Source organism: Macrotis lagotis, chromosome 1, assembly GCF_037893015.1.
Source record: "Macrotis lagotis isolate mMagLag1 chromosome 1, bilby.v1.9.chrom.fasta, whole genome shotgun sequence".
NCBI lineage: Eukaryota > Metazoa > Chordata > Mammalia > Peramelemorphia > Peramelidae > Macrotis > Macrotis lagotis.
Window position 1 is genome coordinate 858675453 of NC_133658.1, and position 125502 is coordinate 858800954.

Genomic DNA, 125502 nt, shown 5'->3' on the forward strand with positions numbered 1-125502 from the left:
ATGGAATGTGCTTGACAAACTTTAAAGTGTTAAATATTAGCTACTGTTATTATTATGTAAGAAATCTCAATCTAGTTTAATCCTTGAATTTTATAGATGAGGACCCAGAAAGTGAAAGTAACTTGTATAAACTCACACAGAACTGGAACCAAGCCAAGTCTCTTGACTCTTTATTGAGGAGAATTTCCACTACACCATTCAATCCCCACTTTCTCTTACCAGAGCACCAGGAGAAGCATCTTCCCCTCTTGAAAAAGCATACTCATTGACAGTATCATGACTTCTCAGTGATGCTGGGGAATACCCATGTGAAATAGATTTATTGAAGCCTCAAGGTTATCCGTGACATTCTAAGCGAAGTGAGTTCATCTGATTAGGATGTGTAAAGCTCCCCTTATTCTTACAAGCCCTTCCTAGGATTCTACAATCCTGGAAGCAACCCTTAACCACTTACAGCCCCAGAACTTGCTAGATTCTCTTAGCAAGAGTCCTTGGAATCAAAGAACTTTGAAGATGGTATGCTCTTATGCTGAGAACCAAAAAAAAAAAAGTATGCTGCAGTTGGTGTCATGGAACCTGAGTTCAAATCCACCCTGACCACTTCCAGGTAGATATTGGGCAAATCACTTAATCTCTCTGGGCCTCTGTTGTTCAGTTGCAAAATAAGGCAAATGGGCAAGATAACTTTTAGATTTCCTTCCAGGTCTAGCTCTATGATACTATGAAGTCTCAATCTCCTGGTTTCTCCTGGACAGGTGGATCATGATTCAAGAATTCATCTGGGGGAACCACAGCTCCGTGTCTGAATTCATCCTTTCGGGTTTCTCTAATGAACCTCAGAGTAAGCTGATTCTCTTCACCTTCTTCCTCCTTCTCTATCTCAGCACCCTTTTGGGAAATGGACTCATCATCACCCTGATCTACCTAGACTCCCGCCTTCACACACCCATGTACTTCTTCCTCAGTATTCTCTCCCTGCTGGATGTAAGCTATGTTACCACCACAGTGCCTCAGATGCTAGCACATCTGGCCCAATCAAAGAAGACTATCTCCTACACTGGGTGTGTGGCTCAGATGTTTATCTTCCTGGTGCTTGGAATTGCTGAATGCATCCTCTATGCCATCATGGCTTATGACAGATATGTTGCCATATGTCACCCCCTCCACTACACCCTCATCATGAACCGTCTCACCTGTGTTGTTATGGCTGCCACCTGCTGGACTATTGGTTTTCTTGGTGCCCTGGTCTACACTGTCTTTACCATGCACCTGCCATACTGTGGTCCCAAGGTAATCAACCATTTCTTCTGTGAGGTACCTGCAGTTCTGAAACTAGCTTGTGCAGACACATCTCTCAATGACCAGGTGGATTTTTTCCTAGGTTTCATCTTATTGCTCATCCCATTGTCTCTGATTCTGGCCTCATATGTCCACATCTTTGCTGCCATCCTAAGGATCCGTTCCACTCAGGGAAGGCTCAAATCTTTTTCTACTTGTGCTTCCCATATCACTGTTGTCACCATGTTCTATGGGCCTGCAATGGTCATGTACATGAGACCTGGCTCCAAATCATCTCCTGAGCATGACAAAAAGCTGGCCCTATTCTATAATGTTGTCTCTGCCTTTCTAAACCCCATCATCTACAGCTTAAGAAACAAGGATGTGAAAGGAGCCTTTCTAAAAGTCATAATTAAGAAGGATGTCCTCCAATGACTTAAGAAAGATCTGTGGGTTGCCAGAATTAACAAGGAAGTGGTGGGTTCAGCTATGGTTCCCCTCAAATATTCTACCTTCTTCTATTAACTGTTGCATTTCTCCTCATTCTCTAGAGCACATTCAAATGTCACTATCTCATCCATGAAACCATGGTATCCAGTTTGGTCTTCCTCCGTAGATCTCTCAAAGTGCTTTTATAATTCTATAATGCCCTTATAATGTATGATGGATGTTAGTATCTTATCCTCCTAATATGTTAAGTTCTTTGAGTTTTGAACCATATTTTATCTAAACTGTAGAGAAAACACGAACATTATCTTGAAATAGTTGAAGCTCCCCCATGGAGTATTTGACTCATTTTTTTGACTACAGAAACCAGAACTGTGAGTAATAGTAGTGGGGTAGAGGAGAAAGGAGTTTTGAGAGAGATATATTTAACCTGGTTTTTTTTTAAGCTTCACAGTAATTGTAACTATTCTAAGAAAGTGACTAGAATAGAGAGACTGTTAAGCAGTGCCATGGATAAAGTGCTCTCAAAAGTGCTCTCAAGGGGGAGCGAGGTGGCTCAGTGGATAAAGCACCAGCCATGGAGTCAGGAGTACCTGAGTTCAAAGCCGGCCTCAGACATTTAATAATTACCTAGCTGTGTGGCCTTGGGCAGTCACTTAACCCCATTGCCTTGCAAAAACTTTAAAAAAAATGCTCTCAAAAATTTACCACTTGTGTGATCCTGAGTAAATGACTTATTATCAATTGACTCCCCATCCCCACCAAAATAAATAACAACAAAAAAGGAAGTTACTAAAATAGTAAACACATTGACTCAGAGATCCTTTTGCTAAGCATGCACACACACACACACACACACACACACACACACACACACACAAACATATGAGCAGAATATCATAGAAGGAAATAAAATTTCCATATATGCCAAAATATAGTATTGATAGCAACATTTTTTCTAATTGCAAAGAAATGGAACCAAAGTCCACTGATTTAGGAATAACTAAACACATTATAAGAAATGATGACTGTTATGAATACAGAGAACATGGAAAGACTCTGATTCAAGTTGAGGGACAAAGAACTAGAAAACAATATATCCAATGGTTATAATAATGAAACAAGAAAACAAAAATTAACTCAAAATTAAATATTCTACAATTATGACCAACCTGACCCCAAAGAAGAGATGAGAAAATTTGTCTCCCTCTTCCTTGCAGAAGCTGGGGAAATATGAGGATGGAACAGTGCATATATTATCAGACTTGTTGAATGTGTTCCTTAATTTTGCTGAACTGCATTTTTCTTTCTCTTTTTTTTCATTCTTACAATGGATGGCTCTATGAGTAGGGGCAAAGGGGGTGATATGTTTGAAAATAAAACTGATATAATATTTTTAAAGTTTCAATAATTTAAAGATGCAAAAATATACTTCAAGCTATCCCAAAGTCTAATGGATGCTTTGTGTGATTGCGCCATATCCCATCACTTGAGGTCTTCAAGCAGAGACTGGGCAACTTCTTCCTATGGATCCTGTGGCAGGGATACTTGGTCAATTATGGATTGTACTAGATGCACTATGAGATACCTTCCAATTCTGAGATTTTGTCAATCTACATGGAACTTGTACATAATAGACAATCAATAAATATTTGCTCAATATTGAATCCAATACAGACCAAGTCAAAAAGTGTTTATTTTTATTTTTATTTTTTTTCTCAATACATGTAAATAAAACATTTTTAACATTCTTTTTCCTTAATTTTTGACCTCCAAATTCTCTCCTTCCCTCTCTAGAGAGGGCAAAAAATTCGATATCATTTATATATGTGACATTCAGGAAGACTCATGTTTATGAAATCAAATCTTTCTTTAAGAAATTCCTAGCTATGTGACCCTGGTTACCTCAGTTTCTTCATCTGACCAAATGAGCTGCAAAGGGAAATGGCAATTCACTCGAGTATCTCTGCCAAGAAAATTCCAAATGAAGCCTAGAAGAGTCAGATATTATTGAAAAAAGACTCAAGAATAACTCTGCAATCATATAAAACATCTGCTCATTAGCCATGCTACAAAAGAAAACCGAGACTATTAAAAAAACAAGACTAATAAAGATAATTAATTAATTAAATCTGCATTCAGATTCTGTCAGTTCTTTATCTGGATGTGGACAGGATTGTTCAACATGAATATTTCTGAATTGTCTTGGATCATTGCATTGCTGAAAATAGCTGATCATGTTTGTCCTCCATTCTCAAAGAACGACATCAGGGAGGAGATGCCAAGACAAAGATGTGAATTGGATTTGAATGAGGGGTGCTGTGATGTCACCAGTATCACTTTCTCCTCCAGAGTCATCTGGGTCCAGTGACCAGATATGAATCAGGATGATTGGAGATGACCCTGGATGCGAGACAATCAAGGTTAAGAGACTTGCCCAAGGTCACACAGATAGTAAATGCTAAGTGTCTGAGGCTGGATTTGCACTCCCATCCTCCTGATTCTAAGTCTAGTACTCTATCCACAGTGCCACCTAGCTAAAATTAGCTAAATCATTCACAGCTAATCATCATACAATATTGCTTTTACTGTGTACAGTGTTCTACTTGTATAGGTTTTTCTTTATATCATTTCATGTAAGTCTTTTCAGATTTTTCTGACATTATTTCTTATAGTACAATAGTATTCCATCACAATCATATATCACAATTTGTTTCATCATTGCCCAATTGATGGGCAATCCCTCAATTTTCAATCACTGCTAAAAAAGCTAAGTATGTTTGTGTGTGTGTGTGTGTGTGTGTGTGTGTGTGTGTCCTAGAGATTAGTTTCCTTTTTTTTAATCACTTTGGAGTATGGTAATGCTGAATCAAAGAAACCAAATTGCTCTCCAGATGTGATGACCAAGCAAGATTATAGAGGATTCTAAGTAAATTATGTTATCTACCTCTTCACCAAGGAGGGATGAAGAAGAAATGCATTTTTGGTCTTGGGCAATGTATCAATTTGTTTCACATGGCTATACCTAGTTGTTACAAGGGTGGGAGTCTCTTTTTAATTTTGAGGTTGAGGGAGATTCAAGAAAAAAGAGGAGCTAGCAATAGTGTTGATTTGAAAAAAGATGAGAGTTATTGGAGTATTTGAAAACTTACAAAAGAAATCAAAAAGATTTTCAAGGAAACAGACAATTAGCTTTGAACCTAAAGTGTTGAATTTACTCTACACTTACTTTGTTTTTAAAAGGAAGGGAAGAGATGAAAGATCCTTGCTTAGACCACCCATTACATAGTACTCCTGACCTCCACATATATTTTCTTCCTTCCACCCACCCCGTCTGATATTTGGTGACAGTTATTCTCTAAGGTTAAATTTCTACACCCTGAGATAGTCCAGACCCATTTACCTTCCACTACTAACTTGCCCCACCTCCACTCCTGACCTCCAGAGGATGATGATAAACTAACTGGACTCATTCCTCAATAATTAACATACTCCCACACTCCTGACCTTTTGATCACTGACAAATGCTCCATTTCTGAGTTCCTAAGTTCTGAAATTCTACTGTTTAATCACAATCTCCTACCATTCCACTACTCCCTTGTTTTGCAACCCAAACCTGTTTTTCATTCTCACCAATCTGTCTACCCATCCATGACCTTAATTCCTCCACCTCCCAGTTCTTTCCCAGGCCATTACTACTATCCTAATCCTCACTGACTCTTTCAGAACGTTGTTTCATATTTCACTGGAAAAAAATTGAGGACAATCCCTAAAAGCTCCATATACTTCCCTTTCTCATCTTTCAACATTAAAATGGCATATGCCACTCTGTCCTCATTCTCCCATTTCACACACACACACACACACACACAAAAGATGATGCCATGGAAAGTCAATATATGAACACATTAGTCCTTTAATATGACATTTTCTTCAGATTTCCTCTTTTATCACCCCCACTCTCTCAGTTATCTTCAACCTCTTCCTAACTACTAGTTGTTTCCCTGGTGCCTTCAAACATGTTAATTCCCCCCATTCTCAAAAAATCCTAACCTGGTTCATCCATCACTTCTAGCTAGCATCCTGTATGCTCCCTCCCCTTGCAAGCTAAACTTCTTGAAACTGTTTACAATTAATATAGACTGTCTCCACTTTCTTTCTTCTCACTCTCTTAACTCTTTGTAGTCTGGCTTCTGACCATGTCATCATTCAACAAAAACTGAGTTAAAGTTACTAATAATTTCTTAATTCCCAAATCTAGTGGCCTTTTCTCATTTCTCATCCTTCTTGTCCTTTCTTTCGCATTTGATGCTGTTTATTATCCTCATGAGACACGCTTCTCTCCAGGTGTTCAAATCACTGCTCTTTTAGCAGAGAAAATATCAGGCAGAGAAAATGTGACGTCAAAAATGCTATTCTCTTCCTTCTGTGCTGGCCTCACAATAACACTAACCTCTATCCCATTGTTCAAAGCCACCAAACTACTTGAAGCCTAAACATACTCCCATCCTACAGTCTATCTTCTAGAAACTTGAAGATACTACATTGACTCCTCAAGACTTGTGCAATTTATGTGTTATGTACTACTTAATCCTTTCCTACCATTCCTTGCTCCCCTGTCTTTTCGCTCACTAGTTGCTTATCCCCTAGGATCAACCCAGTTGCTATAGCCGAGCAACTGTCTCAACTTGTTCTTTTTTTACTGCTTATCCTCCAGCAGGCTGCTGATAATCAACTCAATTGCAATCAACTTGGAATTGCCCTAACTTTCTTTATGCAGCTTATCCTCTATGTATCAGCCCAGCTGCAAGAGCCTTGCAATTGCCTTTACTTTCTCTCTCTCTTAGATTCTACTAAATTTCCCTAAGAAAGCTAGCCTACATTACTACTGAATTTCTTTATTTGTTTAAACACAGTCATTTTTGACCCTAAATATCTCTGAGTAGAATTGTTCTTTTAAATGAATTAATTCAAATGCTTAAACTCTAGACTAGACCACCCTAAAAATTTCCTGGCATCATTCTGTTTTGATTCTCCTCCTGTTTATCTAAGCAAATACAATTAGTATAGACTGTCTCCACTTTCTTTCTTCTCACTCTCTTAACACTTTTTAGTCTGGCTGTCCTCCTCTTTATATTCTTGGTCCCCTTCCAAGCTACGTCCACTAACCAGGGAAAGTTCCCCCTCCTCCCATTCCATTCCCAGAGTCTGTCTTTGAATGTCTTCTTTTCTTCCTCTATACAATTTCACTTGGTGATCTCATCAATGTGGGATCAGGTCTGAGTTACAATCCTGCCCAGTGGAGGTCCATTGATTATTCTTTCCTAAGGACCTAAATCCTAACCTCCATAGAAACTCCAAACAATGCCCAGTCACACCATGGTGACCCCCACAAACAAAACACATTCTCCATGGAGTCCCCAAATGGCTCCCAGTCCCTATAGAAACTATACCACTCTGCCTCCTATATCTTCCCACTACCAATGACTGAAGTCTGCTTGGACCCAGCCTATTCCTTTAATAAACAGCTTTGCATTCATTTCTATTTTATGGTGCCATCCTCCTTTTTACAGGTTTGACCTTTCAATTAATTCTCATGGATTCAATACCATCTTGATGCAAATGGTTCTCAGATCTATCAATCCATCCTTATTCTCTCTCTTTACTGCCAAAGTCACATCTCCAGTTGCCTATCAAACATTTCACTGTGGATATCCCACAGCCACCTTGAACTCAACACGTCTGTAACTATCTTTGCCTCCAATCCCTCCCCTCTTTCAAATTTTTCTATTCTGTCAAGGGAATTACACCCCTCCCAGTCATCCATGCCAGCAAATTAGATGTCATATTCAAGTTCTCACCCTCTCTCACTCTTCATATGCATTGTGTTGCCAAGTTCTACCAATTTTATCTCTCATATACTTCCTTCCTCTGACAATGCAACATTTCTGGTGCAGGCTCTTCCTGTTGCCAGAAAATATATCCAGCTAAATATTTCAGGGGTTCTAGCAAACATAAAAGAATTCACTTAAAAGATTGACTCTGATCCAGAAGGATTTAGGTACAAAAAAAAAAAGTTTTTTAAGGTACTGTTGTAGCTAGTAGAATTTAAGGAAGAAAGAAATTAGCAGCAGCAGCAATAACAGTCACCATGAGAGGATAAGCAGTAAGGAAAGGTATAGGAGTAAGAAAGGTTGTTTGGGGGGATGACACTCCCCAAGAACTGGTTAGCTTTCCAAAGGAAAACAAACAATTAGGGTATAAACAGTGAAGAAGAATATAGAAGCAGGTGAATTTATTCATGCTCCCCCCAAGAACAGGCTAGCTTCCTAAAAGAAGACTAGCAACTCAACTGAGGAGAGGTGAGTTTTTATAGGAGAAGAAAATGAGATTATTTAGATATATGTTAATGGAGGAAGTAACTCAGAGAATAGAAATGAGGTAATTAAGGGAAAGTGGATGAGGTAGTTCAAACACTTAATCCTTTCAGTCCCGGCAGGATTCCACTGTTTTGTTGATTGGGGCTTTTCTTGTACCTGGGGCCAAGGATTTACTGAGTCCTTGCTTGGGAGGAGCAAGGTGCTTTTAGTAAAAAGGTCATTGACCTCATTTCAATAGTTTGGGCAATGGGATGATGGGGGGGGCGGGGTGTCAGCAGGAAGGGTGTCGATCTTTGCAATGGGAACAGATTATAAAATATATTTCTCTTAACATTTTATCTACTTCATCATCATTTCTCAATTTGAGCAATTTAAATAATCTGTTTAAATCTGTTTAAATCTCTCCCATTTATTCATTTGTTCTCTTCATTTATCAAAACACAGGTAGTCTATGTCATTATTCCTGTAGTTTCCAAACATTTCCAGGATCAAATATAAAATCCTCTGTTTGGTATTCAGAGCTCTTCATGCCCTGCCCACCTGTCCCACCTTTCCAGTTTTCTTATTTCTTTACTCTCTTTTGAGATACTTTGTGATCTAGTGACACTGGTTTCCTTGTGGTTCCTCACTCAAGATATTCCATCTCTGGGGGGCAGCTAGGTGATGCAGTGGATAGTGCACCAGCCCTGGAGTCAGGAGGACCTGAGTCCAAATCCTTTATTTAATTGGGAAACTATACATAATTACCTAGCTGTGTGACTTTGGGCAAGTCACTTAACCCCACTGCCTCATGAAAAAAAAAACATTCCATCTCTGGATTCCAGGCATTTTCTTTGATTGCCCCCCCCCCAATGGCTAGAATGCTCTCCCTTCTCATTTCTGCCTTCTGACTTTCCTGTTTTACTGCAAATTCCAACTAAAATCCTAACTTTTACAAAAAGTCTTTCCTAATCTCCCTTAATGACAGTGCCTTCCCTATATTGATTATTTCCAATTTATCCTATATATAGTTTGTCTTTACATAGTTGTTTATATGTTGTCTCTTTCCCTTCAAATCCCTGTTATACTGTGAGTTCATTGAAAGAAAGGATTGTGTTTTTATTTTTTTAATATTTCTAGCTCTTAACACATAGCTCGGCTCACACTTAATGAAATGTTTATTTACTGACTGACTGAAGATAATCATCAGAACTTTGGCAAATTCTTATGGCCTCATTATCTGGAGAGAGAGAGAGAGAGAGAGAGAGAGAGAGAGAGAGAGAGAGAGAGAGAGAGAGAGAGAGAATATAAAATCCCCATCTTTCTTCCTCTCAGTAAAATAGATTCCCCCTTTCTCTCCTTCCCTTCATTAGTCTTATTAATTAGGATGTTTTTATGCAACCCTTTCCAATTCTCTCCCTCTCTTCATTATTTCTTTCTGTCTACTCTAGACCTTAATTCTCTCACTCATGACCCCTATATTTATCTGATATCTCTATTTTTCATGTATTCTTCATGCTATCTAAGCTTCCAAGTATCCATTCTAGGTTCTCCCCCTAGGTACTTTCTACTAGTGCCTTGTAGAGTTTGCCTCACGGATTCCCCTTTCCCATTGGACCTCCCAGAACAATGTCAATTATTACAGGGTCAAAAAAAAAAAAGCAAGACACTGTCCTATGGTAGATATGTTCCCTCACTACAACCCTGATTTTGCAGTCTATCACAATTCTATATCCTCTCCTAGTTACCTTGTCCCCCATTTGTTTTAAAATCTCCTCCTCCCTGTGTTCATGCTCTCCCACTTCCTCAGGTTCCAGTTGCCCACAGGAATTTCAACTCTCCTTCACTTTCAGTAAGACAATTAGACTTTTCAAGTCCCAAATTCCTCAGGCCACATCCAGTGCAAGCCTATTGGATTAATATGTAAGTACACATAAATTTTTGTTGGGCATTACAGATATAAAATAATCTGGATTCAGATTTAACTATAAGGAAGAGAGTGTATCAGATTGGAAAATTATACATAACTTTGAAAAATCCCAACAAGTCCCTTAAACAAAAACCTATCTTTTTAATGCCCTTATTCTTCTGGTAATGATAGAGAGCTATCAATCAATTCAATTCAATAAACATTTATTAAATGCCAATGATGTACCTGGTTCTCTGCTAAACACTAGGGATACAATAAAGAAAAAAGACAGTGTCTGACTCCATGGAGCTTATAATCCAATGTAGGAATGCCATACACAAAAGGATGCAGGAAAGGGGAGAAGGGCACCAAGGGAAAGCATTTTGTTTCATAGAGTTGAAACCAAGCAGAGTTACTGATAGAGGGGAGATCACAGAAATCTAGGGTCTCCAAAGCATCAAAAATGCAGATAACCCAGAGGGCAAAGGAGTGTAATGGTCTCTTGGGGATATGTCCTTCACCAGCCTATTCATGTCTCACTTCAGAACAGGATCAGATATCATCTGACTGTCCCCTGTCTGCTACTATTTTTAAAAAAAAAATAAATAAATATTTAATTATTTTATTTTTTCAACTATATTCAATGGTAGTTTTCATCACTCCTTTTTTTGCAACATTTTGAGTTTTACATTTTTCTCCTTCCTTTCCTTCCCTCCCCACTCCCCCTGACAGAAAGCAATCTGATATAGGCTCTAAATGTATAGCCATGTTGAACATAGATCCATATTAATCATGTTGTGAAAGAAGAATCAAATCCAAATGAAAGGAAAAAAACATTAAAGATAAAAAAAATTAAAAAATTAAAGATAGTAGACTTTGGTTCTGCATTTAAACTCCACAGTTTCTTCTCCGTCTATGGATGGTTTTTTCCATCCCAAGTCTTTTAGAATTGTCTTTGACTAGTGTACTAGTGGGCTGCTAGTGGACTGCTGAAATGAAAAGTCCATCATAGTTGATCATCACCCAATGTTGCCCTTAGTGTGTACAGTGTTCTGGTTCTGCTCATTTCACTCAGCATCCTATCAACACTTTTAAATGACTGCTGAGCTGGAACTTCAAGGATATACCAAAGGGACATTTCCTAGAACCTTAGGTCTCCTCTTTCTGCCTCTGAAGATGACTCTCACTCAGTTCCTGAGCCAAAGGCTTCCACCCCATACTGACTGTGCATGGTAGTACAGGAGTACATGGTCTTCTTGGCGAGCGTGTCTACGTTGGCTCAGACCTCTTTGTGTCACCTTTCCTTTATTTAATTCCAGGCTTTGAGAGATTTTGAAATAGGGTATCTTCCCCTTTCCCTTTGCTCCTAGCATCAGGTATGGCTACAGAAGCAATGGCAACAGCCTCAGTTGGATGCGGGGAGGGAGATTGGGAGGAGCGACAGGGGGGGAATGGGGTCTCTGTTGGCATCTAGTGGCCAAATTGAGAATAGCAAAATCTCTGTGTGTTTCTTTTTAATATATGAGATCTGTCAGTGGCAGTAAAAGATTTCCTTAACTTCTCCAGATAGACGATATCATATATATGAGATCTGTCAGAGGCAGTAAAATATTCCCTTAACTTCTCCAGATAGAGGAAATCATTTAAACCTCAAACTGATGTCATTAGAGATTGCAATGGCCATCTCACAGTTGTATCTGTGTTTCTATAACATGAAACTTGAAGACAGCTAGCAAATTAAACTGAGAATAGAAAACCACTTGTTGTCAGTCCTAAATTTGCTAATATGTATTTCTCTGTGGCATACAAATGCATGCTGCCAGAGAGCCTAGAAGGATGCAGCTTGATCAGCTAGCAGCAGCTTTTAGCCCTTTTGAATCTCTACAGAAGACAAGAAGGAAGACTTTTTTCAAGTAAGTACCTCGTATCTCTTTCCTCATTATCTCTGCTTAAAAGTCAAACTAGCGTTTCCCCTAAAGAGCAAGAATAAAGAGAAAATTTTTTATTGAAAAAAGTTCTTTCTGACTTTTAATTCTGGTCAAGTTGGAAGGCAGACAAGAAACACAGATAAAAGAGTCTTTGTTTTAACGTGTTTTGGTTTTTTGTTTGTTTGGGTGTTTTTTTAGGTTTTTTGTAAGGCAAATGGGGTTAAGTGGCTTGCCCAAGGCCACACAGCTAAGGCATTATTAAGTGTCTGAGACTGGACTTGAACCCAGGTACTCCTGACTCCAGGGCCAGTACTTTATCCACTGGGCCACCCAGCCGCCCCAGGGTTGTAATATTTCTAATGAATTTGGGGGTTAACATTCTTTGGAATTTGTTTTAAGGAAATTGAGACTATAATTATAAAAGTTAAAGGGAAAATAACACTCAGGTCACATTACATTTTACTGAGAAGAAGATTTATTGTTTTACAGCTAAGAGAGGAAGGTTTTTTTGACTGATTAGAAAGAAGCTAGTTTGGAAGTAGTATCATTGAAGTTTCAAAATGAAAAAATATGCTGCACTTACATTTCCTTTTTTTTAGTGTTTTTTAAAATTTATTTATTTTGAATTTTACAATTTTTCCCTTAATCTCATTTCCCTCCCCCCTACCCCACCCCCAGAAGGCAGTCTGTTAGTATTTACATTGTTTCCATGGTATACATTGATCTAAATTGAATGTGTTGAGAGAGAAATCATATCTTTAAGGAAAAAAAATAAAGTATAAGCGATAGCAAAATTACATAATAATATAATGGGTTTGGTTTTTTCTTAAAGGTAATAGTCTTTGGTCTTTGTTCAAACTCCACAATTCTTTCTCTGGATACAGATAGCATTCTCCATCGCAGATATCCCAAAATTGTGCCTGACTGTTGCATTGATGGAATGAGCAAGTCCATTAAGGTTGATCATCACCCCCGTGTTGCTGTGAGGGTGTACAATGTTCTTCTGGTTCTGCTCATCTCACTCAGCATCAGTTCATGCAAATCCTTCCAGGCTTCCCTCTGTGCTTACATTTCAAATAGATCTTATACTTTAAAACTATTTATTAACTCTTTCCTGGTTCCCCCAAAAGAGAAAAACTTGTGTAAATTAGTGAACAATCAAAAAGTAAATATATTTTATTAGGCTTTCTGATTAGATACTTCAAAATTCTATAAATTAAAGTTAAACACTGACCAATTTGAAAGAAATTTTCAAATGGATATGCTAGATCCAAAATTAGAAATTTTGCTGTAAATAATATTAGACTCCTCATTTGGGTATAGATTAATTTAGATTTCAAACAATGTGTCAGGAAGAAAATAACACTTTACCCATTTTTATATTAGATCATTTAGAAGTACTAGATAGAATTTTAGGCTAGAACCACCTTAAATCATGTGATGATGAAATTATTAACTCTGCTATTGTTAATCAATCCCTACCAAAAATTAAGTGACATATCCATGTTTTCTTCCCTAAATGGAATAAGACAGCTTAAAAGAATCATTAGAGATATATGAGGGAGACAGAGAGAGAGAGAAAGAGAGAAAGAGAGAGAGAGAGAGACCACAAAGGAAAGGAAAATCTCTACCACACTCCCTAGAAAGAGTATTACCTCTCTGAGGTCCTCCTACATTGATCACCTGTTTCCAGTACTAACTATATCACCACAAGCCCCAATTACTCTACATTACATAACCATTCCTCTCCCAGCTACTCTACATACAAAACCATAGATGAAATGTTTTTACTGTCACAAGAGGGGCTCATTTTATAAGTCAGATCCCCATTCTGCCTTCTATAGCATTTAAAATACTTAGTTTTTGGTATCTCAATTGATATCTAAATTTCTTAAATATATCCACAAAACTGTTTGCTAGCTTAAATTATAGGAAGTTAAATAATACTAAAACCAATGCCAATTTAGAAAAGCAGTCAACTCTAGCTTAAATGTCCACTTTTTAAAAATATTAAATCTTTCATTGGAAGGGCTCATTTTACAAGTTCCCTCATTGATTCTTTTTTTTTAAGATTCTTCCTTCAGTTCATTATTGGCAGTACCTATAACATGTACAAGGTTTAGATAAAGACAGAACTTGCAAGGGTTATTTAAGAACTGAAACTCTGAAGTTTTAAGTGAATTATGTGTTCCTAATTTTTATATTCTTCTTATGACTAACTCTATTGTTAATAAGATCAGAACCAAAAGATTTGAGTTGATTTTTATCACATGAACTAGTTATTGGAGAAGTAAAATTTTAAAGTGTATACTAAATTGTATTGAAATCTGTTTTGTGGAAACTTTTAATAGGAACAGTTAAGAATCTACAAGGGATGAAAGATGCCTACTTACTCTTGTATAAATATATTCAGTTTTGGGCGTCTAGGTGGCACAGTGAATAGAGCACCAACCTTGGAGTCAGGAGTACCTGGGTTCAAATCCGACCTCAGACATTTAATAATTACCTAGCCGTGTGGCCTTGGGCAAGCCACTTAACCCCATTACCTTGAAAAATCTAAAAAAAAAAAAAAAAAAAGGATATTCAGTTTTGCAGAATATGGTTTTCCTTGGATATAGGTCTATAAATTTTGCCTTTTTGGAATTCTGTGTTCCAAGATATCATTTCATTTATTAAAAGCTGTGAGGTTCTGTGTGTTCCCCACTCTATGATCCTGAAAAAAAAAAAAGAATCTACAAGGGAAATGGGACCAGAAAAGCAAATCTATTGAAGAGGAGCTCCCTTCAGCTATTCTGAGATCAAGATCTATTCCAGAATGTCCAAGAAAAGAAGCTTCTGGAAAATCAGACTAGTCACATGGAATATCTAGGATTCAAGATGAAATGGACATTGAGAGTGAGTTGCTAGGATATAAAGACATTTAATATTAATTAATGTTGATGATCTTTATTGTACTACCTGGGCTTTTGTTATACTATATGTTGAGTTTTCAGTCACCTTGAGACATGTAAATCACCCATCTAAATTTAGGTTTTAGACATTCTTATTTGACTTGTGTTATGTTTAATCTATCTTGTTGTCCTTACATTAACCAGTCAGAAAAATTGCACGCAACTTCCTCGCTCAGGTGATTCCTCTTCTTGGTTTACATGGCTGCAGGGAAACAGACTGTTAGCTACCCTTGGTGAATGGACCCTTGCTGCCCTTATTTTTTAGGCTTTGTATTACTTGCCATGTTAAAGTCTACTCTGACTTTACACCAAGAAACTTGTGTTAGTGCACCCTACTTGTAATGACTATGTTAAAGATCTTATAGAATTAGCTTATGGTTTTAGTCCTCCTTTATCAAAGAAGACCAAAATGTCGTCACTGTGTTAGAGATAATTAACAGTGTGACTGATTAGACCTACATAAGCTCAGAATGCTCTACCATAGGACTGGCACAAATAGTCCATGTGAACACCTTGGAGTGGTTATTCTAAACTTACATAGCTCACATTTCCTTTGAATTGTTTCCATTCTGCCTTGTTCATAGAGCACAGTGCCCTCTTTGATGGGCCTACCATGCTGGGCAGTCCTGTGCCAGTCTCCCATGCTGTGCAATCAATTCAAAAGTTCTTAAGAAAGACCTTCAGAGGAGGCAGTTAGGTGGTTCAGTGGATAGAGCACTGGCCCTGGAGTCAGGAGTACCTGGGTTCAAATCTGACCTTGGACACTTAATAATTGCCCACCTGTGTGACCTTGGACAAGTCACTTAACCTCATTGCCTTAAATAAATAAAAAATTTAAATTTTAAAAAAAGAAAGAACTTCAGAATGTCCTAGCATCACTTCTGACATCTATGAGCACTTTCCCTGTGTGAATTCTCCATGAAATGGGGGGGGGGGGTTGACAAACTAACAGTAGGCATTCAAAAAATGTGGCCAGCCCATCAGAGTTGTGCTCTCCATAGTAATGTTTGAATGTTTGATAGTTTAGCTCAAGAAAGGACCTCAGTATCTGGTATCTTATCCCTTCAGGTGATCTTCAGAATCTTCCTAAGACAATTTAAATGAAAGCAATTCAGTTATCTGGCATGATGCTGGTAGATTGTTCAAGTTTCACAGGTATGATGATGATGTTTGTCCTTCATTCTCAAAGAAGACCATGACATCAGGGAGGTGATATCATAAAAAGCATCTGAATTGTATTTGAATGAGGGGAATTCTATGCAAAATCACCGGACTCACTTTCTCCTCCAGAGCCATCTGGAGGCAGTGATCAGATATGAATCAAGACAACTGGAGATGGCCCTGGATATGAGGCAATCAGGGTTAAGTGACTTGTCCAAGGTCACATAGCTAGTAAATATCAAGTTCCTGAAGCTGGATTCAAACTCCTATCCTCCTGACTCCAAGTCCAGTGGTCTATCCATTGTACCACCTAGCTGCCCCATGGCTCTATAGAACTTCCAGCTTGGTAATCAGTCTAATACTTCTCTCCCTCACTTTCTTTCAGAGACTCCCAAATTTGGAGCTAGCTCTGGTTATGTATAAGTCCATCTCATTATCAATATTTATCTCCCTGGAAGGTACACTGCCAAGATAAATGAACTTAAGATAAGCTTATAGAAAAGTTAATTGTGAGAATGATCTCAAGATAAATGGAATTGAGGTTAAATTGATTCCATATCATTTTTAATTGATCCTATTTACAATTTTCTTGTCCTATAGCTGCCTAAATCATAGTTCTTTGTCTCTGAATTAAAATTCTTTACTCTTGTTTAATTCTTGTTCTATTCTTGACTCAAGGAAATCTGGTATCCTTGGGGGAATAAGGTAGACACCAGAGTGTCTGGTTTAGTATCTTTACATCATCCAGCTATCCTTTAAGGATGTCTGGTTTGCTATCCAAAGAAGTCTGACCCACTTCCTATACATGGTCTCAAAACATAAGCACTTAGGAGGGAAGGATGGCTGTTGCTTCCCCCTTAATTCCCAACTTTCAATCAATCATATTGTTCCTCAGTTATGTAACAGTCACATTGGCCCTCAATCCTCTATCCTGATCTATTCTGTTTTAATCTTATAAAAATGAGTTATCTTTATCTCAGGGTCTTTGGCCTAAAGCGAGGCAAGTCATTGAACCTTCTATTAATAGGTTCAGTGCCCTATTAATAAATTATTTTGCTTGGAGAAAATTTTCCTTAATCTACCATTTTGGACTTGGTATTCATGACACAGATGAGGAAACTGAGATCCAGAAAGTTTAAATAACTTGCTACAAGTCACACAGGTAAAAAGTGGCAGGGTCAAGATTTGGACTGAGGTCATCTGGATTACAAATCCAGCCTTTTATTTATTTTTATCACATTATTTCATGCTGGTTTGGAGTACAAATTCATTTCATCGGCTACTAGAACAATGTTTTGGGGAAACCATCAAATTATTTCCTATTTTGAACAGGACTATTTGTGTAAGAAATTTTCTGTTTTTAACACATTTGAAAATGTAGCACCTTATACATAGTAGGCATTTAATAAATACACCTTCATTGAATAGAACTGATGTCCTTAAGAAAGAACTTTGTAACTAGAGTTTCATTAATTGAGGTACTATACATCATGAACCTGGGTAGAATATTGAGGGTGATGAATCCAGGAACATGATCAAGACACATTTGGTATTTGTAGTGGAGCAGGCAGAGGAGGTTAATTGAGTTTCTGGTTTTGGTTAGAGTTTGGGCTTTCAGTGGCCTGAAGTCATTCCGTCATAAGTTTTTTTTAAAAGAACACTTGTGTCCTATGACTGGTGCACAAGAGATGTCCCCCTCTCTTCCTAAGTCACATTTTCTCCCAGACCAGTTCCATCCCTGCCCTGGCATGGATAGATTCAGGCATTTTCCCTTTCCCCAATACCCAATATCCTCCCTCATCATGGATCACTTTTCATTTCTGCATTGTTGTTAAACTCTCCACATACTGAATATCCACTCTCTGGACACATACACACAAGCTATTTTAGAAAGAATGAAAAGTAGGTATCAGAGAGCTCCTTCCAGACCTCCACTCTATAAAGGAAGGCACCCAAGATATTCACCTTATCATTTTCCATCCCAGCTACAGAATTTCATGCCCTTGCACCAGGGATCCTCCCCCCCCCCCATACCGTTTAACTTCTTTGAGTATGTTGTCTTCCCCCATTAGATTGTGACCTCCTTAAAAGCAGGAAATTTCTTTGACCTTTTCTTAGTTTCTTCTGGCACATACTAAGCACTTAAAAAAACTTCAATGATTGATTGACTCCTTCTACATTTGTGCTCTCTCCTCTGCCACCATTTCTATATTGGTTCCTCACTATCCAACAAACCACCAGCCAAGACATTATCCCAAGGTCCCCAAATAGGTACAGAGATGAACAGATTCTTGTGTCTCCCCCACTTCTTCAGTCTCCCAGACTCCCCAGATCTACTCTTGTTCTTTTCCCCTTCTGTACCATAGAGATTCCAATTCATAATAAATAGAATCTAATCCCAAAAGAGAAGAATTAATGAGAAACATCAAAAATGGGACAAAAGAACATTCAGCTTGGAAACCTTCCTACACTTAGAACTGTTCAAAAAAGAATGGACTAACTCAAGTGGTGATAGGCTCCCATTCATGGGAAGACTGAGCAAAGATTTGATGAGAACCTGGACATATCAGTGAAGAGACAATGCTTGGTCAGGTAACCAGTTGAAACGGATGGTCTCTGAGGACCCTTCTGAGATTCTGTATTTCTGAGGATGATGTCACCATTTACAGTACACCCAAATCAACAAAACACTTATATAAGCCAGGCATTGTGCTTAGATTCAAAAAAAGCAAAAGCAATCCCTTCCCTTAAGGAGATTACAATCTAATGAATTTTGACTATGAATTCCCTGATATTTAGAATACATCTGTGATCTTATTTTTATTACTATCTCCAAATGATTAGAATAGATATGTCAAACTCATAAGAAATGATCAAGAAATCTCCCAAACTTTTAAGATTATAAATGAAACCAATTATATTAAAATACAGTTATGAAAATCTTTTTTTAAAAAATAAGTTCATAGACCTGGTCTAAGCTAAAGTAATAAAATAAGTTAAAATCATTTTTAAAAATAACTTGATCCAACTATGATCTCTTTTAATAGATCAAACTATCAATCTGTTGGTCTATCAATCAGCTTTCCTTCTCAACTAAACTCCTTAAGACAGTCATGTACACTTGGTGCCTCCACTTCTGCTCTTCTCAGATTCTGGTTTATGACTTCATCATTCAATTGAAACTCCTCTCCACAAGTCAACAGAGATCTTTTAATTGCCAGTTGTAATGACTTTTTTTTTCAATCTTCATTCTTCATGACCTCTCCATAGCCTTTGGACACTGCTACTATTTAATAAATGTTTACGGAGTGACAGAGCACAGAGGAATGGCTCCTTTCCAACAAGAGTTGATCCTCCTAAATTTCGTCCTAGCAATCATTAGGAGGCAGTTCTAGTCATTGGAGACCAATAGAAGAATTCACTGTGTCTTCACAAAGGACTAGGACACATGTCTGGTTCAGTGGGAACTGTCCCTTTTCTGACAAAGGTCCATAGTTTATAATCTAATTCTTAATTATCAGTACTACAAATATTTGCCATGATCATGGAGAATGTTCCTCAGATGGAAGAGGATTCCCCATAGAAGCCTTTTGTTCACATTATGTTATGATCACATATGTCCACATAGCATTTGGACAATCCACAGAATTGCTCTGGTAGTATATATGTTGGAGAAATTCCATCTTTGGGAAATCAAGAAAGTAATAAGTCAACAAGTATTTATTAAACACTATGTTTCATACTCTGTGTTAAGTATTAGGGATATAAAGAAAGGGGAAAATTTGGAACCCACATTCTAATGGGAAAGATGACATATATACATATGTATAAAAGATATAGAAAGAGAAGTTAAGAAAAGGGAAGATGACAAATATTGAATGGGGAGCAGGGAATCAGGGACATTAAAGCACTGTTGGTAAAATATGTAAATTGATTTAGCTATTCTGGAAAGCAATTTGTAACTGTACCTCTGATCCAATGATACCATTATAAGTTTAAGAATTAAGAAAAGGATCACATCCATAAACATGTTTTTAGTAGCTCTTTTTGTGGTGGAGTTGAACTGGAAACTAAGGGGGGGTGCCCATCAATTTGGGAATGGATAAACAAGTTATGGTATATAAATGAGAGAATACCATTGTTCTGTAAGAAATGATGGAGATAGTTTGAGAGAAACCTAGGAAGACTTTTATGAATTGACATAAAGTGAAGTGAGTACATATAGGAGAAGAACTCATACAATAATAACACTGAAAAGATAGTCTTGAAAAACATAAGACCTCTAGTGCATGCAATGACTAATGATCAATTATAATTCAAGGGGATCAAAGATAACACATACTACCCTCTTCTTAACAGAGAGATGATGGACCCTAGCTGCAGAATGAGACATAATTTTGGACTTGACCAATATGGGGATGCTTTTTCTTGACTATGTATATTTGTATCAAGGGTTTGGTTTGGTTTTCTTTTATTCCATTGAGGGAGGACATAGGAGGGAGAGAAAATTAAATGCTTATTGATTGAAAATTAAATTAAAAATACACACCAAAAAATAATTGAATCAATAACCTCGGAGGAAAGGCACTGGCAGGGAGGGTTTGGTTGGATTACTGGGTTAAGGATTTCTCTAGAAGATAGTATTGGAACTGAGTCATGGAGGAAAACTTGGCCATGGAAGCAAATAGTCAGAGACAAAGAGGGAGAGCATTCTAGAATGCTCTAGCCATGGAGTAAAGCCAATTATAAGGAATAATATCAGGAGATGGAATGTCATATAGGAGGATTAGCAAGAAGGTTGGTGTTGTTGGATCACAGTGAAGGGGAATTAGATATAATATTAGAAAGATACAAGGGCGGCTAGGTGGCATAGTGGATAAAGCACTGGCCCTGGAGTCAGGAGTACCTGGGTTCAAATCTGGTCTCAGATACTTAATAATTACCTAACTGTGTGGCCTTGGGCAAGCCACTTAACCCTGTTTGCCTTGAAAAAAACTAATAAAGAAATAAAGAAATAGAAAAAATTGAGAAGTTCAGAAGAAATGTGTGTTTTAGGGGGGGGGAAAGGTTAATGAGTTCTCCTTTGGACAAGCTGAATTTGAGATACCTTCTGGAGATGTCCAGAAGGCAGTTGGTGATGTGAGACTAAAACTTGGGGAGAGATTAGGGCTAGGTATATGGATCCAGGAATCATATAAATAGAAATGATCATAGAATTCATGGGAAACAATGAGATCATCAACCAAAGTTTATTTAGAGAAAGATGAAGGTCCAGGTCAGGGCTTTGGGGGACACCTGCAATTAGTGGGCATGGCATGATGGAAAACCCAGGAGAGAGTAGTATCACAAAAACTTAAAGAAGAAATGGTATCTAAGAGAAATGAAGAATTTTATATATTTTACTTAAAGCATTTAAAACTTAATTCTGAGAGTTAGTTTACCAAACTGCCAAAGGGACTCATCACTCACAAAAAGCTCAAGAATCCCTGCTCTAGATGAAAGAAAGGACTTGATTCAGTGAGTAGAAACCAAGGTAGAAGAAAAGAAGGTTACAAGATAGTTTAATGCCTAAAGATTTTTCTGACTGACTGACCTAAGGATTTCTCTAGAAGGTGCAAGTCTGAATCACAGAAGAACTGAGAAAACTTCTGAAGCTGTGACTTTAGATGAGATCTTTACAGGAAAAAGTCTATAACATAACTGTAATTCAGTAATGGCCCACAGATGTTGTCAGGAGACCTAGAATAAAGCGACTTAGAACATGAAACTGTGGTAGTAGTGAACAACTTATAGCTCAATGATGAGAAGAGGAGAGGAGGGGAGGGGAGGGGAGGGGAGGGGAGGGGAAGGGAGGGGAGGGGAAGGGAGGGGAGGGGAGGAGAGGGGAGGAGAGGGGAGGGGAGGGGAAGGGAGGGGAGGGGAAGGGAGGGGAGGGGAGGAGAGGGGAGGAGAGGGGAGGAGAGGGGAGGAGAGGGGAGGAGAGGAGAGGAGAGGAGGGATTGTTGGAAATGTAACTCTAGTGAAAACAAAGTAAATGCCTGTTGACTGAAGAATAACTAAAATTAATTGTGATATCAGGATAATGAACCATTACTGTGTAAAAAATGATCATATTAAATATATAAAAGTTGGGGAAAATATAAACTAAGGCAAAGTGAAGTAAGCAGAACCAGGAAAACAATATATACAATGATTAAAAGAATATAAATGGAAAAAATAACATCACAAAATAATTATGAGTGAATGCCAGAAAATAATAATGGCCAAGATTAACCACAAAGAATAGATATTAGAAAATGCTCCCCCCCCATTTTTTTGTAGACATGGGAAATGATGAGTGTAAAATGTGAAATTATGTTTGGTAAATTCATGGAATTTATTGTTCCTCTTTTATTTCTTCTTTATGATAGGAAATGGCTCTCTGAGAACTAAGAAGGATACATTGGGAAACATAAAGGATATTATCTTCTTTTTTATTTACCCAATCTATTTCTGTTCTGAAAAACTCAAGGAGTTGTCAGAGAAAAAATCTGATCTCCTCATTTCACTGCCCAACTCTCATATCCACTAAAGATTTGATGATCAGTTAACCCTATTTATAACAAGGCAATATTTAGGAAAATACAAATTCAATAAAATAATAACAGTTAATGCTAGCTAGCATCTAAATAGCACTTACTATGATAGACCAGGCAATGTGCAAAGTACTTTACAATGATTATTTTATTTGATCCTCACATCCATGCTGGGAGGTAGGTGTTATTATTATTATCTCCATTTACAGACAAGGAAATTGAGGCAAACAGAGGTTAAGTGACTTACTCAAGGATACACAGTAAGTTCTGAAGCTGGAATTGAACTCATGTCTTCCTGAATTCAAGTCAGTTCAATTCACTTTTACCACCTAGCTACACAAAAAAACATATGAATTGGGATAAAGTCTGATATTTCTTCAGGATAATGTTATAGATCAGAATAAGTTGAGCTATAGGTTATGTCTCTTCTGCCCCTCCTCCCCCAACAAACAATTTCTGGGATGTCGGTGAATGTTATCATGACTGGAATGTGGAATGTAAAGAACAAACTGACTCTGTTCCTTATCTACTGAGTCCTGATACATTCCTCAAGCTGGAGGAAAAACATGTCTCTGTTTGGATTATATGTTTTTCTTTAAATTAACTTTAGATTGTGAAGACCACATTCTTAACTAATGAGGATAAGTCAGTGGAGGGGGGAAGATAGAGTTAGGATATATTGCTCTGTCAATTCATGTCTCGTGCCCTCACTCTCCATATGCATGGTTGAGTTGAGGTCACTTCTCAAGAATCAAATGAAGACTTTTTCTCTTCATACCTTGATAAACCTCTGAAATTCATTTAAAAGGGGGTTACAAACCACACACATATTAATATGTGATTTTAGTGACCCTTACCTATTGTTTTGTTGTTATTCATTCCTGTACAACTCTGTGTGATCCCACGGAACAACTATCCCATTAGGTTTTCTTGACAAAGATACTGGAGTGGTTTGCTGTTTTCTTCTCCAATTTTTATGCAGGCAAGGGTTATGTGACTTATCCAGGGTCATACAGTCAATAAGTGTCTTGAGGTTACATTTGAACTCTGTCTTTCTGATTCCAGGCTCAATGCTTTTCCCCCTGCACCACATGGCTGCTATATATAGTTTAGCAGCCCCCATTTCTATTTGACACCACCAGGGGTCATACGAGATCAAAGGATCATAAATTTATTTATTTTTTTCATTTAGAAAGATTTTATTTATTTTGAGTTTTACAGTTTTTCCTCCCAATCTTGCTTCCCTCCCCCCACTCCCCACAGAAGGCATTCTGTTAGTCTTTACATTGTTTCCATGATATACATTGATCTCAGTTGAATAAGATCATAAGGGATCATAAATTTAGAACTGAAAAGGACCCGAGAGTTCTTGTAACTCAGCCTTTTCATTTTACTGGTGAGGAGACAGACTCTCTTGAAAAAGTAAATTACTAGTGGGAGATGACACAGACAATAGGAGAAATGAGATTTGAATCCAGCCCCTTTGCCATAATCAACAGTGTCTATTCCACCAAAGAAAGAGTTTCTATCCTGTGCCTTCTAACTATGCCTTCTCCACCATGCCTCAGTTGCCTTCTTACCCAATATGTCATTCATTCCATTTTGCCCTTTTCTCCCATTGGTGAATTTTTCCCTGAATTGATATGCTGAGGAAGGGTCTGGGTCAGCCATCCTTCATTCATTTCTGTGCTCTGCTTCTTCTTCTTGTTCTTGGAAGAAGACCATGGTGATGCCATGACAAGCATGGGAATAAGATTTGAGGGGGGGAATGTACTAAGTCACCAGCCTCACTTCTTCCTCCAGAGCCATCTGGGTCCAGTGGCCAGATATGAATCAGGACAACTAGAGATGGCTCTGGATGCAAGGCAATCAGGGTTAAGTGACTTACCCAAGGTCACAGAGCTAGTAAGTGTTAACTGTCTAAGGACACATTTGAACCTTCTGATTCCAAGGCTGGTGCTCTATCCATTGCATCATCTAGTCGTCCATATTTTCACCAAGTTCCCATCCTCTTTTATGTGTTGTCTCCCTCCACGGGGATGTAGGTTTCTTGAGGGGAGGGACTATATATTTTTGCTTTGTTTTATTTATATATTTTATTTGATTTTTGCTTTTATTTTATTTATTTCTATCGCTGATATCAATTGAAGCAGGGGAAGGATCACCACTGCCCCACAAACAAGCCCTGCCCAGAAACTTCTCCCTGCGCAAGGCAGGGAAGAGAAAGGTCGGCTTATAGCCCCAGTCCCACTTTACCAGACTCCTGGAGGACGGCCTTGGGATTTGTAGTTCATTCTCGGACTTCTTCCCTCTCAGAGGTGGCAACCACAGACTACTATTCCTATAATGCCTCGCAACGACAGCTTCCACAGCCAATGAGCGCGGAGGCTCCGCGAAGGGACCAATTATAAGGGAGAGGAACAACGGGCCTCCCGAGGGATGCGGTGATGCTAGTCTGAGAGGCGTCCAGGGCCCGCAGAGTCGGGCTCCAGGGCCACGGTGAGTGACAGGCCCAGGCCCAGGCCGAGCACGAACAGGAGGGTGGAAGCAGCTCCAAAAGAAAGGCCGAGCTAAGGAGCCAAGCCAAGGTCTCCTTACCCATTCTGGGATGGGTTGTCTGCAGCGGTTCCAACCTGGAACGGAACCAGAATTCCATCTTAAGCATCCCACAAAGGCTCAACATCCAGGCTGCTGCTTGAATACCTCTAGTGTTGGAGAACTCACTACCTTTCAATGAACCCGGTTCCATTTTGAGACAACTTCGATGGATGTTTTACCTTACACAAAATACTGTTATTTTATTGATTTAGTCGTTCTGAACAGCTATGCAGATCGCCACCTGTCCAAACCTGCCGAGTCTTCTCAACTCTTATCCTTGCTCTTCCAGACACAGGGGACTCCACCCAATATGTTGGAGGTATTCTCCCTTGCTATGTCCCCAGTTGGGGAGTTTTACCTTGGGTTCTAGTTCTAAACTCTTGAGGCCAAGAGTATTTGTACAGATATGATTTTTTTTAAAACTCGGCTTTATTGCTTTCCCTTGGTATTTGACATTAGTATAGATCCCTCTAGTATTTCTCTCCCTCTCCCCTTTTAGAGTTCCATCACATATAACAAATAATATTTTAAGATAAAAAAGAAAAAGAGGAAAAAATTAATCATAACTAATCAATACATTGAAAAAGTTTGAAAATATATGCAATGGGGGATGGCTAGGTGGCACAGTGGATAAAGCACCAGAGCCCTGGAGTCAGGACGACCTGAATTCAAATCCAGCCTCAGACACTTAATAATTACCTACCTGTGTGGCCTTGGGCAAACCACTTAACTCCACTGCCTTGCAAAAACCTAAAAAAGAAATATATATATATATATATATATATATATATATATATATATATATATATATATATATATATATATATTTGCAATGTATAACACTTATGGACCCACCTCCTACCTCTGCAGAGGTGTGGCTTTGGAACCATGTTTGTTACTTGTTATTTTACAAAATTGCCTTTTGATTTTTTGGTGATTCTTTTGTACTGTTGTAGTAACTGTGTATGGCTCTATTTATGTTCATCTAGATCTTTCCATGCTGTACACATCTGTTCGCACATTGTTCACCTATTAGAATATGAGCTCCTTGGGCAGGGTAATACCCCTTTTCTATCAGACATGTCTGAGATGAAAGAAAGGTAAGGATTCTGCAAGATAGAGGACAAAAGACTGCATTCATTCCAAGCATAGGAGATAGCTTGCCTAAATGCAAATTGATCAATATGCATTCAATCAATGCTTGATATGAGTAAGCATTGTGCTGGGGGCTTTTATTTTGTTGTTGTTTATCCATCCTTCTAAGAGAACCACAACATCAGGGAGGTGATGCCATGACAAGCAGGTAAAATGGATTTGAGTGAGGGGTGTTCTGTGTTAAGTTACCAGTCTCACTTTCTCCTCCAGAACCATCTAGATCCAGTGGCCAATGGATCAGTGAATGACTGAAGATGAGTATGGATGCAGTGAGAGACTTTAGCCTTTTGATGCTAAGGTCTTTAACAAGTCACCGTTTGATTGAGGCATTTGAGAGTCAAAGGCAAAAAGTGAAACAACCCTGCCCTCTAGCCCCATTGTGTTATAGGAGTAAATATATGAGTCAATCAGTCAGAGAGAGCTGCTAATCTCAAAGAGATCACAATCTCCTAGAATAGACAGCAAGTAAACACCTATGTTCAGGATAAATGAAATAATTAACAGAGAGAAGCCACTAGAATTAAGAGGGATTAGAAGGATAGAGAAATATTTATTGAGTGTTTATTGTGTTAAAATTTGTCCTCACACAACTTTGTGAGAGATGCTATTATTATTCCCATTGATGAAACTCAGGCAAACAGAGGTTAAGAGACTTGCTCAGAGTCATAGTATCTGAGGCTGTACTTGAATTCCAGTCTTCCTAACTCTAGTCCCATTACTCTATATACTGCACTACCTACTTGTCTCTGGAACACTTTCTGTAGAAGGTGAGAACTGAAAAATTCTAGGGAAGCTGAGAGGCAGAGATGAGGAGGGAAGAATTCTAAGCATGAAGGGCAACCAGAGAAAATACCCAGAGTCAAGAGATGGAGTATCTTGTTCACAGAATGGCAAGAAATCTAGTTAGTGTATACAAAATAAATAGTATAAAATATATGCAAAATAATGCAATTGTTTTCTGGATGGAGCAAAAAATGAGCCAGAAAGGAATCTTATAAATGAGAAAACCCAGGATAATTGACCCTTTGTATGTGTGATCCAGAGCCATGATAATTTTCAACCTAGGTGCTTCCTCTATGAAACCTTGTCTGATTCCCCAATTAAAACATGCCATATGGGGATTGGTAGAACAAGCTGGGAATCTGAACTGTAGATCAGAAGACAATAACTTCAACAAGTGATCCACCAAATAGATTTACACTTCTAAGGAACACCTTTGAGACCCAGAGAGATTGAGTTATTTGTCCAAGATCACACATATAGAAATGAGACAGAGTCAGGATTTGAACTCAGGTCTCATTAACTCCAAATCTCATGCTTTTTATCTACACATCACTGCCTACTTGGATTTTGATGGAGATTATGGTTAATGAGCTTGGAGTGGTTCAGACATGAAATCCTGAGGTCCCTCTATCTCCAGAGTTATGGTAGTGTCTGTCAAGATTCAGTTTATGTGAGCAGGGAAATGTGGAAGCTGTATGAAGTCACTGAATTAAAAGTTCCCCAAGGGTGGGCACTGACTTTTACCTCTCTTTATATCACCAGCACTTGGCATTGTACCTGGTGGTAGTAAGGGCTCCATAAAGGCTTATTGATGGAGTGACTAACAAAAAGGCAGTTTCTATAAGACTGAGATCAAGGGGAACTCAGTTATTCCTGGTTTTTTTAGTGACCCTAGGATGTCTGTTAAGGTCAGTTATCTTTTTACATTCTACTGGGGGGGGATATGTTTCCCAACAATACAAAACTATGTATATAGACATAGATATATATGTATATATCTATATATAGAAAGAGAGAGATGTATATGTATAGATAGATAGAAGATAGAACTAGAGGAAGGAAGAAAGGAAGGATAGGAGGGAAGAAGTGAGGGAGGGAGGGAAGGAGGGAGGGAGGGAGGAAGGAAGGAAGGAAGGAAATGATCAGCAGGAATTTCCTATATACTACCCCAAGAGATGAGCTTTGCCATAAACTAGGGATTCCACAAAAAAATGTAGCTCAGCCAAGAGAAAGAACAGAAGATACTATGCTCAGGGTTAAACAGCCATTGTGTGTCAGAGGTAGGACTTAAACCCAGGTCTTCCATGATCCTGAGGTTTACTTTCTATTCATTAGATCAACAATTCTCATACTTGTAGGTTTTAGGATCCTTCCACACTCTTATATCTCTGGTTTATGTAAATTATATCTATGGATAGATAGATAGATAGATAGATAGATAGATAGATAGATAGATAGATAGATAGATAATAGATTTACTGTATTAGGAATTAAAGCATCATTATGTTATTATGAAAATAATCTTGACCTCTCAGACTCCCACCCCAAAAACGTGTCTTGGGCTGCCACTGTCTGCACTAGAAAATGCTATCTCTTGGTTGCCTTGGGGACTTAATATCTAGTATCTATGAGATCACAGCAGGAGACCAGAGGCAGCAATTCACTGTGACCCAGAGAAGGCCAAAGCCAGTGTAGAGTTGGAAGCTCAAAAGAATAAGGATTATTCTTGTCTCAGGGATCAAGGCAAGTAAAAGTCTAGAATCCAGGAAGTCCAAGGGGACCACATAGACAGCTGCAGTGAGAAGAACTCATAACTAGCCCTTATCCTAGACAGAGATTGTTTGCCTTCTGATCCTTCCCATACTTCCCATGAGGGAGTTTGTATCTTCATATGTGAGTAGGAGTAATTCATTATAACTAGCTATATGTACATATGCTCTGATCTTGGTTTTGACAGAATGAGAAACAGACGCTACTGTTTTGATGATTTTGTCAAAAGCATGGGAGAAACAATAGCAAGAGAAAAAGATCAAACCTATCTCCTATAACAAACATACTAATTGGAGGTAAAAGATGCTTTTTTCTTTTTACTTTTGTGAATAGGCATCCTATTATCCAACTAACCTTGATCATCTAGAATGAGCAAGGAACAGAGCCATGGGTCTTAAACCATCTTGGCTCCAAGGTGAGACACAAGGCACAGATCAAACAATTCTTAGGGTTTTCCCACTCAGTATAATTTTGGTTAAGGATGTGCTTCTATCCCATTGTGTTAGGTTTCAGTCCTTGGGAAGTGAGCAATTCCAATATACTCGGGAGGGAAGTTGGGACAGGGTTACCTTGAAGAAGACTGGAGAAGGCAACTCATGATCTCCAGCCTCCAGTCTATGATTTTTGGGATTGTGTAAAACTCAGGATCCAGGATCCAAATATTTTCTCTACTTCTTTAGCATTAAAAACAGAGAGAGCTCTAACTTCTGCTATTATCCTACAGGGAAAATGAAAAACAAGATTCTTCACATTTAAGAACCTGAGGAAATGAATCTGTATGGGACATTGGAAACATTAGAGATGAGTGTTTCACAAAACCTAAAGAACACACAAATCCCTACAGGTGATCCCTGAGATTCAGTGGGAAAATATCCATTCTTTCTGTTCCTTATTCAAAGCTTGTAAATAAACCTTTTTATGGATGGGCCTATGGGAAATGTTCTGGGTCCCAAATGTTTTTTCTTACATGTTCAGATGCACAAGATTCTGTATCCCATGAAAGTCAAGCTTTTATTGAAATGCCTTTGTTGTACCAAGGTCTGTTCTAAGGCCTAAGAATATAAAAACAACTATGAAACCATTCCTGACCTCATGAAGCTTGGGTTCTACTAAGTCATGATGGTGGGGAATAATCTTATTTCAGGTTTTCTCTTACTGAACATGAGAGAATCTTTGTGATCAAGAAGTATCTTAAAGACTCCATCATTATTGACTGCCAAGCAGTGCAGAAGCCCCGTCTATGGGACTGGTACTCTGATCAACCCAGTGAGCCCCTGCCTATTGACCAGTAAAGGTCTGCAAACCTTCCGAAGATGTAGCTCTTCTTGGTAGGTCACAACAACCAGGCTGCTGGAGAAGAGTCAGCTTCCATAAAAGTCCAGGTTCAGTTACCTCTAAGGGTACCTTCCAGCTCTGATTCCATGCCACGATGTTCTTATTGAGTCAAGGCAATGTTATAGGACAGGCGACTGGTGGTGCAGTGTAAAGAACACTGGGCTTGAAATCAAGAAAACTCATCTACATGAGTTCAAATCCAGCCTCAAACATTATCTGTATGACTCTCAGCAAGTCACTTTACCCTATTTACCACAGTTCCATCATCTGCAAAAATGTTTTCTTGATAATGTGCCAAAATCTACTTCTCTATAATTCTATCCTTTGGTCCTAATTGTGTGACTCTGGACAAGTCATTTAACTCTGCCTCATCTCTAAAATGAGCTGGCAAAGGAAATGACAAACAACTCCAGTGTCTTTGCCAAGAAAAAACCAAGTGAGATCATGAAGAGTCAGACAGGACTGAAACAACTGAACAACAAAAGTAGATTATAATACAAATCAATTTACTCATATTTTTTCAGAGACAATGTGTAGTCTAATAGGAGGAACTCAGGAATTTGTAATGAAATTTGTAGTGGCCTTGGACTGGAGTCCTAGTTCTGCCACTATTTTCTTGGGTGATCTTGGGCAAATCACTTTTAACATCATTGGGCCCCAGGTTGTCCTTTTATCCATTACACCACTCTGTCTCTCTCAATATCTTTATTTATATGTATATGTGAACCCTCATATATCATGCCCATTCAACGTATTCTCTTTGCTTGTGAGACCAATACGTCTTTGAGTTTGACTTATTCAAAAGTTTTCTTTTCCTTACTCATATCAGTTTAGTTTTCTGTTAATCTATGTGGATAACTGACATTCCTACTCTGAGTGAATCTTGCCCTTCCCTAATCTCTCTTGATATTTCCTTCTGGATCACCTTCCTAGTCAGGTCATTTTTAACATATTATTCTGTTTTCATCCATGGGGAGGGGATTCTGTATCATAATAAATTCCTATTATCTGATGTAAAAGAGCAATAGACTTTGTTTGATAACTGGTTCTTCTGTCCTTCTCTATTGCCATGGCTTTTAAGAGCCAAAGTTCTGGCATGATTGGCTCAAGATTAGTCAAGGTCCCTTGTTTCTAATATTAAATGATCATTGACATAGCATAAGGGAACAGAAAGAGAAGTGACATGTCACATTAGTCAGAGAAGAGATGAAGAGGGAAGAAGAAGAAAAATATTCTGCTGAGCAAGGAACCAATTTATCTCCATATTAAAACAGTTGCAATCAGGGGAAATGGAGGAAAGAAGCCCCAGAGAGTTGTGTTCATTTTGGGAGAATAGTAGTTTTAATGACATTGACTCTTCCTTGTTATTTATGATATCAAGGCCTCTAAAAGGAAATTGCTGAGATGCTTTTCTGTTCCTGAATCCAATCTGCATGGGTTGAAATTATCATAGATGGATGGATTAGCCATGGCATCTGGAGGTTGGCAGAGAAGATCAAAAACAGTCAGCTGAATATGAAACCACAGAAGCAGGAACACTTCTGACTTATAGAATTGAGTTTTGTGCTGATAAAACCAGTCTGTCATCACAAGGTTTGCCCATGTTCAGCTCTTGCTGGGACAAGGGATTCTTCTTTTCCTGATCTGTGGGATTAAAACAGACTAAACTTTCCTGTGTGTGTGTGCTAAGGCTGAGACTTAGTGACGAGTGTTGAGCTTTCAAACGTATTGCATATTTACCTGTTTTAAATTCCTAAGGTAATTTAGGGGTGTTTAGTTTGAAGAAGAGAAGGCTTAAGGGGAAACACAATAATAGCACTAATCATAAACATAACAATAGTTGGTATTTATATAAGGCTTACTCTGTTCTAGGAACTTTACATATATTATCTATTTGATCCTCATTTTGCAGCTGAGAAAAATGAGACAGGCAGAAAATAAATGATTTACCCAGGATTATATAACTAGTGTCTGAGGAGGATGTGAGGTCCAGTATCTATCCACTGTACTACCTAACACCTCTAATTAACTCTCTAATTTATTTATTAACTCACTTCAAGAATGTGAAGGGCTGTCTTAATCTACTTGCCTCCAAAGATGGAAACTGGAAACAAAGAATAGAAATTACAAGGAAGTAGACTTAGATATAATTTTTGTCCTCTTGTCAAATTGCATTTCTCAAGCATTATTTTATCCCCTTTTGTGTTTATTATTGTAGCAATATTATAATTGAAATCATACTGCCTTTTGCATTGCTAGTGTATGATTGAACTAAAATGCTACTGAGTCCCTTCTAGTGTTCAAATTCTGTGATTCTGTCATCTTCCTTGGCTGTCCTTTCTCCATCCCACCCTAATTACACAGGTGCCACAATAATCTCCTTAAAGCAAAAATCAAATCATGCCACTCCCCAGCTCAAAAACCATTAGTGGCTCCCTATTGCTCCTGGGAAATCTGAAATATTAAGCTTGACACTTAATGCTCCTTACCATTTGGCTCTGCAGATAGCTTTGCAGGCTAATTGCATGTTAGTTCCCTTCATGCACACTGTATTCCAGCCAAACTGGTTTATTTACTATTCCCCAAACTTGGCATTTCATCTCCCTATGTTTCTGTAGTCTGGCCTCTGTGCTCAGAATACATCCACTCCTGTCCTTTACTTCATAGAATCCCCAGTTTCCTTCAAAGCCAAGAACTATTTAGAGAAAAGCACACACACACACACACACACACACACACACACACTAGAGCATAAGCTATTTTTCACTGAATCTGTCTTCCCATTACCTTGCCCATAGTAGACACTTAATAAATGTTTTTTGGATTAGATTGGAAAATAAAAAAGAGTTTCATAACAGAGCTATCTACAATTTTAATAGGCAGCCTTGACAGGTAGTGATTCATCACTATGCTTGGTATTCCAGCCAAGGCTAAATGACAGTATGATAAGGGTGATGTAAGGAAGACTTATGCTGCTTTCAGAGATTAGAGAATAGTGTCTCTACAGTATTACAAATTTGAATGCTAGGATTCTGATTTTTCTTGATTCATTTTCATCCTCCTTTAGTTCCCACCAGGAAAGTACATTTTAGAACCATAGACTTGCCTAAAGACAGCAAAGGTTTTCTGTTGTTGTTTCATATAATAAAGGTTTTTGTTGCTATAGTTATTAGAAAATTCTCATGTCAAGCTCAGGTTTGGGCTGGTAAAATTTATGCCTTCCTCCTGTGTGACACTGATAAATTTTTTAGACCAATCTCTTACTGAAGAAATTTCAAGACTTTTTTTAAAAAGTTATTTTTATATATAGTTACAATTTCAACCCAGAATTTTGTCATAAGTAAAAAAGCAAGGAGAACTTGAAGAAAAATGTGACCCATTTTTCTGTTCTCCAGGTGGCTATTTCATAGCATAAAGAATGAGGACATTTTCAATCATGAGAACCTTGAGAGCAGAAGTGAAATTTGCTGCCTTTGAGTATCCCTTTAAGTATATGGCATTCATGCTTGATACAAGTAGGTTCTTTACCTCCACCATCTTGACTCCACTCAGGGATAGTGGATTGTGAAGATGAGTCCTTTGTGGAAGGCCAAAACAGATTTAACTATTTAAACTGATTCTAAGAGAGGCCCAAATACCTTTTTTAAAAAGGTAACTTTGGGAGCAGCTGGGTGGTGCAATGGGTAAAGCACAGGTCCTGGAATCAGGAGGACCTAAGTTCAAATTTGACCTCAGACACTTAATAATTACCAAGCTGTTTGACCTTGGGCAAGCCACTTAACCCTATTGCCTTGCCAAAAAAAAAAGCCACAACCAAAAAAAGGTAACTTTGGCTTTCAAGTAGTAATCCAATCAGCAAAAAGACAGCTATATCTTACAATATGGAGGTCATGAAGTTTCATTTAAAAATCCATTGAAGACTACTCAACCTACCCACTTTCTTTGTAGAATTGGGGGGACTATGCGCATGGAACACTGTATATAATATAAGACAAGTTTTTCAACACATTGATTAGTTTTGCTGAAATATTTTTTCCTTCTTTTATTCTTTGTCATAAGCTGTCTCATTGTAAGACATCTCTCTGGGAGTTAGAAGTGGGAGAGGTGCACTGAAAAAATGTAGGTGATATTAAAAACAAAAAGAAATTGATGCTTATAAAATTTCTTTTTAATTTTAAAAGTCTGAATTTAAGAAGTATGCTATAGGGGCGGCTAGGTGGCACAGTGGATAAAGCACTGGCCTTGGAGTCAGGAGTACCTGGGTTCAAATCCAGTTTCAGACATTCAATAATTACCTAGCTGTGTGGCCTTGGGCAAGCCACTTAACCCCATTGCCTTGAAAAATCTCAAAAAAAAAAAAGAGGTATGCTATACAGGGGCGACTAGGTGGCACAGTGGATAAAGCACTGGTCCTGGAGTCAGGAGTACCTAAGTTCAAATCCAGCCTCAGACACTTAATAATTACCTAGCTGTGTGGCCTTGGGCAAGCCACTTAACCCCACTGCCTTGCAAAAAAAAAAAGTATGCTATATGAACTTCAGAAAAGCCTGGAAAGACTTGCATGAACTATGCTGAATGAAGTAAGCAGAATGAGGAGAACATTTTACAATGCAATTTGTGAGATGATCAACTATGATGGACTTAGTTCTTCTTAACAGTTCAATGATCAAGGAAAATTCTAAAAGACTTGTGATGGAAAATGCTATCCACATCCAGAGAAAGAACCGTAGAATCTGAATGCAGAACAAAGCATACTATGGTCACTTTAAAATTTTTTTTGATTGCTTTTTCTGCTTTTTCTCATTTTCTTCATTTAGTTCTGATTGTTCCTTCACAACATGACATGTTGTAAAACATGCAGGACTAAAAAGCTTTGGAAACAAAGCATATGGAACATAAGGATATGTGTTAAAATTGATTGTACATGTCCAACCTATATCAGATTACTCTCTATCATGGGGAGGCAGGAGGCAGGGGAGAATGGTAGAAAAATGCAGAACCCAAAAGCTTACAAAAAGATGAATGTTGAAAACTATACTTGCATGTAATTGAACACACACATACATATACACACACACAAACACACACACACACCCGTACCTCTCCTACATTTTTCACATCCCATTAAGGAAAAACTCACTATAAATTGATATACTGGAAATTTTTATTTTTTTGAGTTAACTTCCAGATTATATTTTAGGTTGTTTCACACAGGCCATTCTGTAATGACAAGATAAGAGTAATCCATATTCCTTTTGGTAACTATGAGTACTCTAGAATCCTTGGTTATCTTCCAAATTCTTAAAGATTAAATAATATTTTATTTATTTCATTATATTCAACTTCTTTGAAAAGACTGAGCCTCAGTTTTTGCTCCTTTGTAAAATATAGGTTAATACTTGGCTCTGCCTACTTCATGGATCTTTTCCCTAGTTATTTCTGACCACTGTGTTGTAATCATTGAAACCTGTTTCATTCCCCCACTACCCAATCCCTTCTTCCCATTCTCCTCACCAAATTCTCCTAATCCTATATTCTAAATACCTCTTTGGTTGTGTTCTGCTCTCTGGAAAAACCTCTCTGGTGACTTTACCTATTCACTCACTCCCCAAACACATTTAAATTCAATTCACTTGCATGTCATGACACTCTGATGTCATGGTACTATTCAAGAACAAAAGACACACAACAATTATCCTCAGGAATGAAATTATAGACTTGCTTTCATTTTAAATATCTTTCTTTCCCATTCCTTCCCTCTTCTGCTTCATATTAAGACCTGGCTTCCTCCAGATGATATCCACCTGGCCTCCCTTTCCAGCACTAGCTGATTTTTTTTAAACTAGAGACCATTCTTGCCCCTATTCTAACCTAGCCTTAATACTAAATGGCTTTATCTCAATCAAACTGAGACTTGGGAAAGACCTTAGCTTAAAAAGGTCTCTTACTTCATCCAGAGTTATCTCCAGTCATTCTAATCTATATCTTGTCACTGGACCCAGATGATTCTAAAGGAGAAAGTGAGACTGATGAATTTGCACACTCCTCCCTCATTTAAATCCAATTCACTTTCATGTCATGGCACCACCTTCCTGATGTCATGGTCCTCTTCGAGAACAAAGGACAAACAACAAGTCACTCACAAAGAAGACTATACCCTTGATCTTGTCATCACTTTTTCATGTGTGTGTGTGTGTGTGTGTGAGAGAGAGAGAGAGAGAGATTCCAAGGTCACAAAGTAACAAGTATCTAGGCTGAATTTGAACTCAGGTTCTCCTTATTAAAGCACCAGGGCTCTATCCACTCCACCATCTAGCTGCTCATGTATCTCTCTTTATGCCTTATAACCCCAAACCCTCTTCTTTCTACTCACCTTGATCTCCAGTCCCTTGACCCTCTGAGTTATTTCATAGGTCAATACTTCTGCACTAGCTATGCTCTCCTTTCTCATCTTGACTGACCCCTTGTTGAATCGGTACAACTCTAGAGCATCCTCTTCTCTTGAATCTTTGTCTCTTTATATTGTCAGTCTTGCCCTCCCAAACCTCAGCCTTGTATCACTCCCAGCATGCCTTCCTTGCCTTAACTCTCACCCACATGCTACTGAACAAATCTGGGGACCATGCTGCCTGGGCCCACTACAAATTTATGTTACTTTACCTCAATTTGGCCTTCATTGACTTCTTTTTATACATCCCTAATAAATTCACTAATCCACTCACCACAATGATTGTGCCAAACCTTTCCATCCCTCCTCATACATCCCATGGTTTCTCTTCCCCTGCCCACTTTCAGTTTGAAAACTTTGCCTCATAGTTTACTAAAAATAGTGTGACTTTGTGAGAGCTCCTTTTCTCCTCATCTCAAATCACTTAGATGTCCTTTGCTACTCTCTCCCTTCATTACTCACATAATGAAATGATTCTCCTCTTTGTCAGGAAAACCACTCTACATTGCAACACATCTTATCCAGTAGATTGCCATCACCCCCCCCATCTTTCCCAGTCTCTCATTAATCTTCAGTCTCATTCTCACTACTGACTAATTCCCTGTTTTCTATAGATTTGTCTATGTTTCCTCCATCTTCAGAAAACTCTTTGCTTTATCCTATTTCCCATTAGCTGTCATCCCTTCTCTTTTCTAACAAAACTCCTTGAGAAGTCTGCACTAGGTATCTCCACTTTCTTTCCTTTCATTGAAAATACTGAAACCTGGCCTTCATCCTCATTATTGAACTGAAACTATTCTCTTCAAATTAAAGTCTTGTACTTGTGCTAGCAATGGATCCCCTATAAATTCCTTCTGACCAGTTGCTTCAACCTCTTAGCATCTGTGGATTGAGGATTGCTGAAGCCTCTTCTGCCTGTTCATTTGTCCCCCAAACCTGCTGCTGGCTTGCACCTGGCATGGCCCACTATAGACTCCCTGGTGCAGGGATCCAGATCCTAGGTGCTTATTTGCACTAGGGTTCTTGTTACTGACTTGCTCTGGACTGTGCTCCATTCTTACTCCAGTAAAACAGACCTTTCCTGCTGATTTTCTAAATTGTCTTGAGCTGGAAAATGTTTTTACCCCATCCCTTTGTTGCTTCTGTCACTCCAGAATTCATTTCAAGGCATGATGCTAAAGTTTTTTTGGAAAGGAATTTGGAGAGTTCAGTTGAGACCTTGCTTTCATTCTGTCATTGTGGTTCTACCCCCAATTTGGAGTGTTTTTATATGGCTATAGCTAATCTGGTTTCTTCTCTTGAGAAGAGCCTGTTTCTATCCTTAGATCACTTGAGAAAGAGAAGAGAAATTATCTTTAAAATAACTACTGAATATATTAAATACTTGGGGAAGTTTCTCTTCTCCAAGCTAAATATGTCCAGTTCTTTCAAATGATCCTCCTCCAATAGAGACTCAAGACCCTTAATCATTCTGGTTGTTGAAGACTCTCTGTCTTACCAACATTCTTTTTATGGTGTGGTACTCAGAAACATAGGCAATACTCTAAATATGCTCTTCCTAATATCTGGGGTGATGTCAGAAAAGAAATCATGTTGGGTAGATGATAAAATGGAACCTTTGGAAAATAGTACAGCTCAGGAACTAGAAGGGGTGTAGGATAGTTTGATCCCCCAAATCTGCTTGCTCTCTAGTTCCTTGTTATAGATTAAAGAATTTAGGAGGGACGGCTAGGTAGCGCAGTGGATAGAGCACCGGCCCTGGAATCAGGAGTACCTGAGTTCAAATCTGGCTTCAGACACTTAATAATTACCTAGCCGTGTGGCCTTGGGCAAGCCACTTAACCCCATTGCCTTGAAAACATTTAAAAAAAAAGAATTTAGGGAAGGGGTCAAAAGGAGGAAGATTGCTTTCCATTCTAATAGTGCGGAATGCCATGATAATTGATCTTTTCTCCTACAGATTCTGAGAAAAAAACAGACTTCCTCCAGTCTCAGGAAAACAAGGAACAAACAGAGGGAATCACAACTCAAAGCCATGAAGAACAGCCAGGGACCCTCAATAAGATCTCCCAGTGGACTGACATGAATTCCCTTGCCGCTGATATGATAGAGAACCATCAACTTGCCACTGAAATTGCCCAGGGCTCCTTCTCCCTGCTGCCATGCTATATGAATCAAAGTTACTCCCATGGGAAAAACCTCCTAAAGGTGGCACAAGGAAGTTTTGTTCAGCAGCAAAAGATCATGTCAAACTTGCATGGCTTAGCTAATGAACTTAGTAAAGAAGTAGCATTTATGAAACTGAAATGGAGGATATAATTAGGGGAAGGGAGAGGGGGGGTAAGTGGGGAAAACATGTTGGGGTTGATCAATTAAAGTTGTTTTGGTAAGATATTGCCACAGTTTGCTCTTTGTATCATTCTTGTGGTTTCTTCAGAGGGTCCGACCTCTCTGCCTCAGTTTACTTGCCTGTGAAATGGGGCTTCTGATAGTATCTACTTCACAGGGTTATTGTGAGAATGAAATGAAATAACACATGAAAAGCACTTTGTAAATGGCAGATATTTTTGTTATTGTTGTTATATGATCAAGAATTTTTTTTGCACTTATTTAAGGAATTTCTCTAACCAAGAGGGTCTTAAATGTTGAATAAGTTTGAATCTTGAATGAAACTTCTCATCTATATCACAATTATAAAAGTTTTTTCTTAGGGGAATGTTCTCATGTTGAACTAGAGGTCATGCTCTACAGAAAACCTATCTTAATTTATGGTCTTATGATTCAGGATTGACAGAAACCTTAGAGGTCTTTCTAGTCTAATCCTTCAATTTCCAGATAAGGAAAAGTATCCATAAAAGTAAAGTGAACTGGCCAGAGTTAATCAAGTTAGTAGGTAATGTGAACATTCCATTAGAGTCTGAAATTAGAAGTTAGAACTTGAAAGCACCTCATAGATGTAAACTATATAACTTCCATAACTTCCCATTAGGAACCTGAGACCCAGAGAGGGGAATGGTCTAAGGTCACATATGTAGTTAGTGGCAAAGGTAAATCTGAACTCGGGCCTTCTAAGCCAATGCTAACCGTGCCTGAGACTGGGCATAGAAAGACAAAAACGCAAAAGTCCCTTCCCACAAGAAACTTACATTCAACTAAAAGTTTTAATACATATACAAGTCTAATACATGGGAAACTGAGGGAGAGAGAATTAATGTGTAGGGCTGGGAAGGAGTCACAGAAGAGGTGGTATCTGAATAATAAACCTTGAAGTAAGATAAGGATCCTGATTGTGAGGATGGGATGTGTTTCTGGCAGTAAAACCAGTTTATATGAAGGAATGTATTCAGATGGAAGATATAGTCACTTAGAATTTCTGTAAGGGTATAATATAAAATAAGGCTGATAATTTGAGGGGAGCCAGATTGTGGAGATCTTGAATGCCAGACTGATGTCCTTTTTCCTAGAGGTAGTAGGGATCTAAGGAAGGTTTTTGAGCTAGGGAGTGACATGGCCAAGCTTGTCCAGACCATTGAGTAACCACCTCCAAGGCCCCCTCCCACCTTTATTGCTGTAATCTGGGATTCCAAGGTCATAAACCTGGATAAGCAAGATGACCTTAAGAAAAACAAGGAAGTTTGATGGATGAACAGCTAATGAGTTCTACTGGAGATTTTACTGAGTTTGGGATGGCTATGAGACAACCAGAATCCAGATGAAAATTTTTAAGAAAAGACTTGGTAGAATGGACTGTTTGTCTGTCATCCTGTCAGGTGCCTGCCAGCTAAATTATATTTTATTCCTTACCTATCATCTTATTCAGGTGAACACTGAAGAGCCCAGAGACAATGATGGCAAGTTCTCTCTTTATTTCACAGAAAACAAGTGCTTAACGGGTACTCCTAGTCCCTGGTTTTCCCCCAACTCTTTAAGTAGCCAATCAAGCAGGTGTTTACTCCCTCAGGCTAGTACTGCCCTACAATATTGCAATAATCTCTTACAAATCCCCTTTTTTTCATTTTTTGAGGTGAATTTTCCCCCTTCAAATTATTCAGAACCAGATTCTTCTGGGCCTTTCAGATTCAATTTAAAAATGAATGTATTGCAGTGAGGGTGTCATTGAGGCAGGGTCCAGGGAATGACTGACTGGCATAGCTGGTTGGCATCCTGCAGAAGTTGGTCTTGGAGTTATATAGCTAAGAGAAGCAAAACTCCAGGGAAAAAACCAGAGACATTGTAACAGAGGCTATTTAACAAAGGTCCAATAATTAGAAAAAAACTAGAAGGTCTATAAGGGGCAAGAATTACACTTTATGATCCTTGATCCTGACTGAAAAAGGCCAAAAACTGCCAAAAAGTAATTTGTAACAAAATTAACAAAAATTCTAGTAGAAGAATGGATCTCTCCTTTAAGGTCATCAAATATGCCGATAGGCATTATCTTGATCCATTGCATCACTAATTATGATGCACCTGGAATGATCATAGCAATATGCTATTGCAGAGCTTCAATGGGCCAGGTGAGGGAACCTTTAAAAGAATCCTACCCTAGTTGAGACTAGGGACGTTCTTTCAAAGGTCTGAACATCAAACCCCATAGGGCTAAATGACTTCATTGGCATATTGTCTTTCTATCATACCTAATGTCAGGCAGATCAACATATTATAATATAGCATGCTATAACCAAAGCTTCAGGTGGCTTGAGCACTAAGGAGAACCAAGAGTATGCCAGACTGTAACTTGGTATTAAGAGATCCAGGGGGAAAAAAAAAACATAATTCAATTTGTTGCTCACATAGCTAAGGACAGAACCCATTTAGTTTAAAATAACTAAACATCTCCTTCTGGCTATAGGAGGTTGCCCATTATCTCCATACTTCTCACATAACAACTGGCTATAAATATCTATACGTAAACTTTTAACTACTAACCATCTTTAAAAATACAAACAAATTATTACTTTCTGAGTTTTTTTAAAACATTAGAACATCTTAAATAACCTTAAATTTTTAATATGTGTTCTTGATTCCAATGCAATAAAACAATAGTGAAAAACAAACCAGGCATTCAAGTCAATGAACATGAGTTGTTAAATTTTACAATAATATTTCCATTATATTATGCATGAATCCACAGATTCATCCCAGAAGGGAGTCACAGTTTGTGACATTTCCCTTACCATCCCTTCAAAGCAATTACATGGTAATTTCCATGTTTTAACATTTACAGTATTCAAATAGCTTACATGTTCACAAGAGAACTAAACACTGCTAGTATTTCTATGAAGTTACAACAAAATACATAACTGATAAATACATACATATTCACTTCCATAAACATATGATGATAGGTGATGAGATAAATATTATAAACTTTCTTCCTTTACCAACAAAAGATCTTGTGATATTGTTGACAATTATCAATATTGATTTAACATCAAAACAAATCAGCTTACAAAATTTAATACAATATTTACTAAACCTTTACTAAACTAAAGTCTCAATTAACCTCAGTTGAACACAGCCCTTAATCAACACTAGGTCAACAAAAACCAAGCTCACAGCTGAAATCATTTCAAACTTTGCCACTTATAAACCTTCAAATGAAGCACTGGCCTTGGAGTCAGGAGTACCTGGGTTCAAATCCAGTCTCAGACACTTAATAATTACCTAGCTGTGTGGCCTTGGGCAAGCCACTTAACCCCATTTGCCTTGCAAAAACCTAAAAAAAGAAACAAAAAACAAAACATAAAAAATAAACCTTCATATAAACTGATAATTCATATCCCAACTTCATGATGTATTTAATTTTAAACTGGACTTTTTTAAGCAATTAAATTCAAAACTCAAACCAAAAGGAGAAATATTAACTCAGGTAACTGTAACTACATCAGATCTGAATTACACACACACACACACACACACACACACAAATGAGTTTAGACACAGACATAACTCTTTTGTATCCAATTTCAAATTTACCAAGGTGAGATTACTGGATACCCTGGCTGGTACAAGAGCTCAGAATAGAGAAACATTTTACCACCTCTCCAGGCCAGTAGAGAGATGTAATATGTCCTAAAGATGATGAAATACACATGCACACACATATATACACACACATATTTATATTTTGACCAGTAAAGAAAAATAACTTTTTGAATCAATCAGAATTTCCTGAGGAACCTCTTAAGATTTTTGAAATAGCCAATCAAAAAAAATTGAATGCATTGTTAAGCAACTTCACAAAATTAAAAGTTAACTACTCTATTACAGAGATATTCTTCTTCCTCCTGATGTTGATTCTCTCCTTTAGTGATAATGCAGACATTCCTTTCAGGAACCCAGATTTTTCCATTTCCTGTGGAAATACAAACATATCCTGGCCCTTGGATTATTACCTTGTAAGGTCCTTTCCACTTTCCTTCCCTATTTTTCCACATTACTTTTTCCTGCATAGGGTATTCATACTGACCCTCTTGAAGTACCCGCTTATTTTGTTTGCATCATTCAGTTCCCCAAAATTTCATAGCCGGAGTAAACCAACTGGAATCAAATTTCAAAAAGTTTACAGTATAAATTCATAATTCAATCTATTGGCAGGCTTATCATATATTCCCCTTTTTTGTTTTTGAAGCACCATTTTAATTGTCTGGTTCATTCTTTCAACCATCCCTTGCTCCTGTAAATTGTAAGGAATTCCTATAATATGTGTGATAGCAAATTCTGCACAAAAGTTTTTAAACGATTGAGCCAGATAGGTCAGACCATTATCAGTCTTCACAGTCTTGGGAAGTCCACCAAGAGAAAAGCAACTCAATAAATGAGTTCTCACATGTTTAAATGCCTCCCTGGTTTGTGGAGTCATCCAGACGAAACCTGAATAGGTATCAATGCAGACATGAACATACTTCAATCTGCCAAACTCAGATACATGAGTGACATACATCTGCCAAAGAGAATTTGGATCCTTTGGATTCACAGAATCCCTTGATGTTTTTGGAAGAAAAGGCATGCAATGAGTATATTGTAGCACAATTTTCCTAGCTTGTTCTTTGGTAATCCCATACAAATCTCGTAATGGTCACACCAACAGATGTAATTTATCATGAGCCTTCATGGCTTCAAAAATAGGAAAGGTTAATGTAGCATCAGCAATAGCATTTCTTTTAGCTATAGGCCCTGGAGCATCAATATGAGATCTAATATGTAAGCAGAATAGAGGACAAGTGCGTCTTCTAAGCAAAAGTTGCAATTCCCAAAACAGTTGAATAATACTCTGGTTATGGTGTCCTTGATTTGGGAAGTTTCCAAATGCTGTAGATCACCCAAAACATATTTACTATCTGTGATAATACCGATGGGTTCATTAATTGTCACAGTTTGTATTACTGCATAAAGTTCATTTTGTTGGGTGGATTGAAATGGAGTAATAAATAGATCCTTTCTATTTTTATCTGGAATATAAAGGGAAGCTCTGTTATTTCTTGTTGCATCTGTAAAGACATTTATACCATCTACAGGCTCCTTTTTCACTATTCACTCCACAATCCAAGGCCATGAAGAGAAAAACTTACTAAGCATTAATGGTGATTTAGATGTTATTGGCATATTCACCAAAATCTGCCATTCTTCCAAGTGCTTAATACTGTCATCTATAATTTCCATCCATAATGGAATGTAAATCTTTGAATGTTCTTTTCCAAATAACCCTAGCACTCTATTTCTAGCCTTTTTAATCAAAAGTGCATGCATTTGCAAGTATGTAATGAACACATTATTTCCCTGAACACTTAAATATACATATTCCACAATGCCTTGTCCCTGATGTATAATCCCAGTAGGACACTCTACAGTGTCCAAAATAGCTATCTCAAGGCCCTGAAAATGATGTACTCTTATACTGTGTTGGTCATGAATCAATTGCATAATGGTCTGAATGCTAGACTTTGCCTCTGCAGTCCATTCCCCCTTTGATAACAAATTCTTGTCTCCTCTCAACATTTCATACAATGGTTTCATAAGATCATTAAGAAATCCCGACCCAAGGTCTTATCTACTGTATATCACCTATCAACTTCTGAACATCATTTAATGTCTCTACTTTGTCTATATTCAATGCAGGAGGCTTGATTTTTATGGTGGTGGAATATACCTGGAAATTTAAAAAATGAAAAGGAGTGTGTTTTTGTATTTTGTCTGGAGGTATCACTAATCCATATTCCTTAAGATCGGCTATGGTATCTTGTAACATGTCTTCCAATCAATACTTCACTATTTTTGTGAGATGTCAAGATGTCATCCATATAATGTAAAAAAATATGCATCTTTATATTTATTCCTAACTTCCCTTAATGCTTCATGTACAAAATATTGACATATAGTTGGACTATTTTTCATTCCTTGTGGCAACACCTTCCAATGATACCTATCATGAGGAGTTCCAAGATTTGTGTTGGGAATGGAAAAGGCAAATTTCTCATAGTCTTGTGGATGAATGGGAATAGAATAAAAAACCTTTAATGTCAGTCACCCACAACAGTTGCTCTTTGGGAATCATGTTAGGAGAAGGTAATCCCGGTTGTAAAGCACCCATGTCTTTCATAGCCTCATTGATTTTTTGTAAATCTGTTAACATCCTCCATTTCCCTGATTTCTTTTTTATAGCAAACACAGGGGAGTTCCAAGGACTGTGACTCTTTTCCACATGCCCTTGTTCTAATTGTTCCTTAATTATATCTTTTAAGGCTAAAATCTTTTCTTCTGTAAGGGACCACTGTTCCACCCATATAGGTTGGGGATTCTTCCATTCTAATTTAACAATCAGTACACTAATCCTTTCCAACTCAACAGCAGCCCCAATCAAAGAATCTGTGCTAATCTTTGCCCCAATTGACATGATATATCCCTTCTCCATAATATTGTAGGGAATCCTTCAACTATGAAAGGAGTGACAGTCCCTGAATTATCTTCTTTTCTCCATTTCAAGGGTTGACAAGAAATTTCTGTTTCCTGCCGACCTCCAATGCCTACTTGGTTAGTATAGGCAGTTTGTTTAGGCCAAGCTTGTGGCCAGTTCTATATGGGGAACACAGTCTGATCTGTCCCAGTGTCAATCAAACCTAGAAAAGCAATTCCCTCTATTTGGATAACACAAAGAGGTTTTTCCTGAAGAAATTGTAGTAGCGAACATGATTTCACTATTGTTTCTCAGTTTTGCCCCTTTATCAGCTCCTTTTCCTTACAATTTATACAAAATCTGGAAAAAAACAAGTAACTGAGCTATACATTGGTTCTCATTTATGTAACTATCATCATCATTAGCATTCATTATTGCAATAGAGAAAATTTCCCCACTCACGTGCATGGAGTTTTAGGACGATGTGCCCTGACCTTTCTGGGATTAGCTCTTAGAGCATTCCAACAATCTTTCTTTAAATATCCAGGTTTTCCACAAACAAAGCAAGTCCGTTTCTCTTTATTTCCCATGTGCATATTAGTAAATGCTTCTGTCATCAATTCTGCATGATACACCTGAGACCCTACTCTGTCACATCTCTGAATCATTTCCTTAATGGTGGCATCCCTTCTTAAGCCAATCATTGCTTTCTGACAATCAACCCATGCAATTGTTTTATTAATATGCCTATTCCTGCTACATCTCCTAAAATTCTTCCTACTCTCTCCTGCAATTGGGCAAAGAAATCTACAAAAGTTTCATTATTTCTTTGTTGGATAAGTGCAAATGGTTCTTTCTTTTCATTTTGTATTGGAATACATCCCCAAGCATTCTTTACACAGGTAGCAATTCTTTCATATGTTTCTAACCCATAATTGATTTAGTCTACATTGTTGAAAAGTTGATCTGTGCCACTTATTTGTTCATAATATGTGGCAGCATTGGGACCTTGTGCATGCCCCAAAGCCATCTGTCTACACTGTTCTGCAAACTCCATCATCCAAAAGACAGATAGTCCGGGTGATACACATGCCCTATCTGCTTCCAATCATTAGGTGTTAATATGGAGTATGCAAGAGTATCCAATTATAACTGAACAAAGGGTGATCTTGCCCCATATTCCACCACTGCCTTCTTTAAATCTCTGATTGCCTTTATATCTACTGGCTCATGTCTTCACCTAAGGTTTCTTGCATTAAAATGATCTTGCTCCTCAATAACAGGATATGACTGAAATTCAGCTAAGTCTCCCAAACTCTCACCCTCATTTCTGGCCCTTTCAATGGCTTTTTGTAATGCTGAAGTTTCTCTACTAGATGGTGATGTAGAACTAAGCCTAGTCCTTTCTTGATAATATTTATTTATTTATTTTTCCTCTGTACTTTCTGTTTCCTCCATACTTTCTTACTCCCACTGCCTTTTAAATATCCCTAATATCTGCCCCATGATAACAATTACCCTGTTACTTTCTCCGAAGTCTTCGGCTCTGGGATGTTGCCTGGAAGCTTTTTCCTTGCTTGTATGACAGCTCAAAGTCTCAATCCTTTGAAGCTTTTTCCTTGACAGCCCAAAGTCTCAGTCCTTTGATGCATAGTTCTGCTTGGTCCTTCTCCTGGACTCTGATCAGATGGCCCTAAACATGCTTATTTCATACCTTTATGCCCCATGCTTGAGCACCATATGTTAGGTGCCTGCTGGCTAAATTATACTTTATCCCTTATCTATCGTTTTATTCAGGTGAACATTGAAGAGCACAGAGTCAAAGATAGCAAGTTCTCTCTCTATTTCACAGAAAACAAGTGCTTAAATTCCACTCCTTGTCCAACTCTTTAAGTAGCCAATCAAGCAGATGTTTACTCCCTCAGGCTAATACTGCCATACAGTATTGCAACAGACTCTTTCATTATCCAAAGTAAAGGTACTTAAATTGAGAGACTCATCACTAGAGGATAAGCCACAGGATAATGAATTTTTTCAGCCATGGCACTCATAAAGAATTGGATGCGAAATGATTAAGCAAAAGTACTAAGAATTGTATCTCCCAGTGCCTAGCACAGTTAGTACTTAACAAATGCTTATTGATGTACTGATAAAGTAGGATCATCTAATATATTTTACAAATGAAGAAATGGAGCTTCCAAAGAAAGAAATTTACTTACCTGGAACCACCCAAATAGTTGGTGACAGAACCAGGACTAGAACAGAGATTTCTTGGCCCCCAGGGGGCAGTGTGCTTTCAATTTCATATTACTGTCTCTAAATATGTCTGGTGCGAAGTATGAGCCAGTGCAGAGGAGGTCAAACCCATTCCAATGAAATAGAAGGGAAGAGAATAAATATTTATTTGGTACCTACAATATGGATGTAAGGTATGTTCAAGAAAGACTGGTAACTCTGGTGTGAGGGCTGCTTTCCACCTTTGATGTCCACCTGAGTCACCTAAGAGGCTCTAAGAGTCTGCAGCATGCACAGTGGCCAGACCCAGTAATCTATTTTTGCAGATGGGCTAAACCAGGTTGAGGGTAACCCAGGGAGTTCCAAACTCATCAGTGAATTGGAGGTGGGAGGGTGTCTACTCCAAGCATGTGAAGTCTTTCACTGATGGAATGGGTGGATGAGAACACTTCATTCCAATGGTCTTGAAGGCAGCTGAGACAGGTGCTATGGAACACTTAGAGCTTGTTTAGACAACAAAGACCCAAGGTCATCCATTGCATCTAGAGCCATCACCGGTTGTTTTGACAGTCTTACCACTGGACAATGATGGCTTTGGAAGAAAGAGTAAGGCTGATGACTTCATGAAATTCTGCCTCACTTAAATTCAATTTATGAATGAATCAAAAGACATCACCCATACCATTTTATCATCCCAAGTGACAAAATAACATATTTGGATACACTGGGAACTGTAGTCACAGCCCCACAGACAGGCAACCCAGGACATAGGGTCAATCCCCTCACTGGAAGCAGCAGTGGGATTTGGCAGCCTCCTGAGTATCTGAGCAAACTTTTTTTTTTGGCAAGGCAAATGGGGTTAAGTGACTTGCCCAAGGCCACACAGCTAGGTAATTATTAAGTGCCTAAGACCGGATTTGAACTCAGGTACTCCTGACTTCAGCGCTGGTGCTCTAGCCACTGTGCCACCTAGCCGCCCCCCCCCACACCCAGCAGCCTTTTAACTATCACACTGCTCACCTCCTGGTGTGAGGAAGGGGCTACAAAAGGTTCCCTAAATATTGTATGTGAGATACAGAAGTCTAGAGTAAATACCCCCAGCATTCACATAGACATGACCTGGATAGATTGTTCTGAATTCAAATTGGTCTGATCAGCCACAGTCAGACACACTGTAATTTGTCTCTAACATAGTGATGCCATTTTGGTTTTCTTCAATAACAAAGGACAAGAACCAACCAACCAACCAACAATATGCCAAACACTGGATTAAGCATTTTAAAAACATTATCTCATTTAATAATCAATTCTTGTCCTGAAATATTAAAGGCAATAATATTTATAATAAGAATTATTCAAAATAATCCTGTTATTATGAATCACAATGATATATAATAATGGCATTTCTATTTATAATGCCAGGAACTACTGATTATGGGGTCACTACAGATGTGTATTATCGAAACTCAGCTGGGCCCTCTGCTCCTTAGCCATTCATTTGCTGAGTTTCAATATACCTCTTATCAACTCAACTCACTGTTATATTTTTTACAGTGACTATACTAAATCTTTTCCATTCTCAAGACCATCAACCCTCCCTTTTTAGTCCTCTTTTCCTAATCCTCAACAGTTGACTCCCGCCTATTACTTTGCAAAGATCATGGGAAAACTTCCTGTCTTTCCACCTCAACTTTAGCTTCACTCATCCCCTCTTCCTTCCTTCATATCTCAAGAGAAAAGAAAACTACAAAGCTGGTCCTTCTTTTATTCTATCCATCACACCACCTCCAAAGAAGGAATTACAGAAATTAATACTTGAGGGGCAGCTAGGTGGTGCAGTGGCTAGAGCACCGGCCCTGGAGTCAGGAGTACCTGGGTTCAAATCCAGTCTCAGACACTTAATAATTACCTAGCTGTGTGGCCTTGGGCAAGCCACTTAACCCCTTCTGCCTTGCAAAAACCTAAAAAGAAACAAACAAACAAACAAATAAATAAATTTGTAAATAAATAGATAGGTAGGTAAATAGATAAATAAATAGATAAACAGATAAATAAACAAAAACAAATAAATAAATAATAAAAAATAAAGTTAGATTAAACAAGTGAAAAATCAAGAGAAGATAGGTAGTAGGATATGTACCAGTCAAAAATGACTGTGTTGAAAGGCATTATATCTATTTGGAGGTAACAGTTGTATTTAACTCTAATCTGCTGAGACCACATCTGAGACATGTGCCAAGTTCTGGAATCCATATTTTAGAGAAGATATTGGCATGCTGGGAGAGCATTCAGAGGAAGGTGATTAGCAGAGTAAGGGAACTGAAGATCTTCCCACATAAAGATGACTTGAAGGAATATTCATCCTAGTTCCTTCTTTCTGATGTAATCTCCACTATAATCTATGTATCATGTTTATACGTGGTGGTAAACATATTGTTTACTCCTTTAGATAGTTGCTAGAAAGAATCTATCTTTTGTTTTTCTTTGTATCCCCCAGCACGTAGTTGGTTGGTTGGTTGTTGTCCTTTTATTCTTGAAGAGGACCAAAATGATATCACTATGTTTGAATCAAGGTTCAGTGTGTCCATTTGTGGCTAATCAGGACAATACAAGTTTGAATGGTTCTTCCACAAGTTGGTACATTCCACATGAACATTTGGGATGCACATGTCTCTAAATTTCCAAATTTCACATTTCTTTTGAGTTACTGCAATTCTACTTTGTTCATAGAGCACAGTGCCTTCTTTGATGCAAACACACCTGTGCCACTGTCTAATCTTGTCATGCAATTGATTCCAAATTTCTTCAATGAGACCTTAAGAATGTCCTTTTATCATTTCTTCTGACCACCATGGGAGCATTTGCCTTGTGTAAGTTCATAAAATAGTCTTTTAAGGGTGGCTAGGTGGCACAGTGCATGGGCCCTGGAATCAGGAGTACCTGAGTTCAAATCTGACCTCAGACGCTTAATAATTACCTAGCTATGTGGCCTTGGGCAAGCCACTTAACCCCACTGCCTTGCAAAAACCTAAAAATAAAATAGTTTTTTAGACAAATATATCTTTGGAATTCAAGCAACATGACCAGTCCATTGTAGTTCCCTTCTCTGCAGGAGAGTTTGAATGCTTGGCAGTTTAGCTAAAGAAAAAACTTCAGTGTCCCAAACTTTATCTTGCCTTGGGATCTTCAGATTCTACCTAAGACAATTCAAATGGTAATGATTCAATTTCCTGGCATGCCACTGAGATCAACACATTGGATCTATAGACCTTCAATTTGGTAGTAAGTCTAAAAATACCTCTTCTCTCTTATACTCTCCTTTGAGACCTCCCAAACAATGAGCTACTTCTGGCAATGTGTGCATCAACCTCATCATCTCTGTGCACATCCCTGGAAAATAAACAGCCAAGGTAAGTGAACTTATCCACAGCATTCAAATTTTTTCCATTTGCTGTAATTGATGGTTCCAAGTATGGATAGTATGGTGCTGGTTAGTGGAGACACTGTTTTCTTAGTGTTACTTATTAGGCCAAAATTAGCAGAAAATTGATCCATACTTTTGCACATCCCAGTCTCAGAGTTTTCATTGAATGCACAATCATCTGTGAACAAAAAGGCATATACCAATTCTCCTTCTACCTTAGCCTTGGCTTTTAAAAAGACTTTTCAAGTTAGACAATTTACTATCAGTGCAGTAGCAGACCTTGATGTTTCATCCTCGTTGAAGGCATCTGAAAACAGTGCTGAAAACCCTTTCTTTATTCCTCTGGTGACTGGAAAAGCATGAGGACATAGTCCATTACCCAGATCCCAGGCAAGCATGTCATCATGAAACTAATATATAATACTGTTAACTTTTCCAGGCAACCAAACTTTGTCATAACTTTCCACGAGCTCTAATGACCAACAGAATCAAAGTCATTAGCTCAGTGAATATTGTGTACAGACTTCCATTTGAGCATCTTCACTTACTTTGGCAGTGTCCTTTCCAAGGAGGTACACATTGACAATGGGGTTGACACTTGCATTGCCAGAGCTAGCTCAGTATTTGGGAAGCTCCGAAAAAAAATGTGGGAGAAAAGAAGTAGTAGACTGACTACCAAACTGAAGGTCTACAGAGCCATTGTCCTGACCTTATTGCTATATGCCTGTGAAACCTGGACAGTCTACCAGCTCCATGTCAGGAAACTGAATCACCTTCATTTAAATTGTCTTAGGAAGTTCCTGAAGATCACCTGGCAGGAAACGATACCAGACACTGAGGTCCTTTCCCAACATTCCAACATTACTACACAGAGTGCAACTGTAATGGGCTGGGCACATTGTTAGAATGCCAGATGTATGCTTGCCCAAAAAAACCCCATCATTTTATGGAGAACTCACACAGGGCAAGTGCTCAGAAGAGGTCCAAAGAAGCAATACTGGGATATCCTAAAGGTCTCATTGAAGAACTTTAGAACTGATTGTACAGGGGCAGCTAGGTGGCGCAGTGGATAGAGCACCAGCCCTGGAGTCAGGAGTATCTGAGTTCAAATCCGACCTCAGACACTTAATAATTACCTAGCTGTAAAGCCACTTAACCCCATTGCCTTGCAAAAAAAAAAAAAAAAAAGAATTGATTGTACAGCATGAGAGACATGGGCACAGAACTACCCAACATGGTGTGCCCTCATCATTGAGGGGGCTGCCCTCTTTGAGGAAGGCAGAATTGAAGCAGCTCAAAGGAAATGTGACATCCATAAGTATAGAGTATCCCCCCAGGTGTTCCCGTGAACTATTTGTGCCCAACCTGTGGTAGAGCATTCCAAGCTCCGTATTGGTCTGATCAACCACAGTCAGAGACAGTGTAATTTGTCTCAGACATCATGATATCATTTTGTTCCTCTTCAATAACAAAGGACAAGAACCAATTCCATATATAGAAATGACTAAGTGAACATGTTAAACACAATTATACACAATGTTCACTAGACTTCTCACCACTGAGGTGAGAAGAGGAAAGGAGAGTGGAAGAAAATTGTTTAACATAAATATGCAAGTGGATGAATGTTAAAAAATATTTTCATGACATGTAATTGGAAAAAATAAAATATCAAAAGGAAAAAAAAGGCTGTTTGGATATCCAGGAGCTTCTGAAGGCCACTGCTGCTTCAGTCAGTGAGAAGATGATCCTATAACCTGAGTCAGCTTTGTATATTGTTGTGACTATAGCTCCTAGCATATCTGTACCTGCTGCTTCATCATTTGCACCTCACCACAGGATTTTTGAGGTAGCAAAAAAATGGTAAAATGGTTTGGGTAATATCTTTCTATTCAGGCATAAATTGTAGTTAAATAAGGCAGAGATACACAAAGTTAAGAGCCCTACTTTCTCTTCCAATTATTGAAATCCCATGGCAATGTGGGTTTAGCATAATTATTATACAGGTATAACCTATATTAGATTGCTTTCTGTTGGGGGGGAGGGAAGGAAAGAAGGTAAAAAATGTGAAACTCAAAACCTTGCAAAAGCAAAGATGATTGTTGAAGTCCGGTGGCAAGAAAAAAGCCAGAATGATTGTGATGACCTGGAATGTAATGGATGATCTTGGCATTTTCATTGTCTGACCAAGCTCTAAGCGTTCCACAACACATGCTTCAGTTGCCTTCATGACCCTTTGGAATAAATTGTTCTCATCTACCCATTCTGTTGGGGGTAGAGGAAAGTCTTCACATGTTTGTGGCAGAAGCTCCCTTAACTCACTGCCAGGTTTGAAATTTTTGGTTTAACAGATCTACTGAAATAGCTTACTGCAGTGTGGTCACTGTGCATTCTAGGCTTCTTAGAGGCACAGGTGAGAATTGGGTGAGTCAGGAAAGTAGACAGGAACCCTGAAAAGGACTTGTACAGCCCTTGTACCAGAGGTACTAGTCTTCCTTGAACACCCCCTAGTTCATAGTAGGTACCTAATAAATATTTGTTGAATAATGATAAGCCATTGGCTGAGTTGTGAGTCCATCCATTCTGGAAAACAATTTGGAACTATGCCCAAAGGGCTATAAAATTGTGCATACCCTTTGACCCAGTAATACCACTATTAGGTCTATACCCCAAAGTGTTTTAAAAAAAAAGAACCTATATGCATAAAATATTTTAGCAGTTCTATTTGTGTTGGCAAAGAATTGGAAAATAAAAGGCTGCTTATCAATTGGGAAATGGGTGAAGAAACAGTAAAATATGATTGTGATAGAGTACTATTTTGCTATTAGAAATAAAGAGGAGGTGGTTTCAGAAAACCAAGGCAAATCTTAAATGTACTAATGTAAAGTGAAGTGAGAAGAGCCAGAAGACACTGTGCTCAGTAACTACAATGTTATAATGATGATCAACTAAGAAAAACTTGGATACTTTGATCAATACAATGATGCAAAATACCATCCACTTCCAGGGGGAGAGAGAGAGAGAGAGAGAGAGAGAGAGAGAGAGAGAGAGAGAGAGAGAGAGAGAGAGAGCTAATGAACTGAGTGCAAATTAAAGCATAATTTTCTCGTTTTATTTTTCTTACTTTAAAAAAAAATGTGGGGGGGGGCGGCTAGGTGCAGTGTATAGAGCACTGGTCCTGGAGTCAGGAGTACCTGAGTTCAAATCCGACCTCAGACACTCAATAATTACCTAGCTGTGTGGCCTTGGGCAAGCCACTTAACCCCATTGCCTTGCAAAAACCTAAAAAGAAAATGTGGCTATATATAGAAATATATTACTGATATCATATTGTTTAAATTTGGAACTCAGTATTTTTAAAAAATAAATAATAATGTTTAAGAGACCAAAAACTAAAGCAAAGCAAATAATATATGTAAATCTTAAAGTGATAACGAATTACCTTTTATTAATATTATAAACATTTACTTTTTTTAGAAAGTTTTTTTTTTTTGGTTTTACAGTTTTCCCTCTATTCTTGACACATTTACTTTTCTAAAAAAAATTGTTGATTTGGCTTAAAGGTTTGCTTGAAAAATAGTAGGGGGGGGAAGAAAAATAGTGGGGACAGCTGTCTTCAAATAAATAAAGAAGGCAAGAGGGGTCGCCTTGTTCGCTTTGGCCCCAGAGGGCAGCACCAAGAGCAATAAATGAATAGAGTCAAATTTAAGGTCGCTATGTCCAAACAAGGAGTTGAATGGACCCCCTCCAGAAAACTCCCAGCTACTGGACAGACTGGACATCAGTCCCCGAGGGATGCCGAGGTTCAAGCATGACACCGTCGCCCCGCCCTCTCCCCAACCAATAACGAAACACATCGCCCGCAGTTGGTGAACTCGACAAAAGATAAGCTAACTCTCTCGACTGATAGGCTAACGCTGCTGCCATTTGTGGTGGGGCGGGCCCTGAGAGGCAGCGTGAGAGGCCTTCTGGGAGCTGTAGTCCAGAGTACCGCCCTTCTCCCAGGAGAAAAGCTGCGGGAGGACTGGGAGTCCCAGCGTCCCCCGCGCGTGAAGCCCCCGGGGGCTTCCGTAGAGCGAGCGCCGCGGCGCAGAGCGGGGCTGAGAGAAGCGGCGGGGACGCCGGGACGCCGCGGCCGGGGGCAGGGCTGGTGAGTCGGGGCCGGGTCGGGAGCGCTTTATTCCCTAGCCGGCCCGGGGGCGGACGTCCAGGACCTCCGCGGCCGCCTTGGCGGGAGGGAGCCGGGGCGGCCGCCGAGGAGGCCCATTTGACAGCCGGGAAGACCGAGGTCCCGCGAGAGGCCGCCCGCCCCGCTTCCCGTCGTCAAGGAAACCGGGCGCCAGACCGCTGCTGCCCCGCCGGGCGGCGCGGCCCGGGCCAGGGGGCTCAGCCCCGGGGCCTGTGACCCCAGACCCCTCCTGCCTGTGGAGGGGAAGGAGACCTGGGACCTTGGGGTCTCCTCCGGGTCGGCCGACCTCCCTGAACAAATAATTCTGGGGGGCGTTTCTGCGCCTCTGAAGAACCAGTAGCTCGGGGCGGCCGGGTGGTGCGGTGGATGGAGCCGGCCCTGGAGTCGGGAGGACCCGAGTTCAAACCCGGCCTCAGACACTTCATCATGACCCAGCTGTGTGGCCTAGGCCAAGCCGCTTAGCCCCGCTGCCTTGTAAAATCCTAAAAAAAAAAAAAATGGACAAGAGGTGGCTAGGTGGTTCAGCGGAAAGAGCACCGACCCTGGAGTCGGGAGGACCCGAGTTCAAATCCAAGCTCAGACACTTCATCATGACCTAGCAGTGTGACCTTGGGCTAGTTGCTTAACCCACTACCTTGAAGAAACGCTAAAAAAATTAAAAAAAAAAAAGAAATAGTAGCTCCATTGATCCCACACCAAAAGCCTGGGAGGCAGGGGTCGACTGTAGGGGGGGCAAAAAAGACAGAGGTGAAGGGATGGGTCCAGGCTCACCCTTCCAAGGTAGGATCTAAATCCTGAGCCTGATCTTACCTTACCTCCCAGCAGCTTATTGATTCCAGCTCTCCATCTGTGTGGCCTTGGGCAAATCTCTTCCCCTTCTCCCTACTCCAGTTGCTTCCCTTGTAAACTGAGGGATTTTCCTGGCAGCCCCGGGTCCCAACTTCTTCTCTCAGTAGTCTATTGAATGAGTGGATAGGTATGGGCCCTGGGTTTAGTCCTCACCCCTTAGTGTGATGCTCCCTAGATTACTGAGCTCATGATTTCACCCTCTGTAAATTTAAAAAGTACAGAACCTTAACAGTGCTCCCTGGTTGCTCCTTAAAAACTGTATTCTTTGCTTCCTAAATTCATTTTTTTTTTTAGTTTTTGCAAGGCAATGGGGTTAAGTGGCTTGCCCAAGGCCAAACAGCTAGGTAATTATTAAGTGTCTGAGGCCAGATGCGAATTCAGGTACTCCTGACTCCAGGGCCGGTGCTCTATCCACTGTACCACCTAGCCACCCCCTAAATTGATTTTTTACAGAAATTGTTCCAAGTCTTTTCTTCCTTTTTTTCCAGTTCCCTTCCACCTCCCTCTCTCTCTCTCTCTCTCTCTCTCTCTCTCTCTCTCTCTCTCTCTCACACACACACACACACACACACACACAGACTGATAACCTACTTTACTAAATAGATTAAGGATATAGTCCCAGAGTTCCCTCAGTTTCCCTACATTCATTCTTAGCATCATAACACATTTTTCCTGTTTCAAAAGTTCCTTTTTTAGTTGGCAGCCCCCTTTGTAATATAGCCTTAGGGAGTTACCTGGAATTCAACAAGGTCAAGTAATTTACCTTTAGTCAAAGCTGTTAGATAAAGGCAATACTGGAACCTAATCTAACAGACTTAAAGGCTAACTATTTACTGTGCCAATCTGGCTCTCATTACTGGAATGCCCTTGGTTTCATCCTCTTGATGTAGAATATTATAGATTAGAAATAGCTGAACTGTGTGTTATATCTCTTCTGCCCCTCGTCCCCTGACAAGCAACTTCTGGGATGTCGGTGAAATGTTACCGTGACCAAATGTAAAGACTCAGCTGACCCTGTCTTATCTGTTGAAGTCCCGACATTTCCTAGGGCTGGAGGGGGAACCTGTCTCTATTTGAATTATATGCTTTTTCTTTAGATTAGTTTATGAGTTTAGATTGTGAAGACCACATTCCTAACTAATGAAGATGGGTCAGTGGGGGGGGGAATCACTTTAGGATATATGTATATTGCCCCTGTGGTTCATGTCCCCTTTGCCTCATTCATTCACCAGTGAGGCTCGTTTCTTGAGAAATGAATAAAGTTTTTTCTCTTCATACCTTGAGAAATCTCCAAAATTTATTTAAGTGTTTACATTCATCTCACACACTCCCTCTTTTCCAGAATCTTGTTTCAAACATCATTCCCTTTCTTAACTTTCATTTTACATTCTTCCTTCCATTCCTCCTTCCATCCTTTTTTTCATCCTTTATTCTTCTATTGCTCCTTCTTCCCTTCCTCATCCTCCAGGACTTCCTCCTCTCCTTCCTTTCTCTCACATTGAATCTTTCCTCCATGCCCCTTCCCATCTATTCATGCAACAAGTAAGCATAATTACATCTTCCCAGTCATAAAAACAATCTTACTAACTTTTCTGAATCTAACTACAATTATCCATCTCTCCTTCCCTTTGTGGGGGGAAAAACTCTCCCTAATTATTCTTTCTTACCCCACTCTTTTCTCAACTTCTTGCAGTCTGGGTTCTGTCTCCACTTTTCTGAAGGTTACCAGTGACCTACTTAACAAATTGAATGATTTTCAATCATTTTCCTTGACCTCTCTGTAACATTTAACATTGTTCACCACTTCTCTCCAAATAGGTACTCTGTCCTCCTTTAATTTTTTAAACTAATTTCCTGCTGATTTATTCTCTATCTACCCTTTAATATTTCCCAAACTTTCACACTTAACTCTTTTCTTTCTATGAATAGGACTTTTAAATTTCTCAGCCTAGATGAGTTTTAGAGCTATATCTGAAACTGCCTAGCTATAATCTCTACTTGGATATTCTCCTGGTACCTCAAACTAAGTGTGTCTGAAGTATAGTTTTTCAGCTTTCTCCTCAAAAATCTGTACCTCCTTTTGACTTCACTATTTCTGTCACTGACTTCACAGTTTACCTAGACCCCCAAATAAAAAAATCTTAGTGTTCTTTCTCATATAATTGGATACACAGCTAGTCATGAGACTAGGAATAGCCTGGATTTGCCATTTCTGCTAAATTGACTCTCTAGCCTTGGGCAAATTATCTCTTAGTGCTTCAGGCAACCCTCTGGGATTGTAGGATGCAGAAAAGGTGCCAAGCTGAATTCTGCTAGTGGGAGTTTCTTTATCCCTAAAACTAAGAAATCACAGTTCCAGCCCCTGTCCCTAGCTAATTAATTATTTGCCAAATCCTAATGATGCTACTTTTTCATCCTCTCCTTTATTCATACCTCCTTATTTCCACTGCTAGAACCTTAGTATAAGAGGTCCTCATTACCAATTTTCTGCAGGGGTGGGGAACCCTTTTTTTCCTGCCAAAAACTATTTGGATAATTATAACATCATTTATGAGCTATAATTGGTCAAACATTTAATTAATTCACCCTAAAAAGCTACTAGATTTATTGAATTTCGAGTGCTGCCTAAAGTTGCTTTGGCACAGCCAGACCAATATGGCCACAGGTTCCACACTTCTGTTTTAAAGGATCTTAGACTTATATGATTTCAGATCTGGAGGGGCCTTAGAAATCATCTCTTCTAACCCATTCCTTTTCTTTTAATTGAAATTTTATTTAGTTTTCTAATTACATGCAATGGTAGTTTTTCAACATTCATCCATTTGCAAGTTTATGAGTTTCACTCATTTTTGGCCACTCTCCCTTCTCTCTCTCTCCTCTCCATGGTGGTAAACAGTCTGATAAAAGTTGTACAGTATATTCATGTTTAACATATTTACATATTAGTCATGTTGTAAAAGAACTAAGTGAAAAGAAAAAAATCATGAGAAAGGAAAGAAAAACATAAAAGAAGTTTTTTTTTAAAAAAGTGAATATAGTAATGCATTCAGACTCCATAGTTTTTCCCTCTGGGTGTGGATGGCATTGTCCATAACAGGTCTCTCAGGATTGGTCTCTGAACTGCTAGAGGAGCTGCATCCATCATAGTTGATCATCTCACAATGTTGTTAATGTGTATAGTGTTCTCTTGGTTCTAACTCACTTCTGAAGAGAATTCCAGGCATGTGATCCACATTGTCTATTTGAAGTCTACCAGTCAATAAGGCACAAATTCCTATTGCATCCCATTTCACTTTGGGGAAGCTCTAATTATTGGACAATTTTCTTTCCTTTTATCTAGCTGAAATTAGCCTCTCTGTCATTCATACCTTTTACATCCTGTTTTGGCTTTGGGATCCAAGCAGCACAAGTATGTTTGAAAGCAGTCATCCTGCCCTCCCTATGTTTTTTCTTCTTCAGACTAAACATTTCTTGTTTCCTCTCTTTTTAACCACCTACTCATCTCCCTGCCTCCCTCCCTCCCTTCCCCATTACCAGTCTAGCCTTCATCCCATTGCTGTACAAATGCATAAATCTGATTATATGTCCTAGTGGATCAAATTTAGACTTCTTATCTTGACATTCAAAGTCATCCATGCTGAGGCACCTTCTTAGCTCATCTTCTCAGTTCTTCAAACTAGCCTACTCTCCAGCTTTGTCCATTCTTGCTTTTGCACCATTGCTTGAGGTATTTCCTGTGCTGTGATTCATCTCCCCCCCCCCTTAACTTGGATTTTTAGCTATCCTAAAGTTTAACTCAAATGTCACTTCCTCTGGAATGTGTTCCTTCAGTTCTCTGTCCACAATCGTCCCTTTCCTCCATTGAACCTTACACAGCATTTTGCTTTCACCTATCTTATGTAATCACAGTGTAATGTTTTATTTGGTTCTGTTTGTGCTAAACCACTAGTCTAGACTAATCTCTTATCTATATCTCATGTCTTATCTGAACTTTGTACTTCTGGTTTAGAATGTAGTGCTTGACTGAATGTGTGAGACGAATGTAACCACTTAAATAAATTTTAGTGATTTCTCAAGGTATGAAGAGAAAAAGCTTTATTCATTTCTTGAGAAACGGGTCCCATCAGTGAATGAGGCAAAGAGGACATGAACCATAGGGGCAGTATATCCTAATGAAATCTCCCCGCCCCCACTGACTCATCCTCATTAGTTAGGAATGTGGTCTTCATAAACTAAGCTTGTAAACTAATCTAAAGAAAAAGCATATAATTCAGAGACAGGTTCCCCCTCCAGCCCCAGGAATGTCCAGACTTCAACAGATAAGACAGGGTCAGTTGACTCTTTACATTTGGTCATGGTAACATTTCACCGACATCCCAGAAGTTTCTTGTTAGGGGGAGGAGGGGCAGAAGAGATATAACACACAGTTTAGCTATTTCTAATCTATAATATTCTACTGAAGAAATCACTTAATTTGGTTTTAATTGAAGCAAATTTGAATTGAATTGTGCTATTCTGAAAAGTTAAGATTAAAATGGCTTTATGTGAGGCAGAAAGTCTGCAATTTCTCCTCTCTAGTGGGTGGTTCAGAGGATGGCCCTGCCTACAGAGTCCAGGATGTTTCTCTCCTTCCTTTTTCCCTACTTCATCCTAACCTCCTCACCCCAACTCCTCTTAAATCTCTCTGGCATTCTTTACCTGCACTGAAACCTTTGACCTTCACACTACTCTGTCACCTTGTTCTTTTGTTTATTTTTCAAAATTAGATTCTGGTTATGCAATTTGTTTATTTCTCAAGAAATGAAGTATGAAATATTTCAAAATTAAGTAGAGCTCTCAGCCAAGGTGCTAGCTTCCTTCTACCTCCAACCAGATACATGCTGATCTGACCCTAGGCAATGGGGCCTTGATTTTCTCCTGTAAAATAGACACCTGCCTCATGGGGATTTGTGAAGATCGGATGAGAAAATATCTGTAAAGCACTTTGTACACTTTAAGGTTCTCTTTCGCACTGTGTGTGTGTGTGTGTGTGTGTTATTGAACAGCTTTTTCCTTTCATTTAGCTGAAATCAACCTCTCTGTCAGTCACATTTCTTATATCCTGTTTTCGTGGAACAGCTAGCTGGCATAGTGGATAGAGCACTGGCCTTGGAATCAGAGGTTTGAATCCAGCCTCAGATACTACAAGCAATGTGACCTTGGGCAAGTCGCTTCACCCTGCTTGCCTCACATCCAGGGCCATCTCCAGTCATCATCATTCATATCTGGCCACTGGATCCAGATGGCTCCAGAGGAGAAAGTAAGGCTGGTCTTTTAGCACAGCCCCCCCTCACTCATATCCAGTTCACTTGCTTATCATGCTCCCTGGTGTCATGATCTTCTTCAAGAAGGAAGGGCAATTTATAAAAAATTATCTCTTATGTATCTCTTTCCCCTAATCCTAATTCCTCATGCTGAAAATGACTAATCTAAACATGTTTATCAAAAATATGTATATATAGTGCTAACCTAGCTGTTCACCACTGAAGGGGAGGGGGGTGGGAAGGGAGGGGGGGAAAAATTTTCTAACTTAAAAATATACATGTGCATACGAATGAAAAAAAATGTTTTAAAAAGAATAAAGGACAAAGCATCATCCTATTTTGGTGTAGGATCCAAGCAGCACAGCTATGTTTGAAAGCAGTCATCCTGCCCTTCTCATGTCTTTTCTTCCTCTTTGTACATCTTAAGATGCTATATAAAATATAGAGATATATATCCACTTTTATTATTATTCAATCTCTCTCCCAGTCTTCCTATCTCTTACCCTTTTCCTTATAAATCTGTAAGGATTCTTTCTATCCTTATTTAATGTATCACTCCCATGTTAGACTCCTCTTATGGTGCTCAGTTGCTCCTCAGAGCAAATTAGAATGCCTCCTAATGGAACTGAAATCTTTCTCCTAATCAGACCTTCTGTCAGTTGAGGGCCCTCATTTACTGCTGCCCTGTGATTTATAGTTTTCAATTTGGCTAGCAAGACTTCCTTCTCTTCCCTCCCCTTCTGCTTCAGAGGCATGAGTTGGTAGGACTTTTTTGCCTAGCCTTCTCTCCTGCTCAGTGACCTGACTCCAATTCTTCTCCCACTCTCTATGCTTCTTCCCTCACTTGCAAGTATGTCTGTCCAGCTATAGTTCCTCTGTATACCTATGTTTGTCAACTTGTGGAGATAGATAGTTCAGAGCTATTGTGCATACAGTTTTCTCACTTGCAAAATAGGGCTGATGCTGACACTGTCTACCCTCAGAGGGTTGTTATGAGGAAAGTGTTTTGCAAATAATAAAGTTATAGAAACATGAATTACTACTGTGATTATATTGTTACTTATGCTTATGCAATATATATTAGTATGTGTTTTATCACCTCCTACCAAACTATATGTTCTTGAGGATAGAAACTCCTCCATAGTATCATTGTGAGTGATAAGCAGTCAGTGCTGCTTGACTCATCTGGAGTTGAGCTATTTCCTTCTTTCTAGCTAAGTAGATTTCCTGGTGTTTATTTAGTTCTTTTAAGTTTTTTCCTTACTTAGGTCTCTGTTATACCAAAGATAACATATCCCAATTTAACAAAGATATTCCAATTTTATCAATTGATAATATGACTTTGTCACCTTCATTTCCCAATATAATACTTTGTTTTTCCCTCACAGAAAACCATCTTATAACTAATAATAATAAAAATGGTAGCTAACATTTATATACCATTTCCTAAGTGCCAGGCACTGAGCTAAATACTTTTAAAAATATTAAAGCATTTGATCATTGCAACAAAGTAGGTGGGTGATATTATTAATCCCTATTTCACAGATGAGGAAACTGAGGAAAACATAGGTTAATGACTTGTTCAAGGTCACGAAGCTATTAATGGAGGCCTAGCCGAGGAGTGTGACAATACAGCAAAACCATCACAACCCACATACCAAGTCTTCGGAATATAATATAATGTCATGTGGGCTGTGTTCTAGGAGTAAGGTACACACATATCTCTTTGGGGCCAAGATTGGTCATAATTATTTCCATTTATGTTGCTACAATCACTGAGGATATTGTATTCCTGGTTTTGCTTCTTTTTGCATTAACCCATATGAGTTTTCCCAAGCTTCTGTATATTGGTTAGAATTATTATTTCTTACAGCTAGTTAATATTCCATTACATTCATCAATCAGAACTTGTTTAACTCTTTCCCAATTGATGAACTTCTTCTGTTCTTTACTACAGAAAGAGCTGCTGTAAATATTTTTGTGTATCTGGGATCTTTTAATCACTGACATTTTGGGTGTATATATCTTATATTGAGTGAGTGGGATCTCTGGGTCAAAGTTTTGATTTTTCATGAAATTAGGTATTTTAGTTAACTTTCTTAGCATAATCTCAACTTGCTTTTCAGAATAGTTGAGCCAGTCACAGTTCCACCAGTAGTGTATGGGTGCCTACTTTTCCATAATTTCCCCAGCATTGTCAGTGTCCATCTTTTGTCCTTTTTGCCAATTTGTTGGATATGAGGTCAAACCTCAAAGTTGTTTTGATTTGCCGCTCCCTTGTTAGTGACTTGAATGGTTGTTACTAATTCTCCATTCTTCTTTTGAGAACTGTTCATACTTTCTGACCACTTAAGGTGTACTTTTCTTATTACACTCAGGATAACTGTGAATAGCCTGAGCTATCTTCATGGTTCATAGGCTTCCAACTTCATAAGTCAAGAGAGTCAATTTTTCTAAGAGTGAAGGGAAGGCATCTTTGAAATTCACTCACCATGTCAATTCAACAAGCACTTATTAAGCAACTAGTGTTTACCAGGCACTGCAAATAGTCTGTTTCATTTAATATAATATGTCAAAGAACTTATAGTCTACAAATCTATTTACATACTTTATACATAGATAATTAAATACATAGTGATTTATTTCATCCACTGGGAGGGCACTAACAATTGGAAAAATCAGGAAAGATTTCTTGAAAAAGGGGGCACACATGAGGTGGCTAGGTGGCTCACTAGATAAAGCACTGGCCCTGGAGTCAGGAGTACCTGAGTTCACATCCAACCTCAGACATTTAATAATTGCCTAGCTGTTTGGCCTTGGGCAAGCCACTTAACCCCATTTGCCTTGCAAGGGAAAAAAACACCAAAAAAACCCATCATCATCAAGGTCTAGTCAGAATATGTCTCATATGGCATTTTTAGGACATCATGTTTCTTGTCAAATTTCTTATTTCATCATTAGTCATCTTAGGTCATGGGTAATCTGAGTTCTTGAATCTTTCGATGTTGTTCTTCTGCATTGTATTTTGTTTGTTATAGTTGTGGAATAAATTATAAAATTGTAATCACCAAATTATATTTCAGAGAAAAAAAGAAAAAGGGTGCACACATGGAACTTTGGAAGGAGTTAAAGGGATTCCAGGATGAGAGTGAATGTTCTAAATATGGGGATGGTCTATGCAGTGACACATGACAGGAAGATGGAATATCATATACAGAGAACAGCAAAGTAGAGCATTTCAGATCAAATATGATACAGCCAATATATATATTTTTAATACACAATTTCAGAATAATATATATAGCATGTTTTGAGGCCAACCTAGTTACATAGGTGGGGCAGAAAGGTGGCTCAGTGGATAGAGCACTGGGCCTGGAGTCAGGAAGACCTGAGTTCAAATTTGACTGCAGACACTAGCAGTGTGACCCCGGACAAGTCATTTAACCCTGTTTGCCTCAGTTTCCTTATCTGTGAAATGAGCTTGAGAAAGAAATGAAAAACCTCTGTGGTATCTTTGCCAAGAAAACTTCAAAATGGGATCACAGCCAGACATGACTGAAAAACAACTTAATTCATATAGATAAGTACACTGTATATTCCATCCTACAAATGTTTGATATTTTTTTTTAAAAATCTTGATTCTGTTTTCAAATTATTTTCAAATATTTTATTTGTACATTTGTACTAAAGTATATTATCATATGTTCATTTGCTACAAATGTAAAAAATACAGGACAAATAATTTGTTTCAAATACAGAGGAACTCTTAAGGGATCCACTAATTAGGTTTCTATTTTCCTGTTTTTCTCCTGCTTAGTCCTCTCTTTTCCTCTCTGTCTCACTCCTCCCTATCATCTCTTTCCTTTCTCCTCCCCCCCTCCCATTTCTTCCAGGCACAGCTCCAAGTGATTTTTTTCAGTTAAACAGAGATGTGAGCCCTAGAATTTGGGCCTGTGCTGAAGCAAGGCTGATACCCCCCAAACAAACAATGGCTGCTGTTCTTGCCCCATCATGTCCAGAGGAGTTCCTTCTAGTGGAGGAAGATTCTTGCTTGGGTCAAGACCCCAGTCTCTGGGAAGATGACCCTGACTCTGAAGCATTCCGCCAGAATTTCAGGCAGTTCCAGTATGAGAAGTCCACACAGCCTCATGAAGTGCTCTTCCGACTACGAGAGCTCTGCTATTTGTGGCTGATGCCAGAGAAACGGACAAAGGAGCAGATTCTGGAACTCCTGGTCTTGGAGCAGTTCCTGAACATCTTGCCAGAAGAGCTGCAGACCTGGGTGTGGGACCATCATCCCAAGAACACAGAAGAAGCAGTGACCCTAGTGGAGTTTTGGCAGAAAGAGCCTAAGAAATCAAATCAGCAGGTAAGAGCAGCTTAGTGATCTGGGAAGTAGGAAATGTGAGTGACAATCCCAGCTTAACTTCAAGTCAGTTGGGCAAGTCATTCCATTTTTCTGTACCTCATTTTCTTCATCTATAAATGAGGTTGCAGACTTTTTCCTCAGAGGATGGTTCTGAATACAAAAGGAAAGAGGATGTAGCAAAAATTAGAAGGTAAATTCAAGGTAGTATTTTTAGGAAAGATAGCATAATTGAGCAGTAGGTGGGACACTAGAAAATCTTAAGATATTTTTTCTCTCTTTGTTGAACCTTCAATTCAAATTTTTTCCCATTTAATGGGGGTGCCTTTAATTTGAGTATATATTCTTTGTGTCCACCATAGTACCTTCCATAGCCTTGATCCTTAGTTCTGGATGACCTCTGCCTCTCAGTCCAATCTTTTACCTTATCCTCTGAATTTGAAGGGCCAAAGTCATCCTAGATGGGGCTTAGGCACAATTTGCTTTTAAATTAAAGTTACATTATCCTGATGTCAGAATAGTCACAGAGAAACATACAGGAGCCTAGTTGCTCTCTTGAGAGATTGTCTGGTTCACCAAAGTGGGCCATACTTGAGCTTCCAACTTTTAGTTTAGATATATACATGCCTTTAGTTCTCTTATTTTGGGATCTAAATAATGCAATACTTTTGACCACACTTCCTGGTATGGTCAAATTAGAGAAAAACAAAAAATTACTATTGAACTAATCAGTTAAAAATTATTTATTAAACATCCATTGGGCATTGTGGGGGAATGCAAAAAAGTCTAAGAACAAAAACCTGTCCTCATGGAATTTATTATCAGGTTGGCAAAATGAAACAAAACATGAGACAGATGTCAATTAATTTCTAGAACATTTTGTACTGACTGGAAACAGACTAAGAATTTGAAGAAAAGAACAAGAGCCTAATATATAGTTTGGAAAGATTACCTGGAAGAGTTGGAACTTCAGTTGAGTCTTGAAGTATTAGAATAGCATTTGGAGAGGAGGACATGAGTGGCAGATGGAAACCAATTTCTTAATAAAAGACAGTGAAAACATGAGGTTTTCATTCATTGGAATGCTTCTTAATCATTTCCTCCAGGAAGCCCAGAAGAAAAAATTCCACATTTGCACAATCATACAGTCACACACATTTTCTTCAATGTATGGCAGTTAATCAAAGCTATATCACTTCTCCATCCATATGAGGAATATGTAAGATAATCTTGCATTCTTTCCTGGCAAATGAACTTTGATTTCTCCAGGACTATCTCTACTCACATTTTTATTGGACTAGCCTCACTCCTTTAGAAAAGTAATGATGACATTATGTTTATTGCTAATAGAAATAAATATTGGAACTAAAGGACTCTTCTTGAAGCACATAGGTGTCCATGTGTCTCATGACTGTTACCATCTGTGTATCCCTCGGGCCTATAATCTCTGACCTTGAATTGTTTGATGTGGAGAGCAGAATACTAAGGACTCAATTCATGGAAAACTCCATTTCTTGTCCAGGCATGTCTTATAATCACTGCAGGTGTACTGCAGTGCTTGAAAGTCTTTTGGGTAGTGACAAGGGCCCCTTGGCAGAACTTCTAATGGTTCCAAGTCAGCCTATGTCCCATATTCTGCCTGACCCACCATCCTGAGTTCTAGGAATGTCATGGATGTCTCTTCCCACTTGCTTTACTTACCTTACACATAATTACCTACTTATCTAAGCAGATATTTAATTAGTACTTGATTGATTGTTGGGAAAACTACCAGTAGAGGGAAGAATACTAGTTTTGAGTCAAATCCTGGCTTGTCCAAACAGGCCTCATTTTCTTTCTCTATAAAATTAATGTAACTTAAGCATCCAATAGATAGAGAATGAGTGTCTTAAGGTAGAAGGCCTCTAGGGTCTTGATTTTTTTTTATTTAAATTTTTCCTTAAATTACATGCAAAAATACTTTTCAACACTCATCCATTTTCAAGTTTATGAGTTTAGGGTTTCAATATTAAATCAATGATCTACAACCTTTTTATCCTTACCTCGTTGCCTATTGAAAGTTTTGGACAACAAATTTTTAATGACTCAACATAGCCTTTGTTCTTTTAGAGTTGTTTGGCCAAAATGAATTTGGGGGTCATGACATTTTATGCTGTAGAGATCATTGGGATCAGAGATTTTGCCTTTACCTGTGAAAGAGAGAGAAAGACTTCACATTCCTTGGAAAGATAAACTTTGAGTCTTCTTGATATCCAAATGATACCTAAGAATAATTTAGGTTTTTAATTTATATTAATTGTGAGTCCCATGACATGTACCTGCTTCTAAAAGAAGTCTCACATATGATTTAGGATTACTGAATTAGCACATTTAGTCTTATCCCCTTGCTTTAAAGTTTTCATATATTTATGACTATAAGTCTATTTGTATAGTATATATGACTATATACACCTAAGTATATATGACTAGATAGATAGATATAACTATAGTAGACCAAAGTATATTGAAGGGCCCAGAGCAACTTTAAATTATCCTCATTTGAAAGTGACATTCTATGTTCAATTTTGTTCATTTTGGGACTGTGAGATAATGGTTTTGATGGCAATGGAAACAGCCAACTCTAGAAGGTTCCATTAAGGCTCACTGGATTGTTGTTTCTTTTCAGCCTAGGCCATTCCCTTGATGGACAAGTTTGGATCTGATTCCTTCTATCTCTTTTAGTCCCACCATTGTAGAAATCAAAGTATCCAGAGAGGTTTCATAGTCATCCCTTCCTCTGTAGTGTTCCCAACAAAGATTAATCCTGGGCAACTCCTAGGACCATCTCAGTCCTGACCACCTAAGGTGAAGAGATGGGCCTCATTTAGATTATGAAATTTTAGCAATATGTTGGATAGTATGTCCATGCAGGACCTCTACACAATGTACCTACTTAGAAGAGGCCTATGTCGTAATAATTTGGGGTTTTATGCCATTCCCCCAAAAAATTCCTATATTGCCAGCATAATATAGTCATTAGGCCTTCTGCTTCAAGATCCCCAGCCAGACCCTGGGCTAGTTCCCCAGATTTATCTACTTTTTTACATTTGTCCCACACTCCAGTCAATATGACTCATGCTTTAAAAGCACATTCATGCAGATCCCCCAACCTAAGATACCTGTGACCTCCTCTCTATCAAAATACTTTTCTTTCAAGGCCCAATTCAGATCTTTCCCCTTGAAATCTTCCTTGACTGCTTCAGTCATGTGTGATCTTTCCCCTCTCTGAACTCCTATAACATACAGTGTTAGCATCACTTGTCTGTTACTTAGTGTATTCTGTCCGATAGTACGTGGTTATAGTTTATTGTTTTATATGAATATATGCATATGTCCTCTCTCTCCAATTTGATTAAGCTCTTTGAGGGAAACAAGTATTTATTTTTTTTCCCTTCTTTCATGACACCAACATGGTTCCTTGCTCAATATAAATGCTAAATAAGGATTCTTGATTACCCAGGCAAAGCATTGAAAACTCAATTTTATGATACCTGCCTATCCTCTATCTGGCTTTTCTTTCTTTAAAAGCTATAGATGACAGAATAAAATAGTTTTGATTAAAGAGGCAGTGAGGTATAGTGGAAGGATCTTTGGATTTGGAGTCAGAAGACCTGGGTTTGAGGACCAGTTCTGCTGCTTAGTAATGAATGGTATAACCCTGGACAACTCACTTAGCATCCCCAAGCCTTGGTGTCCTCATCTGTAGAATGGGGAAAAAAAAACTGTTGCTCTGTCTCCCAGGGCTATTGTAGGTATCAAATGAGGTAAGAGCAGGTAAAGTATGTCAATTGTAAAGCACTGGGCTCTAGCCAGCATCGTTGCCATTTTAATTTCTCTTCCTCTGTCCTGGGTTCCTCAGTCTCCTTGGGGGTCTCCACTTTGATTTCCCCCAGATTCCCTTGACCACAAGAGTTTCAGTAATGGGAAGGGTGCTATTGCCAGGTCGCCTTTTGTATACAGGGACAGGAAATGCTTTCTGAATTGCCAGCACCCTTGGGTACAGCACAGGAATCACGAAGCTTCCAGTTAGGTTCAACAGAGATCAAGCCAGAGGGAACGTCCCAGGAGAAGGGAATACAGAGCCCCTACTGGGAACCACTGGAGCAACTGACCCCAATGGAGGAGCCCAAGCCCCTGCACAAGAGTGGTGAGAAGCAGATGTATTCTAGGATGGCTTGGGGAGGAGTCTGTGCTAGAAAGAGGGATCCATGGTTTGGAGAAGTAGGTGGTGGGCCTGGGAAGAGGTACTGATGGGGAGAACACACCAATCTTCCTGTCACTGACCAAATGCTTCACCCAAGAGGATGCTGCTTTGTTGCTTAAGTGATTAGCCTCGGGCATGATTGGCTTTTTTTGTCCTGGTACTCTGAAGATGGGCCCTCGCTCGCTCTCTCTCTCTCTCTCTCTCTCTCTCTCTCCCCACTGAAGCCAGAAAATCAGGACATTCAGACCCTGGGAAAGCAAGGAGCTCCAGAACAGGGTGACCATCTAATAGAACTCGTCAGTTTTGGTGATACACATGAAGTCATTGAACCTGAGGAATGATAGGGCCAAGTAGAAAGTCATATCAGTACTAGCTACAAAAAGAGGCTCAATTGGATATAATGCAGCAGAATTGATGTGTCTCCAGAAAAAAGTATGAATATGGCCATCTGGAAAATAACTGGAACTTCAATAGCTCCTTTTTTCTTCTTAGACAGCTTGACTCATCAGGTTTCTGCCCTTCCTAAGATAAGGAGTATTGATGACTGCAAAATGGTAGCTGAGTCCCAGGTAAGCTGTAGTTTGCTTTTATTTTCTGAAATACTTGTACCTTGGAGATTAGGTCCACCCTGTTAACAGTTCCCCTGTTCTCTCATTTCTTAGACTTCTTAGATTGCCTCCCTAGACAAAAAAACCCACACTTGATTAACTTTATCAATTATTTTTTCTGAATTCCTCCCTTTGGACCTCAATTCTCCCTGCTGCATTAATCAGGAAATATAAAATGCCTGGGAGAAGCCTGAGTCCCGACTGGGGGACCTCTGGGTCAGTGACATTTGAAGATGTGCCCTTATACCTCTCACAGGAAGCCCCAGGCCATGGAAACCCTGCTCAGGATTTCTGCAAGGACATCAAGAGAGAGGATTATAGGAATGAGCTCTTGCTGGGTAAGAACTTATTTCCCTCATAAATGAGCAGTTTTCAAGTGTCTACAACTCACAATTCCCTGAGACTTTTGAAGGCGTCCACCTCATTGAGCTCAGTGCCTTGTGAGAGAAAAAGTAAGTGACCTTTGCTCTTCAGGGATGTCCATAATAGAAGTACAAAACTAGGAGGGCTCTCCAAAGACCCTCTAGCTTGTTCTTTGCCCTTAAAATCATCCTATGCCTCCACTTGTTTAAATTCAGTTTTTTTGTCTCTAAGTTCTTCCTTTTCTATTTGGTTCTTATTTCCTCATTCTAATGTGGGTTTACCAGGTGCTGAGCAGGGGGAGAAAAGAACTTCACTGCCCTTGTATGTTCCACTTCCAATAGTAGAACCATCAACTTTCAGTCATCACCGTGTTGGTTATCCAACATTTAATCCATTTTAATCCATTTAATTTTTTATCCATTTATCCATTTTTATCCATTATCCATTTAATTTTTTTTTAATTTTTTTTTATTTAGGGCAATGCGGTTAAGTGACTTGCCCAAGGCCATACAGCTAGGCAATTATTAAGTGTCTGAGATCAGATTTGAACTCAGGTACTCCTGACTCCAGGACTGGTGCTCTATCCAGGTTATCCACTTTATAGAAGAGCTGTATTACCCAGAGCATCTCCACTATTCTTCAGTTGGTCCACAGTCTGTTGCCCCAGATAGCTGTATTCAAGTGTATTTTCTAAGTCTCTGTTATTCTGACACTTTTTTTGGATGGTCAGTTAGGATTATCTTTTCCTCCCCACACATCTCTTTCTTGCTTACAGATACAAGATAAAGAATGAAAAAAATGGCAGAGGAAAATAGTTTTGAATTCAGTATACAGACAGTACCCAGAGAAATTTTAATAATGCAGGCTTATTTTATTGGTAGTGTTTTCTTTTTCTGCTGAAGTCTTGACTCAGTGTTGTAGACATGATTCTGGACTTCTGAAAACTATACCATGACTTGCTTATTTCATCAGTGCAACAATCAGGGACAATTTGGGGCTGTCTGCAATGGAGAATACTATCTGTATCCAGAGAAAGAATTGTGGAGTTTGAACAAAATCCAAGGACTATTTCCTTTAGGGGAAAAAAACTGAAAAAAGGAAAACTGTACTGTGGGGGCAACTAGGTGGTGCAGTGGATAGAGCACCTGCACTGGAGTCAGGAGGACCTGAGTTCAAATCCAGAATGACACTTAATAATTACCTAGTTGTGTGGCCTTGGGCAAATCATTTAACTCCATTGCCTTGGAAAAAAAAGAAAGAAAAAGGAAGGAGAGAGAGAGAGAGAAAGGAAGGGAACAAAGAGAAAGGAAGGAAACAAAGAAAAAGGAAGGAAGGGGAGCCGGCTAGGTGGCGCAGTGGACAGAGCACCGGCCCTGGAGTCAGGAGTACCCAAGTTCAGATCTGGCCTCAGACACTTAATAATTACCTAGCTGGCCTCGGGCAAGCCACTTAACCCCATTGCCTAGCAAATACTTAAAAAAAAAAAAGGGAGGGAGGGAGGTAGAGAGACAGAGAGAGAAACAAACTATAACAGTAGAGTTGAAGCTCTGGTTAGCTTCAAGCATAGACCAGATGGATCACTAGGTGTCTGTTGTCTGAGGCTCACAACATGGCTAAGTTCAGGTAGACTCATCTCTTACTCATTCCCTGGAGTCTCCCTGACATATTCCATTGAACCCCAAGAACAGCTTTATAATGGCCATATATTGACATACCTTTTCTTACCAGCAGAGTTTCCAGTTTCCAAGTTGAACTTCACTTTGCCATTAGAGCAAGGAAGAGACCCACAAGACCCAAATCTCCAGGGCTCTGAGAAAACAGAGGACCGAAGAGACTCTCACACAGATGAAGAACAAGTAAGATCTGACCCATCATTTGCCAGGAAAGAAGTGAAAAGCCAGGAGCAGCAGAAACAGAGTGATGGAGCAGACACAAAAGATTCTGGAGTCCTCTGGAGCTATGAGGAAACCATGACATTTCTTGCAATCCTTGGTGAACCTCAGTTCTCAGAAAAGCTCCAATCCCATCATCAAAACCAACAAGTTTACCAAGCAGTAGCTGAACAGCTACGGGAGCAGGGTTTCCTTCGAACAATGGAGCAATGCCACTCTAGGTTCAAAAACCTCCAGACAAGTTACCGAAAAGCAAAGACTGGCAGAGCCCCTGAGTCCTGTGCTTTCTATGGAGAGATGGCCACCCTACTTAGCAGCCACACCTCTACTTCCTGTCCTAATACCTTGAGAGAAACTTGGGATCCTTCTCAACAAAGGAACGACTATGTGAAAACTGAGGAACCAAAGAACAGGGAGCATGAGGAAGGGACAGAGGATTGTAATGGCGATGAAATGATCAACAAGGAACTGACCCAGAAGGTCAAGATGCCAGGTACCCAAGGCCTATTCCCTAGCTGTTGGGGTAAGGACCTCATAAAATTCATTTTTTAAGATATCAATAGAACAAGGATTTGTTTCTTTTTGCCTGTGATGTGACATTTTTTCTTTGTGTTTTAGTGGCTCCCATTTGGTAACAGTTCTTGTCATTTTGTTCCCCCAGGGTGTTATGAGAATGTATTGTTTATCTAACAACCATGGCCAGAATAGATTATGAGTATCAGTAGCCAAATTCTTCATTCTGGTATCACTTATTTGAGATTATTAAGAGCAAAGGATTCAGAAAGAAAGATAATACACAGTTTATACTCCTGAGATGAACACTGACAATATAGCAAAAAGTTTCTACTTTAAAGTCAACTCCTATTTACCCAAAATTCAAATGACCAGATGTGCACAAAGTGCTAGGATCTCTTACTCAATAGCTCTGTCCAATAATAATCAATGTTCATAATGATGACCCAGAGGTGCTGTAAGGTTTCTGAGGGTTCAAAAAGATTCAGTCATGGTCAGTAGTTTGTGGAGCAGTGAGATTAGATAGTGAACAAAATGCTGGGCTTGCAGTCAGGGGAAACCTTCTTTCTCATCCAACTTCTGATTCATTCTCATTATGTAACCACAGCTACATCATTTACTTTCCCTGACTCTAGTTTCTAGTAAAAATGGAGATGACATTCCCTGTAGTGTCTACCTCAAAGGGTTGTTGTGACGATCAGATAAATGATAAATTCATGTATAAATGTGCTTTGCAAATTCCTAAGTGTTCCGTAAAGTCAGTTATATTTTTTGGTGTTATTGGGCATGTTTTATTAAATGTGGCATGTGGTATGTATGGTAACTCAGTTAACAGTAGCATTCAGTACTTTAGATGACCTCCATTCCCTAAGCATTCCTGGATAAACAAGTGTTTCCTGATGATTCAGTTTATCATACTGGCCTAAGCCAGATTATCTATGGCTGCCATTTGGACAGATACTGCCTCAGTCATCCACCATGGGAATACTGTGAAAATGGCCTCATTCCAGAATCCACTCAGATAACTAGCCTTTTGTTTAGTTAATTACCTTGGCTGTGGTATACATTTTATGAACACATGTTCATTGGTTTGTCTAAAAGTTGTCATGGAAACATAAAATCTTAGATTAAGAAATGATCTTAAAGATCGGATCCTATCCAAAGCTAAGGCCAGGGGAAAACAGTGATTTGCTTAAGATGACCCTGAAAATTAGTCACAATGACTAGAACTCAATTTTTCTTAATACCCCATCTGCTATCTTGTCTAGCCATCTCAACAAATGCTTCTTTCTCCTTTCTCTTCATGACCGTACCCAATATTAACTTACACTTGCATAGAGGGGCTGTAGCTAGAAGGGGGTGGTAGGAGCTGCCTCATGTTGCACTTTACAATGCTAAAGCTTAAGAAAAGAGTTAGGCTCAGGAAGAAGAATAACAAATTTTATGCATAAATAATCCACTTGACTCTCAAATTTCATTTTCTATAGAGTGAAGTCCTGGGAATGAGCTCAACAGAATTTTTTTTAAACTTCACTTATTTAAGGTAATGGAGTTAAGTGACTTGCCCAAGATCACAGAGCTAGGCAAATTATGAAGTGTCTGAGGCCGTATTTGAACTCAGGTCCTCTGCCTCCAGGACCAGTGCTCTATTCACTGCCCCACCTAGCTGCCCCACAGGAGATTTTTGACAAAGCTTCTCAATGTATACTAATGGACAAGATGGAAAGTCAGACTGACTTGGAATTTACTGAACAACTAAAACAAAAGAATGTTGATTGATGGATGAGTGCTAAACTGGAATGGGGTCTCTAGAGTCTTGCCTAAGTGTTTTGTCCTTGGTCTAGCTTTGACCAATACTTTTTTTTTTGGTATCAGTGATTTAGGTAAAGGTATAATGGCCTTAGCTTTTGCATAGATGAATGGAGGATTATCTCTAGCATTCTCCAGTTCACCCATTCTCAGATTCTTGGAACTATCACAAACTCCCACCTACCAGTGGGAGAGAAAGTATGGTCATTGTCTTTAGATGCTGACTTACCAATCAATCAACATTTTAAAAGTCCCTACCATGTACCAGGTCCTGTATTCATCACAAAAAGAGGCAATATAGAGTCCCTATCCTAATGATTATGAGATCCAGTTTCCAGGTGGTCTTGTTTGCCCAGTGCCTTCCACATAGTTCCTCTTAACATTACAGATATTCCCTCAAATCCTATGTTTAACTCAATTAATCCTTACTCAGAGACAGCTCTGATTGACAGCATGTATGTTTGTGAAAAAGTTCCCAGTTTCATTAATCAGAGTTGCCAGGAATGAGCTTATTCTGAGTAATAGACAAATAAAATAAAAATCCTTTACAAAAAGAGGATAGACAAGAATAATGCAAAGAACACCTGCATTGAATCAGGAAACTTGAAGACTAGTTGCTTTTCTGCTATAAACCATGTGATTTTCAGCAAATGCTTCTTGTTTCTCTGGGTCTCACTTTCTTCTAGAAAATGATGAGGGTGGACTTTGGTAGTCCTTTCTGGCTCTAATTCTGTGGATCTGCAAGTCAGGATCATTGCTATGAGGGAGTTTGCAGCTTTTTGGAGAAATAGGAATACTGCCAGGTGTATGCAAGGAGATGATGATGCTAATAATAGCTAGATTTATATATCACTTTAAGGTTTGCAAAGCACTTTACATCTGTTATCTCATTTGATTCTCATAACAAGCCTGAAAGATAAGTTCTATTCATTACAGATAAAGAAACTGATGCAGATAGAGGTAAGTGACTTTCCCAGAGTCATTTAGCTAATAAGTATCTGCAAGGTGGGGGGGGGGGATTTGAACTCAGGTCATTTTAATACAGCATGCTAGCTACTAGGACATTTTAGAATAGGGGCCATCTCCAGTCGTCCTGATTCATTTCTAGCCACTCAACCCAGATGACTCTGGAGGAGAAAGTGAGGCTGGAGTTTTAGCACAGCCCCCCTCACTCAAATCTAATCCATGTACTTGTCATGGCATCACATTCCTGATGTTGTGATCTTTTTCAAAACTGAAAATAATAATAAAAATTATTAATATTATCATTATTGTTATTATTAAAACTGGAATGAAGAGCCATTGTTCTGCCAAGGGTCATTTGGATATTTATAACATCATCTGTGGGCTATATTTGGTCAGACAATTCATCTCTAAAAAGCTACTGGATTTATGAAATTGTAAGTCCTGCCTGGGGTTGCTTTGGCAATGCCAGACTAATACAGCCCATGAACCAGAGTTCTCCACCCCTGCCTTGGAAGATATTGTCAAGTATCTTTTGGCAAACCAATAAATATAATACTCCAGGGGCTCTGTGATTTCATCTATGTAAATGTTCCTTCCAGCAATGCTTATTACAATCCATCTGTGCCTACTCTTCCTATGTGACTCTCATCCAACAGGTCTTGCCAACATATTACAAATAGTAAAGCGTAGAGATTCATAAATGCACAAAAGAACCATGAAGTACAAGGGAAATTTGCTTTGAACTAGGAAAATTGGAAAAGATTTCATGAATTATATGTCATTTGAAGACTGATTTAGCAAAAGCAAAGAACCCTGGGATATTTTTGAAGGATCAGCTAGAGTGTGAATTAACATAAAGTTAGAGTAATGTGAGATCATGCCCTGGGAAAGAGCATCTAGATTGCCTTGAATGCCAGCCAAAGGAGTCCCTTCCCAAAAGCAGTAGGAGCTATGGAAGCTTGGGGGAAGGGGAAGCAAAGTGTCAGTTGGAATGATCAAGGCTCAAGGGACTTAAAAGTTGGGTAGAATTTGGGTAGAGAGAAGGATACTAGCCTTGGAGGGGAGACCCTCTAAACCCCCTCTACCCCAACTTGTGACCCAGGTCTTCCAAGGCCTTTTTTACACTCATCATAAACAGAATTTGTAGGACTCTCCTCCAGGGAAACCAGTTTTTGTGCAGTTCAGAGTGCAGATTGTTGTTTCTATCTACCTTTGAACTATTATCTTTTCATTTTCCCTAAATCGTTAAATCAGCTAGGACTAAAATTAAAAAACGAACAGACTAGATATTCTCTGGGGCCGGCAGTCTTGAACATAGTAGACACTTAGTAAATGTTTGTTTAATTGAATTGTTTACCAATACCAGGTATCATGTCTGCTATTCATTCCTCTCTTTACCTCTCCAGATCCCAAATACAAAATGGCCCATCAAGGGAAGTCAGGGAAAAGCTCATGGAACTCATATCTCCATGCCTCAGAGGAAAGAGAGAGCCCCAAAAATCCATACCCCAAACAGGGTCAAGAAAAACTTTGTCAGGCTCCAGCAAAGAAGGAAGTGAAAGGCTGGGGTGACCAAGAGCAGGGCAGTGCAGAGGATGAAAAGTCTGCAGGCGTACACTGGGGCTATGAGGAAACCAAGATCTTTCTGGCAATTCTCAGTGAGGCTTCATTTTCTGAAAAACTCCGGACCTGTCATAGAAACAGCCAAGTCTACCGTGCCATTGCTGAGCGACTGCAGAAGCATGGCTTCCTCCGGACACTAGAGCAGTGTCGGTACAGATTCAAAAACCTCCAGGCTAGTTACCGGAAAGCAAGAACCAGTGATGCCCCAGGGACCTGTCCTTTCTATGAAGAAATAGCGGCCCTGATGCATTCCCAGGCTTCCATCAAACCAACTTATGCTTTGAAAGAGATCATCTGTCCACTAGGGAAGATGAGTGGAGACTCTGACTCCCAGGGTCAGGATCCTGAGGACTGGGAACGAGGGAATCCTGGAAAGGGAATCATAGCCAAAGACTATGAAAGGAAGGAAATGGGCCTCACGGAGTTCACCCAGGAGCTCAAAGGTTCCAGAGCTGCAACTCTTTACCAGAGCCGAACAGGTAAGGATCTCTTTAGTAATGAGACTTTGGCATCTCCTCTAAAATTACTCTTGCATACCCTAGAGAAATTTTACAAAGTTACAGAATAACTGTGTTAGAAGTGCCTGAGATGGGGACAGCTAGGTGGTATAGTGGATACAGCACAGGCCCTGGAGTCAGGAGGACCTGAGTTCAAATTTGACCTCAGACATTTAATAATTACCTAGCTGTGTGACCTTGGACAAGTCACTTAACCCCATTGCCTTGCAAAAGCCAAAAAAAAAAAAGTACCTGAGAAAGATGCTAGAGGAAAATAGAGATTAGAAAGGAAATAGACTGAAGGACAGGATTTTGAAAGGTCTTAATAGGTTAGTACATTTGGCTAAATCTAACAACATTAAATCTAAAGAGACAAATGTAAATTTATATGTGAGTTCCATCAGCTACATATATATAAGACAGGGTATGAGTGACTAGACAGCTGGTAAAAGGATCTGGGTTACAAGTTAAATATGAGCAGAGTATGATATGGTAGCCAGGAGAGTGCATTCTTAAGCCAAATTAAGGTAAGTGTGGTGTCCAGTACCAGGATGGCAATAGTATGGCAGTCAAGACCATATGTTGAGGTCAGTGTTCATTTCTGCTCATCACCTTTTAGGAAGGACTGATGAGGCAGAATGTGTACAGAGGAAGTGAAAGGCCTGAAGTTTCATGCTATAGAACTGATGGAAGAAACTGGGTATATTTAGCACAGAAAAGACAAGATAGGAGGGATACGGCATCTCTCTTTAAGTCCTTAAGGACTGCTACGTGCTAAAGGGCCCTGTTTGGCCCCAGAGGACAGAATCAGGAAAAAGAAATTTTCTAAGAGGCAGATTTAGGCTTGATAAAGGACAAACTTCTGACAGTGAGCTCTCCCAAAGTGGAATGGCTTCTTCTTGAGGTCCCTGGAGGTCTTCAGGCAAAGACTAGATAATCACTTGTCAGATACATGGTAGAGAAGACTCTTGTTGAAGTAGAGGTTGGGCTAGATTACCTGCGATATCTCTTCTTAGTCTGAGACACCAATCTTGTGCCAAAAGCCCCCCTTACCTGGTAGCATTTTGGTCCTTTGTAGATGTTGTTGCTGAAGTCATTTAATCAATGGATTAGTCATCCAGTATGAATTGAATACATGCTGTGATAGGACTCCTGGGGAAGCTAAGGAAGACAAAGTCCTCATTTGGCCTCATGTAGCTTCCTACCTAAGAGGGTGACTCAGGCACATAAAGATAACCAGAACTCAGGGAGAATATTTCAGGGCTCTCAGAAGGGTACAGAGCACTATGGAAATTTCTGTCTTTTATACTCTCCCCTTAGTGATAGCTTTACAATTCTTTATTCCTGTGACAGGTGTGCATTGGGGCTATGAGGAAACCAAGGCTTTTCTGGAAATCCTCAGTGAATCTCAGTTTTATGAAAAGCTCCGAACACACCACCCCAACCGTCAGGTATATCGGGTCATTTCAGAGCGCCTGCGGGAGAAGGGCTTCCTGCGGATGCCAGAGCAGTGTCGGACAAAGTTCAACAGCCTCCAGACAAGCTACAGGAAGGCAGAGAGCAACCATGCCCCCAAGACCTGTGCCTTCTATGATGAGATGCATGCTCTAGTAAATGCCCACACAGCTGTAGCAGCTGCTAGCATCCTGAAGGAGGTGGCACATGACCCCAGGCAGGCAGGCAGCAATGCTGATCTGGACAATGAGGAGGCTCTGGAAGATTGTGACAGTGATGAAGTAGCCATCAACAAAACCAAGAGTCCTGGGGTCCCTGCTTTATTTCAAGTCTCAGCCGGTAAGACAAGTCTCATTTTTTCATTGGACTGTCTTCCCCACTTCAAGTCCTGGCTTTATCCAAGGGAATCTGTCTGGTTTGGTAACAAGTGCATTAGACAAGAAGGCCAGAAATTTGGGTTCATTTTCATCCATATGTTGAAACTGATTAACTATATTTATCAATGTACATGTATTTTTTGGTTTGCTATTTACTTAACACTGAGTAATATCCTATAAAAGGGTATATTACATGGTCCCTTCTCTCAAGGAACTAATAGCCTAGTTGGGAAAAACAAGAAAATACAAAATAATAGAAAACATAATTGGGAGAATGAATATCAGCCCCCCAAAGCTCAGCTCTCCCACTATCTAGTTACATGGCCTCTTTAGGGATTCATCTTCCTTTTCTGAACCTTATAGATAAAAAAAATTCCCTAATTTCATGTCTATAACTAAAGTGCTAATTTATGTGTTATCTATTAAAAAACATGAGAAAAAATTATGAAAAGGGGGTGGCTAGGTGGCACAGTGATTAGAGCACTGGCCTTGGAGTCAGGAGTACCTGAGTTCAAATCTGGCCTCAAACACTTAATCATTACCTAGCTGTGTAGCCTTGGGCAAGCCACTTAACCCCAGTGCCTTGCAAAAAAAAAAAAAAAAAAACCCTAAAAACATTATGAGAGTTCAGGGAAAAGAAAGTGAATGAGACCTGGAATAGTCAGCAGTGAGACTTAAACAAAAAAGAGGCAGTATAGTGGCTAGAATGCTGCACTCTCACCATAGGCAAGTAACTTAACCACCCTGAGCCTCAATTGGAAAATAAGTATAATAGCATCTTCAATTCCAACTGTCCAAGATCATTGTAGGACTCTTAATAATCTGTATAGAGAGCCTGGAAAGCTTGAAAGTATATCAGGTGTTGGGGCAGCTAGGTGGCATAGTGGATAAAAGCACCGGCCTTGGAGTCAGGAGTACCTGGGTTCAAATCCGGTCTCAGACACTTAATAATTACCTAGCTGTGTGGCCTTGGGCAAGCCACTTAACCCCATTGCCTTGCAAAAAAAAACTAAAAAAAAAAGTGTTTTATTAGTCAATGATTGCCTACTGGTTCCATTGCAGACAGTACTGTTTGAACTGGGCAGAGCACTTCAGGCCAGGAGAACATGAGGAAAGGTCAGAAGTGACAAGGAGTAGTTTGTAGCAGGAGGAGGACAATGAGGATAGCCTGAAAATACATGAATTTGAGCATGTCTATTTTCATGCACTTCTGCTGTCATGTGCAAAATGGCTTTTTTTTTAACATCAGATCCTAATTTGGAGAAGATAGGTTTTATGAATCTAGCTGAAAGCTATAATTGGATATGACCTTGCCCTTTTCCTAGCCCTCGGTTGTCTTCCTTGACTAATTGGTTGACTGAAATCATCTTTTCGTTGTTGCTGTTGTTGCTTTTCTCAGAGCTGAGGATCCAGAGTGAAAACAAGGAAGAGCCTGAAAATCAGGGCATTTCTGAGAAAAGGCAACTCTGTGAATCTGAAAGGGATGTAACTCAACTACTTAACTGGGGGAAAAACTGTGAAAATGAGTACCAACAAGAGAGACCATGGGGGGGAGACCTAGGAGAAAGACAAGGAAAAATGACTTCCAAAAAGGATTTACAAAATCCCACAGCTCAAAAAGGATCTGCTTCAGAAGGAAAACCATACAAATGTCTTGAATGTGGAAAGAGTTTCAGTTGGCGGTCACACCTGGTAATGCACCAGAGAATACATACAGGAGAAAAACCATATAAGTGTCTTGAATGTGGGAAAAGTTTTAGTTGGCGGTCACACCTCAACACTCATTTGAGAATCCACACAGGAGAGAAGCCCTACAAGTGTCTAGAATGTGGAAAGAGCTTTAGTGATGGAGCAGGCCTCGCTGCACATCGGAGAATCCACACAGGAGAAAAGCCCTATCAGTGTGAAGTGTGTGGCAAGAGCTTCAGGCTCAACCCCAGCCTGGTTGTTCACCAGAGGATCCACACAGGGGAAAAGCCCTATAAGTGTAGTGAATGTGGAAAAGGCTTCAACAATAGCTCCCATTTCAGTGTCCATTGGCGTACCCACACAGGTGAGAAACCTCACGAGTGCCCCCAGTGTGGGAAGAGCTTCAGTAAAGGCTCTTCCCTCCACAAACATCAGAGAATTCACATGAGGGGAAAACTTCCATTGCAGCCCAGGCTCGATTCTACTTCGGGAAGCCTGCATGGGAAGAGCTCTCTGAACAGAGGTGAATGCTTCTGATCTACCCTGGTTTTGTTCAGGAATAGCAGTAAGCTTTGATTGAGTGGGAAGAACATTGTGGTGGAAGTTGGGAGATCTGGGTAACAATCCCAGTTTTGCCATAATTTTTCATGTGACCATAGGCCAAACATTACCTATCTAGGAGCCTATAAATCTATGAATCTGAAAGGTGGACAACATGCTGTCCAAGGTCCTTTTACTCCCAATATTTTGTGATTCTTACTCAGTTGTTCTTTCCACTTTGGGAAAGAGTCTCACCAGATGGGGTCTAAAATTGAGACTAAGTCCCCTTCCTAGCTGTGCCTTTACCTCAATGCATGCAGGGTTACCCTTCCCATGTGCCTCAGTTTTATGTTTGATAAAATAGGGGAGAGTAATCCTTATCTTCCCAAACAAGGTTTGGTTTTTTTGTACTTTCATTCAGAAAGAAAGCCTTATGCACTGAACACCTCCAAGTCTGGATGTCTCCTGCTTATCTCGGGTTTTATCAGTGCCTCCTAGAAAATTATTTTGCTATCATTGGGATGGAACCATTCAACTTTGGGATTCAGAGTATCTAGTTTCAGGAGGAAATCAGGAAAGAACAAGAGGGATGATTTGGGAATTCTGGGTATATTTTATTCAATATGAACAGGTACTTATAAAATGTGGTGAAAGAACTAGTTAAGAATATGTGCAGATAGTGCCTCCTCTCTCTCTCTCTCTCTCTCTCTCTCTCTCTCTCTCTCTCTCTCCTTCCCTCTCCCTCTCCCTCTCCCCCCCTTAATGCTCTCAGGTCTTTTTGCTTGGAGTTTTCTGATTTTAACAGCACTGGACTCATAAGGACAAATGTAGACTGATAAAGGAACTTCAGGGTTTGTTCTGAATGTATAGAGACATCTTAACTCGATATGGGAATTGTGAAAGTGAAATTCATTTCCCCTTCCTCATGTTAACCTCAAAGAATGCCTTAGACTATGGTGAATGTACTGCCTGTTCCCTTTGTTATATTAATAAAATTGAATTTATTGCTCATTGTGGTTCTAAATGATAACAATTAGAGGGTAATTAGATAGCATTTGGATGATTGTGAGAAATTGTAAGAATGCTGATAAAGTTAATCCTAAAGTCTAAACACTGGTTGGCAAGCCTCCATCTCTTGGCTTCTAAGGTCTCTTCCAGCTTTGAATGATCTGATGATCCCAAGTATATTTGATGAGGGAAGAAGTTAATCTTACATAATACCCAGATTTCTACAGTGTTTTTACAGCTTTACCATCTGAAATTTTCTTTTCAAATCAAGTTCACTATCTCCAAGGCAATACTGGCAACATGTTATTGCCAGTGATGACTTCACATTTCAAACAGACTTTTATATCACTCATGCATGAATGATGTAATGTGAACATTGGAGTTGGAGGACCTAGGTACAAAGCCTGCCTCTGTACCTTCCCTGTGCAAATTTGGACGAGTCACCAAATCCTTATAAGCCTTGTTTTCTCCATCTGCAACATCCAGGAGGTGGGATGAAATAAACTTCAAGTACAAGTTCATCACCTTTGCTTCCATAGCCAAGACCCTTCTAGGTTCCACAAGATAGAATCCCATGCTTTAATCACATCAAAGGCTGATAGCAACATTCTACTTGGAACCTTACCCGCCTTTTAGTCAACAAGTTTCTCCCTATCTACATCCCCTTCCCCACCATGTGTAGTAAATCCCAATTTCCTGCTCCTTTAATCTGTGTGATTCAATTAAATTCAACAAATGTATTGGGAATTTGAAGACAGAAATGGAAGTTATTCAGTCTGTAACCTGCCTCGTTTAAAACATCTAACCCACAATTATTCCTATCCAGTTCTGTCTAGACCCTATACTCTTCAGCTATGCACCCTCAATCTCCACTGTGACCTCTAGAATCCCTGATGTTAAAAACTTTCCTCTATTCTTGAAATCTTTAGACTTAGAGAAAATGTCCAGTCTGCCATATTGTTCACATGTACTAGAACATAGCACTGGCAGCAGCATGAGTTGCTCATCTACATATATGACCTAGCTACGTGCTCCCCATTTGGGTACTCTTCCACACGTTTACCCTGGACTTATGTTTTCCATTTATATTTTCCTTGTTACATTTCCCCAATCACTTATATTAGGTACTTTTCTACACATGTGCCCTAGCCACCTATGATCCCCACACATGCCTTTTATTCTTCTCACTGTTAGTGTTGTGACATTTATGGGAGAAATATTGCTACTTTTCTTACTATGTCATTAAAAGCTTTGCTTTTAACTGTCTGCTGGCAGACTACTAAAGATAAACACAAGGATAGAGGTTTGTGAGCTATAGTTTTAGGAGATGGGAATCCACAGAGTACATTGAAACTAGGGTCACTGTTCCCTGGGACACCTACCTATAAGTTGGGGGCCCCAGGTGCTTCACAGAATGTGTAAGGAACATAAAAGTACCTCTTTGCTCCTTGAAAGCAACAGGAACCAGTGGGCTATTAAATGAGTGGGGAGAGAGAAACCCAGACGTGAGTTATATGGCAGATCTTGGAAAGAGAAGTGCTTCATGATGAAATCCAGGGTGTGTGGGGCGGTGGGGTCTGATGTGAGCTAGCAATGATTGTCTCCTTTCTTTTGTCTGTGTTACCCTGGGTTCTCAACTGCAATTTTCTGACATATTCTTTATAGTGTATAACTTGAGGCACATACAGATTTTCTTCTTCCCCCTTTCCCTTGCAGTTTTATATTTGCAGACAAACATTCTTAATAGCCCTTTTCAGTTATGTGCCATCTCTGGCCAGGGACCTTTCTTAAATTTTAAGCCACTGCCAAAAATATCCATCATGCCTCATGCATCCAGATTATTGTTGCCCTTCCTCTGCAAGGGTAGAGTCCAGAATGAACCATGTTTTCCCTTGCCTACGTTTGAGAGTCAGGTGTGTAAAAGAAAGGAGAGGACAGAAGCATCTGTTACCATGCTCTCAACGGGAGAAACCATTCAAGTCAAAACCTGGAAAGGATTGAGGCTCTCAGGAATGCTGATAAGAACCATCACTAACTATTCTATTAAGATTTCAAACCTTGGGCTCACACCATTTACTACAGAATTATTTATCTATAAAATTATTACTATAGAATTTATAAAATTATTCCGGGATGGTCTCTTATCAGGACAGCGTTGAAGCAGAGGCACAAGGTGTTACTGAAAGCATTCCTGGCAGTATCTACTCACCTTCCCATGCTGTGGATGGTGTTTTGTTCTTTTGATCAGAATTAGCTGAATCTTTTAAAAATTTCTATTCCTGAGTTTCTCAAAACTTAGGAGGGGTTTTTCCTTTTGGTTTAAAGTTTACAGATAATACACACACACACACACACACACACGTGTGTGCACATACACATATGGCTAGGGGATTACCATTTTAATCTGTTGGGCAAAACTGAAGCATTTTCATTTTTCTAAATTAGCAAAGCAAAAAGTCCCTGAAATTCACTTGTTATCTACTAACTACAATCAATGAGAAAATAATTTATTTTCCTTTGGTTTTGAGGGTTTGGGGGTTGGGGGGGTTGGGGGGTTACAAGACAATGGGGTTAAGTGATTTGCCCAAGGTCACATATTAAGTGTCTGAGGTCAGAATTAAACTCAGGTCCTCCTGACTCCAAGGTGGTATTCCATCCACTGCACCATCTAGCTGCCCCATCAATTTCTTTTCCTAATGCAAAATGTTAAAAAAGCTGTGAATTTAAGAAATATTTTAGATGTCAATTATTTTCCAAAAATTGGCAATGGCACATTAGGCTTGTAGGAGATATTTGCATTCTCCTGGCTCTCTTGGGACCCCTAGAATATCCTGTGTGAAGAACTAACTACCTGAGCAAAGGCACAGTCTTATCTGTAAAATCTCCAATTGTCTAGAACTTTCCAGCAACTACTGAAGGCAAAATCAAAATATGTCACTGGCATTAGAGATCTGAAATGACATCTGTGTCCAAGTTCCAAGGACGGTACCTATGTGAAAATCCCAGAACATCTCAACCTTGAGATTCCAGAAAAGTTAGAAATTGTTCCAGGATGGCATTGCTTAGGGACCATGACAAAAATGACTGTTAACAATACTTTCACTGTAATTGGGGATTTCAAACTAGCTGTCTGATAAATTACCTGCTTCCTCTGCCCTATTGGTTTCAGTAGTAGTTATTCTGGGAAGCAACTGAATCACCCTAAATTTTGGATGGTGTTACTCCAGAGATTTTCCATCATATAAATATTTTCATTTCCAACATGGCTCAGGACCACAAAGATTCCATCAGATTTCAATTAACATTAAAGAAAGTTCTCTCAACAAGACAAGAATAGAAAAGGAGAAATCCATCTGCAGCAATATAGCAATGTGGTCCTCCACCAACCACTTATCTGTGTCTTAAAAAATTTTAGGACATTCAAAAGGACAAAATTCTACTTTTATTAAGATAATTAAAATAATTAGTTATCATTTTTATTCCTGGGCATAATTCCAAAACAGGTAGGCATGGAAAATAAAAGGTAATATCACCATCAGCAATTCCTCCATATTCTGTAGATACCTAAATTCACTACCACCAGTTTAAAAAACAAAGGCAAAAAAAACCCTAGGCCTCTTCATAATGACTCTAGCCAGGAGTTTGCTAGCATGGCACCAATCACAGAAAGGAGTCCCAGACTTTATATTAACAATGTCTGAGCTACATTCAAGCCTTTTCTTGTTTTAATCATTCATCTTCCCATTTATAAAAAAAGGAAAAAATCTCAATCTGCTTTACAAGATTGTAATGTGAGGTTGAAATGGTCCTGTTAAGTGCTCTAGGTTTGCTAAAAATCGGAAATCTGTGATGTGGTAATGTTTTTTATTGCTCCAATAAAATACAAGATTCCTCAAAGTTCCCATGCTAATGACTTTTCTGTATTAGACCAATAATTGCAAAGTTACTCACTTAGCTCTTACAGTTTTCATTAACCATGGCAAGGCCTAAGGAATATGTTTGTGGGTTGTTTTGTTTTTGTCAAAACAAAAACTTCTTGTGAAATGTGTTTTAATATTCAACTCTTTAGAGTTTTAAAATTCACATCCAAGTTGCTTGGCTTTATACCAGTACTGTTTCCCTGGGATGAACTGAGCCTAAAGCTTAAAGAAGTACAGCAAGTTTATCATGATTCCTAAAATTAAAATAAATGCTTTTTTTTCTCTCCTACATCACTTTATGTCCAGTATGTGTTCTCCGGTGGGCACTGAAGTGTGAACTATTGTTGAAATCTTTTCCACACTCAGTACATTTGTATGGTTTCTCTCCAGTATGGATTCTCTGGTGTATAATAAGGCTTGAGCTCTGGTTGAAACATTTCCCACATTCACCACACCTATATGGTTTCTCTCCAGTGTGAATTCTGTGGTGAGTAATGAGGTTAGAACGGTCACGAAAGTTTTTCCCACACTCCAGACACTTATAGGGTTTCTCTCCTGTGTGAACTCTCTGATGAGTGATGAGCTTTGAACGTTCACTGAAGCATTTCCCACAATCAACACATTTATATGGTTTTTCACCTGTGTGGACTCTTTGATGATTAGTAAGGGTTGAGCTCTTACTGAAGCTTTTCCCACATTCTGCACATTCATAAGGTTTCTCCCCAGTATGGATTCTTTGGTGACTAGTAAGGGCTGAGCTCTTACTGAAGCTTCTTCCACATTCATGGCATTCAAAAGGTTTTTCTCCAGAGTCAGCTCTTTGGGGCCCATGACAAGTTAAGCTCATACTGAAAATGTTTTCTCCTTCAACCTTCTCAGAAATCTCCCCCATATGGTTTTTCAAGTGTGCCCTCAATGATGAATTGTTAGCAAAGCTTTCCCCATGCTCATTATATCTGTCAGTATTTCCTCCCATGTGGATTCTCTGATGTTTAATAAGATTTGAACTCTGGTTGAAGCTTTTCCAACACTCACTACATTTATAGGGTTTTTCTCCAGTGTGGATTCTCTGGTGAGTGACTAGGTTTGAATGATCACTAAAGCTTTTTCCACATTCAAGACATTTGTAAGGTTTCTCTCCAGTATGGATTCTCTGGTGAGTATTGAGGTTAGAACGGTCACTGAAGCTTTTCCCACATTCAAGGCATTTGTAGGGTTTTTCACCTGTGTGGATCCGTTGATGTGCAATAAAGTGAGAGCTCCGACTGAAGCTTTTCACACATGTGTTGCATTTGTAAGGTTTTTCTGCTAAGTACAATCCCTGATGATCTATTAATTTTTCTAAATCCTCTTCAGAACCACATTTCTCCCATTGTTCCTCTGAGGAACTTTCACACTGTCTTGATGATTCATATTCATCCTCAGTGTCTTTTCCCCAAACAGGCTGGCAACCATCTTCTTCAAAATCTTTTGATGACTTGTGCAGCTCCTCAGAAACTTGCTGCTTTGAATTCTGTTCTTCATTCTCACACTTCATGTCCAAATCTAAAAAAGGAATAGAAATGTACAGTGATAGTGAATAAAGAAACGTGGAACTGGGGGAAATACATGGAGAAGGAATAAAATTAAAATTAAATTAGAGATATTAAGTTGCAGCCTCCCTCCCTTCTTTGAATAGGAGGGCCCTGTGAATCCCCATTCACTGGGGATTGTGAGTGTACAACATGGCTTATATAATGCTAGGCTTGAGTTATACGCTTTTGAATTTTGCTGAATTAATCTTTGTTATAAGGGATTCCTCATGAGAGTACTTCCAACTTCCTATGGGAGTAGGAAAATGGGGAAATGTAAGTAAAATAAAAACAAAAGATATCAATAAAAAAATTAAAGATAAAACTGCAAAAGCTCATTTTCAAAAACAAAATTTTTAAGCACCTCAAAGGTAAGGATTATATTTTGGTATTTGCTGAGTAGGACCCCAATATTCATATTTTGAAATCTGCCTAACTGCTTCTTGTTTGAATTCGAAAAATCACATTTGGCCAGAGAATGAGAAAGCAATTTTGCTTAGGAGACTAAGAGGGATTTATCATAATAAGACCTAATTACAGAACTTTCCTCAGCTAAATCTGCTATGGTTAGCCTACAAAGATCAGAAGGAAAATGCCTAGAGAGAGTCTTTAAGATTAAAGTATAAGGCCTTCTGGAGAGGTCTTAAGCAAAATTTCCAGTACCAGCTCCAACCAGTTCCTTTTGGAACAAATCTCTTAAATGTCCTCTTGATCCTATCATCCTATTTGCTAACTTAGGTTAATAAAAGCTGTGACCCTCAGAACCCCATAGGCTCCAGCTCTCTGACTGGCCTGTGGCTGACTAGGTGAAAAAAAAAAATACCCAACCCCCACAGATAGGTACTGATTCATTTATAAGGATGCAAGAAGAGAATATGTGAATGAATGGTCACTTCAGTCAATTCTCATAAAGCAAATAAGTGTTATGTGCCTGCTCCATTTTGGGAATGGAAAGAAAATAACTGCCCATCCTCAAGCCTCAACCTATGATTTCTCTGGAGTAGAGAACTTTCTCTGCCAATGCAGATTGGTATTTGATCTGCAACTTAACAGAATTTTAGAGCTTCCCAGAGCACCATCCATCTGCCCCAAGGACTCCAGTCAACAAGACTTGAAACTGAGCATTCCCAAGTCAGTCACCTGACTCTATCCATGACATCTCAGGAGCTTACAATTTATCAGGGGAAATAAATATGTACAAAAAAGAAGGTATGAAACAAGTATGGGATCAAGGCAAGCAGAAGGCCTGAAGTCATCAGAAATTTCTGAGGAGAGAATGGATGACTTTCAGTTAGGGGGGGTAAGGCAAGATGCTCTGGAGAAGGGAGCCCCTCAAGTAGGATACTAGTAGGAGACAGGGAAGAAGAAGGGTAAGTGAGGCACAGGGGATGAACTCCAGAATAATTAGCAGTCTACTTTGATGTAAATGTAGAATGTGCACAGAGAATTCATTTATAACAAAGTTGGAAAGGTTGGACTACCTAAGGTTTCAAATGCCAGGTCCATCACAAGGAGAAGCTATGGAAGCTTTTTTTGAGCAAGTGAATAACATGGTTAGCCTCAGACTAGAAGATTGTTCCAGTAAACATTTGAAAGATGACTTGGAAGAGGTAGAAACTGGAGGATTCACAAGAAACCCACCACAATAGTCCAGAGGAAAGATGGTGACAATATGAGCCCTGAGAGAAGATGAATTTGAGAGATACTGTGAAGGATTTTCCTCTGACTGGATGTGGGAGGTGAGGACAGATGATTCAAAGATTTTTGCATGACCAAGGATGGTGGGACCACAAAGAATAATTGGAAATTTGGGAGGATAGAAAGAGACATGATTCATTTCAGACATGTTAAATTTTGAGGTGCTGTCATAATAGCTGGGTAGAGATGCTTACAGGCAGCTGAAAATACAGGCATGGAGCTCTGAAAAGCTATCAGAACTGTATGTATGACTTGGGGGTCATTTGCAGAAATGACTCCCTCAGTAAAGTCATGAGAGTGAACAAGATCCCTAAAAGAGTTTGATGAGAGAGTGAAGGAACAAGACAATGAACCAGAAGGGAAAAAGAAGATACAGGAAAAGTTCTATGAGGAAAAAAAGTGAGAAAAAAGTGAGAAAAGAAAGAATATCAAGGAGTCAAGAAGGTCAAATGCTGCTGAATGAAACAGGAAGAATATGGCCAAGAAAAGAATACTAGATCTGGAAATTAAGAAAATTAAAATTACTTGTAACCTTGAAAAGAGCAATTTCCTTAGAGATGGAAGTCAGGCTGTGGAATTTTAAAAGAGAATAAGAAAGTTCAGGAAAGAGTTAAGACTAGTCCACATGTTTAGCAGTGAAAATAGGACAACTTGAGGGAATATTTAGATAAAGGGAAAGAATTTTAAGATGGGAGAAACCTGAGGTTCATTTTAAGCATAGAAAAAAGAACCAGAATTATAAGGATATTGAATGGATGAGGGAAAAGATGAGAAAAGATAGAATGGAGTATGATTGGAATTTAGCATTAAGTGAAGGGGAAAATGAAAAAAATTAGTAACTACAAAGGTTCCAAGCCAGTGAAGAGGGCAGGAAGATAGCCTATGTTCTCAGTAAATAAAAGACAAATATGTCAGTGGCTAAAAGGAATGGTAGGGTAGAGCTGAAACACAGGTTTTGAACTGCTGTCCTAGGGAATGTAGTAGAAAGTTCATCAGAAATTAATAAAAGTTGGGCCATACAGTGAGTTAGCTGAAGTTTGATGGCAGGAATTTATCTCTTGCACAACTTCACAACTTCCTTTGAGAATGCTCATTAGCTTAGGAGAAGGGTGCAAATGGGGAAAGTGAGGCCATATTAAGAGCCACTAGGACAGGACGAGAGGAATATCTGAAGGGTAGAAGGGACAACATGTTAAAATGGCTACTTGTATAGTTGTTATTTCACTGGTCATAACTAAACATGAAGGAAGGTCATTAAGTTAAAACAGGAATAATGGACTAAGAAAACAGAGTCCAAGGGCTTAGAGATTACAGGATCATGAATTTAGAAAGAGAAGGGCACAAAGAGACCATCAAGTCTATCCCCCTCATTTTACAGACAAGAAAACTGACACACACAGAAACATGAAATGACTCAGCCTGGATTCCATGACTAGGAAGTGTCTGAGGTGGGATCCGATCACAGGTCTTCCTACATCCAAGTCTGGCATGCTATCCTTTAGAGCATGCTGCCTCTCAATAGCACAAAAGTCATGCCTATTTAACATTTGGGAAAATGAAGTCAGTGACAAGAGCTCAAGGTCACAGTGATTAGCAGAGCTGAAATGAGGCTCCTAAAACTTTAGATTCTCAGTCCAGTGCTATTCCCATTAGACAGGCCACATGGTTGCCTAATGAACAGGGAGAAGCTTACCAATGCAGCTTTTAAATGGAGCTGCAGTGTCAAGGATCTTAAAATGCTGGGTTGGTACATCACTGCCTCTGTCCTCTTTGGTTGCTTCCTCCTCCTCCTCCTCCTCCTCCTCTTCCTCCTCTTCTTCCTCCTCCTCCTCCTCCTCCTTCTCCTCCTGTCTCCAGGCCCTTTGGCCCCATTCTTCAGCATCTTTCCTTCCTGGCCTTTCTGGGAGGTGGGCATTTCTAAGAATTGCTCGTGCACGCATGAGAGTATCCAGCTCTTCATAAAAGGGGCAAACCCCTGGGGGCTGGCTGCTTTTAGCTTTCCGGTAACTTCGTAAGAGGTTTTTGAACCTGTAGCGACACTGTTCTAGTGTTCGGAGGAAACCCCGTTGGCGTAGCCGCTCAGCGATGGCACGATACACTTGGCTGTTCTGATGACAGGTCTGAAGTTTTTTGGAGAATGGAGATTCACCAAGAATGGCAAGGAAAGTCTTGGTTTCTTCATAGCTCCAGTGAACACCTGCTACCAGAAGAGAAGGTTTTAGAGCTCTCAAACCTAGAAAGGGTCATTCTGGTTGGTACCTGATGGCCTAGGGATAAAGGCCTGTTGAGCATATGAGGAATTATGAAGAAAATGCTATTTCTATTAAGGGAAAGGAAAAACAATCAGCACTTTAGAGCTGGCTGAAATCTGAGAGACTAGCTAATAAATGCATTTCCTCCTATTGAAGGCCTTCCACTAGGGATGAGATGATTACTTGTCAAGAAGGTTGCAGAGGGGAACTCATGTTTCAGACAGGATGCTTCAGGCTAGCTACCCTTCCAAGATCCATTCTAGGTCTAAGATGTCATAATTTTAGTCCAAGACCTTCATTTTAAAGATGAAACTGAAGCCCAGAAAGATTAAATAACCATCCAAGGTCCAACAGCCAGCAATACTGCCAAGACCAGAATCTATGTCCAATGACTCTTGTCATTGACAATCAGGTCAAAACCATATACCCAAAGACCTGCTTCCCCTAAAAAAAAAGAGCCTAGCTAAGCCATAAGGTCAAAATTTGGGCCCCCCAAAGAAACATGTCAAAGATATAGTTAGTTACAAAATTCTGGGCCCAAATCTTTTTGTCTTTCTCTTTTATTTATTTATCTGTGCATATGTTCTATTTCCCTAGCAGAATATAAGCTCTAAATAGGAATTGTTCTTTTCTTTGTTTTTATATTCCCTAGCACAGTAGCTGAAAATACATGCACATATATGTATATGAGCCAGATACAGTGCCATATACACACACGTATATATGCATTTATGTATATTTATATACATGCACATATACATTAATAAATGTTCACTAAATTGAATGGTACCAGATCCTACTGCCCCAGAATGCTATCTATATTGGGAGAATTTAGCTTAATGATCCAAAAGGATTCTTCAATATTTTTATTCACACCACACCAGGGTCATCAGATTGGGTGATGCTAATCCAACACTGAATATATATTTATTGTTGTTTTAATCCACATTCATTTTTTCATTCTAAACTTTCTAGAGGATATTTACAATAGTTAGGCAACCTTGGACCAGTGACAATTTCTCAAAACCTCAGTTCCTATAGCCCCTCATAGCCCCATAGCTATAAAATGAAATGGCATACCTAAATTCAATTCAAAAAACATTTATCAAGCATTATTAGTGTGTAGAGAACTATAAGTGATATTTAGATAAAACATCATCTTCACCCTCATAAAGTTTAGAATCCAAAAGATAATCTTTAGGACCCCTTTGGGTTCTAAAGGTCTTCAACTGTAACATTTCTCATTTCACTAGTTCATCATTCCTCCTGTTACCCAACCCCACAACCTGTGTTTTATATGTGCGTGTATATGGGTTAATTTGAGGGGAGGCCACTAGAGGGAGACAGGACAGGGGATGAAGCAGTTGAGGGAAGGGATAGGTGCAAGGACCCTGACAGATTCTTACCAATACGACTTTGGAAAAAGGTTGAGCCACCAGACATCCTGGGTACCCGGAATGGTTCTTCAATGACCATCTCATCCCCATTACAATCTTTAGCTGTTGTGGCCTCTGTAGCTGCTTCATGTTCCCAGTTCCCTTCTTCCTGCTCTTCTGTCTCAGCATCACTATCCCCCAACCTGGGGAGACCCACAGCCTTCTCTGAGACATCTGTGGCTCTGATAGCAGCCCGAGCCTTCACCAGAGTGTCCAACTCCTCATAGAAAGGGCAATTGCCAGGAGGGTGGCTGCTCTTGGCTTTTCTATAATTTCTTAAAAGGTTTTTGATCCTATATCGGCATTGCTCCAGGGTTCGCAGGAAACCCCGCTCTCGCAATCGTTCAGAGATGGCCCGGTATACAGGACGGTTCTGATGACAGGTTCGGAGTTTTTCAGAAAATGGAGACTCACCAAGGATGGCAAGGAAAGTCTTTGTTTCCTCATAGCCCCAGTGTACCCCTGTAACCCTCATATCTTCCACATCCCATTGTTCCTGTTCTTCCCAGGACTTTACTTCCTTCATGGAGGATGTCTGCCCTAGTCTCATTTGTTCTTCACATGGACTATGGTCTGCAGGGTTCTCTCTTTTTCCAGAGTCCAGAAGGTTTGGTACACATGGCTTTCTTCCTTGCTCTGGCCAGGAGATCCTGTTAGGTTTCAAAACTGTAAATCGGGTTCACAAGGAGGCAAAAAGGAGAGATGATGGTTTGTGTAGGTTCCTAAACTTTCCCAAAGTCCAGTCCCTTTCCCTGAAAGAGGCAGATAGAGCATGACCCCATAGGAATAATGATGGTGATAATAGGTAACATGTAAAGTGCTTTAAGGTTTAATATAAATTTTAGTTTGATCCTCACAACTCTGTTGAATAGGTATTAGGTGTAATATCCTTTGTGCTGAAGAGGAATCTGAACTGAGAAGCTAAATGACCTCCTCAAGGTCACAGAGCCAGTATGTATTAGAGAAGAACTCAAACCCAAATTACTCTTCTCTGCAAGCCAAACTATGCCAAGGGAAGTGAGGACACATTTGGCCCTAGGGAATGAGGAAAAGGAATGTTCATTAGAACAACTGTAGTAAAATCTCAGTGTGATGCAGTACATAGAACACTGGGTAGAAGCTGGGAGACGTGGAGGGGTAATAAGGACTAGAACAAACCCAAGTCTCTAGCCAGGAAAATCTGAGTTTAAATCCTGCCTGTGCATGACCCTGACCAAGTCACCTTTCTGGGTTTCAGTTTCCTGTTTGGTACCAATGATCTCTAACATCCTTCCCAGCTCTAAATCTGGAACCTCCAAGTTCAGATCTGATTCTACCACTAATTAGTTATAGAACCTTGGGACGGTCGCAGACCCGAAGTCTCAGTTTTCTCATCTATAAAATAACCTAATCACTAAGATCCCCTCCAACTCTAAAATTCTATGATTCTTGTAATTCTGGTTTAAAACTTAGTTAACCAATAACTAACTAGATAAGACTTCTAATTAGTTTCTTTTTTTTCTGAGTACTTCACTTTTAAAGAGAAAGATACAAAAAAGACAAAATAAATTTTTATTGGAGATCTAGTAAAAATGAGATATCTTCTCCTTCTGGCTTCTCTGGCTTCCTCCTGACCTAGGTCCTGGCTCAAACCCTCCCTTCTCCAAGAAGCCTTTCTCAACCTTTCCAGTACTTTCCCACACTGATTATTTCCTATTAACCCTGTAGATAGCTTGCTTATGCATAGTTGTTTTCATGTTATTTCCTCTAGAGGACTGAGTTCCTTGAGGACAGGAATTGTCTTGTGCCTGTCTTTATAGCCCCACAACACTTAGCACAGTGCCCAGCAAAACTAATCACTGTGGGTTATCCCACCCCACCACAGAGTAAATCCCTCATATCTGAAGGGATTACTCTGAAGTCCTACAAGACAGTCATTAGAAAAGAAATGTTCTACTATGGTCTTTTTCTTCAACTTTCCTAGGATGAGAAGTGGACACATATTTCTAAAATGTTTTCAGGAAGTTAGAGAAATAAGGAATCCTTAAATAACTAGAAAATTCCACTCATCGATACTTCTACTTCTTGAATGACTGGATAATCAAGGTTTAAGGATGTTCTATTTCTGAATATATATGGAACAGATATTTTGGGGCCCCTAATAACAGTCTATGTTAATGTTAACTCTAAGGAGCTTGCTGTCAGGAGAGGTCCTGGAGCCCAAGTTATGTTCCACTTAAGATTATAGAAGATAGAACAAGAATTTTGAAAACTGACTAAAAGATTAAAAGAGATTATTCTCTCACAGAATAAAAGTTCCCAGAGGGCAAGAATTGCTTTGTTTTTGCATTTATAGCCCCAACATCTGACATAGTACCTGGTACATAACAGGCCCTTAATAATTGCTTCTGATTAAAATAGATTCAGTAAAAAAAAAAAAAAAAAAAAAAAAGATGGCATGATAAAAGTCTTCAATACCAATGTAAATGAAGAAGGTGGGAGGTAAAAGGAGGTCAATGGTGGGAAGGAAATTCTTGTTAAGACCAAAAGTTCTCATAATAATCCTAGTGGAGCAAGAAATAAACTGGAAACAACAGAGGTACCCATTGACTGAGGGATGGTTAAACAAGATATGGTAGATGAATGGAATGGAATACTATTTTTTTACAAGGAACAAAGATAAGAAAAATAAGAAAACTTGTATGAATTGACACAAAATCAAGTAGAACTTGAAGAAAAGTATACAGAATGATACTATAAATGAAGATAACATAATTCAAATCAATGTTCAGATAACTGCTTTGGGAATACACTGCTTTTCTCTTGGTACACAGATGGTAACCTCTGGGTAGGGAATATTATACACACTCTTAGATAGCCATAGTTACTGTTATCAGAGGGCTTTAACTTTTATTTTTTTTCTCTTATTAGCGAGGAAATTGTGAAAAGGGGAAGGATTCCTCTAAGGTAACAGCAGTATAAAAACAAAAATGCATTAATAAAACCACTTTAAAAAAAAGAGAAATAAAGCAGCTTAAGTAAAGAAGTAGTTTTGGGGGGTGTCATTAGGTTTTTGGGGGGGTGCCATCAGCTTCAGATGCCAATATGCAAGTCATTAGAATAAAAATGTTCCTTTGTGCTTTCTGCCAGGATAAAGTGCCCCAGCAAAAGCTCTGGAAAATTCAACCCCGTGAGAAAGTGTCTGACTACAGGCAGCAAAGTATATGCAGGTCAAGGATCAGTTTGCTACATATGAGACCCATAGCAGAGGGTCTCAGACTTCCTTTGTTCATAGTGCCTTTGGTATCTTCAGTATTTTTTTCATACTTCCCTGCAGCCAAAAGAAATACCTAATAGGTTCATCTATTAATAAGTTGAGTTGAAAATTTTAAATGTCCCACTGCATCCTTATGAGTTGCTGCAGGGTTTAGAAGACTGGCTACCAGATGATCAGAGAAGGGTGGTTTGGCCATAGCGAGCCATAAATTTGGTTTTTTTCTTTTTTTTTTTTTAGGTTTTTTTTGCAAGGCAAATGGGGCTAAGTGGCTTGCCCAAGGCCACACAGCTAGGTCAATATTAAGTGTCTGAGGTCTGATCCGAACTTAGGTACTCCTGACTTTAAGGGCCGGTGCTCCATCCACTGCGCCACCTAGCCGCCCCTGTGAGCTATAAATTTGACAAAATTATAAAACACTCACAAGGCTGTGTCTCTTTGGCAGGACTGGTGGCAAAAAAAGGAGTTCTAAAATTCTCATGGTTCTCAGACCACTCACAATCCAAAGTGCCCTTAATCTATAATCTTTTAATGGTTAACAATCTGACACACTATTAAAGGAACTGAACCACAACCACACTGATGTTCTCATCATAACAAGACTGAAAAAAAGAGATATATAATTAGAAAAAATGGCAGAGAAGTACACGCAGAGGAAAAGTTAGTGCTCAGGATCTCTTTGGAGAAATAGGCAAAAATTAGTGGACTTAGTTTTATTATATGTTCAGAAGTGACAAGAAAAACCTGCCCATGTGTCCGTTGCCCCCAGGCAGCAGGAAACTCCTTCATGGGGTACTTTTTTCTACTTCACTAATACACATATGGGGCAGCTAGGTGGTACAGTGAATAGAACTGTAGGCTTGGAATCAGGAAGACTTATCTTTCTGAGTTCAAATATGACCTCAGACACTTACAAGTTGTGTAACCCTAAGCAAGTCACTTCATCCTGTTTGCCTCAGTTTTCTCATCTGAAAAATGAGCTGGAGAAGGAAATGTCAAACCATTACAGTATCTTTGCCAAAAAAACCCCAAATGGGGTCATGAAGAGTTAGACATGACAGAAATGACTGAACAACAACACATATATGCTTTGTTTTGTATAAATGTGTCATATTCCCCTTGAGGTATCTGATGACAAACTGGTGAGAGTGCTGGGCCTGGAGTCAGGAAGTTCTTAGTTCAAATAAAGCCTCAGCCACTTAAAAACTGTGGAACCTTGGGTATGTCATTTATTCTCTGCTTGTTATTGTGTCCTCAACTGTGAAATGGAAATAACAACACTTGCCTCTCACTGGATTATGAGTCTCAAATGAGATTGTGTGTGTGTGTGTGTGTGTGTGTGTGTGTGTGTGTGCGTGCGCGCGCGCGCATATATTTAGTACTCTGTAAGCATTATTTAAATGCTTATTTCTCTTATAAACTCTAGGGAGGTGAGGACTTTGTCATACAGTTGGTCTTTAAAAAACATCTCTCTTACTCCCTATAATCAATGATTTTGTGCTAATGAAAGAGACCAGAGACACAGATGATCTAATAACAAATCATCTTTAGAGTCCCACACATATATACACACCTCTGACATGTTCTGAGGCCATGGGGTTCATTAATGGGGGGTTTTTTGGTTTTATTTTTATTTGGAGAGTGGGGGGGTCGCAAGGCAATGGGGTTAAGTGACTTGCCCAGGTCAAACAACCAGGTAATTGTCTGAGGCTGGATCTGAACTCAGGTCCTCCTGACTCCATGGCCAATGCTCTATTTACTGCTCTACCTAGCTGCCCTTTAACTTGTTTTTTGATTCTCAAAAAGCATACAGCCTAGTTGAACAAAATGCCATTTTAAAAAACATATGTTCTGAATTGCATCTGTCTAAGAATTATGTATTATCCTAACACATATATGGGAAATATTAAATTTGAACAGAAATCCAAAGCTTCTCCAAGAAAATCATAATTATCTGAAAACTCTGTCCAGCACTCACATTGAAAAAATAAAGTGAACAAAATCTGCATGCTGCCTAGACTATTACATCTGGTTGGACAGAAACCCCACTGAGACAACACCTGGCAAGTCTCATTAGAATGACAGAAAGGGGTTGCTAGGTGGTGTAGTGGATAAAGCACCAGCCCTGAAGTCAGGAGTACCTGGGTTCAAATCCGGTCTCAGACACTTAATAATGACCTAGCTGTGTGGCCTTGGGCAAGCCACTTAACCCTGTTTGCCTTGCAAAAAACTAAAAAACAAAAACAAAACAAAAACTTAAAATCAACTTTATTTTTTAAAAATTCCATTTTAGAAATAAAAATGAGTTAAGTTCACTTTCAGATTTTTTTGGTTTCTGTTTTTACTATCCTAACTTTTTTTGAAGGGAGTCAATGCAGCATAAGAAATGGTGAGCAAGCCCCAGGGTCAAGAGCCTGTGTTCAGTTTCCCCTGGCACTGTCCTCACTGTGTGGCCTCCTGGAGCCACATGTCTTTCTAAGATCAGAAGATGTACAGAAGGAGATGACCTGAGTCAGGAGGAATCAAATGAGGGTTCTGTCAGATGCTCAGCACTGAGCCTGTTTCCAAGCAGGTTCTGAGTTACTGCTAGCTTTCTTCCCTTGTTCCCTGGTGGAGGAAGTTTCCTCATCAGGTATTACCTACAAGGACAAAGCCACAGGCCTGAACAACACTGTCTGAGTCCCCTCCTCTCTAAAAGAAATACTGTGCCAGTCCTGGGTCAGATTTCATGGGCCAAAGCCCAGGCCACCTGAAAGAATTCAACCTGGTATGGGCAGGTGCCTCATCTTGGCAGACAAGTAACAAAATAAGCAGCAATCTCAGGTGGCACCCAGCAGCCTTGGGGCTGATTTAATGCTTATCCAAGGGCACAACCAACATTCAAGGAAGAAAGCTGCCAGTGAAACTTTAAAAGAATTAAGAAAAAGAGCCTTTGATCTGATCAGGAAACTATTGTTAAGCCTAATTATTTCTTCTGAATGAGAATTTTACAGATTCTTGATCTGATCCCTCTACCAATCAACATGGTCAGTGGTTAATGAAGTCATTGAACTTGGGGAACCCTGTAGGGACTTTTCTATTACACCATATGGACAAACCACAGTATAGCTTTCCAAGGCACAGGCATCTATCTCCCTGATGCTCCTAATTACAACCTGTTTTCCAGTCAATTCATTTTTCTTACCAAAAAAGCCATGGAAAAAAGCCCTAGGAACCTCAATTCCTGACAAAAAACTTTTAGTAAAGTTACATTGTGAATTTGTAAGGAAAGTACCTATGAATAGCACAAAACACATTGTGTTTGATGATGGTGGTGATAATATTTAGGCAAAATTATACACATAAAATATATGTTTAATACATATGTATATGTATGTATGCATATATATATATATATATATATATATATATATATATATATATATATATATATATATATGGAAGCTTATTTGATCCTCCCAACCAACCCTGATGGTTATATTATTAATTCCACCTTATAAATGAAGAAACTTAGACAAAGGTTAAGTGACTTGTTGAGGTTTGATTTGAGCTCAGATCTTCCTGACTCTAGGCCCAGCATTCTGACCACTACACCACTCAACTGCCTACGAAAAGAGTTGGAGAAGGTCAGAAAGGTGGAAAAGGTCAGAGAATTCAGTCAGCTTCCTAAAGTTAATGAGGTACTGGGTAAATGAGTAAAATTTAGATTAGGAGGTGGAAGGCCTAGAACTAACCAGAAAGGACCCTTAAAATAATCTAGCAGCCAGTCCCTATCAAAGCCTCTTTATTTAAGCACTAAATAGAAAAACATGTCTCAGAGTCAAATGGAAAATGACTATTGGATCATTTTAGCCTCTAGTCCAAGGCCTCAACTATTTTTGTGTCCTGAATCCATTCAGCAATCTGGTGAAGCCTATGAACTAATCCTTCTCAGAAAGTTTTTAAATGCATTAAATACAAGGGATTTTAGAGGAAACAAATTATACTGGAATGCACTTATCAAAATATTTTTTAAAAAAGAACAAGTTCATAGTCAGTTGATAAGCATTTATAAAGTATACACTATCTGCCTGCACTATGCTAAAGCTGCTAAACAGACCCTGGATTAAGGTCCCTTGAATTAAAATAATGGAGGGTAGAGCATTGAATTAGCAGAGATATAGATAAGATGAGACAAAATGAGATGAGATAACCCAAGGTCCTCCTAGTCCTAAAGAAATCTAGCAGGTGCAGAGGGTAGAACACCGACCCTGGAGTCAGGAGGACCTGAGTTCAAATCTGGCCTCAGACACTTAATAATTACCTAATGGTGTGTCCTTGGACAACTTACGAAAAGATAAAAAAAAAACATCTAGAGAAAAATGGCACAATGACAACTAGAGAGTCTACCAAACAGACTAATTAGCTAATTATAGTGATACATCTGGGTGACAAATGAGGGTCTCCAGTTAAACAGAGAAGGAAGAAAGACAAATAGATTCACTGGAAAAGAAAATAAGCAGGTGTAAGGTGTCAGCAGGACATTCACATAGGACAGCATGTCTGGAGTTCAGAAAGACTTAAGTTAGAAAGAGAAGCTGAAAGAGAGAATACATGAGAATGGAATCTGGGGGAGGGTTTGAGAAAGTATAAAGAGAAAAAGGAGGGGGTGATTCTTAGTCAGATGAGGATTTACCTAGATGGACCCTTGTGACAGACTCTTAGAGGATAAAGGGACTTGGAAAAAGAAAAAGAGCTATTGAAAAAGTTAGAGAGGGAGCTATTATAAGAGTCCTTAATTCAATAGCCTGGTACCATTTAAAAAAAAGAAAGGTATTCACTCATTGGTTAATGCCTCAATTGAGCAAGCATGCTTCTGGAATCTTAAAGACTTAGAAAGCATACTAGTCTTATCTGGAAATGATATGAAATATTACTAAAGGAATGGCTTGGAAGCACTTGGAAAGAGAAGAAGTGATATCAAGGGTTCATCAAAAACATGTCATGCCAGACCAATAAATTCACTTCCTTTTTCTGGCAGGATTACATGACTGGTCATATTTCTGGATTCTCTATTCTAAACTATTTATCTTTGGTTAATCCAAACCAGATAATTTTGATCACTGCTAACATATTCATCTGGTAACTCAAAGGAAATGCCTGATTTTCTACAAGAAAACTGACAATGTGTCTTAAAATTTCCATGTAGAAGGGAGACAAGTGTGATAGGCCAGGGGTTTCCAAATTTTTTTCAGCACCACACTCAAACTGTAAAAAATGTTTTAAGTGCAAACCCCAAATGTGTATATTTACTTATGAGTTACATACATTACTATTGGTGAATAACTATGTAAAACACAAAAATAGACATTTTAGAAGGAAGAGATAAAAGCAAAATAATATTTTGTTCTGGAGTCAATAGGGAGACAATGAAGTTTAATAAGTAGGGGAGTAACATGTTCAAACCAAAAATCACTTTGGCAACTGTATGGAGAATATATAGATTGCAGAAGACAAAAAGGGCAAAACAAGAATCAGAGAGACCAATTAAGAGGCTTCTGAAACAGTTGTAGCAAGAAGTCTTGAGGACCTTAAGAATAGTAGTGCAGGGGGGCTAGGTGATGCAGTGGATAGAGTACTGGCCCTCGAATCAGGAGAACATGAGTTCAAATTCGGCCTCAGACATTTAATAATTACCTAGCCTCGGTGGCCTTGGGCTAACCCCATTGCCTCGAAAAACCCTAAAAAAATAGTAGTGCTTTAGAGATCAGAACTGAAATATATTGTGAAAAAAAGAAATGATAAGATTAGGTAACTAACTGAAAATGAGGAGTTAAGAGTGAGGAGTCAAGTATGACACTAAAGTTGTCTAGGTAACTGTAATCGTTGTGGTGCCCTTGGCAGTAAAAACAAATTTGGGCAAAGGGTAGATTTTCAAAAATGCAAAGGAAAGAAGGAATAAGCATTTATTGAGAACTAAATATATTCCAGGCACTTTACATGTATTATTTAATTTATATAATTTATTTTATGTATTTTTATTAATTATATATGTTAAATATGTTTATATCTGTAATGATAAGAATAGCATCAATCTAGATCAAAATCCAGCCATGCTTCTTCATCCCTCACTTGGGAAGAGGTGAAGTCTCATTGATCCATCAGTTCCCAAAGGACAGAACCTCCCCACCAAGGGACACTAACCATAGCTATGAGGTGATGGGGGGGGGGGAGTACTGGGAGGTTAGAGAAGGTTTCCTAATGGTCCTTGCATGGCTGCTGCTGTGAGAGCCCAGAGAGTGAGCCCAACTCAGAAAGGAAAATGTTGGAATTTTGCATAGGGCAAAAAGCTGGAATATAAGAGTAAGTATATCATAACCAGTTAGTTCATGCATGAGCCATCTTTTCCACCAATTGGTTGATCATAAGCACTTTAGGGCAGACCATTATACCCTTGGGATTAAGTCACAGACCCTGCTTTAGAGATACAGTAGGTGAATTCTAAGTTGGTTGAATGATCAGAATTCTATTGAAAAAATATAAAATAACATAGACAAGAAATGCACTGGATGAAAAGATATGGAAAGAATGAAATCTGTATCACTGAAGAGTGTTTCCACAATAATCCCAGATCCACTATAGCAATGAAATAACTCAATTCTAAGAATTGTACTTGGATTCAAAAATGCACAAGCATAGGAAGGAGATAAAGCTAGACAACAGCTGAAAAAAATCTGGGGGTTTTCAGAGCCTGGGAGTTTGTTGTGAGGTAATCCTCTGTCCCGGCTGCCAGAAAAAGTAAGGTTTTGTTAGGAAGAATTCAGGAGGTAGCAGTTTCAACAGATTCTGCCCCATTTTAGAAATGACACTGACAAACTGGAGTGTGTATAGAGCAGGTTAACAAAGATAGTGGATGCCATACCACTGGAAGGTAAGCAACTCTATTTAGTGGAAACATCTATTTAACCTAAGAAGACTTAGATAAGGGAGAATTGAATTCCTTTGTTCATACAGTCTTTAAGGATCTGAAAGGCTCACATGATAAAAGGGGCTAGATTCATTCCCTTTGAATCTAGAAGGAAAAATGAAGAATAATCAGTAAAGGTGGAAGTGAGCTGGCTTTGACACAATAGTAAAAAAATAAATGGATCAATCAATGAATTAGAACCATCCACAATTAGAGTGGGCTTCCTATGGAAAACCATATTACAGGGCTGTTATACAGAGGGCTGGTGGCTAAGGTGACCTTAAGAGCCCTTACAGCCCTGAAATACTGTGATTCTAGGGGCCAGCCACCCCCACCAATTTGGTAACTGAGTATCACAGACTGCTGCTTAGAAATCCTCTAGGAAACAATCTCCTCATTTACAGATGGAGAAACTAAGGACCTGAGAAGTTAAGTGAGGTATCTATGGATCCCAAATGGTTTGAAGCCCAGATTTCTAGGACTCTGTGCTCTTTCCACAAGATTATCTGCACATGTGCAAGAGCAGGTGTATTAATCAAGGTAAACAAACTGCATGATTTCTAAATCTTTACAAAGTAGCATCCTGCACCCTTTGGTACTAAGTCTTAAAGTTATGTTCTTAGGATAAATGTTTAGTGACAGTCTTTTGACTTACTGCCCCTTATTCATTTGTCACCAACACAATCACCTCAAAGAGTTGAAGCAACTCTTGGAGAAAATGTCAAAGTAACAGAAAAATACAGAGTCAAATTCTTATTAGTAAATCACAAAAGAAGTCTTTACAAAGATAATATAGCTGAAAAACGTATGAAGACAAGGGAACACAACTGAGAATGATATAAAGGATGGAAACTAGACTGGGCTGCTATGAAGAAAGAACAAATGATGTTCCTCCCATGAGAAGACCTGGAATGGAAGCTTGTAACAATGTTTGATAGGAACATCTCTGGAAGAAACATGGAGGGGTCCTTAGTCTTCATCACCCAGACAATGAAGTCCACAGATCGGTCACCCAAAGAGCTATCAAAGAACTAAGTGCACTAGAATCAGACGGTTTCTCAAGTACAAGAGAAATCAGTCCTTACCAAGCGAAAGTTCCTTTCCATAAGTTTCTCTTGTGACATCCTTGCAGACAGTCTTCTGAGCAGGGTTCCCATGGTTTGCAGAGAAGTACAACGATGCATCTTCATCTGTGACCAACCCCTGAAACAACCCAAGGTCCCCCCAGTCAGGAGCTATAACCCATGAATAAATCACCTTACCCAGCTGGCATAACAATGAGAGCCAAGATTCAAAGGGATGAATCCAAGACAAATAACTGAAGGAATTTAAGATTTCTCAAGGACGGGGTTTGTGCCAAAAGAATCAATGCGAAAGAGAAAGAAGATCAGAGGAGAGAAAACAAGGGTGTGATCTATAGCACAGGAAAGACTGTCCAGCATGGACCTAGTGATAGGGTGACTGCCATATTAAGAAAAGGTGTGGAGGAAGGAAAAGCACTGGGGCTCAAGAGGAGAATGGATCTGATTTCAAGAGAGGAAAGAACAAACTGCAACTTACCTGGGACTCAGCAGTCATCTCCCAGTCACCAACACTGCCCATCTTAGGCAGGGCAGGAACTCGTGGAGCAAGAACAGCTGAGGAAAAGAATGAAGATATTTAAGGCACAGTTGTTTTTCCAAGAGCCCTCAATTTAAGCATCTTTGTTTTATGGGGGGGGTTTTTTTGATTTTACAAGGCAATGGGGTTAAGTGACTTGCCCAAGGTCACACAGCTAGATAATTATTAAGTGTCTGAGACCAGATTTGAACTCAGGTCCTCCTGACTCCTGGGATGGTGCTTTATTTACCGTGCCACCTAGCTGCCCTCCAGTTTAAGCATCTTTGAAACTCATTGACCAACTCTTCTTGGTGTCTGTTGCTGCCTCTACATTTGGGAATTGGCAAACACTTGCCCTTGTGAGAGCATATCCCCATCTTGCTGATGACTAATAAAGGAACCCCAGACAAACGCACACAACAGTAAACACTAGCTTCATGTAGTACATCTTTGGATGCAATTTGAGAATTGAAAAAAACAGAGATAAAGGGAGAAAGAAAAAATTCTGACTCCAATATCCAATCTAGATATTAACTTGAGACAAAGCAACAGATATGATGGGTATACTCCAGCTCCAGATAGTATCCAACAGCTTCTCTGAGTGTTTATATTACTATCCATTATGGAATATAAAATTTGCAATTTGAATGATAGAAAATTTAAAAGATTTTGTGCAAATAAAACCAATGTTGCACAAGATTGGAAAGAAAGAAGAAAACTGTAAAGAAAATTTTTATAGCAAGTTTCTCTAATAAAGGCCGCATTTCTCAAATATATAGAAAAATGAGTCAAATTTATAAAATTAAAAGTTCTTCCCCAATTGATAAAGGGTCAAATGATAAGAACAGACAGTTTTCAGAAGAAGGAAGTCATGTCTCTTTAAAGTCCAAATCACTACTGATTGGAGAAATATAGATTTAAACAACTCTGACCTACCACCTCACATCTATCAGAATGGCTAATATGACAGAAAAGAAAAATGACAAACATTGGAAAGGATGTAGGAAAAATAGGGATACTAATGCAATGTAGATGGAATTGTGAACTAATCTAACCACTCTGGAAAACAATTTGAACAATGCCCAAAATGCACAAGTATAACCTATATCAAATTATTTGCCTTCTCAGTAAGAGGGAAGGGAGAGAGAGGAGAGAATTTGAAACTCAAAATTTAAAAAAAAAAGTTAAATATTTTCACATGCAACTGGAAATTTTTTTAAAATTTTGATATTTTAGGGGCGGCTAGGTAGCACAGTGGATAAAGCACCGGCCCTGGAGTCAGGGTTCAAATCCAGTCTCAGACACTTAATAATTATCTAGCTGTGTGGCCTTGGGCAAGCCACAAGCCACTTAACCCCATTGCCTTGCAAAAAAAAAAAATTTTTGATATTTTATTTTTTCCAATGGCATCAATTTTGAGTTCCAAATTCTCTCACTTTCCTTCTCTTCCCTCATGAGAAGATAAGCAATTTGATAAAGACTAAATATATGCAGTATATGTGTAAAAGTTATACACATGCATAAATATATTTATATGTATATATATATGTATACACACATACATATATATATATATAGAGAGAGAGAGATTTGAATGTATATTTCAATTTTACCATCCAATTGCTGATGTCCAGACCTCTTAGGCAGAGTTCTCCTTTTCCTCACAATGTTGTGGTTCTCACCATTCTCTTTAAGATTCCGTGGCTCCTCCTTGAGTTGGTGCTGATTAGGCAATCCTGGGCAGGGATTCTGCAGCAGCTGTTGCTGGAATTTTCTCTTAGACTGACAGTCCATGGACTCTATCTCTGAATTCTTTAGTGCTCCTAAAGGCCTAGATTCCTTTGAGGTCATTTCCTGTCCATGTGCATTGGCAGTAATCTGTGGGAAAATTTCCAATTATCATCACTCAACAAATCCCTAGTTGGGAGTATAACCCAGAGCAAGAAATGCTAATATCTTTGATTCAAGGCAATGATGGTTTATATGGAATATGGTTAAATGTCCTAAGACTGGAGTTTTTTTTTAAAACACAACAAATTTTATATATTCATATTATTTAGAACTGAAAGGGACTTAGAGACCAAATAACCCAGCACCTTCAATTTAGACATGAGGAAATTCCAGTCTAGAGAGGTTAAGGGGATTACTCCAGGACAAACATAATAATAAGTAGCAAAGATTTGGACCCAGGTCCTGGGATTCTGTGAAATGCAATGATCTTCCCCCTCCACTGAATTACTGTCCATCCCAATTCACTTATTCCAACAATGCAGTCTTCATTCAAGACATCTCTGGAATTATTCTTGGAAATTATCTTCAGAGGGACACCAAAAAATCAGCTCCACAGTTTCACCTTCCTATAGGGTAAGCCCTATTTTTACATTTTATTACTGTTTTACAGATGTGGACAATAATCTTCCCCAAATCACCAGAGTTAGAGTCAGCAATCAAATTCAGATCTTCTGACTCAGGTCCTGGGTTCTTTCCACTATCTCATGTTGCCTCAAAATTCAAGTCATATTATACCCTTTACTGAACAGAACTAGCACTAAATTGGAGCTAATTCCAAACATTCAATTAACCTTCAAAGGACAAAGATTTGCCAACACAGAGGATGCTGGGAAGGCATTCTACTATTATGGAAACAGTGCTAGAGTTAGAATCAGAGTATGCCAAACTCAGGTTCAAGTCATTGTGCCTCCCTGACTCTTACCACCCATGTGATATATGAAATCCCTAAGTATCCTGAATGCTAGGATAAATTACTGAGCTTCTTTAGGCCTCAGTTTCTTTAACTATAAAGTGAGGAGGTTGGGCTAGATGACCTCTAAAGTCCTTTCTATCTAAATCTATGGGCCTATATTTAAAAAAATGTGCCATGAGGTCATTCCAGAAGAGCAACTTCTGAATGTTTTAAGCTATAAAAGCCTAAATGGAATGTCTGTTGTCTCCCAAGAGGTCTACTTCAAAGCAGGTGATACTCTTTTTGATGTTCAAATTTTCCTAAGTTTTATTCTGATGATATGTGGCCTTGCCTTGCATGGCTCAACAAAACCTGACTCCTAACCCAACACTCAACCCTGATCCTCCAGTATTACTATTCTCAAGTGGAGATGACACCAGGGAGTAGTATCAAAGCAAAGATAAGGAAAGAATGTGTTCATTTAGGGGTGAAAGTAAGCAGAAGTTAATTACAAATTGATTGTGGCAAGCAAAGTTTATTTTCTCTGCCTGTGATGCTCACCTTTCCATTCTTTCTGCCCAATGAAATCCTACTCATCTTGTAAGACCCAACTCAAAGGCTGCTTTCTCCATGAAGCCTTTTTAGAACACTTAACCAAAAATCACCTTTCCTTTCTCAGAGCCCAAATGTTCTCTGTGCTTTAGTGCTTCTAAATACCTTGGGTTCTCTTTGGTATTACATATTATTTGTTTGAAATGTAAGAGAAGACTTAGAAAAGGGAATACTAGCTGTAAGTATTTTTGGAAGGGCTGTTAAGAAAAAGAGGAATTAGAGTTCTGATACTGGGTCTCAGAGGGAAGAATGAAGAACAGTGAGGGGAGGGTCCAACCCAGTAGTCTTGAGAGGATGCAAGAGAAAACATCCTAACAGAAAAAGCTCTTCCACAGTGGAATGGGCGACCTCAAAAACTAGTAAGTCCTTTTCCCTTCATTGAAAGGTCTCAAAGAGGCCTTGCTCCACTTGTTTGGCTTTTATAGAAATGAATCCTGTTCAGGTGGTGAATGACCAAAACAAAAACTAAAAGGTAGAAGTCACTTTGATGTGTCTATATTAATACAAGGGAGAAAAATGCTAATGGAGTACAAGAAGGCTCCAGGGTCAATTATTCCAATGAAGTGTAGGCAAGAAATCTATGGAAACAAAATGGAAATCCTTACGGAGGAAAAGTCAAAGGTATATGGTGGTCATTGGCAAAACAGGTGGCATAACAGTTCTGGACAGAGAGCTAGACTTAAGAATTAGGAAAACCCTGAATTCAAATCTTATAAGAGATACTAGCTGTGTGACCCTGGGCATATCACTTAATTTCTGTTTGTCTCAGTTTCCTCATCTGTAAAAAATAATGCCTGTCGGGGCAGCTAAGTGGTGCAGTGGATAAAGCACCGGCCCTGGAGTCAGGAGTACCTGGGTTCAAATCCGGTCTCAGACACTTAATAAATTACCTAGCTGTGTGGCCTTGGGCAAGCTACTTAACCCCATTTGCCTTGCAAAAAACTAAAAAAAAAATGCCTGTCTCAGAGGGCTATAGTGAGGATTAAATGAGATAATATATACAAAGTGCTTTGTAAATCTTAAAGCACTAAATAAATGCTAGTTATTATTATTGAAAGCTAGTATGAACACCTGTCCACAATTAGCAAAGGCTGATGATCATCAGGTACAGTCAATCAGAAAATAGAGGTCTCCCATTATTACCATGAGTGTTTGTGTCCCAGTACCATGAAGACTGTTGCTGGGGGGGGGGGTGGAGCCAAGATGGCAGAGTGAAAGCAGCATTTCCAGACATTCCTTCCCCCCAAAACTCCAAAATCCAACAAATTATGACCTAGTCAAAATTTAGAGGGGCAAAAGCCACAGAAAGACCGAGTGATACATTTTCCCAGTCCAAGATAACTAGAAGTTCCATGAGAAAGGTGTGTTTCACTAGGACTAGGGGTTGGAAAAAGCCATAGCCACAGCGCAGGCCAGTCCAGCCCAGCCCAGCCATCACTGGCAACAGCTTGAAGGGGCCATGAGAGAACTCTGCTACACCAGAATGAGTGTGGAGTGAGGACTACCAGCCACAGAACCTGCAGCAAGAATTGGGAGAAACCAGCCTGCACCTCCAGAGCACAGCCCACAGCCAGTAAGGGGGTCAGGGGAGACTGCAGAAATCTCTCCTCTCCCTGGGGCAGGACTCTGCTGTTTGCCCACACTCAGATCCAGGTTGCAGGTTGGCCTTTCATACTAAGATAGTAGGGCCCCTCCTCACAGCTCCAGGGCAAAGGGGAGTGACTGCAATCATCCACATATGAAAGCACAGGCAAGAGAGCATAAGACCTTGGAGGAATAAAGGTCCCAGTGGGGGGGGGGGGTCCCCAAAACCCCCCCAAAGCAAGTATCCCAATAATTCTCAAAAGCTCAAGAAGCACCCCAAAACTAGGCACAGGCTGGATAAATGAGTAAACAGAGAAAAATGAGGAACACCACTGAGAAAATCTTTGTCTATGATCCCAAGAATCCTCCTCAATTTGAAGATGAGGAAGTACAAGTGCCTGCATCTAAAGAATCCATGAAAAACAGAAGTTGGGATCAGGCTATGACAGAGCTCAAAAAAGACTTTGAAAATCAAGTAAGGGAGATGGAAGAAAAACTGAGAAAAGAAATAAGAGAGATGCAGGAAAAACATGAAAAAAAGGTCAGCACTCAGTCAAGGAGATCTAAAAAAATGGAAGAAAATAACATGTTAAAAACCAGCACAGATCAAATGGATAAAACAGTTTAAAAAGTTATTGAGGAGGGGCGGCTAGGTGGCGCAGTGGATAGAGAGTACCGGCCCTGGAGTCAAGAGTACCTGAGTTCAAATCCAGCCTCAAACACTTAATAATTACCTAGCTGTGTGGCCTTGGGCAAGCCACTTAACCCCATTTGCCTTGCAAAATCCTAAAAAAAAAAAAAAAAAAGTTATTGAGGAGAAGAATGCTTTAAAAAGCACAATTGGCCAGATGGAAAAGAAGATAAGAAAGGTCTCTGAGGAAAACAAATCCTTCAGATGTAGAATGGAGCTAAAGGAAGCTGATAACTTTACGAGAAGTCAAGACACAATAGTTCAACACCAAAAAAAATGAAAAATTAGAAGAAAATGATTCAGGAAAGATAATTTAAAAATTATTAGGATACCTGAAATCCATGATCAGGAAAAGAACCTTGACCTCATTTTTAAAGAAATCCTACAGGAAAATTTCCCTGATATTCTAGAAGCAGAAGGCAAAATAGAAATTGAGAGAATCCACCAATCTCCCCTGGAAAGGGATCCAAAAGAAAACAATTCCCAGGAATATTTATAGCCAAGTTCCAGAACTCCCAAGTCAAAGTGAAAATATTAAAAGCAGCCAGTAAGACAAAAATTCAAATATCATGGAGCTGCAATCAGGATCACACAGGACTTAGCAGCAACTACATTAAGGGCTTGTAGGGCTTGGAATATAATATTCCAGAAGGCAAAAGAGCTTGGAAAGAAACCGAGAATCAACTACCTGACAAAACTGAACATCCTTTTCCAGGGAAAAAGATGGGACTTTCAATGAACCAGGAGAATTTCAAATGTTCCTGTTGAAACGACCAGAGTTCAACAGAAAGTCTGACCTTCAAATACTGAACTCAAGTGAAGCACAGAGAGTGGAGAAGAAGGGTAAAATATGAGGGATTTAATGATGATGAACTGCATGTATTCCTGCATAGAAAAATGATGCTGATGATACTCATATGAAACTTCTCATTTGATAGAACAGGCAGAAGGAACTTTTATAGATGAAGCACAGGAGAGAGCTGAATTTGAAGATATACTATAAGGATGGAGTCAATGGCTAAAAAGGAAATGTACTAGGAGTAAGAGAAAAGAGAAGTGGAATAGGCTAAGATTTTTTTTTTTTACAATGAGCTTTTGCAATGATATGGAAGGGGAGAAGGTGAAGAGGAATGAGGGAACCTTCACTCATCAGAAATGTCTCAGAGAGGAAACAGCATACACACTTAATAGGGTATTTCGATATCTAGAGTAAAAAAAGGGAAAGGGGGGGATATGGGTGATAGAGGAGAGGGTAAATCACAGGAGAGAATAGTCAGATATAACACATTCTCTTTTTCACTTCTTGCTAGGGGCTGGGATTGGGTGGCCTGACAGAACCACGAGGCTGGGTGGTTGCTGGGTCTCAGGGTTAGTGTGTGGGCTTGGGGCCTCTTGGCCCCAGGGCCGGTGATCAGTCCACTGTGCTGCTCAGCTACCCTACAGCACACTTTAGAAGAAGTACAGAGTGAAAGGAAAGAGAAAATAAAATATATGGTATGGGGACGAATGGATAGAGGGAATTACAATGAGCTGCAGCAACAGTGCAAAAATATAGAAGTAATTTTTATGATGGGCTTATCATAAAGAATGTGATCCACCCAAGACAGAGCGGATGGTATCAGAACACAGAATGAAACATTTTTTTCTCTTTCCTTTACTTTATTTCTCATGAGGGTCTAAATTTCTTGGGGAAGTATTATGTTTACTCTTAAACAAGAATATTTTAGTAATGTATTAAAAAAATCACTTGTACAAAAATATTCATGGCAGCTCTGTTTGTGGTAGCAAAGAATTGGAAATTAATGTATATGTCCTTCAATTGGAGAATGGCTTAACAAAATGTGGTATATGTATGTCATGGAACACTATTGTTCTATTAGAAGCCAGGAGGGATGGGAATTCAGGGAAGCCTGGAAAGATTTGCATGGACTGATGCTGAATGAAATGAGCAGAATCAGAGGAACACTGTGCACCCTAGCAGCAACAGGGGGGTGATGACCGACCTTGATGGACTTACTCATTCCATTAGTGCAATAATCAGGCACAATACTTTATTTTTCTTCCTCAAGGATATGATTTCTCTCTCATCACATTCAACTTGGATCAATGTATACCACAGAAAAAATGTAAAGACTAACAGACTGCCTTCTGGGGGGGGGGGGCGGGGAGGGGAGGGAAGCAAGAATGGGGGAAAAATTGTAAAAAATTAAAAAAAAAGAATGTTGCTAGTGCTACAGTGGGTTAGATGATTATAAAAGCTTAAGAATGGCATAAGTCAGGGAGAGCTCATGAACCCCTATCAAGGTTCAGTTCTCTTCTGATGGACAGGTGAACTAGAACAATAAAGTATGTCTCTACATACACACTGAGAGCTACCTGTGATACAAGCTGCAGCTATATCAGAGGAAAAACAAGTTTTTATCAGTCACAATGCGTATAGCAGGATGGGAGAAGCAGAAATCATTGGAATCAGGTGTTGTTTTTTTTTTTAGGTTTTTGTTAGGCAAATGGGGTTTAAGTGGCTTGCCCCAGACCACACAGATAGGTAATTATTAAGTGAGACGGGATTTGAACCCAGGTACTTCTGACTCCAGGGCCAGTGCTTTACCCACTGCACCACCTAACCACCCCTGGAATCAGTTCTGAAGGAACAGTATGCCCCCCAATAGTTAAGTTCTTTCAGAGAATTGTAAGGAGAGAAGATTGTTAACACCCAGGTAACAACTTCAAAAGAGTAAAGCCTGGGGCAAGACAAAGCTTCTTGGCAAAACTTTTTGGTAGAAAATAGAAATTCCTCCTGGAGAGAGGAAGTAAAGGGGTGAGAGAAAGCAACTACTGGTACAAATCACTTAAGGGCTTAGCCCTATAGGAACTATATACCAAGAAGCAGAAATGATCACATTCTTTCCTTCCAAAGTTCATATGAGGAAGTGGGTATTACAGTATATGTGGTCCTCTGCTCATCAAAGCCTAATATTTCAATCTGTTATGTTTTCTAACCTATGTGAATCCTATGAACAGGGACAGGAGAAATCCTCTTTATATCTTTCAAATTCCTCAAAACAGACTGCAGCTACCATCAGTTTTATGACAAGACCACTTACAATGCTGGCATTTCCCAAATCAAATGTGTTCTAGAAGACACTGTCATAAAATGGATTTCTGCAATTAGAATTCTGGTCTTAATCTTCTCACTGAGGTTTCTCATCTTTAAGGAAAGAGAATTTTGTAAAATAATAAGACTTGAGGAGATGAAAATTTTGATGGGCTGATGTGGAATATGAGCTAAGCAGTCAAGGTCATTAGAATCATAATACTTTCTTATTGTAGATCTTAAAGTGAAAAGAAGGGGCATCAGAAACAAAGACTGGAAAGAGGAAGGCCAAGTAAGCAGGAGTGGACAGGAACACAACAGGTATATCTGTCAGGAAATGAGCCAGTAATAATAACAGGACTTTGTTCTTTAACCTGAGAAGCAGGTTAGTATAAAAGTTAGACATCTGCTCAAAGAATGACTAGGGTTTAAGTCTCTTATCTGACAAATATGGGTTATCTTCTTTTGGGGGGGGAGAGACAAAGCAATGGGGTTAAGTGACTTGCCTAAGGTCACACAGCTAGACAGTTATTAAGTATCTGAAGCTGGATTTGAACACAGGTCCTCCTGACTCCAAGGCCAGTGCTCTATTCACTGCATTCTAGCTGCCCCTGAGTTATTTTAACCTAAGCAGATCCCTTCATATTACTGTACCACCAAATAACCCTCTAAAAGTGCAGATTGCCAAAAATTTGCCGATCTGCATTAGTAAAGGGAGACTCTTCACATAGTGCTCCCTAAACCAATGAAATCAGAGGCCTAGACCCCCCACACACACACATCAATAATAATAATAGTAATAATATTTAAGCAAGCCCTTTACTGCATTTAACAAGGTCATCTTATTCCCATCCTTACCTGTCGTTGTCCTGGTCTCCCAGGATTTTCCTGCCAGTCCTCCACCAAAGCCACAGCCTCCTCACCACTCTCTGGATGATGCTCTCGCACCCAGCTTTGGATTTCCCTGGGTAAGATATTCAGGAACTGCTCCAGCACCAGCAGCTCTAGGATCTGCTCTTTCATACGCACCTCTGGCCTCAACCACCGACAACAAAGCTCCCAGAGTTGGCTAAAAGCTTGATGAGGTCCAGACACTTCCTGATACTGAAACTGTCGAAAGCGCTGACGGGAGATCTCGAGATCAAGTTCTTCTCCCCAAAGAGAAGATTCTTGTTTCCAGGAGGAATCCTCTTCTAATTTCACTATGAGGAGCCCTTCCTGCTCTGAGGGAGACTGGACTGGGGACTCAAGGACAGTGGCCATTGTAAAGTGTGGTTAAGTGGCCTCAAATAAGTCAATCTCCTACTCTTCAGACTCCTTGTTTGCCTTAGCACCTTCAGGCAGGCACCTGTGAGAGGGATTTCTCCCCCAGGTCCCTAGAAAGAGAGAGAAAAACAAAGGACATGAGCAGAAGGGACCCAGTAGCCCTAATCTAATCTAGTTTTCAAAGGTTGTTATGTAATCCCAACCTGGGCTTCTTCCCTCAGTGACAGGCATAAAGCTGTGCCCATATGCCTGCCTGCCAATGTTTCTTTCATCAGGAATGTTTTGTTTGTGAGGCCCCCTCACCTATTAGCACAAAGCTGGATCACAGTCTGACACCAAACCCAGAAAAGGTAGTGACAGGCCTTTCTGCAAAAGAGCTAAATCAAATGATTTGGATATGGGTCTGAAAATACAATTTATTCATCAGGAAATACAATGAATTCATCCATGCTATATACAGTAACAAAAGCTATCAAAATTGGGGCAGCTAGGTAGCACAGGGGATAGAGTATGGGCCCTGGAGACAAGAGGATCTGAATTCAAATCCGGCCTCAGACCTTGGGCAAGTCACTTAACCCCACTGCCTTGCAAAAATTTTTAAAAAAAGCTATCAGCATTACTTAGGCAAGGTAGACTGATCCAGACTGAACACTGTCTTCCAAAGCTACAAAGGAAATTTACACTGCAGCATCAAATTTATCCCTTCTCCAAATCCTGCAAATAGTGAGGTTAGATTAACAAGAGTCAGAGGAGTACTTTTAGCATTTCTGTGGCTGACATTTTGACACTGTTTCCCCCTGCCTCTTTGCCTTTTTCCACACTCAACAGGCACAGTACCACAGCCAGTCAGTGACACTGCAGTAAAGGGACTGGGGGAGAAGCAGATGATTCCAATCTTAGGAAGTAAGGATCACAGATCATATGGCATAAAAGTGCTTTACCCAAAGAATAGGACAGAAGATCCTCTCAAATTACTAAGAATGTGTATAATTCAATTATGAAGCAGAAATCACAACTCTTCTTTTATTAGCAGAAAATCATCATGACCTTTTCCTCCCTCTTTCTCAGAAGAATTCTGAGAGCAATGAAACAGTCCAATGTAGTTAATCAAACAGCTTCTCAACTCAACTCCATGTCAAAAGCTGGCCCAATTGCATATAAATTCCAGATGTTATGTTCTATAGAAGTCTGGCCTGCAAAAGACGCCACTCCCATGAGTTCTCCCTTTGCCCTCAGTCTCCTTAGAAGACTGACAGTACTAAAATATCATTGGAGATTGGTTATTTTAACCCCAGGATCTACGAGACTAACTTAAATTTCCTAAGGATCTCAAGACTGAACCTGGCCTACTCAATCATTCTTAGGATTAAAGACAATCAAGTGCCATTTTAGACCATCTATCTCTTTCTCCATTCTACTACTGAACCAAAAATGACAGCTAAACCGTGGAATTTAGTTTCACGCTAATCTACCTTTAAACTGACTGTAGCATAGACAGTCTTTTGATTCTATAATGGGCACTCACCCTTCCCTGCACATAATCCATAGAGGAGAAAGGAGAAAGAAACCTGAACACACTTAGCCAAAAGTTCTATATCATTACCTAGGGTCCCCGCACTTCTTCAGAGAATAATTGGGAAAGGAACAGGAATTTATTGTCTATTATGCATCAGCCACTGCTAAGCACTTTTTACAAATGTTATCTTATTTGATCCTTTACATCCCCAAGACTCTCTATCATACTCCTCTCTATCCCCTGGCCCATGAGTCTATCCCTGACTAAAAAATCTCTTTGTATGCTCACTACTAAGGCTCTGGCTACCCTAGTCTCCACCCTGGCCCCTACTCTCCATGAGGTTCCTCTCTTCACCTTTTCAGCCTGACCCTTCCATCTCCTCTTCCCATTCCGGCTGCCCAGTCACCACCGCCTGATTCCCCCCAAACCTACTCTCTGACCTTATCTTCTTGGCCCTTCAACGCTGGCTCCTGCCCTGATATTTCGGGGCGCCCCTGTCTATCTCCTTAGTCATTCTTCCTTTCTTCACCCCTTTCCTCACACACACCCCATTCCCACCCCACCCCCGCTCTCCCCGCCTTGCACAGCCCCCCGCCCTGGTCCCCCACCCTTCCAGGGCAGCCCAGGCCTCCCGCCCCGCCCCTGCCCCCCAGGACTCTCCCCCCACCCCCTGCCCTTCCCGCCCTGCCCCAGCATGCGGCCCCGGGCCCCGGCCGTCCTTCCCGCCCTGCCCCTTCCCTCCGCCTCCGCGGCCCCCCACTTCCCGTCCCCCAGGATATCGCGGCCCCGCGACCCCCCGCCCCCATGCTCCAGTGCCCTTCTCACCTCGCTGCCCCTCCCTCAGGATGCCACGCCCCCTCCCCTCCTGCCCTCGCCCTGGGGCCCCCCCAGCAGGGCGTCTCCGCCCCCTCCCCCCGCAGCCCGCACTCCGCTCACCCCTATCACCCCCGAGAGCTTCGCCGGAGCCGACGGCAGGAAGGAAGTGACCCTTGGGCTCTCGCCAGGCACGCTGGGAATTTGAGTCCCGAGGGGAGGGGCCGCCTCGGAGACTACACCTCCCAGAGGGACCTGCGCCGCAGCCCGGCGGGCGCCTCCGGTTGGCTGCCTTTCTCGCAGATTGACAGCGCTCCTAGCCAGCGAAGGCGAAAGACGCCGCTGAGCTCCTCCTCTGGGTGTTCCGGGGCGGGGCAATAGGAGCTGGCCCCGCCCACAGGGCGGGAGTTGCTGGAGGCTCTAGTTGACCCCATCCCCGGACCCCTCGAAGCCGCGGGGCCAGACAGAGACGGGGAGAGCGCAGAGATAGGGAGGGACAGAGACAGAGACACGAGGAGAACACAGGAACAAGGAGAACCAGGGCAGAGGACACTAGAGGCTCCTAGGGCAGAGACACAGAGCCGCCAAGGGGCAGAACCTCAGAGAGACGGGCCAGGGCGGCCCTCCAGGTCCCCCGGGCAGAGAGGCAGAGCATGGAGAAAACAGACATAAAGATAGAGGATGGAGACTGAGAACTGCAGGGAACCTCAGGGAGACACAGCAAGGGCCAGAGCCACCAACAGAGGGAACACAGCCCACAAAGAGGCAGAGCCATGGAGAAGTCAAGATCAGCGTCACCAAGATTTGGACAAAGAAGCACAGAGAACCTCAGGGAAACACACCAAGGGACAGAAAGCCCAGATCTAGCAAGGAGACACCAAGGACAGACTCACCAAGACACAGAATACATCAGAGGATTGAGTTACAGTAAAACATCAAGGGACACAACCTTGGAGACCCAAGGACAGAGAAAACAACACCCAGAATTTAGAGAGACTCTGAAGAATAAAAGAGAAACACACCAAGGGACAGAGTCACACAGAGAGTTCAGGAATACCAAAGGGACAGAACCACCCAAAACCAAAACAGAACTCAGAGACATCAAGGGAAAGAACCATTAAGATGCAGAACACAAGGTAATCAAGGGACAGAGCCTCAGAGACAAAGGACAAAGAACCTCAGAGAAATATATCAAGAGGCAGAATCATAGGGGAAAAGATCACAGAAACACCAAGGGACTGAAGCAGAAAAAAGAAAGGGGAGACACCAAGGGACAAAGCCAGAAAGAAAACTCAGAGAACTTAGGAGACAGTCTCAGAAAGAAAAAGAGTAAACAAGAGGCAGAACCACAGAGACATCAAAGGACGAAACCACAGAGAAATTAAGGGACGGTGGACCAGAGAACCTAGAGATCACATTAATATTAACCTCATAAAGAAAGAATTCAGAATGGTTTAAAAAAACAAGAACAGGAAAGGGTAGCCTTAGTTGGAGAAAAGAGGAGCAACACTCCTATCTTTTGTGATTGGTTTCATTTTGGAAGGATGAAGTAGAAAGCTCTGAGCCAGACAGTAGCCCCAGGCAGTGCTTTAAGGACCACTGAACTTAGGAACATGTGCTACTATCTTCATCATTGGCAGCTGTTGGGTTTTCCAGCTGCTTTCCATTCTTCACACTTGCCAGCCAGCCAGTTAGTTCTGTAATTCACTTTAATGCTAATTGGCTGTATTCCAGATCCCTTAATGGTTAGACCATCTTGGCAGGAAAATGTGATAGATAACTTCCACCCTCCTTCATGTTCTCTTTAACTGGAACCTTGATTATCTGAGACCAAAACACTCGCACTAGGCAGTAATTATAGATCTGAATTTCTTTCAAGGTCTTTTGTGAAGAGATTTCTGACCACTCTAGTCCTCAGTAATGTCTTCCTTCTATGCACTTTTATGTTTCACATGACCGTTAGCATATATACATTGTCTGATGTCACTGTTATGCTTTTTTGTTCATTTATGCTAATATTTTCCTGCTGGTGCTCTATGGCTTGTAATCATGGAACACTATATAATCTCAGAAGAACCACACATCTAAATGATCTAAAAGATACATCATAAATTTAAATAGGCAACAATCTATTACCATCAACGAAGACAATATGAGAAGTGTCATAAAGTTCATATTCATCAAAGAGGTAGACCTGGAAGAGACTTGAGAAGTTTCCTAATCTTTCTAACTCAAATCTAGCACTCAATTCTCTATTCTACTAGTCATCTAAAAGAACAGGTAATAGGACCATAAAATTAAACCTAGAAAGCACTTTAGAGATCAAGTCTGTGTTAAAATCAACTCCTACCAGATTCTGAGAGATATGCTGCAAACTTGTTCAATTCTTTGTGACCCCATTTGAAGCTTTTTTTTTTAATGTACTGGAGTAGTTTGTAATTTCTGACTTAACCTCATTTTACAGATGAGGAAACTGAGGCAAATAGGATTAAATGACTTTCTCTGGGTTACACAACTAGTTTCTGATATTTGGTTTGAACTCAGGTCTTCTTGACTCCAGCTATTTAGTGCCCAGACTGGAACAAACCACTTCAGATACAGTCTCAGATTATAATAGGATTATTATTTCATATTTCCTGGAAGTTGTGCATATAATTGTGAGGCCAAAGACTACATTCAGTTTTTGGTTGTCAAATAATTCTAGTGATACATTTTGACCTCACGGCCCACCATATCCAGCTCTTTTTTTTTTTAGACAAACTGCTTTTTAAGTGTTTGTTCTTCTCCTTGCCTTCCACTGTCAAATTTCATCCTAGTAAATTTGGGTTCTAAAAATTTTATTCTAACCCCTCAAATTCTTGTTGGATACCAACTGCCTTCTAGTGTGTTGATTCTGTTTCCCAGCTTTGTGTTGTCTATAAATTTGCTAAGTATTCTATGACTTTATCTAAGTCATTCATAAAAATATTAATCATCAAAGAATCAAACACAGATCCCTGAGGCATTTCACAAAGACCTCTTTCCAGGAACTATTCTGGTTATTCAAGTAGTACTGAATGTGTGTGTGTGTGTGTGTGTGTGTGTATCCCCAGGACCTGACTCATACTAGACACTTAATAAATGTTTGATTATTGATTGAGGAATAAACAAAATTAGGATGATGGTATATATTCCATTTACTAAAGTCAGAAAACCTAGCCAGAAGAGAAAGTTCTGTGGTACCATCTTGACATCCCTGAAGAAGATGCTATACAATGACTGAACAATGGAAAGTCATTCAATAAAAAGTAAACAAAAGACCAAGAAGTCTCCTAGGCCATAAAATAGCAAAAAAAAAGTTTATGTACCATTGCCAAGTCTACAAAGCATCATCATAATTGCCCATTTTTCATAGGGGAACAGGTGGAATGACCAAGTGAACATCCTCTGGACTCTACATCTTGCTGACCTAAGTCATATGGAGGGATGTAATTACTGGTCATTGGATGCTTTCAGTCATTATACCCAGCCTTGTCTCAATTCAAATTAGTAAATATCATTTAAATGCCTATTATGTGTAAGGCCCTATGTTAAGACTATTGAGATAAAACAAAGTATTACCTAGAAATTTACAGTTGGAGTGGGGCAACTGGCAGAGACAATGATGATAAAGCAGGTATATAGACAAGTGTGACACAAATCAGAAAAATAGAGGCAGAGATCCAGACAAAGTGCTCTAGGAAAATTCAAGGAAGAAAATGATGGATTTGGTCTGTAAAACCAATTAGTCTTCTAGCTATAAAATCCTATGATTCTCTGATCACTTTTACTCATGAAATCCAGGGAAGGATACACAAAGGAAGAATCCCCAGAGCTGGACCTTAAAAGAAGAAAATATTTCAGCAAAAAGGTAAAGAGAGGGGTTTCTCTTTGGTTTTCCTTGATGTCAGCAAATACATAGAGGCAAAGGAGGGGAGAGTGAGAACAAGGAACAAATCATCATTCAGATAAGTAAAGGACTGGATTGTTGAAGAAGTCTAATGAGAAATGGACCCAGGGCCCAAACTAGAAAGACATCCCTTCTCTAGGAGGCAAATGGATTGGGAATGACACCAGGCTTGGAATACTGGTAAAATTGGATCCTTCAATCTGTTCCCAAATAGTATCTCATCAGAATGGGTCCTACTTCTGTTGGTGTGGAATAAAGTCCTTGTTGTGTGTAGAGTCTGTACACCATCTGAACAGAAAGAGAAAATACATAAAGGGTTTAGCAAATGAAAGACTTTAATCATGTTAGATATCTGCTAGAAATAGCTTTCACTCTGTCAATGGCAGGGACAACTCACAAGTTCTTGACTTGTCTCAATTGATAATTTCAGCCTTTTAATATGCTATTATCCACCCAAACAACTGGAAACTTTCCTCTAGTACTTTTACTAATTCATGGGTATTAACATAATCCTTGTAATATCCTTTTGCTAACTTCCTACTTCCATGACACAATTTCCCCCCCACCTCCTTTTCTAGATATAAAGGACCTTGAGGATCTATTTGATTCCATTCCATGACCTACTGTAGTACATGATAACAGGAGCCAATAGTAATCATGTGCCCAGTGGAATAGCATCTACCAGAGATAATGAGTCAATAGGAGGTCAATGGGGAGTAGGCCTAGGGAGAGTAGCTTGGTTATAAGCAGAACTATAGCGCTAGGGGCATGAGTCTTTTCATGCATGCAACCTGACCACTTGGGGTTTCAATGTGTGAACTCTACGTGTGAACTTTAGCTATTTGTCTCTACATTAATCTGCCCCACATTCTTCCTAGTGTTTGTAGGAGGGTGTGACCCAAGTTTATGAGGAAAATATTCTAGGATCACATTCCAAACTCTGCTATTTCATTAAATGCTTTTGCTTTGAATTGGTTGTGCCCTCTGACTGACTAATAAAGGTAAACATATTGGTGGGAAGTTTTGAGAAAATATGAACTTAAATGGTATTTTGAACTATTCAAGCCCAAATGGGATCCCAAGAGTTAGATATAACCAAAAAGACTTAATGATGATATGTGTATATAGTTATATATACATATATGCATAATGATGATATGTATATATAGTTATATATACATATATGCATATATATAGGGGACTATATGTATATATGGGTAAGTGCTTATATGTATGTGTATAAATAGATGAATATATGTATATTTATATGTGTTTGTATGTAAATATATATCTCACACATCATATACTACAACTTGTTTAGCCATTCCCCAATTGTTGGGTATCCCCTCAATTTCCAATTATTTGCTAACACAAAAAGAGCTGCTATAAATATTTTTGTATATTATAGGTCCTTTTCCTTGTTCATTGATCTTTTCAATGTTACTGACCTAATAGTCATATTCCTGGATCAAAGGATAAACCCAGTTTTGTAACCCTTTGGACAGTTTCAGACTGTAGAATGGTTAGACTAGTCCACAACTTCACCAGCAGTGCATTAGTGTCCTAATTTTTCTACATCTTTTTCAGCATTTGTTATTGTCCTTTTCTACCATATTAGTCAATTTTATAAGGGTGAAGTGGTATTCAGAGTTGTTTTAATTTGTTTTTCTCTAATAACTGTAATTCTGAGCACTTTTTCATGTGACTAAAGATAACTTTGATTTCTTCTTCTGAAAATTGACTATTCATAATTTTTGACCATTTATCGAATTAGGAATGACTCTTTATTTTGTACATATTTGACTCAGTTTCCTAAATATTTGAGAAACAAGCCTTTTATGAAATAAATTTTCTATAAAAATTTCCACATTTTCCAATATAGCTTGATTTTTTAACACATTTCAAATTTAACATAATAATTTCAATGCTGCCCTGTTTCCTTATCCTCTTCTTAATTTCCTTTTACTCTCTTTTGTGTATTTTTAAATGGTTCAGGTACATTTTTTTCTACCTTTTTTGTTTTTAGTATTACTATCATTACTCCCTCTGTCCTCATCTACCCAACAACCCCATCAAAACATAAAAATGCTTCCTTGTAATAAATAAGTGTAATTACTCAAAACATATGCACACAAAAGCTGTGTCTGAGAATCCATGACTCACTCGAAGCCTCTAGTTCATCCCTTCTCTGCAAACAGGTGAAAAGGAGGAATGGAGCCTATATGGTTGAAGAACATGCCTGGTATAGAAATGTCCAGGAAAATGGAGTGGTGGGTCCAATTAAGACAAGCAAGGTGTACGGATGGAGCAGATGCACTGAGCCAGACAGCGAGCTGCAGGCCGCGGAGGGAGTTATGGCAGGGCAGGCTTTTAGAAAGTTTCTTCCCCTCCTTGACCGAGTTTTGGTGGAAAGGAGTGCTGCTGAGACTGTTACCAAGGGAGGTATCATGCTTCCAGAGAAGTCTCAAGGAAAAGTATTACAAGCCACAGTAGTGGCTGTTGGATCAGGATCCAAAGGAAAGAGTGGAGAGATTCAGCCAGTTAGTGTGAAAGTTGGAGACAAAGTTCTTCTTCCAGAATACGGTGGCACCAAAGTAGTTATAGAGGACAAGGACTATTTCTTATTTAGAGATAGTGACATTCTGGGGAAATATGTGGACTGAAATCACTAATGAAGTGGCCTCTGAAAGTTGCCTATTCCATTGAAGTTCTGAAATCTTTGTTTCATCATGTAAATAATTTCCAGGTCTCTTGTTTTATAATAAATGGATATCTTGTATCTCTAAAATCCAATTTCTCTGCATCAATACGAACATTTCCAAATAAAAAAGTATAAATGGATGGTTAACTATTTCATGTGTTAAGATTTCCCTGAAATGTTATTTTAATTTCCTACATCAAGTTTAAAAGACTGGAGCTTTGCTACAATTGTATCTGATTAATAACAAGAATAAACAGTAACATTCCAAAAAAAAAAAAAAGACAAGCAAGGTGTAATACTCCCCAATCATATTCCCAGGGACATAGAAATTATGAAAGAAGAATTTCCCATAAATATATTGTGATAGAAGATTAATTCCCTGTAGAAAATATTTGGCTTC

General features: G+C 39.4%; 3 protein-coding genes, 1 long non-coding RNA gene and 1 pseudogene across 13 annotated transcripts; 4 read left to right on the top strand and 1 right to left on the bottom strand.

Annotated features, from left to right (window-relative positions):
* Positions 1–762: 762 nt before the first annotated feature.
* On the top strand, positions 763–1713 carry LOC141508200 (olfactory receptor 2A12-like). Its single transcript, XM_074216596.1, has one exon. It carries the CDS (start codon positions 763–765, stop codon positions 1711–1713), a length of 951 nt encoding a protein of 316 aa, XP_074072697.1.
* Positions 1714–28817: 27104 nt separating this feature from the next.
* On the top strand, positions 28818–39020 carry LOC141490973 (uncharacterized). Its single transcript, XR_012469411.1, has 3 exons — positions 28818–28887; positions 29639–29758; positions 38658–39020. It is a non-coding gene; the product is annotated as an uncharacterized LOC141490973 (long non-coding RNA).
* Positions 39021–55305: 16285 nt separating this feature from the next.
* On the top strand, positions 55306–85258 carry LOC141508847 (zinc finger and SCAN domain-containing protein 29-like). Of its 7 annotated transcripts, none has more exons than XM_074217832.1 (9): positions 55306–55399; positions 65484–65959; positions 69956–70142; positions 70692–70768; positions 71064–71145; positions 72899–73585; positions 77757–78452; positions 79824–80264; positions 81702–85258. In XM_074217832.1, the coding sequence occupies exons 2-9, from the start codon at positions 65579–65581 to the stop codon at positions 82526–82528; spliced, it is 3378 nt and encodes a 1125-aa protein (XP_074073933.1). In that variant the 5' UTR covers positions 55306–55399; positions 65484–65578; the 3' UTR covers positions 82529–85258. The 7 variants fall into 7 exon arrangements, with proteins under 7 accessions (XP_074073933.1, XP_074073932.1, XP_074073931.1 ...); XM_074217831.1 differs by having other exon boundaries at positions 55319–55399; positions 65408–65959; XM_074217830.1 differs by lacking the exon at positions 55306–55399 and adding an exon at positions 57547–61586 and having other exon boundaries at positions 65408–65959; positions 72899–73555.
* Positions 83293–118682, bottom strand: ZSCAN20 (zinc finger and SCAN domain containing 20). Of its 4 annotated transcripts, none has more exons than XM_074217839.1 (8): positions 118597–118682; positions 115737–116254; positions 107897–108092; positions 106176–106252; positions 105701–105818; positions 94387–95082; positions 92422–92925; positions 83293–89004 (listed from the first exon to the last, which is right to left on the bottom strand). In XM_074217839.1, the coding sequence occupies exons 2-8, from the start codon at positions 116139–116141 to the stop codon at positions 87746–87748; spliced, it is 3255 nt and encodes a 1084-aa protein (XP_074073940.1). In that variant the 5' UTR covers positions 116142–116254; positions 118597–118682; the 3' UTR covers positions 83293–87745. The 4 variants fall into 4 exon arrangements, with proteins under 4 accessions (XP_074073940.1, XP_074073939.1, XP_074073938.1 ...); XM_074217838.1 differs by having other exon boundaries at positions 92422–92928; XM_074217837.1 differs by having other exon boundaries at positions 107828–108092.
* Positions 118683–122295: 3613 nt separating this feature from the next.
* LOC141508850 (10 kDa heat shock protein, mitochondrial pseudogene) lies at positions 122296–125119 on the top strand (annotated as a pseudogene).
* Positions 125120–125502: the final 383 nt, after the last annotated feature.

Coding starts and splice junctions, on each gene's coding strand:
- LOC141508847 (XM_074217828.1), top strand. Junction 78,453..79,823: donor TCTTTACCAGAGCCGAACAG/GTAAGGATCTCT, acceptor TTCCTGTGACAG/GTGTGCATTGGGGCTATGAG. Junction 80,265..81,701: donor TTTATTTCAAGTCTCAGCCG/GTAAGACAAGTC, acceptor TGCTTTTCTCAG/AGCTGAGGATCCAGAGTGAA.
- LOC141508200 (XM_074216596.1), top strand. CDS start 763: ATGATTCAAGAATTCATCTGGGGGAACCACAGCTCCGTGTCTGAATTC.
- ZSCAN20 (XM_074217836.1), bottom strand. CDS start 116,141: ATGGCCACTGTCCTTGAGTCCCCAGTCCAGTCTCCCTCAGAGCAGGAA. Junction 95,083..105,700: donor TGGAAAGGAACTTTCGCTTG/GTAAGGACTGAT, acceptor CCCGATTTACAG/TTTTGAAACCTAACAGGATC. Junction 92,929..94,386: donor CTTTTTCCAAAGTCGTATTG/GTAAGAATCTGT, acceptor CTCTTCTGGTAG/CAGGTGTTCACTGGAGCTAT.